Raw genomic sequence first — 144179 nt, 5'->3', positions numbered from 1 at the left:
AGATAGAAATGATAGATAAAACGTATTGGTGGTCATCGGCCATAAACATTTCAGAACAAGTTGGAAACCACAAATTCAACAATAAGTGGTTTGGGAGGAATTAGTGACGGTGGCTAACTACAAGCATTGCAAAAACAATCACTAGCCCGATATTCAGTGGAGTGGCTGTGTGGTCCCAAATCTGGGATTAAGTGTCTCTTTTCAAGTTTAAAATTCTAAAAACATTCAACATTGGCCATGCTGTCAATGAAGCATGATTTGTGCCGTGCTCAAAACAACTGTTAAAACTTGATTTCAGTGAGTTCAAGACAACTGGGAATTCTGGGGAAAAAAACTAGCACCGACTAGGAAATACGTTTTGAACAGTCATCCAACTCGTAATTGTAAACTGGGAACTCGGGCCTCTTTCTAGAGCTACGACCAATGACGTCATCATGATTTGACCTTGCTTTTTTCAGAGTTCCCAGTAGTCTTGAAAGCACCATAAATCCAGAGAATGCCAGACTGATGACAAAATTTGCACACGGACTGCCGTGCCACCTTCCTGTTTGAGCACAGCACAACAAGGTGAGTCAAAAAATGTCTTGTATGCTGCTGCATAAATTATGTAATATGCTAGGGAGATATGTATACTGCAGCTAAGAAAGTAATACTAAGTATATGTTGTGTAGTAAGCTGTTAGTAGTCCATGTGCCTCACCCTAATCAGTTGGTTTATTTACCCCTCTTAATTTCGCCTACTGTTCTGACTTGGTGGTGCACATGTAGCCTATAACCTGTTTTAGAGAAATGTTTTATCTCAAAAAGGATAACCTTTTCAATGTCTTACCATTTATCTTTTTATGAAATTCACTGAGGATGGTCCTCCCCTTCCTCCACTGATTTACTAGGCCCGTCCTAGCTCGCTCATAAATGTCTTAATCGAAATTACGGATTGCCTCTTATCCGCTCGTTGTCCCCTTATGCCATAGTTTGCACATATCAATTGTCAGTAGAAAACACATTATTTTAACTAAGTCAGCCATATCAGCAATGTTTTTTAAAAGGAAGGAAATGTGGCCGAATGAACTGTTTCACTGCCAGACAAGGCTTGGCTGATCAAATGTTGTTTGTCACATGCGCCGAATACAGCCTTATAGTGAAATGCTTACTTACAAGCCATTAAAAATAAGAGAGATAAGAATAATATAGAATTAAAGAGCAGCAGTAAATAACAACAGCGGGGCTATATACAGGAGGTACCGGTACAGAGTCAATGTGCGGGGGCCTGGAGTCATGGTAATTGAGGTACTATGTACATGTAGGTAGAGTTATAAAAGTGACTATGCATAGATAATAACAGAGTATCAGCAGCGTGCGGGGGTGGGGGGGGGCAATGCAAATCATCTGTGTCGCGATTTGATTAGATGTTCAGGAGTCTTATGGCTTGGGGGTAGAAGCTGTAAAGAAGCTTCTTGGACCTAGACTTGGCTCTCCGGTACCGCTTGCCGTGCGGTAGCAGAGAGAACAGTCTGCGACATTGGGTGGCTAGAGTCTTTGACAATTTTGTAAGGCCTTCCTCTGACACCGCCTGGTATAGAGGTCTGTAGTGCCTTGCGGTCGGAGGGCGAGCAGTTGCCATACCAGGCAGTGATGCAACCCGTCAGGATGCTCTCGATGGTACAGCTGTAAAACCTTTTGAGGGTGTGAGGACCCATGCCAAATCTTTTCAGTCTCCTGAGGGGGAATAGGTCTTGTCATGTCCTCATCACGACTGTTTAGATGTGCTTGGACCATGTTGGTTTGTTGGGGATGTGGACGCCATGGAACTTGAAGCTCTCAACCTGCTCCACTACAGCCCCATCGATGAGAATGGGGGCGTGCTCAGTTCTCCTTTTCCTGTAGTCCACAATCATCTCCTTTGTCTTGATCATGTTGAGGGAGGTTGTTGTCCTTGCACCACACAGTCAGGTCTCTGACCTCCTCCTTATAGGCTGTCTCATCGTTGTCGATGATCAGGCCTACCACTGTTGTGTCGTCAGCAAACTTAATGATGGTGTTGGAGTTGTGCCTGGCCATGCAGTCATGAGTGAACAGGGAGTACAGGAGGGGACTGAGCAATCACCCCTGAGGGGCCCCCGTGTTGAGGATCAGCGTGGCGGATAGGTTTGTTACCAACCCTTACAACCTGGGGGCGGCCCGTCAAGAAGTCTAGGATCCAGTTGCAGAGGGAGGTGTTTAAGTCCCAGGGAACCTGGGACTTAAACACCTCCCTCTGCAAAGCTAAGCTTAGTGATCAGCTTTGAGGGCATTATGGTGTTGAACGCTGAGCTGTAGTCAATTAATAGCATTCTCACATAGGTGTTCCTTTTGTCCAGGTGTGAAAGGGCAGTGTGGAGTGCAATAGAGATTGCATCATCTGTGGATCTGTTGGGGCAGTATGGAAATTGGAGTGGGTCTAGGATTTCTGGGATAATGGTGTTGATGTGAGCCACGGGCGTTTCAAAGCATTTCATGAACACAGACGTGAGTGCTACGGGTCAGTAGTCATTTAGGGAGGTTACCTTAGTGTTATTGTGCACAGGGACTATGGTGGTCTGCTTGAAACATGTTGGTATTACAAACTCGGACAGGGAGAGGTTGAAAATGTCAGTGAAGACACTTGCCAGTTGGTCAGCGCATACTCGGAGTACACGTCTTGGTAATCCATCTGGCACTGCGGCCTTGTGAATGTTGACCTGTTTAAAGGTCTTACATCGGCTGCGGAGAGCGTGATCACACAGCTGGCATGTTTCAGTGTTACTTGCCTCGAAGCGAGCATAAAAGTTATTTAGCTCGTCTGGTAGGCTTGTGTCACTGGGCAGCTCTCGGCTTTGCTTCCCTTTGTAGTCTGTAATAGTTTGCAAGCCCTGCCATACCCGACGAGTGTTGGAGCCGGTGTAGTACGATTCAATATTAGTCCTGTATTGACGTTTTGCCTGTTTGATGGTTCATCGGACGGCATAGTAGGATTTCTTATAAGCTTCCAGGTTAGAGTCTCGCTCCTTGAAAGCGGCAGCTCTACCCTTTAGCTCAGTGCGAATGTTGCCTGTAATGCATGGCTTCTGGTTGAGGTATGTACGTACAGTCACTGTGTGGACAATGTCCTCGATGCACTTATTGATAAAGCCAATGACTAATGTGATGTACTCAATGCCATCGGAAGAATCCCAGAACATATTCCAGTCTGTGCTAGCGAAACAGTTCTATAGTTTAGCATCTGCGTGATCTGACCACTTTTATATAGACCATGTCACTGGTGCTTCCTGCTTTCATTTTTGCTTGTAAGCAGGAATCAGGAGGATAGAATTATGGTCAGATTTGCCAAATGGTGGGCGAGGGAGCGATTGTATGCATCTCTGCGTGTGAAGTAAAGGTGTCTATAATTTTTTTCCCTCTGGTTGCACATTTAACATGGTGATAGAAATGAGGTAAAACTGATTTAAGTTTTGTTGCATTAAAGTCCCCAGCCACTAGGAGCGCCTCCTCTGGATGAGCATTTTCCTGTTTGCTTATAGCGGTATGTAGCTCATTGATTGCGGTTTTAGTGCCAGCATCGGTCTGTGGTGGTATGTGAGACAGCTACGAAAAATACAGAGCGAAACGCTCTAGGTGGATCGTGTAGTCTACAGCTTGTCATGAGATACTCTACCTCAGGCAAACAAAAACCGCGAGACTTCCTTAGATATCGTGCGCCAGCTGTTGTTTACATATATGCATAGGCCCCCGCTCCATGTCTTACCAGAGGCTGGATATACAGTTGAAGTCGGAAGTTTACATACACCTAAGCTAAATACATTTAAACTCAGTTTTTCACAATTCCTGAAATGTATCAACACTTTATTTAAAGAATGTGAAATGTCAGAATAATAGTAGAGTGATTTATTTAATATTTTATTTATTTCATCACATTCCCAGTGGGTCAGAAGTTTACATACACTAATTAGTATACCGGGAGGTCCGAGGGGCGACGCACAATTGGCCTAGCGTTGTCCGGGTTAGGGAGGGTTTGGTCGGTAGGGAAATCCTTGTCTCATCGCGCACCAGCGACTCCTGTGGTGGGCCGGGCGCAGTGCGTGCTAACCAAGGTTGCCAGGTGCACGGTGTTTCCTCCGACACATTGGTGCGGCTGGCTTCCGGGTTGGATGCGCGCTGTGTTAAGAAGCAGTGCGGCTTGGTTGGGTTGTGTATCGGAGGACGCATGACTTTCAACCTTCGTCTCTCCTGAGCCCGTACAGGAGTTGTAGCGATGAGACAAGATAGTAGCTACTAACAATTGGATACCATGAAATTGGGGAGAAAAAGGGGTAAAATTTAAATATATATTTTTTAAAACATATTTAAAAAGTACAATCTTTGTCCCCATGTGCAGTTACAAACTGTAGTCTGGCTTTTTTATGGCGGTTTTGGAGCAGTGGCTTCTTCCTTATTGAGCGGCCTTTCAGGTTGTCGATATAGGACTTGTTTTTACTATGGATATAAATAATTTTGTACCTGTTTCCTCCAGCATCTTCACAAGGTCCTTTGCTGTTGTTCTGGGATTGATTTGTGCATATCCTTCCTGAGACGTATGACTGCTGTGTAGTCCCATGGTGTTTATACTTGCATACTGTTGTTTGTACAGATGAACGTGGTACCTTCAGGTGTTTGGACATTTCTCCCAAGGATGAATCAGACTTGTGGAGGTCTACAAGGTTTTTTTCTGAGGTCTTGGCTGATTTCTTTTGATTTTCCCATGATGTTTCCAAAGACGCACTGAGTTTGAAGGTAGGCCTTGAAATAAATTCACAGGTTCACCTCAAATGATGTCAATTAGCCTATCAGAAGCTTCTAAAGCCATTACATCATTTTCTGGAATTGTCCAAGCTGTTTAAAGGCACAGTCAACTGAGTGTATGTAAACGTCTGACACCCTGGAATTGTGATACAGTGAATTATAAGTGAAATATGTCTGTAAACAATTGTTGGAAAAATTACTTGTGTCATGCACAAAGTAGATGTCCTAAATGACTCGACAAAACTATAGTTTGTTAACAAGAAATGTGTGGAGTGGTTGAAAAACGAGTTTTAATGACACCAACCTAAGTGTATGTAAACTTCCGACTTCAACTGTACGTGCTTACAGTTCGTCCCATTTATTTTCCAGCGATTGAACGCTAGCTAGCAGGACTGAAGGCAAAGGCAGATTTGCCACTCGTCGCCTGATCCTCACAAGGCACCCTGATCTTTTTCAGCGAAATCTCTGTTTCCTTCTCCAGCGAATGAAGGAGATCTGGCCTGGTCAGGTGTCTGTAGTATCTCGCCCGTCTGACTCATTGAAGAAAAACTTTTCCTCTCATCTGAGGTGAGTAATCTCAGTTCTCTTTTCAGTCATAAGAAACGGTAGCGGCAACATTATGTGCAAAACAACGCAAAAAAACTAACGAAATAGCATGATTGGTTAAGAGCCGATAAGTACCCAGGTGTAATAGTGGTAAGGATTCTACGAAAAAAAAATAATAATAATGATTGTGTAGCACTGTAGCAGTAGCTTGTTAATATGGCCAAAAAAAATATGAAAAAAACGAATTTGAAAAATGTCAGACAGCGGTCATTATTTAAAGTATATAATTGTAACTTGGTTTCAAAGAAGAGCTTTTATTTTGAAGGCACAAACCGGAAGTTATTTTTTTATTACTACCAGCAGCAGCAGGAGGAAGTAAACGTTTAGAAAAATTATAATTATTTAATCAAGAACAGTAGAGGGGCAAAGTCAACTCGCTGATCGCTGAGCTAGTAATTAGCTCTATGTTCATATCGAGACGGTAAGACATATTTATTATGTTGTGTTTTCTACATGTTCTAACAGTTTTAGAAGAGCAGTAACGTTAAGACAGGTCGTGCTATATTAAGAATATAGTCACAGGAAAATGGTGTCGGGCATCCATTTACCTGTGACTATATTCATCATATTACACGGTCGTATGTGTACTACTATGTAACGTTTACAAACTAGCTTAAAAATTACAATTGAAATTAACGAATATTATTTTTTGTATCTTTATTAATCTGCCCACCGGAGAGCGCGTTTGTTAGACCTAGACCTGTTAAAAAAAAGATGTTGTTGCTATGCTACAGAAGTATGGGGTGTTTTCACTAGGAACCAAACGGGAGGGGCCTACCTGAATTCGTCCAATAGAAACTCTAGGTTTAGTTGCAAAACGTTTCCCGTTGCAAATTGTTTTGCTTCAGTTATGACTGCTGAATACACCCCCATGTTGCTGGCTGCTAGCAGTCTTTGCTTAATTTTCGTTTGTTTGAACCTTTTTCAATTGACATTTATTAGCATATCCTATCCTAGGACCTATGTGATGTGTAACTTCGCTTGGTTCAGTTGGACGTCAGTGCTCTGCCCAGCTACAAAATAGCTTGCAAATTCGCTAGTTAGTTTGTAGTTTTATTTGCTAGCTAGCTAGTTAGCTAACGTTTCCCTGTACTGAAGTTAGAACCCCCTGCCCAGTAAATGTGTCGCCTTTTACAGTATTTACCTGTCTTGTTAGCTAGATAGCTAGCCATCTAGCTAATTGTGGTAGTTGGCATAACTAAACTGCTTGTCATTTCTCTCATCAGATTTCAAAAGGGATGAAATGCCAGGCTCACTGTGTATACAGTGTCAGACACAAACCACTGTGTTTAGTAAGACCTGCAACAGTTGTTTCTTTAACCATCCAAAAGAGAAGATGTTACAAGCGTTGAAGAAGTATGATTACGAATGGGAACACAATGATTGCACCCATTATAATAATAGCTCTCAGATATTGACTTCCACTAAAGTATTGGTATGTGTTCCCCCTCCTCATATAACAATGTTAAACATAACAATACTATTTTTCAAATTATAGGCTAGCTACTATTTTAAATCTGAATGTCTGATTCTGTATTTCAGCTCTACAAATTACATACTCTGGGATTTGTTCCCCTTCTCCTGCTTGGAAAAAGGAGAAATGGAACAAAACATATCGATATGGATTCCTTTTGCCCTCACCCACAAGTCATAAAAGAAACGGGCTCTATTGAAACACTGAGAAATATTTATTTAGGTCTTCTGAATGGTAAGTTTTTTTTATTTTAGAAGGGTTTTCTTTTACAATGTTGTACTCAAACTCAGCTGCTAGACATAAAGTGGAATATTGCATCAAGGAAAGATTCACTCATTTTGAAAGTTATATCGTATTTGTCCATCTTTGAGCGATATTTTATCAATCCCCGGGGTCATTTCATGTATATCTGAGCTATTCGCCATTCCAGCATACAGCCAGTATGACACATTTTGCATTATATGATGCAATGTGACGATATAACGTTAGAAATCGGTGAATCTTTCCTTTAAGTGACATCAATATTACAGCTACAACAACATTCGGTGGTCACAATCAGTCTCTATCCAGAAATGGGCCCTAAATCATAATTTGATGTATTAGGATCCTCCATTAGCTGATGCCAATGGCAACAGCTATCCTTACTGGGATCCGACACAAAACGAAAAAGACATTACAGACAAAAGACTTAACAATTTACTTTTATTCTGTTGGAGGAATTAGCCAGTAAAAACTAATATTTCCCATGTTTATGGTGTTAATCATTTTTGATAGCTATCTGCGGAAGTAAGGGGGTCGGGTGAGGGACTTGCATTCTGTTAATAATTTTTGGGGGACAGCCACCATACCAAACATCAGAGCCTGTTGTTCCTCATAGGATGATTTTAAAACAGTCTCTGAGCTACTGAGCAAAGCAAGTTCTGGGTCAGATTCAATGGCCCTCTCATATACCTTTTTGAATAGCATAAAAAAATGTTCACACAAAAGTCATGAAACCTCTAAGGCTTTATATCTGTCACACCGTGGGGAGACCTGGGGGTAAATTCTATGTAGTTTGGTTTTGGAGTAATGAAGCCTATGCATTACTTTGTATCAATTGATATCTGTCATTGGTGGAACATGAGTGAATTCTAGACAGGGTTCCTCCCCAGATATCATCTGAGATCTAAATATTTAACTCTTTAGCTACCCTAGGTCTCCTTGGGGTGACTAGTAGAGGCCTCCGTATAGTTGGAGAAAAAGGAGACAGACTGTGAGACAAGGTGTGTTGAGTTGGGAGGGCACTGTAACGGGTAATAAAATAAATGTTGTACTGGGAGGATTTCAACATTTTGGATCTACCCTTTGACATAGTGTCTTACATGTAAATAGCATAACAAAAATGGGAATCGGAGCGTTCAAATGTGTTATTTTAACTGGTTGAATGATGCAAAGGAACCTGGGAAGAGAAACCATTTTTATGGCATTAATGCACCCGTCACGGATAGTCACTATTCTCCAGCTCTCTGTTTTGTTTTAAGATTTGTAACCAGTTCACTGTAGTTAAGCTTGAAGATGAGCTTTGGGTTTCTAGGTAGTGTACCGCATGTTTCTTTATTTGACTTCCACATTAAAGCTTCTTGATGCTCATTGTAGAGATATTTGAATAACTATCATTCTTTATAATGCAGTCACACTCGGCACCGAGTCCCAATGCCAGTGCTCCCCAGTGTCTTCAGAGCCAGACGGGACCCCTGCACCAGCCGAGGTAGAGGGAGCCCCTACAACAATCGATCCCGTGGGAACTCCTGCACCAACAGAGCTACACAGAATACCCATATCCATCCGACTGAACATAATACCCACACCAACAGAGACGTGCAAACACAACACACTAATCAATCCAGTGGAAACCCCTACAACTATCAATCCAGCGGGAACCCCGGCACCAACCAAGCGAGACGGAATCCCCATATCTTTACGACGGAACCTAATCCCCACACCAACAGAGCCAGGCAAACCATCCACACCAACCAATCCAGTGGGAATCCCTACACCAACCAATCTAGTTGGAACTCCTACAGCAATTGATCCATCAGGAACCCCTGCACCAACTATGCTAGACAGAATCCCCACATCCATCAGCCTGAACAAAATCACCAAACTAACAGAGCCAGACAAACACTCCACATCAACTAATCCTGTGGGAACCCCTTCACCAATGAATTCAGTGGGGACCCCTGCACCAGCCGAGCTAGACGGACTCCCCACACCAACAGACCCAGGAAAACCCTCCACATCAACCAAGCTAGACGGAATCCCCACATACATCTGCCTGAATGGAATCCCCACATCCATCTGCATGAACGGAACCCCCACCTCAATACAGTCCAAAATCCCCAGACCAATACAACCCAAAATCCCCAGACCTATACAGCCAAAATTTCCCACACCAATACAGCCAGGTAAACCCTCCACACAAAATAATCCAGTGGGAACCCCTATACCAATTGATGAAACATCTGACTCTTCTGAGCACCAGGACCAAGAAATGCAAAGGCCAAAAAGAAAAATGTGGATAGGTAAGCATTAGGAGCCGGTTTCCCTGACACAGAGTAGTCTGGGCCTTTAAAAAAATATATATATGAAATGTTGAAAAATAAAATAATCTGTGTCGCAACGTATTGTATATTTGCAGTTCTCACGTGTTTGCCATTTTATCACACAGATGGAGATCTAATCGTTGCTGAAGACGGTGCAACCATTCAAGCACAAAAGAAAATCAAAACAACAGGTATAACTGATATTTCAATTCACTTATTTAGGCTTAAGGTTCTGTACAATCAATCTACATTTTTGTATTGTGCCACATTGTCACGATAATGCAAAATGCATCATGTGTTGCAAAACACATCATCATGAGGATGTGGCACAAGTCCAAGGGTGAATTGAGTTCTTGCACACACAGACTATTTGCTCTGTTCGTAGAAGAGTGGCTGAACATGGATACGGATAGGCCCACGGTGTCAAGACATGCAGAGGTAGACACCGAAATATTAGATCAACTAGAAAAACACAAAGGTAATTGATTTAATAAGGAATTGCCTCATGGCTACCTCATAACTTTCACTATTAAAAGGTGATCATTGTGAATTATTTACATTCTGCAACTTTGTGAAGGCGTCCGCATGCTTCCCAGCCAAAACAGTTCGGAAGAGTTTGTGCATGGTAACATGTTGTGACGTTTTGGACTTCGGTGAGTGTTTTTTCGGCTGTTCGGGTACACAATTTTTTTTCTTAAGGCAAGCTGAAGTTCGGAACTAAAGTCTACGCCCCTTCGGTGATTAGGATCCTTCAATAAAGTATTTTTTTTGTCATTCAACGAGAGATGACTCGTTTTGATGCAAATCTTTTCATTAAGAAATACTGCACCAAACATCTTAGTCTCGCAATTTTACATCTAACTAAGATCTCCTCTACAAAAACGTCTAAATTAATAACAGATTTCTTGAGTTATTTAGATCCATTCTGACTGTTTTGAGGAAGCGTATACTGGCTACGGCGTATCAAAATGGACCAACAGTACTATTGCCATGTTCTCGTTTTCATTTGAAGGGAGTAGGCGAGCACATTTGTTCGGGTTCACCTAGCCGCCAGCCGAACTGAAGCATGCTGACGCCTTAACAAAACATTGTAACAGTTATCCCAAGGATGAATTTGCAAACATAACATTTGATTCATTTGATCTGTTTGTAGAAGAGTCGCTGAACATGGATACGGATAGGCCCATGGTGTCAAGACATGCAGAGGTAGACACTGAAGTATTAGATCAATTAGAAAAGAGCAGCATTGTACAAGCAACCAACAAGCAAACTTTGTGGGCTATAAACTGCTTTAAGGACTGGCTGGCAGAGAAACAGATGATAGTGGATTTTTCAACCATTGAGAAATCTGAAATGAATGTCCTCTTGCGAGATTTTTACTGTTCTGTTCGAAGGGGTAAAGGTGGGGAGTATTGCATCCCAAGCTATATCGGAATCCGGGCTGGCGTGAACAGATTCATTAACCTCCCTCCCCTTAGCAGATCCTGGTGCTTGATGAAGGACAGTGAGTTTACCTCCTCTAATAATGTATTTCTTGGGGTACTAAAGAAACTCAGACGAGAGGGCAGGGACAAAACTACCCATCCTAAGGTGATTACAGCACAAGACCTTGAGATTCTTCAAAACTCTACTGTGCTAAGCCCCTACACACCCAGAGGACTAGTGAACAAAGTGTGGTTTGATATCCAGTTACACTTTGGCCCCAGAGGAAAAGAGGGCAATAGACGGCTAACGCCACAGTCGTTTGTAATAAGGTACGATGAAAACGGAGCAAAATATGCAACGCTGACTTCCAAAGAAGAAAGACCGAACCACAAAGATGCAGAAGAGCAGAACTGGCAGAATCGCTGTGGAATCATGTTTCAGAACCCTGATAGTCCACTCTGTCCAGTCGCCTCCTTGGAGAAGTATCTGAGCAAGATCCCGCCAGATGCCACCGCCCTCTATCTCCATCCTAAGAAGATGGTCATCACCAGTGACAGCATGTGGTATAGCCAGGAGCCAATGGGGTTCAACTACCTTTCATCAATGCTGCCCCGACTGTGCCAGGTTTGCTTTTTTTCAAGCAAATTTCGTAACATTTTAATATTCGCTAAATAGCTAAGTTGTACTCATAACTCAACCTGTTGTTGCTTCTTGGCTCACTCACTCTCTTTTTCTCTCTCTAGGAGGCTGGTACATTGGAAAAGTACACAAACAATTGCTTCCGAACTTTGCGCGAGGTCATGTCTGTCAGCAGACTGATAGTTCCTTGAAGAGTGTCGTAGCTGAATCAGAATTAGTTAGGTAACATAGATAAAAAATATGTTTTAATTATTTTATACTTGTCATTAGAATGTCTTCTTTTGGACTATACTGTTGGCAGTTGCATTTTCCTCTCTTCTCTAGGGAAAAGTCACTTGGGGCCCAGAGAGGTGAGAGGTCAGGCTTGTCTTTTACATGTTTGGAAATAGGCAGAATATCAGAAAGGGTAAAGTCAGGTTTAAACATTGTCTTCATAATGAATATATCTGTTAAACCATGTGAAGGGCCCCACCATGTCTGTACTCCAGTCACTCCCTCCTTTTTCCATTGGGGGAGGAGTATGGTAATGTCTAGAACCATTGTATGTCCCCTCTGATGTTGCCCTTATCTTGATTTAGTATATGACCTAGAGGCTCACTACCCTCAGGGAGTTTGTCCAGGAGGGGTGTATTTGAGATGGGAGTATCTAGAATTGACAATTGATATATGCCATTGGATGAGGAAATGTTTTGGTAATATGAAGTACCAAGAACGAGATTAGAACCTCGTCTTAGAGAGCAAACTGAACAATAATTTATAGCTAATGCTATCTGGCTATGGGATACTCCTCTCTCTCAAGTAAAAGGCCTTTGTGCTGTTTTCCTATTATCTGTGGTTCGTCATGTAAGTGAGAGGGGTGGATCTTTGCTATAAAAGATCTGTTGCCATTACGTTGACACTCAGAATTCATTTATAGACACTGAATTGATCTGAGAGTCACAGGGCTATGGTGAAGCTCATATTATTAAAATATTAAGTTTAAAGTATAACTCTGACTTGTGTGTGTGGTTTGTAAACTCTCCTTTCACTAATTAATACAGGAAATTACCACGACAAGAGTTATTGAAAACCATCAATGGACAACAGAAAGAGATGTCAAATAGGCACAATGTGAGTCAAGGCAGTGACATGCTTCAGTTTTACTTCCTACCAGCAACATTCTCTCGGTCTTATACACAAATAGAGAGCTTGACAAGATGCATACAGTCCTCACCATATGTATTTGGACACTGAAGCTAAGGTTTAAACATTTTTTTTTTTGGTGACAGTCCAGAATGTAACCTTTTAAATTAAGGTTATATATTAGGTCTAGGTTTTGCTTTGCGCTGTGACTTTACTATTCAGAATTGTAAGCCTTTTAAGCTTTCTTTTCACCAACAAGTTGTACACTACTGGAAACTGTTTAACCATAATCATCCATTTAGAAAATGTAAAGTTTAGGGGAAAAAATCTCAGCACTACGAAGAATGGATGGACAAGAGGATATAGTTGCTTCTGATGGATAATTGGGGGAATTCATTTTTGTATGAGAATTTCTCATGGAAATTGCTGGAAGTAATTTGAGGTTAAACTTCCTAGATCTGTTTTTAAACTGGTAAAAATAACATGTCTACACCACTTTGTATACTATCTCTTGTGGCAAATGGTCATACTTACAGCTGTTTAACAAATTAATTGTACCCTTCACATAGAAATGATATTTCCCTAATTAACAAGATCTATTGTTTAAAAGTTATGTACCAACTATCTAAAATTACCTGTACCCCCTTAAATTCAAGATTTGGAACTATATATCTCTTTCTCAGAAAGAAATAGAACTAACAAAACAATTGTGCAAGCTATACCAGTGCTTGAGAGTTAAGGTGGTTACAAGAAGCATGGAAAACCAGATGAGCCAAACATATGTTGCGGGAAGGAACAAAAGGCCCAAGAGAAGTTGTAAACCATCGGGAACCAGGAATAACAACGCATCGAGAGAACATATGGAGTGAAACAACCTCGTCTGAGGGCATTTGATGTAGAATATGAGTAATAACAAGTACATGTATTCTAAAGTGTGTAGGCATAGTGCACTTGATTACATTATAATTTTGGTCTACATGCATAATTGTAGCCTACTTTTCCTTCCCGGCACTAGGGCTGCTGAATCAAGTGCACCTACGCTTAACAGTGCGAAACAAATGTAAAAAAATAAAATAAATAGGAAAGCAAGGCTTTATTAGTTTATAAATCATGTCTTTGGGTTTATTGTTTTTTATGGAAATGCTTGGAGATCACGATAGACCTGTTGGTAACCGCTGTTGTGGCCTTTTACTTACGAAGCACATCGGAGCATAAATTTAAATAACTTTCCCCACTACAGATTGACCGTTTATTAGTAAGGAAGGGCAAAGGCCTGCAAATGACTAAACCTGATATTTGCCCAAAAGTATACTGGTGAGAAGAATCTGTAGTAAAACTCAAGACTCGAGAATAAACTGTCTAACAAAATGAATAATTAGACATTCGAAACCACCTGGAACCATTTACAAACGTATTGGAATGACCACACAAACTGAAATTGTCATTCATGGGCTGCGGGCAACCGTAATTTGAAAACCACAAATCAGAATGTATATATTGCAGTCGATGACCACCCTGCCACTTGCTACTGGGAGGAGAATATAACCATTATACAAGATGGAACTGTGACTGCAATGATTGACCTAACATGTCAAAGTTGTTTGTAGAAAAACGTTTTGTTTATGAGAATGAATGAAATACCTAGTGATGAGTTAGGCAATCATAGGTATACTGAGCCCATAAAGCATGGATGAAAACTTTCATCACTGAAGAATCATTTGATAAAATGGCAGTATATTGCAAAGTAGACTACGATTATGCGTGTAGGCCAACATTATAATGTAAAATCTGAATGGCTATGTCTATAGACTTTAGGATACTTGTTTTACTGATAACTATACAATACTGGTCCGTGGTTGCCAGCAATGGAGTGTCAGGAAATGTAGAAACTGAAATTCCAAATTCAAGTGTTGTAGTTATCCATCTGACTAGCTTTTAGCTTTTGCACTCAACATGGAAATATAATTGTTGTATTGAAGAATACAAGGCTTATCAAGAGACTACGCATGTTTATTCATGTAACACACCGACTGTGTTATATTACGATGAGCTATATTATAATCACTAGGCCTATGCATTGCATGCAGAATGTTAATGAATGTGATGATGAGTTACTATGAATGTCATCAGATCGATATAAGCATTAATTAATTGCATAAAGGATATATCTCTGTTCACTTCCTGCAAGAGAAAGTTTGACACTAGACAACATATTTTGTTTTATTTTGTATTATTATATAATTTACAAAAATAAACATTTGAATATTAAAACGTATCTACTTGCAGAGAAACAGCTCAACATTTACATTACTTTCAGTCATGTAACAGACTCCCATCCATTGCGACCCACAGAAGCAACCAGCTTCAACACCCTGCTCAAGAGCATGTCGACAGCTCTCCCACAAGGTCAAAAACGGGGACCCAAACCAGCAACCTATCAGCCACCGCCCCAAGCTCCCAACTGCCAGGCCACCAGCCCTCCAATATCCACAGTTCCCCAAGAGCTGCCCCTTCACATCGGTTACACCAGCCTAATCTCGGGAGTTGATACGCTTGAAGTCATAAACAGCTCAATACATTAAGCACAGCAAAGAGCTGCTGGCAAAACGCATGAAAGTGCTGTTTGAATGAATGCTTACGAGCCTGCTGGTGCCTACCGTCGCTCAGACTGCCCTATCAAATCATAGACCTAGTTATAACATAATAACACAGAAATACGAGCCTTAGGTCATTAATATGGTTGAATCCGGAAACTATAATTTTGAAAACAAAACGTTTATTCTTTCTGTGAAATACAGAAACGTTCCGTATTTTATCTAATGGGTGGCATCCCTAAGTCTAAATATTGCTGTTACATTGTACAACCTTCAATGTTATGTCATAATTACGTAAAAATTCTGCCAAATTAGTTCCCAACGAGCCAGGCGGCCCAAACTTGCATATACACTGACTCTGCGTGCAATGAACGCAAGTGAAGTGACACAATTTCACCTGGTTAATATTGCCTGCTAACCTGTCTTTTAGCTAAATATGCAGGTTTAAAAATATATACTTCTGTGTATTGATTTTAAGAAAGGCATTGAGGTTTGTGGTTAGGTACACGTACCGCATCGATTATATGCAACGCAGGACACGCTAGATAAACTAGTAACATCTTTAACCATGTGTAGTTATAACTAGTGATTATGATTGATTGATTGTGTTTTATAAGATAAGTTGAATGCTAGCTAGCAACTTACCTTGGCTTCTTACTGCATTCGCGTAACAGGCAGGCTCCTCGTGAGGCAGGTGGTTAGAGTGTTGGACCAATTAACCGTAAGGTTGCAAGATTGAATCCCTGAGCTGACAAGGTAAAAAATATGTTGTTCTGCCCCTGAACAGGCAGTTAACCCACCGTTCCCTGGTAGGCCGTCATTGAAAATAAGAATTTGTTCTTAACTGACTTGCCTGGTTAAATAAAGGTTAAAAAATAAATAAATGTCTGTCTCTCTGTGCTTGCGTGTGTTGCGTGTGTGTGTGATCAGATTTGTCTGCATCCACAGAAGTTTCTTTTTGTGGCATTTACAGGTAGACTCTGCAAAATAACATCATAACCACAGCACTGATGTTGGGTGATTAGGCCTGGTTCACAGTCGGCATTCCAATTCCCAAAGGTGTTCGATGAGGTTGAGGTCATGGCTCTGGGCAGGCCAGTCAAGTTCTTCCACACCGATCTCGACAAACCATTTCTGTATGGTCCTCGCATTGAGCATGGGGGCATTGTCATGCTGAAACAGGAAATGGCCTTTCCCAAACTGTTGCTACAAAGTTGGTAGCACAGAATTGTCTAGATTGTCATTGTATGCTGTAGCATTAAGATTTCCCTTCACTGGAACTAAGGGGCCTAGTCCGAAACATGAAAAAGAGCCCCAGACCATTATTCTTCCTCCAACAGACTTTACAGTTGGCACTATGCATTCAGGCAGGTATTGTTCTCCTGGCATCTGCCAAATCCAGATTCATTGGTCGGACCGCCAGATGTTGAAGCGTGATTCATCACTCCAGAGAACGCGTTTCCACTGCTCCAGATACCAGTGGTGGCAAGCTTTACACCACTCCAGCCGACACTTGGCATTGCGCATGGTGATCTTAAGCTTGTGTGCAGCTGCTCGGCAATGGAAACCAATTTCATGAAGCTTCCAACGAACAGTTATTGTGCTGACGTTGCTTCCAGAGGCAGTTTGTAACTCGGTAGTGTGTTGCAACCAAGGACAGACGATTTTTATATATGGCTGTGTGCTCAATTTTATGCACCTGTCAGCAATTTTATGCACCTGTCAGTTGCCTAAATAGCCGAATCCACTAATTTGAAGGGGTGTCCACATACTTTTGTGTGTATATATAGTGTATACCCCCCGAACAAAACTGCTGGCTCTGAAGTTTTCTTTTTACACGGTCCTTTTCAGCACGGTTCCAGCAACTATGGTGGATATGTAACCAGGCAAACTTAGTAGAGATTGGTTTGGCTCGGCTTAGTTGGGCTCAGTAGTAGGAAAATCGCTATACACACATAAAGCTGACTCTAGCTCTTTCTCCCTTCTCCCCCCGATTTAAGCTGAGGAATAAGCTGAACCAGGACCAGAGTGCCAAGTTGCAATAGCAGCGTGAGAGCCTGAGCAAGCGCAGCCTGGAGGTGGCCACCATGGACAAGCGAGTGGCCGAACTCCGCGAACGCCTGTGGAAGAAGAAGGCAGCGCTACAGCAGAAGGCGAACTTGCCCGTGAGTCAAGTCGATGTTCAAAAGCTTTATTGTTCCCTTAGGGCAGTGGACCACATCAGCCCCACATTTTTTTAAATGAAGCTTAGGAATGGGGCCAGGGAAATGTATCACCACTCCAATTCATAGATGCAAGACCTCACTGTCCATGAGATAAATGTGATGTGTGCAGGAGTAATATTTTACTCCTGCATCCCTACATCAGGGATGGGCAACTTTGATGGGGGTGGGGGCCACAGAAAATCGGAACTAATCACGAGGGTCCACAGAGGCTCAAGGGTCTGAATACCCACATCCATACTTTGGGGGTCACAAAGTGACATTTTGTTGCAAGTAAAACATTTTAGCAGCTCCCTCTTGACAGCAGATAGTTGAGACCCCCATTGAGTTCCTAAAAACATTTATAATTCTATTTATTATTATTTTTTAATGGAAAGTGATCCGCGGGCCGCCAGTTGCCCATCCCTGGCCTACATAGGGTGACATAACATATAAGGCTCATAATAAGATTTTATAAAGGCTCATATATGCTAATAACAACTAATAAAGTGTCATACCTGCTAACTTTAGATAATGTGTTACCCAAACATTCTCTCCAGGTCCCCACAAAGAGCCAGGCCCTGCAGCCATGTGGTCCTTCCAGGGTGGCGGCCGTGGGTCCTTACATCCTGTCCTCCACTGCGGCCCCAGGGCCTCCGGTGCCCAGCCGACAGGAGCTGCTGATCAAGCCTGCCTACCCCGACGGCACCATCACCTTACCCATGCCAGACTCCTCCATGAAGGCCCCTCCTAGACCGCTTAAACCCTACCCAGGTAAGAATGTTGTTTTTCGTTATGGATGATTTTACTTTGTGTGTGTTCAATTGTGATTGTGCGCTTGTGGCTGTGTTAGTGTGCATGTGTGTAACTGTGTAGTAGTAGTAGTAGATTGTGTATATCTGCCTTTGCAATTCAAGTGCTCTTTCCATGTGTTAACACTTCTCCCAGCTCCGACAGGTTTTCAGTCATCCAAGAATTTGTGCAATTTTGAATTAATGAAGGGAATTCTTGCTAAAGCCATATTTCATTAATTTAGAAATTAATGTCAGGTGTAGTATAGTGTTTTATTAAACTGATGCTGGGAATATATTCAAAATAAAGACTGCCTCCAGGTTACAGTGATTGTGACGTGTATATGGTTCTGACCCTCTTGATTATGTTTGGTGGACGTTCTTATGTGGACGTCATATGGTTTGGATAATGTTATGTCATTTGGTTTTAATAATGTAAATGTCATATGGTTCAGATAATGTTCTGATGTGATTTCCTCTGTGGTTGCAGGAGATGCCGAGACCCTCAAGGACCAAAAGGGGCGTCACATTTCTATGTTTGCCGCCCCCGCTCCCGTCCACTCACAGAACAATCCGAGCAGCGAGGACCTCTTGAGGGATACCCAGGCACTGATTTTCAGAAGCATTTTTTTGAACGTTCATACAGTATACTTAAAAGATGCTCCCTTGCTATGTTCCTCCCTACCCGACTTCCATCCTTCCTAGAAATGATCACAGACCCACAGAGAATGTGGTCAGAGATATAGATTATTCTGCTTTCCATTTTTATTTTTAGCTTTTCCATAAATGCCCGATTAGACAATGAAGCAGCTTCAATGTATTTTTGATACACAGGGTTGTTTTTTGGTTGGAGCGTTGTACTTGCAACACCATTTGTAGGTTTGATTCCCTCATGGCCCACATACTGGATTTGTGTTTGAACAGTTGCATTGGATAAAACCATCTGTTAACTGACATTGTTGCAGTTATATTATTATGCATTTAATTTTCATCATACTATGTATGTTACGGTCTTCTTGACTTGATAGGCGGGTGGTAAGGCTCTCGGCAAGGTGCCACCTCCTATCCCTACCAAGCCCCCGACTTTCGGCAAACCGCCCTACAGCACGGGCACCTTCCCGGGCAAGGCAAAACCGTACGCCTCCCTCCATCTGTGTGCACCTCCGCCCATCCACAGCCACACCCTGCCTCTGCCACCCAAGCAGGAGGCTCCTCCGGCGGCTACGGTGCGCCCCTTCACCCCGGATCCTCCAGAGTTCCACAGCGGCAGTGCCTGTCCTCCAGAAGCTACAGACGGTGGCTGCCTCCTCCATCTACTCCATGTACACCCAACAGCCCAGGACAGGCGGGGGCACTCTGACACGCACGCAGCCCAGAGGTGAGAGAAGGAGCCATGGGCTACTGTCGTGTCTTGGCTACTCCTGTGACTCCTGGATCTTTACCATGTTACTAAACTGAGTAATTTGTTCAAATCATTCTGCATTTTCTGTTATTGTTTTGGAAAATACTCTTTTAAAAGATGTTATTGTGTTAGCATGCTAGATTGACCATTCACTCTCTCTCTGATAATGTATGGAAAATCAGTCATCTCAGGCAGTGGGGGGCAGCAGTCGCTCCTCCAGGACTCCATTTGGGGGCCGGCGATTTCGAGGTGGACCAGGGGGGTCCCGGCCTGGCGTCTCTGGCACCTGAGAGCCAGTGGGGCCAGGAGACGGAGCGGGCCCCTCGTCCCTTCAGCCCCACCAAGCTCCTCCCCTTCATCTCGCACCCTCACCGGCACCCCAGCGACGCCGACCTGGAAGCCCTGCGCCGTCGGCTGCACCATGCCCCGCGACCCCTCAAGAAGCGCAGCTCCATCACAGAGCCTGAGGGCCCCGCGGGGCCCAACATCCAGAAGCTTCTCTACCAGAAGACCACACTGGCCGCCATGGAGACTGGTGTGGCGTCTCCCTACGAGGGTGAAGGTGGAGGAACATGGAAGGAGGGGGCCAGTGCCGGTGGAGCCCCAGACTGCACTGGTACGTCCCAAGTTTTCACCGCTGCAGCGTCCCTCGCTGAGACCGAGGAAGATGCACAGGTGCCCCCCCGCTCGCCCATCCCAGAGCCCTCTTCCTCCTCCAGCCACACCATGCCCCCGTTGCTGGAGGAAGAGGAGCCAGATCCCTGCCACCCGCCCCCCCCATCAGCCAGAAACCTACTTGGAGGAGTACCCACCCCCCTCCATACCCCAGCGCAGGGGAGCAGGACCTGGGGGAGGACACCCTCAACATGAAGGCTCCGGAGGTCACGGGACAGGTGACTCTGCCTCCGGTATGTAAGCCACACCAAATACCCCATACTAGCATACTATATAGTATGAGGTCATGTTTTAGCCAAACATACTAAAAGTTGTGCTGGTATGGATATTGGGGTACATGCAGTAAAATTCCATGTAACCGTTGAGTCAAGGTAATCTCCTTTTATGCACTCTGGACATGCGTTGGTGTACCCAACTCGCCTGGTACTCAGCGCTCTATTGTCCCTCTAGTCTAACCACTCGGACATAAATGCAATTGAAAATCACATCAAACATTTATCAGAACAGTATCATGTTTTTCAAACTCACCGCACTGTGATTGATCAATTTGAAGAAAGAAGTTCAACAACAGCTTGAAACTCACTGGAAAACATGGTCATTGTGGATGTTGTTTCAAAGCCTAACGCAACACAATGGACAGCGCTTTCTGAGGTGATGATTTTTTCAAAACCCCAATATGCAAATTAGAGCTTATGTGGGCCTGTATATGAAATGCGTGTTCTTATAAGCCCAGACTTTTCTATATGTAATCCAGTGTGAAAGCAGGGTTTTGATGGTTGCCACTGAAGAGGATACTGCTACTATATTTATTTTCAGCTGCTCATATTAAGCACATGCTCCACTATAAATCAGGAGTAGCCTACCAGTCCGCCATGGCAGGAAAGCGGCCTCCATTCACTATTCGAGAGCAGATGTTTTTTGCCCCTGTTCCTGGCCATTTGATAAGGGGCAATTCATTCTAAATCGATACTAATTTTACATAAAGTAAAATATATTTTGATTTGTTTAACACTTTTTTGGTTACTACATGATTCCATATGTGTTATTTGATAGTTTTGATGACTTCACTATTATTCTACAATGTAGCAAATAGTACAAATAAAGAAAAACCCTGGAATGAGTAGGTGTGTCCAAACCTTTTGACTGGTACTGTATTAGTCAAGACTAAATTGATGGGTGAAAATATGATCGCTTGATGAGAGGACAGCATGTGCAGTCTGAGGCAAGGAACAGAGCGCAAGCTTTCATTTGCGACTTTAATCATCAATGGCCTACAGTCGCATCATGCACCCCATCATCACAACTAAAGTTATCAAATAGCTCTAAATCTAGTGTATAGGACCTGTTTCAAATTGTCACTTTTACACTCAACAAAGCCACTTCATATGTACACTCGCTCCGGAATAGGAAAAATATCCTTTGTTTTATTCAACATTTTTTTTTTCAAATTTTTCCACATTTTGTTACTTTACAGCCTTTGAGGGACTACATTTGTTTCCCTTTCATCAATCTACATGCAATAACCCATAATGACATTGAAAAAATATTTACATAAGTATTCAGACACTTTACACTCTATTTTGTTAAAGCACCTTTGGCAGCGATTACAGCCTCGAGTCTTCTTGGGTATAAAAGCATGGCACACCTGTATTTGGGGATTTTCTCCTATTCATCTTTGCAGATCCTCTCAAGCTCTGTTAGGTTGGATGGTGAGCGTTGCTGCACAGCTATTTTTCAGATCTCTCCAGACATGTTCGATTGGGTTCAAGTCCGGGCTCTGGCTGGCTGGGCCACTCAAAGACATTCAGAGACTTGTCCAAAAGCCACTCCTGTGTTGTCTTGGCTGTGTGCTTAGGGTCGTTGACCTGTTGAAAGGTGAACCTACGCCCCGGTCTGAGGTCCTGAGTGCACTGGAGCAGGTTTTCAACAAGGATCTCTCTGTATTTTGCTCCATTCATCTTTCCCTCGATCCTGGCTAGTCTCCTATTCCCTGGTCTGAATACTTATGTAAATGTGTTATTTCATTTTTTTTCAAATAAATTGGCAACAATTTCTAAAAACACTTTTCGCTTTGTCATTATTGCGTGTAGATTGCTGAGGGGAAAAATAATATTTAATCAATTTTAGAATAAGGCTGTAACATACAGTCAGTCGCCCACTATTATTAGAGTTAGTTTTTTTTTATCTCTCCCCTCCTTCTCTCCCTCACCCCTCCTCTTGCTCTCATCTCCTCCAACTCTCCCACCTTGTTCCCTCTCTTATCTCCTTCTCCCTCTGCCCTCCTTCCCTTTCTTTCTTCCATTCCTACCTCACTCTACCTCTCCGTGTCTCTCTCTTCCAGGACTCCACTGCACTGTGCGGCCTCCTGTAACAATGTGCAGGTGTGTAAGTTCCTGGTGGAGTCCGGGGCTGCTGTGTTCGCCACCACCTACAGTGACATGCAGACAGCGGCAGACAAGTGCGAGGAGATGGAGGAGGGCTACGCACAGTGCTCCCAGTTCCTCTACGGTGAGACCGCTAGTGTAATCTGACTGGAGACAAAGCACAAACATGATTTGCTCAAAACAATCCGTGTGTCTACTCTTTTTCCGTTTTGCACTCGACCCCTCCGCTGGTTTACAAAATGTAGCTACCCTCATCTACTCTAACATTCTGCCCTCCATAACACGTTTTAGCGGAAATTGAATCTTAACGTCTTGTTCCTGACGAGTTGGGTGTGACTTTGTGTTGATGCAGGTGTACAGGAGAAGATGGGCATCATGAACCGTGGGGTGGTGTACGCCCTATGGGACTACGAGGCTGAGGTCGATGACGAGTTGGCCTTCCAGGAAGGCAACTGCATGACGGTGCTGCGGCGCGAGGACAAGGACGAGATAGAGTGGTGGTGGGCACGCTGCGGAGACCGAGAGGGCTACATTCCAAGAAACCTGCTAGGGGTGAGCAAGAGAGAGAGTAGGGACACTAGCCTGGCCACACATATGCTCTACCCCTAGTTCCTAAGTCCTAGGCACTCCTGTAGACCTGAAATGATTGGATAGGTGTAAGAAATGTGGCAAAAAATCATAGGCAGAGTGAAGAGCAGTCAATTTGGAATCCAGCAAATTGTCTGTGGGCTGCAGCTCCATATTGTATTCAGAGCAGTGGTTTAGTATAGGAATATCCAGTGGTTTTGACCAAGGGCCATTTCCACAAAGCGTCTAAGAGGAGGAATGCTTATCTAGGATCTCTCCATATACCGTAAAATTTCCATTAAAAGGCAAGCCTCCAACAAACTCCGGTCACTAATGGCCGGGCATCACAAAATAAATGGCAGTCTGTATTAAGTGTAGGGTCGAAACAGGGTAATTACCAGTAGGTTATGCATGCACGCATTTTCTCACACTGCTCCAGTGGGATTTCACAGCATCTCTACCAAAGAGTTCAGAATTGGTTTTCAATCCTCTCTCTACCTCACGCTGGATGATTGATCCCCATCTGCCAAAATGCAATAATTCTGTCTGTGTAGCCAGCAAAAAAAAACCTGACAACCGTGTTCTTATTTATTTAACCTAAGGCAAGTCAGTTAAGAACAAATTCTTATTTACAATGACGGCCTACATAGAGGTCCCTTTGTCCCTTTAGGGCACCTGTAACACCCCCCTGCTTACCTACGTTGGAATGCTGGGAATGTTTTGTCCTGTGAAACGCATTAAACAATGCCCACGTTAGTTTCTACTCCTGTCTAATGTTCTGTCCTTATATTAGTTGTATTAGTAATACATTGTGCTATGCAACGCTAATATTTCTTAGTCACGCATGCCTTGTAAAGACCTACCAGCTCTATGCGTAACCTCCTTGACAAAAACTCTGCCATTTCACATATGGAGATCATCCCAGATCTGGCAATGATTAATAGATTTCTTTAACTAGTGGGGGAAATCCTGTCACTTAAGAATGTTATGTAATAATGCTGAATCTAAATTGAGACATCTAAATGAGAATCTCAGCCCCCTGCTTACCATAGTTATATGATCTTTAAAATGGTATTTTCTTATTTTTTTTAGCTGTATCTGAGGATCAAGCCACGGCAGAGGAGCTTGGCTTAAATTATATCGGCTCACGTTCCACTCTACTCGCTGAAAACTACTCCGACTCGAAGTTCACGAAGAAGTGACTTTTTGAAAGGCGAATGAAGAACCTAAAAGTCCAGTGCTTACATTTCACACTTCTGGTCTTTTGGATGCCAAAGTCAAGCATTCCACTTCAAGCTTTTGGACCTGTCTGTGAAAGACCCATATCATGCTAAAGGGTTTTCAACCTATGTATGGATAATATTCACATGGTCATGCTGTTTCCTTTTCACTGCAGGAATGTATACACCGCGCAACATTTGTAATGGAGACTTCTGAACAGTGTTTTTTTTTTTTTGTAGACGTGTGATTTTTCTGAGCAGAATCCATTTGTAAGGGTTTGTAACTGTGGCAGTTGGAAATGTAAAGCTTTTTCTACGTCATGGCAAGCTTATATCCACACAAGATACAGTATATAAAAACTTTGGTTGTGTATTTGACTATTTTCCTTTATCTTCCGTTATCACAAACAATCTTGCTGTGGGTATACAGTGCCTTCAGAAAGTATTCATACCACTTGACTTATTCCACATTTTGTGTTACAGCCTGAATTCAAAATTGATTAAATTAGTTTATTTTCTCACCAATCTACACACCATAATGACAAACGGAAAACATGGTTTAGAAATGTTTGCAAATGGATTGAAAATGAAATACAGAAATATCTAATTAACAAGTATTCACACCCCTGAGTCATTACATGTTACATTACAGCTGAGTCTTTCTGGATTAATCTCTCTCTAAGAGCTTTACACACCTGGGTTGTACAATATTTGCACATTATAATTTAAAAAAATTCTTCAGGCGCTTTCAAGTTGGTTGATCATTGTTAGACAGCCATTATCAATTCTTGCCATAGATTTTGAATCCAATTTAAGTCAAAACTGTTACTAGGCCACTCGGGGACATTCAATATCATCTTGGTAAGCAACTCCAGTGTATATTTGGCCTTGTATTTTAGGTTATTGTCATGTTGAAAGGTGAATTTGTCTCCCAGCATCTGTTGGAAAGTAGACTCAACCAAGGTTTCCTCTAGGATTTTACCTGTACTTAGCTCTATTCTGTTTTATTTTATCCCCAAAAAACTCCCTAGTCTTTGCCGGTGACAAGCATGCCCATAACATGATGCAGCCACCACCATGCTTGAAAATATGAAGAGTGGTAATCAGTGATATGTTGTGTTGGATTTCCCTCAAACCTAACAATATTCAGGACATAAAGTTAATTTGTTTGCCACAATTTTTTGCAGTTTTAGTTTAGTGCCTTATTGCAAACAGGATGCATGTTTTGGAATATTTATTTATGTACAGGCTTTCTTTTTTTCACTCTGTCATTTAGGTTAGTATTGTGAAGTAACTAATGTTGTTGAACCATCCTCAGTTTCTCCTATCACAGCCATTAAACTGTAACTGTTTTAAAGTCACCGTTGACCTCATGGTGAAATCCCTGAGCAGTTTCCTTTCTCTCCGTCAACTGAGTTAGGAAGGACGCCTGAACCTTTTGTAGTGACTGGGTGTATTGATACACCATCCAAAGTGCAATAACTTAACCATGCAACCAGCAAAGGGACATTCAATGTATGTTTTTAAGTGTTTTACCAAGTATCATGGGCATTCTTTGTGAGGCATTGGAAATCCTCCCTGGTCTTTGTGGTTGAATCTGTGTTTAAATTCACTGCTCGACTGAGGTACCTTGCAGATGATTGTATTTGTGGGGTACAGAGATGAGAGTCATTCAAAAATCATGTTAAACACTATTGCACATAGTGAGTCCATGCATCTAATGTGACTTGTTAAGCAAAAAAAAAGGTGTTGAATACCTACTGACTCAAGACATTTCAGCTTTTCATTTTTAATTCATTAATTTTAATTCATTTGTGTGTAGACCCGTGACACAATCTGCTTTAATCCATTTTAAATTCAAGCTGTAACACAACAACAATGTGGGAAAAGGGGTGTGAACACTTTCTAAAGACACTGTAGTTCCACCTAGATTTGAAGCTCTGTAATGTTGTGTTACTTTCAGTTTTCCTATCAATGTTTATTTTCCAATGTTTTTGTAGAACATTTTGTGTGTGTGTGTGTGTTTAAGTACTGTATGTAGCCTGGCATGCTGTGCTATGAAGTGCTAATAATGTTGAATGCACAAGCTTCAGCGGCATTGCTCAACATCCCCTCCTCATTCCAAACCTTCATATCTTAAAGAGATGCTCAACGTTGTTCGTGGAAAGGTATCGTCCTGTAGGTTTTTGTGCCAACCATAATCTAGCCCATCCTATTTATAACAATTAGGTGGTTGATAAGCTGAATTGGGTCAGTTTACAACTGCGGTTGGAGCGAAAAACCTACAAGAGGGTAGCTCTCCAGGAACAGGGTTGGGCAGCCCTGCACATGGACCAGACAGAATATGACCAGCATTTTTTGGTTATACATAACTTTCATGATTAAGCCATTATAAATGCGTTTTAATCCTTTATAAATTATTTGAAATACCTAATTTCAATGTAAATGATGAAATAGTCATATGAATAGTATGTAGACCCTTAACTATTTATACATGTTTAGCCTATTCATGAAAGCCATTATAAAAGTGTAAACACATTTTATTAATGGCATTGGGTAATTTAAACCAGTGACATTTCAAAAACTTTGCTAAACTGCAAAATTCACATGAAGTGTTCTGTGAACAATCGGTGTTGACCATCAAGCCAAATAAGTTCAGCTTTTAAAAAGTCAAAAATATGCAAAAAGCTTTGTCTTTTGATGTTTCTATGGACGTCATGATAAAACATGTTTAATATTTACACAACCTTGATGCAATACATACACATACTGCAAACGTGCCACTTGTCTCAACCGAATAGAAGCTAATAATACCTGTAATATTTGAATATATCATCTAAAAGAAAAGTGCTCTGCATGCTTTCTGTACTAAATTGGTATATTTCCTATGACAGTAAACATTTGAAGATACTGTAAAGATCAGCTGATACTTGAATAAACAGCATACATCTGTGGTCACCAAGACCTCAATATGCATCAACACCATGATAAATTGAATCCCGTGTTTCACTACTGGACACCTTAAAGCTCTCCCGGACTAGATTCGGTAACATCTGGCATGCACACAAACATGCAGAAGCTATTTCAAAAAAATACAAAGTGCAAAATCGACATCTCCCACTACAATTTTAGTGCTTCAATATGGTATTTAGAAGTTCAGGTACAGTACATTCAATGCTTTAGTTATAATTGCACACAACCCCGTGAAGGATAAGGGATAAAGTCAAGAGTTCCATAAATATTTGTAATTTAGGAGTCCATTTTGTCTGACAAGATTTTCACAAGTCCCTATTAAGCATGCAGACTCCACATGGGTATCTGGCTGCACAAAGCTCCCTTGTACACAGATGAGCCTGAAGCTATGACACAGTATAAATAGTTTAAACCTGTTTAGGTTACCCATTGCTAACCTGTAGCATTGGGTTCAATGGGTTGACATTATAACAGGGTTACAAAAGCAGTGTCCGCTACCATGAAAAAAAAGCCGTGTCGCTACATCACATCACTTAAAATACTTGCCCCTGCATTTCTTTCAGAACGGGTTTGCAATCCAACAGTCTCTTGACTACGCCAAGAGTCTTGACTCTGCTCATTGTCAACCCTCACACATTACTGCTGCCCTACAGACTTAGTTGAATTTGACATTTGGAAAATTAGCATGGCAGCATTTACGGTTGGTGCTAGTGCCACTTGCGCCACCAAAATGGGCGGCACGTAGTCTACTTTTCATTAATACTAACCAAGACGAATGAAGTGCAGAGTAAACCACATAATAAGGAAACTTTCATTCAAAAGCATGGTAAAAGAGCTCTTTCATTTGCAGACAGGACCACCACTGGTCAACTCCCCTGCTTTGCTCATGCTTTTGAAAGCAATGCTAACTGATACAACCTGTTTACACTAGCATTGCTACATGCTAGCCATTCTGGATGTTGGTAAATAACAAGCTAACAAACTTAAAAACGACAACGCCTTAGGTCAGGGTTTCCCAAACTCGGTCCTGGGGCCGCCCCTGGGTACACGCTTTGTTTTTTTGCCCTAACACTACACAGCTGATTGAAATGATCAAAGCTTGAAGGTGAGTTGGTTAATTGTATTGCTAGGGCAAAAACCAAAACTTGCACCAAGGGGAGTGGGGCCCAGGACAGAGTTTGGGAAATCCTGCCTAAGTAAGTCCACAATGACCTAATACTTTTAAAAAGCCAACTATCCCTTTAAACCTCCAACGGATGGGTATGCTGAGTACGTTCCACATTGTCCAGTATAGTAAAACAGGGAGAGCAGGCATTTGATCTATTGCATCTGTTATGAAATGACCAAGAGAGGGACGGGAATGGTTCCTTCAAGCAATCCACAGCAGATTAGATGAAAGCTTTGCCTGCCTTCGGCGAGGTCACCAGACTTTGATTTAAGACACCGACCGTTGCCTCTACCCACACTCATCAAAGCATTCGTTCCAGAATCCACCACTGAGAAATATCAAGTGTTTCAATAGGGCTTCACATCTCTACATGGCACAAAGGGCAGATGTGGAAAGTACAGTACAGACACACTTAGATACACACAAATGGGGATTAAAATACTAGTGTGTGGTTCAATAACAATCTACTGGGATGACGTCCGGCGCCGGCAGTTCACACAAACTTACTCTGAGAGGGGGATACATGTTCAGGAGAGCTTATAATTTCCTCTCCTTCCCTCCTTTCTCCTCCTCTCTATTTCTCTATCTCCCTCTGGTTCTGGTCATGGATCTGGTTCTGGTCATGTGACTCAGGCAGGAGGCTGGTGACATGGCCGATGCCCTTGGTCACGCCCTCCCTGAAGAGCAGCTTGGCGCCCATGCGGAGGTACTCGGGGTGTTTAATGAAGCGAAAGCAGACCACAGCCCTCTCTCCTGTGCGCAGCTCCTCCTGGTGGTGAAAACAGGGAAGGGGACACAAAACGGTTCGTGTTGACGCATAAATCAGCAGGGCCACAATCAGTAGGCAGAAGTTGTGGAACGTTGCAGATAGAAATGTTATGGATAGAGCTGACCTGATTCCTCTTTCTCTACATGACAGAGAGGCATGTTTGTTCTATATAATAACATTTCTATCTGAACATTGCACAAAGTTGTGTCCTACTGAACGCGGCCCATATTGAGGCAGTGTATACTTAAGCAATAAGGCCCTTGGGGGTGTGGTATATGGCCAGTAAATCCTGGCTAAGGGCTGTTCTTGGGCACGACGCAACACAGTGTCTCCTGACCCCTCCTGCCTCCAGTATTTATGCTGCAGTAGTTTATGTGTCGGGGGGCTAGGGTCAGTTTGTTATATCTGGAGTACTTCTCCTGTCCTATCCGGTGTCCTGTGTGAATTTAAGTATGCTCTCTCTAATCCTCTCTTTCTTTCTCTCTCTCGGAGGACCTGAGCCCTAGGACCATGCCTCAGGACTACCTGGCATGATGACTCCTTGCTGTCCCCAGTCCACCTGGCCGTGCTGTTGCTCCAGTTTCAACTGTTCTGCCTTATTATTATTGGACCATGCTGGTCATTTATGAACATTTGAACATCTTGGCCATGTTCTGTTATAATCTCCACCCGGCACAGCCAAAAGAGGACTGGCCACCCCACATAGCCTGGTTCCTCTCTAGGTTTCTTCCTAGGTTTTGGCCTTTCTAGGGAGTTTTTCCTAGCCACCGTGCTTCTACACCTGCATTGCTTGCTGTTTGGGGTTTTGGGCTGGGTTTCTGTATCAGCTGATGTACGAAGGGCTATATAAATATATTTGATTTGATACAGCCCTTAGCTTTGGTATATTGGCCATATACCACAAACCCCTGAGGTGCCTTATTGTTATTATGAATAGGTTACTGAGGTAATTAGAACAGTAAACAAGTAGTTTGGTCTGATATACCAGGGCTTTCAGTCAATCAGCATTCAGGACTCTAACTACCCAGTTTATAATTAGTATTACTAACTTTTCCATGCAGGCACTCCACGGTAGCCGTCTGTCTTACGTTCCCCACGTGCACAGTCACTTGGAAGCCCCGACGGAATGTTTTGGCGTGGAAGAGAAGGACGATGGCCGCCTCAAACTGCCAGCAGATGGTGGGGTTCATCTTCGGGCTGACCATCACCATACCCTATTCAACACACACGCACCAATAAGTACTTTGGGAGATGGGAAAGGAACAACCATTGTGGGACTGGTTTTATAACAACAGTAGAATACATTTTGACTGCATATGATTTGTGAGTTGTTTGTGCATGTACAGTTGAAGTCTGAAGTTTACATACACTTAGTTTGGAGTCATTAAAACTTGTTTTTCAACCACTCCACAAATTTCTTGTTTACAAACTATAGTTTTGGCAAGTCGGTTAGAACATCTACTTTGTGCATGACACAAGTAATTTTTTCAACAATTGTTTACAGACAGATTATTTCACTTCTAATTCACTGTATCACAATTCCAGTGGGTCAGAAGTTTACATACAAGTTTACAAATCGACTGTGCCTTAAAACAGCTTGGAAAATTCCAGAAAATGATGTCATGGCTTTAGAAGCTTCTGATAGGCTAATTGACATAATTTGAGTCAATTGGAGGTGTACCTGTGGATGTATTTCAAGGCCTACCTACAAACTCAGTGCCTTTTTGCTTGACATCATGGGAAAATCTAAAGAAATCATCCAAAACCTCAAATTGGAGACCTCCACAAGTCTAGTTCATCCTTGGGAGCAATTTCCAAATGCCCGAAGGTACCACGTTCATCTGTACAAACAACAGTATGCAAGTATAAACACCATGGGACCACGCAGCTGTCATACCGCTCAGGAAGGAGATGCGTTCTGTCTCATAGAGATGAACGTACTTTGGTGCGAAAAGTGCAAATCAATCCCAGAACAACAGCAAAGGATCTTGTGAAGATAATGGATGAAACAGATACAAAAGTATCAACATCCACAGTAAAACGAGTCCTATATCGACATAACCTGAAAGGCTGCTCAGCAAGGAATAAGCCACTGCTCCAAAACCACCATAAAAAAGCCAGACTACAGTTTGCAAATACACATGGGGACAAAGATCGTACTTTTTGGAGAAATTTTCTCTGGTCTGATGAAGCAAAAATAGAACTGTTTGGCCAAAATGACCATCGTTATATTGGGAGGAAAATGGGTGTGGCTTGCAAGCCGGAGAACACCATCCCAACCGTGAAGCACGGCGGTGGCAGCATCATGTTGTGGGGGTGCTTTGCTGCAGGAGGGACTGGTTCACTTGCATCATGAGTCAGGAAAATGATGTGAATATATTGAAGCAACATCTCAAGGCATCAGTCAGGAAGTTAAAGCTTGGTCGCAAATGGGTCTTCCAAATGGACAATGACCCCAAGCATACTTCCAAAGTTGTGGCAAAATACCTTAAGGACAACAAAATCAAGGTATTGGAGTGGCCATCACAAAGCCCTGACCTCAATCCCATCCAAAATTTGTGGGCAGAACTGAAAAAGCATGTGCGAGCAAAGAGGCCTACAAACCTGACTCAGTTACATCAGCTCTGTCAGGAGGAATGGGCCAAAATTCACCCAACCCTATTGTGGGAAGCTTGTGGAAGGCTACCTGAAATGTTTGACCCAAGTTAAACCATTTAAAGGCAATGCTACCAAAAACTAATTGAGTGTATGTAAACTTCTGACCCACTGGGAATGTGATGAAAGAAACAAAAGCTGAAATAAATCATTCTCTCTACTATAATTCTGACATTTCACATTCTTAAAATTAAGTGGTGATCCTAACTGACCTAAGACAGGGAATTTTTACTAGGATTAAATTGTGAAAAACTGAGTTGAAATGTATTATATTGTGTTATGAGTGTGCATGGACATTGTGTCAAGAGTGTTCAAGGACAAAAATAGGTTTATCACTGATAGCTATCCATTTTAGAATTACTTTATTTATAGAAGAGATTTATATTTCCCATGAGGGAACTTCTTGTCTGGAGTGCTTCAAAAAGAAACAAACAAAAACATAGTTGGCTACACAGACCTCCTACCTATACTTGAGATTTCACATGTAACACACAAAACATAGGACAGATGACAGTATCATAACCATGAGCAGTTTGTGCAGTCATCCTGTTTCCAATTGTGACCCTGCAATGTTCAGTCATATTAAGGGATGTGATTGGCAGAACATAGAAAATGGGGAGGAAAGAACAGTATCTTATAGATAAATATCCTGAAAATTCACATGCAGTGCAGTTGTGTTGTGGCTGAACCCTCTGACCTTGCGGAGCAGCGAGCGGTCAAAGTTGCCGAGGGCCAGTGTGGCGGCTTGGCCGGCTCTCAGCACCCTGCATGCCGAGCGGTTCCTATGGATGCTGCCCACCTTCAGCCTCAGGAAACGGCCCTCGTCCGTAGGGCCAACCACCAGCCTCTCCCCCTCGCGACACACCCCACTGTCCGCGGGTCAACGGGAGGAAAAACATTATGATATGTCAAAGTGGGAACTCTCCAGGGCAAATAATTTTTAGCAGCAATTCAGGGTTACACAGTTTGCAGTACATTGACTTCTATTGTTTTTTGATTTGCTAAAAGCTTAACTGAGCAAATCCTCTGATATGATCTTAAAAAAAAGCTCAACAAAGTCACCTATAGATGTGAACATGATGCCCGAAAAATTATAATATCGGTAACATGACTTAAATGGGATTTGTGCCACAAATGCTAAAACATTAGCACTTGAAAACAGTGCCAGGGAAACTAAACTAAAGCAGGATTGCTGTCAGACCTTGTCCATAGACAGCTTACAGGGTAAGGAGACCAATATGTAATTTTGTAATTTGGGTGAACAATCAGTGCTAAATAAATCCATTATCATTCCATTCATGAGTATCAACATGACATACAGTGCCTTGCGAAAGTATTCGGCCCCCTTGAACTTTGCGACCTTTTGCCACATTTCAGGCTTCAAACATAAAGATATAAAACTGTATTTTTTTGTGAAGAATCAACAACAAGTGGGACACAATCATGAAGTGGAACGACATTTATTGGATATTTCAAACTTTTTTAACAAATCAAAAACTGAAAAATTGGGCATGCAAAATTATTCAGCCCCTTTACTTTCAGTGCAGCAAACTCTCTCCAGAAGTTCAGTGAGGATCTCTGAATGATCCAATGTTGACCTAAATGACTAATGATGATAAATACAATCCACCTGTGTGTAATCAAGTCTCCGTATAAATGCACCTGCACTGTGATAGTCTCAGAGGTCCGTTAAAAGCGCAGAGAGCATCATGAAGAACAAGGAACACACCAGGCAGGTCCGAGATACTGTTGTGAAGAAGTTTAAAGCCGGATTTGGATACAAAAAGATTTCCCAAGCTTTAAACATCCCAAGGAGCACTGTGCAAGCGATAATATTGAAATAGAAGGAGTATCAGACCACTGCAAATCTACCAAGACCTGGCCGTCCCTCTAAACTTTCAGCTCATACAAGGAGAAGACTGATCAGAGATGCAGCCAAGAGGCCCATGATCACTCTGGATGAACTGCAGAGATCTACAGCTGAGGTGGGAGACTCTGTCCATAGGACAACAATCAGTCGTATATTGCACAAATCTGGCCTTTATGGAAGAGTGGCAAGAAGAAAGCCATTTCTTAAAGATATCCATAAAAAATTTAATTTAAAGTTTGCCACAAGATACCTGGGAGACACACCAAACGTGGAAGAAGGTGCTCTGGTCAGATGAAACCAAAATTTAACTTTTTGGCAACAATGCAAAACATTATGTTTGGCGTAAAAGCAACACAGCTGAACACACCATCCCCACTGTCAAACATGGTGGTGGCAGCATCATGGTTTGGGCCTGCTTTTCTTCAGCAGGGACAGGGAAGATGGTTAAAATTGATGGGAAGATGGATGGAGCCAAATACAGGACCATTCTGGAAGAAAACCTGATGGAGTCTGCAAAAGACCTGAGACTGGGACGGAGATTTGTCTTCCAACAAGACAATGATCCAAAACATAAAGCAAAATCTACAATGGAATGGTTCAAAAATAAACATATCCAGGTGTTAGAATGGCCAAGTCAACGTCCAGACCTGAATCCAATCGAGAATCTGTGGAAAGAACTGAAAACTGCTGTTCACAAATGCTCTCCATCCAACCTCACTGAGCTCGAGCTGTTTTGCAAGGAGGAATGGGAAAAAATTTCAGTCTCTCGATGTGCAAAACTGATAGAGACATACCCCAAGCAATAGCAGCAAAAGGTGGCGCTACAAAGTATTAACTTAAGGGGGCTGAATAATTTTGCACGCCCAATCTTTCAATTTTTGATTTGTTAAAAAATGTCGTTCCACTTCATGATTGTGTCCCACTTGTTGTTGATTCTTCACAAAAAAATACAGTTTTATATCTTTATGTTTGAAGCCTGAAATGTGGCAAAAGGTCGCAAAGTTCAAGGGGGCCGAATACTTTCGCAAGGCACTGTATGGCCAACTGACCTGTAGAGAGTTCCTCCCACCACTGTCCCCACATCTGGCACGGTATAGATCTCATCTACCTATATTCACAAGCAGAGGAATGAGGAGGTATATTTTGCTAGCATTGATACAGAATATTGGGCGTGAATCTGAATGTGTGAAAGTGCATGTTCACATCTCGTATGTGTGCAATGCATGTGTGGGTGTATGTTTTGTTATGCGTGTGCATGAATGCATGCATGCGTTTGGATGGGTGTGGTGTGTTTGTAAAGAGTGTGTGTATGTGTGTAATATATTCGTTGTTTCTGCACAAGCGTGTGTATGTGTATTATTGTGCTAGTTGTGAGTGTGCATGGACACACACAGTGTCCATGCACACACATAATTCACACAATAATTGTATATGTTAATGTGTCTGGGTGTGTGTGTGTGCATAAGCAGGTGTAGTACCTGGAACTCAGTGAGTTGCTGCATGAGCTCCTCCTGCTCCTTGCTGTTGCTGAGAGGAGGCAGGATGTTGAAGAAGACCTTAAGCAGGGCCAGACTCTCTCCAGACACGCTGGACAGGGTGAAGATGGGTGTGATGCTACGGCACAAAGAGACAACGTGAGGGACACACCAGGGTTGAACACTCAAGCACAGACTGTACACGTAGCGAAAGTGGGCATGAGGTGACTTTTACGACCAGAATATAACCTATGCATAACGTCAAAAAAAGTTGTCGGAATTGTGTAATTTTGTGTAAAGAAATTGGCTTGGGTGATCGTAACGTCATTCTCTGGATGTCAACTGGTTTTCTGGTTGAGGAGACATCCGATACATCAAGTCATAAAGCTGTCATATTTTGGATGTTATCTGGTCAGATAACCAAATAACAACCAGATAGACCTATTTTTATGGTTGCTCAAAAGTCTAAAAAAACTTCTCACCTGGTTATCTGACTTCCATAAAATTAGTTACACCTGGGAAAATGCGTTATTTTGATGTCCCATGCCAAATTCTGCCCACTAACTTAGTTTGTCCCTTGATATTTAAATGAGACTTAGGTCAAATAACTAGGGCTGGGAATTGACAGGGACCTCACGATACAATACTATCATGATACTTTGGCGCTGATACGATATGTTTTGCAATTCTATATGTATTGCGATTCGATACAGCAATTTTTATTGTGACTCGATGTTCCAAACATATTGCTCACCATATATCTGCTGCAGAGGGACAAGCGAGAGCCATGAGAAAACATGTTTTGATCAGTCATGGAAATAAAAGTGTAGAAAACAAATTGGCTCCCTATTTAAAAAGATGGAGAACAAGCTATGAAGGAAACATACTGGAGTTTTGGTGCAGCTATCGCAAAAATAATATTGCGATATTGTCAAAACGATACAATATATCGTCAAAAATATGTAACTGTATTGATTTTTTTCCCCCCACCAATACAAACAACGTTGCCGCTTGCTAAGTCAATTCCTTTCTAGTCACCCTGGACTAAAGGCCTATGTGGTGTATATTGGGTTGTGAATCTCAATTCCAGTTTCCTTCTAGGTCTTTTCTCCTTTTCAGCAGATACCTGGAGGACTGAGCGAACTGCTGGGCGGCTGTGACAGCGTCGTCTGGGCTGGCCACCACCATCGGCACTTTGTTACAGCCGGGCAGCTTGAGGACATGCTCCAGCTGGCGTACTGTGCGCTCCACTGTTCCTTTGGCACACAAGTCCACCTTGCTGACCACAATAAAGATGGGCACCTTTAGTGCCATGGCCAGGCCCAGGTGCTCGCGGGTGGTGCCAGCTAAGAGGGAGAAAATATTATCTGGTTGGGTCAGTGGTAGGGTCATAAAACTCCCAGTAATTTACCAAAGTAACCAGACTTCAGAAATGTTGGTAATTTACTGATTATTTTGGAAATCTAAGGAAACTTTGGTAATTTATACTTGAGTAAAAATGGTGTCCATGAATTTCTTGTAAATAGACCATGTGGTTCAGGAGAAGATTAATGGAAAAACATCTAATCAACAATGACCTCATTTGCAATTAACGCCAACTTTGTAACCCTAGTCAGTGGTCACATAAGTAGTTAAACGCACATCACTTTTCATAGCTTGCTGGACCAAACAAATCTTGTAGAAGCTAACAAGGCCCGCACAAACTATAGCTATTATAGCTATATGATCGGGCTTACCTATGCCTGTGTTGGCGCTGACCACCAGCATGGCGAAGTCTGGGCAGTAGCTGGTGAGGCCAAAAATTGTGGTTTTCAGGTACTTGTGGTGGCCGGCCAGGTCAATGAAGGTGATCATCTTAGAAGAGCTCTCGCAAATCTCCTCGGCTGTACGGGAGTCACTGTAGTTCACCACCTTCAAAAGCCACATGAGAGGAAGTTCAATTAATTTGTGTGTTGTTACACTGTTTTTATGGGTTAGGCCAGGCAAAGTTGAATTACTCTGCCTCACTTTTCTCCACACCAAAAAAATAAATACATTCAGATGTGTTATTCTTTGTCCAATATATGCGGCTATTTGTTTATAATGCACTGTCCGCTCTCCCTCGAGGCTTTCCTAAATTGATGCCCAACAGACCAAACAGCCTCAAATCACGCACTCGGGTCATGTTCGAGCCTCGGATTGGACAGTGAAACACACACGCTCGCACCTGCAGGCGACGTGCAGATGTTTCATTTCTGGCCAGAGATCAGGGCATTCATCAGCAAAGACGCAGTGCAAGCCAATAGTATTTTGGACAACCAAATTTAAGTAAAAAATGATTGATGAAATCAAAGTTTGTCAGCTGTATGGTGATTTGAAATTCATAACTACTGGTATTACCAGTAGCAGTAGGCCAACCGATAACACCACAACGGAATGCGCTTGAAGTGATGACCCGCCGCCGAGAACAACTAGCATGTCCAAAGTACATCGCCAGTGGCACGCACACACTTCGTGCAGATCAGCAGGTGGGGGCTTTTTGTGGCATCCAGATGAGACAATCGAAGGAGGATGCGGTGAGCAAAGTTACTGGGCTCGAATTTAGTCACGCTTGCTCTATATAGATTGATGCTTCTAATTGTGCATGTTATAAACCAATTTTTTATTTTTTGATGATTAAAGTTGGATGGCTGAATTTATGTATTTTTTTCCCAATGCTACATTAATTTGGCAGACCTAACTTGATTGACCCTCTTTCTACAAGGCCTCCTCTATGAGAGGCCTAATCAGATTTGTATGAATATTCTGTTAATGTCAAGGCTATAGAGATGCATTCAGGTAATGAACTCATTATTATGCATCAACATTTTAATTTGATTACAATGATTTATTGTCAATCATTCTTGAATTTGTTAGCCTATACAATTAAGTAGATATAAATATTCATACATTATTTTATTTTTTTTAATATAATTTTTTTAATATGATAGAATATTGCATTCCATTATACATCCTATGTGAATAATGTTCATTAATGTTAATATGTGTATTAATAATAATAATCTGAAAATCAGTGTCACGACTCCCGCCGAAGTTGACTCCCCCGCCTGTTCGGGCGGCGCTCGGCGGTCGTCGTCACCGGCCTACTAGCCGCCACCGATCCCTTTTCCCTTTTCTGTTAGTTTTGTCTTATGAGTTGCACCTGTTTCCGATTTGTGTTTCTTGATTTGTTTCCCCATTTAAGATTGTGGAACCCACCCTTTGTTGTGCGGGATTATTTTTGTGTTTACGTTTGTGTCATAAGTGTTGTTGTGCTCCGGACCGTGTTTACCCTGTGTTTGGGTTGGTCAGCGTTTGCGCCCTGTGTTTTGGGCATTACCATTTTCGGTGCCGGAATAAAGTGCATTTTTCCCCTGGAACTCTCTGCACCTGATTCCTACCTACACACCTAGTCAGCCGTGACAATCAGTCTGAAATTGAATATTTTGCCTATTGTCCATGTCCATATAGCCTAGGACAATGTGGTAAAGTACTGTTATTCCTTATCCACCTAATTATAATGATTTTTTTTAAATAAAAAAATGTATCTCGCTCACCTCACTTTTCTGGGGGGAAAATCCGTTAAACAGTGAATCAATTTTTTCTGGCCTTAGTAACAAATGGAAGATTTGTGCTGTTACACAGGTTATTGTGTTATTACTTTTTTGTCTGTGTTTTTGAGGAATACATTTTGTAGTTTTTGAGGAATACATTTTTTTTATGTCCTTGCTCAAAGGAGGGGAAACTCATGCATGTTTATCCTTCCTTCTGTATCTTGTCACCTATAAGACGCAGTTACCCACCTCCCCTTTGCTATTGAAGCCCAAAATCTCAAAGCTGATGCTTGATGTCCTGCCCGTTTGGATCTCATGAAGGTGTCTGAAGAGGTTGAGGCGTGCCCGGCCTCGCCCGTTGTCCAGCTCGCCTTGAGTCAGCACGCCCAACAGCGTGGACTTCCCTGAGTCCACGTTTCCCAGTACCGCCACACGCAGGTCCAAGAACTGCTCTCATACACACACAAGAAACACAGCAGTGAAATTACAGCAGATCGGCGCGGCAGAAATCCTTCATTGTATGTACAGCTTACCATTGACCATTTATATAATTGAGTGCAAAACAAGTCACTCTTCTTTTGCATTTTAATGCTTAATTGATAGACAGAAAATAAAGAATGGGAGATAGGTGAGAAGGAGACAGTGAGAAGTGATTTGAACCACAGACTCCGGGGAGCGTCGCATATGTGCAAGGAGCCAGGAGAGTTAGAACTGTCCCTTAAATAAGACAATGTGCTGTTTATCCCACCTGTTGGTCGTCTGGAACTTTTCGGACAAGAACCTCTGAGATTTTCCGGCAGTTTCTGTCTGAGTCGTAATCCACCTCTCTTTCCCGTAGAAGTGTGATGTCAGCACCAACCCTGATGAGGCAGAGATATCACATTTATCACCTGTTAAATACAGTAACAATGGCAAACTGTCAAATTAGACATTTATAAACGAGTTTCTTCAAGAATCAATGAATAATTGAAATGACCATTAAGCAGAAGAAAATACCCCAGATTGTGTCTTTGGTGACATTTGCATATGAGGTAGTGACATACTTCTCTGCCATCCTCCGTAGGGTCTTCAGCGAGGCTCTCATGTCTCCCTCTGACAGTCCGACAAGCAGACCATTGTCTTCCACCCCAATCTGATACACTGCCTCGCCCCGTCCCTCTTGAAGACGCCATTTTAGCTGGGTGGCCAGGTGTTCAAATCGGTATTGTGTGGGGTTCACCAACTTCAGCTGCAGTGAAGTTAGAGCACGGGACAGCACTTCACCACCAAGAAGTGTCCAACAAGTGAACCACGTGTTTGAGAGCGTGCATGCATATACATGGATGTGTTTTGACTTTTGATTACTAGCTACAGGTGAAAGGGAAGATGGCATGCAAAAATAAAGAAATGTATACTAGTACCTTATATTCAATGTTTCCTTCTTCAGCCTGAGAGAAACAGAGGGAAGGACATGTTTTGAAAAGGTGTGCCTATACTGTATTTTGTATTTTGACAGACAAGCACACACCCCTGTTGACTAATGTACTTCTGAATAAAAACTACCCACACAGCAAGCTATCACGACACAACATAGTCGACACAACATTGTAATGTGAGAACGCCAGCTGTTGTTGTTGTCAACAAACAAACAAATGCCCATTCCCTGCTTATAACAACGTCATGTATGGCCAAAAAGTTTTCTTACCATGGAAAAAGCTCAGACGACAGCATCTGCCAGAAGCTAGCTAAAATAATGTCAGAATTTGTAAAAAGCTAGGCTCTGGCTAGCCTAGCATTGGATAATATCGCTAGCTAGCCAACTAACATTAACTTGATAGCAAGCTGCAGCTAGCTACAGTAGCTAACGTTAGTCAAGTTACCTCCGGTGGTAAATATGGTGGTGTTTTGTTGGTCTTCGTCTTTTTACTCCTCCGTCTCTTTCTTCTTTTCCCCTTTTTTGAACGCGTTTTTTTGGACGTCATCCTTCTCCCGTTACCTGAACTGGGTCCTTGCAAATTTGATCTAACGCTAGGCAAATTTGATCTAACGTTAGCGGTTGTACCAACACCGGTCCCGCCTGATATTTGCGCATCCATCACGAGAATGAACAAGCTAACGCTAACCCACGCTGTAAGAATATAACGGACTTAAAGTTGTACGCCTGAAAATGAATAAATACACATACGTATGGGCTCAGTATGGGTAGCTAACGCAATCGGTCCAACTGAGGCTGGCCTTCTCTCCATCACTTGCCTTCTGCTAGCTAGCCCATACTCAGGGCTCCCCAACTGGCGGCCCGCGTCCCGACGTATATTATATTATTTATATTACAATTTTTTATATTAACGAATTTAAATGTTTTTCATTGTTGGACATACAATACTAAAAACACCAGTAAATCAGCTCCAATTGATTTAATTTGCCAGCAGCATACCACCCTGCATCCCACTGCTGGCTTGCTTCTGAAGCTAAGCAGGGTCCTGGTCAGTGATTGGGGACACTGCCCTGTGTAGGGTGCAGTCTTTCAGATGGAACGTTAAACTGGTGTCCTGACACTGAGGTCATTAAAGATGCCTTGGCACTTATTGTAAGAGTAGGGGTGTTAACCCCGGTTTCCTGGCTAAATTCCCAAGCTGTCCCTCATACCATCACGGTCACCTAATCATCCCCAGTTTACAATTGGCTCATTCCTCTCCCCTGTAACTATTCCACAGGTCGTTGTTGTAAATGAGAACGTGTTCTCAGTCAATTTACCTGGTAAAAAAAAAAAAAAAAAAAATTATGTTCCCAAATTACCACACATAATAGAGAGCCTTGATCACAAGCAAGGTTTGAAATTATAATATTTTTTTGTCAAATATTATATATGTTGGGGCTTCTTGCGGTCAATTTGCAGTCTACAAATGATTTTTAATTATGTTTTGGCCACCAAACATCAACAAAAAAACGTCCCGCGGCTGAGTCTAGCTGATGATCCATGCGGACCGTAAAAATAGGATAACGCTCCTGTCTGGAGCGAGCCTCCACCACCAGCATCCGTGTGGAGGGGGGCTCAGGATGGCATGAGAAGGGGTGACATTTCTAGCGGAGGAACAATTTTAGGGTTTTCTCACAGTTTATAGTTTTAGGCTCCAGGTGCAATTCGTTTTTTTAAATATATTTTATATCTAACCATACAATGTAGCTATTTTGAATAATGTTGTAATTAATCATACCATTGAATATTTATGTTTGACGATTTCCAACGAACAAGCTAGCTATCGAAAAGTTTCAGCGTGTTTAGTTAAGTTAGCCTGCTAACGTCTTCATAGCTAGTAGCATGTAATCAGGATATGACCAAACTGTTGCTGAGATAATGGATGTTGAAACTTCCAAGGAGAAAAGAGGCGTTGTTGAAACTTGTAAAAAAGGGGGTGAATGTGATTCATACCCGAATACCCCAACCAAGGAGCAACTTCCAAAGAAGCTGAGAAGTGAACCATCACTGAGCCAGCTGCAGGACAACATCGTCCGCATCCTCACGGCTAACATCAAAGGGAGCGCAGATGACATCATGATGTAAAAGAACACTACCAGCATCGTTAACCTGAAGAAATCGATTGATTTCAATGCTTAGGAAGTAAAAACTCTGAAGCAGCAGAACGCAACATTGAACATTCAGGTTGCAAAGCAGGAGAAGAAACTCACTGAAATGGAGCCAAAAGTAAACGAGAATGACCGGTATGGTCGGAGATGGAATCTTCGAATTTATGGAATAGCAGACAAATCTGACGAGAACATCAAAGCAAGAGTGAAGGACATTTGCAGGGCAATAGTCCCGGAGGAGGAGCGAAATGTTGTTGCAGGTTCTCTGGATGTAGTGCACCGACAGGGTAGGCTGAGAGATGGGGAAAACAACCAGACACCACGACCAGTGATCATGAGATTCATCTCCAGGACAGCGATGGATATGACATGGAAAAGTGCAAAGAAAAATGACTATTAAAAGAAAAACAACCACCTGAGGTTCAAGGAGGATCTGACAGCATTTGACAAAGAAGCTCGGAATCGTCTGTGGCCGATGATTGAGAGAGCAAGGAAGGAAGGGATAAGTGCATACTTTGCGGGAGCCAAGGCTTGTGTTAATGGAAGGGAAATTCACGCTGACGCCTAGTTTGTTGACTGCTGGATTTATCAAGTGAGTTGTGCAGGACTGAGTTATATTTGCATCTGAGAAAACTTTATATTTCTTGACGAAAGAGCATTGTTTGTGTGAGCCAAGCTTTTTATATATATATATTTTATGGAAGGGAAATTCCCACTGACACTCAATGTTAGATTGATGGCTATTCTTTTTACCAATCTATGGCACAATGTTATTTGCAATTGTGTAAATATATATATATAATTTAGGTCAACTACTTGCAAAGGACTGTTTTTATTTGCAACTAGTAAGAACTTTCCTTTTTGTGAGAACCCGCTTCATGTGAACGTATACAAGTTTAATACTCTTCATATAGTCACTGTATTAGTAAATGTCAATTTCTGTTTTTTTCTATTAATGCCAGGGGAATCCGTAATATTTTGAAAAGGAAATCTTTATTTTTGTATTGTAAGGGTAAGAGTGCCGACTTTTATTTCATTCAAGAAACTCATGCCTGTTCCACAGATACTGCGTTTTGGGGGAATGATATTTGGTTTTCGTTTGGTACTAATCGGTCAGCAGGTGTCGCTATTTTAAAAGGCTACATGAATGGTCATATATTGAGTCATGAAGCAGATAATACAGGGAGATGGATTATACTATTGGTAGAATTCAACCACATTCAATTCATTGTTGTAAATACGTATGCTTCCAATAATAAGTCAAGTAACTGATTTTATTTAGATACATTGAGAGAAAAATAAGTAAAATTATGTCTACATTTCCATTGGCCAAAGTAATATGCGGTGGAGATTTTAATACAGTATTACAAGATAATCTAGATATATGGCCTCCTAAGGATAGAAATGATGTTTGTGAGATAAGGAATATATGTCTAAGGTTAGGTGTTCTAGATATTTGGAGACATAAGAACCCAGATAAGATTATGTTTACATGGAGTACTAAAGATTTATCTATACAATCCCGTATTGATTTCTGGCTGATATCTGAAGATATGGCTTTTTTCAATGGGGAAAGAAATTGCTAATGCCAAGAGAGAGAAAGAATATGACATCATAAAGGGAATAATGGATTATACAAAAAAAACTGAACTAACAGTTCAGGAGTTACTGGAGCTATCATCATTGCAAATGCAGTTAGACTGGATCTACGAGGAAAAGGCCCGGGGAGCGTTTGTAAGATCGAGATGAAAATGGATGGAAGAGGGAGAGAAAAATACAAAATATTTTTTTAATTTAGAAAAAAGGGCAGACGAAAAGACTTCCATATGTAAATGAATGATTAATAATACTTCCAATGAAAATCCAAAAGAAATCTCAGCATGTTGCCCAGTTTCATCAGAATCTGTATACATCAGCCCAGTCAACTTCCAATATGGATCTTTTCTTAGACAATGTAACATTGCTAAGAAGATAGATAATGATTTCAAGGATTTTTGTGATGATGAGTTATCTGAAATTGAGATAAAAAACTGTATTAAACGCCTTAAGGACAATAGGTCCACTGGAAATTATGGTTTAATAGGCATGTTTTATAAAGCATTCAATGATAAATTGATTCCTTTCATTCTTGCTATGTTCCAAGAATCAATAGAAAAAGGGGAGTTACCAGCTTCCTTAAAGCAAGGTGCAATTACTTTGATTCCCAAACCTAATAAGGATAGTCTTTATATAGACAACTGGAGACCCATTAGCCTGTTGAATAATGATGTGAAATGATTTGCCCTTGTAATGAAACAAGGCTTGCAGCATATAATTGATGAAGAACAATCTGGTTTTATGCATGGTCGACACATTAGTAATAACATCATGTTGATCTTAGATATGATTGACTATAATGACCTCATCCTTGATGATAGCTTTCTTATGTTTGTTGATTTTTATAAAGCTTTTGACACAGTAGAACATGAGTTTATGTTCAAAGCAATACGTTTTTTGGGGGTTTGGTGAACTTTGTATAGTGGCTGTAAAATTAGCTCACGGGACATCCCAAAGATTTGATATTGGCTGTGGCATTAGGCAGGGCTGCCCAATTAGTCAATTTTTATTTTTATTGGTTACTCAAATGATGGCTTTTTATATCAAGAAAGGGAATTTTCAAGGGTGTTTCAGCACTTGGCAATGAATTTAAACTATGTCAACTGGCTGATGATACCACCATATTTTTGAGAGAAAGGAATGAGCTTTCTAAATCAGTTTCCTGTATTGAAGACTTTTTCTTCGTTTCGGGTTTGAAAATTAATATCAATAAGTCAGTCTTATTTCCACTCAAGTATTGTGTTTTACAGGAAGTTTAGGGTATCCCAATTAAAGATAAGATTACTTATCTTGGAATTGTTATATGCATGGATGAAAAACAAAGGAGTGAATTAAACATTAACAAGCCTCACTATCTACGGAAAGATATTCTCACTAATACCCAGGAACAAGGAGGTCTTGAGGTTTTAGATTTCAATACTCTAAATAATAATTGTAAAATAAATTGGATTCTGAAGTAGAACCAGAAGAGTATTTGGAATGTCTTCCCTAAGTATTTATTTGACTCTGTTGGTGGTTTAGAATTTTTGCTTCGATGTACTTTTGATGTTGATAAAATCCCAGTAAAATTGTCCAAATTCCATAAGCAGGCAATTTTAGCTTGGACGTTAGCTTGTAAACACAATTTTCCCTCACAGATACTTTCTATGGAATAACAAAGATATACGATTTTAAAAATAAGTCTATTTTTTTCATAACTGGTTTGAGAATAAAATTATTTTGGTGGGTCAGTTACTGAATGAGGATGGATATCTACTCTCATATGGGGAATTTCTGGATAAGTTTAAAATGTCAATAACCCTGAACGAATATGCAATTGTTTTTGATGCGATTCCAAGGGGGGTTATATCTCTTTTAAATTCATCTGTGGTTGATGTAAGTAACATAGATTTACATGAAAATATATTAATTGGCAATATTAACATCAAAGATAAATGTAGTCATAAATAGATTAAGAATATTGTTTATGATACTACAATTCCCTCTAGCAAGATTCTTTTGGTCAAATATCAATGGTGAAATACAATGGGGGACAGCACAGAAAATTGCTAACAAATATTGTATCAGTAACAAGGTAAAGGAAGTTTAATTTAAAATGTTACATATAATTTATTGACTACAAATGGGATTTCTTTGGAATGGAGGAGACCATTTTGCATTTGATTTTTGCCTGTATTTATAGGAAATGTTTGGGATTGACAAACAGAATTTTGTTACAAAATAAATAGGACCGGTTGTATTTAATGGTTTTAAAATAAGGATTTATTTCAGAAATTCTGACATTGATAAAGATGTAGTATTTTTAATTAAACTGCTAATAATAGGTACATTTCATATTCACAAATGTAAATGGTCTACTTCAAAACCTAACTTTTTTTCACTTTATAAATGAATTTAAACAATATGGCACTACTTTAACTAAAATGCCAGAGAGCATATTTATACATATTTTACCATTAGAGATGGTCCATTTGGCATTTTTTAAGATACCATAAAAGCCAACTAAGCGCATTAGAGGTGTCAGGACTAGCTACCCTGCAGGTTTTGAAACAGCAGGTATTAAACAATAGAGCAGGTTTAGAACAGGGATATCTTCAGTGTATGAATAGCGTCTGAGTTCAGCATATTTTATGATAAAACGACATTGTAAAAATGTGTGCAGTACATTGAGCACTATAATCACATAAAATACCCAGCTCAGATATCCCTGAATTATGAGACACATTTTAATTTATTTTACTAGGCAAGTCAGTTAAGAACAAATTCTTATTTTCAATGACGGCCTAGGAACAGTGGGTTAACTGCCTTGTTTAGGGGCAGAATGACAGATTTTTACCTTGTCAGCTCGGGGATTCAATCTTGCAACCTTCCGGTTACTAGTCCAACGCTCTAACCACTAGGCTACCTTCCGCCCCAACACATGATTGCAGGAGGTACGTTTGTTGTGTATAAGGCCAGTCAAAACCAGACCTAGGCATTCTACAAACAAGCCGGCATATTATACAGTATGTCCTTTATTTGATTCTTAATGTCATTGCTTGGTTTTACAGCTCTAATTGCTGTTGATAGATATACTATTCTTAACAATGCAGCCTACAATGACATTCTAGACGATTCTGTGCTTCCAACTTTGTGGCAACAGTTTGGGGAAGGCCATTTCCTGTTTCAGCATGACAATGCCCCCATGCACAAAGCCAGGTCCATACAGAAATGGTTTGTTGAGATTTGTGTGGAAGAACCTGACTGGCCTGCACAGAGCCCTGGCCTCAACCCCATCAAACACCTTTGTGCCCGCATCAATGTTCCAACACTTAGTGGAAAGCCTTCCCAGAAGAGTGGAGGCGGCTATATCAGCAAATGGGGGACCAACTCCAAATCAATGTCCATGATTTTGGAATGAGATGTTCGAAGAGCAGGTGTCCACATACTTTTGGTCATGTAGTGTACTATGGGGGAGTTGCACTCTCGCGACTTCAGTTGAAGGATATACAATCATGCTGGCAGTCCCGTCTTCCACAGATGATGTGTGAGGCTCGGATTCATTCCGCTATTCACCTCGGTGTGAAAAGGAACAATACACGCTACTAAAACAAATAATTCGAAAACGAGACTGTTTTACATTGCACCAACCTAAACTGTCCTGTAGTGGTAGAGTGTGCTCACCCAATGGACGTTGTGTGCTGAAGTTTGTACTTTTCTCACAATCCTTCTAATCATGAACAACTAGTTATTCTTCAATTTCCTGGTGCAATGAGTAGGATGGCTAAGAAAACGAACAAGACGACGATGGCTAACCCGAGTTCGGGGGCGAGATCATGCGGTTATAGCATTTCTCTGAAAGATACTCACTATCTATGTGTAGTTTGTCTCGGCATGGAGCACGCTCAGGCGGCTCGAACCAGTCTGTGTGTGCATTGCCACGTACTGCGTACAAACTCCCTGGAAAGACGTGTAAGCATTCTTAAGGAAGCTTGGAATTACTGATGGCGACTTTCCTTTCCCGGATCCCGGTACCTCGGCTGGGCGGAGGAGCAGGAAGCCGAGATGGATATGGTGGTGGGAGCAAATGTCTTGTCTGCCTGGGCATGGGGTATGCGGTGGCTGCCTGCGCCCAACCCAAATCTTATGAGCTCTGTCACCGATTATGGTAGGCTACAGGGAAGAGTGAGGGTGCCCAGGTTCAGTGGGTACCCCCCGCCAACTGTGTCTGCCTCGGTCAAGCACAACTTGACTCTCTTCCCAGACTTGTCGATGAAGAATCCGACCTCGGTGATCAAGTCCTATGTGTACGTTTGAAACCGGACTAGCTAAACAAGCTCCGTGTAGAGTGCTAGCCATGTTGGCTACTCAACGAGGCGAGTTAGCTATTACTAGCTATTTCTCCCCACAGTGTAGTTGCTGGGGTAGCTCTCTTGCTTAGTATACGTAGCGTTAAGTCGCTTGTATATTCTAAACGGACCGTGCTGTGGTCAAAAAGGCTAGCTAACCTAGTGTAGACTAAAAAGTATCCTGGCTAGCATGCTTAACTTTCAGTAAGTGAAACTTACGAGCTTTCCCCCGGCGTTATGGGTACTACATCAGCAATTGCCGCCTGTAAAGGGGCCGGGCTTCGTACAGGCTATGCTGCTCCCTCTGTTACCCAGTGTTCCACAGTATTCACCGTTTAAGGTGTAACGTTATATCAATCTCCCCAGGGTGAGAGTAATAAGTTGGGTGTCTGTCCTTGAGGTGGCGCCCCTCCCCATAGATGGCTCATTCCTGGGATTCAAGGCGCTTTGTCGCCAGTACCTGTGACTGGTTGGTAGCGTAACCACGATAAAACATTTTCCCCTGGGACTATTTTTAATGATTCAGAGCCTCACGCTTATCTGTGGAAGGTGGGACTTCCAGCAAGGCGCGGATTTCATTGGCCTTGTCAGGCATGATTGTATATCTTTCAACCGAGGTTGCGAGAGTGTGACTCCCCCATAGTATGTTGTACCTCGTTTCCCTCCTTCAGGGAACAGTAGTTATAGTCATAACGTTACGTTATTGTGTACCATATAGGCCTACATTTGTTTACATGTTGTATGTTGTAGGACCAATACCAAGTGTATTGGTATTCATTCCTATTCATTCCCATTCCATTCATTTGCATTCCACACAGACATTGTGTGATAGGCTACTGTAAAAGTGATATGAAAACGACACAGACAACTTTTTAGCCTCCTCCCTGTTCTCTTTTTTATTTTACCTTTATTTAACTAGGCAAGTCAGTTAAGAACAAATTCTTATTTTCAATGACGGCCTAGGAACAGTGGGTTAACTGCCTGTTCAGGGGCAGAACGACAGATTTGTACCTTGTCAGCTCGGGGATTTGAACTCGCAACCTTCCGGTTACTAGTCAACACTCTAACCACTAGGCTACCCTGCCGCCCCAAACAGGGTAGCTTGGTCCTACTAAAAAACATCAAAGATTAAGTATAAAAATTACAAGTTATCAAACCCGTTCACAGGGTTGGTTAACTCTGGAGACTCCTTTAGTGTCCAGAGTTAGGTAAATCAGCTTTTAATTTCCTTGCACCTTTTAGTGTGGAATGTGGTTGTTAGGGGAACTTTTTACTGAAGAATGTCTGTTATTTTTATTTTGTTTTGGCGTGTATTTTATTGTGTATATGAATGTGTAGTTATTTGTATTTCTATGTGTATTGTTGTGCTATAAAAGGCTCATCTGGAAAAGAGACCTCAGTATAGACATTGACTCCCTGTAAAAATCAAGGTTAAATAAATATAAAACAACAGATGTTGTGTACCGCCACATTTCAGAATTTTTTTTGGGACATTTGAGCAGTATTAGGATCAATCAACCTTGTTTTATTAGGGCTCTAATCAATACTAGTGCTTCCCGCAGTCAGAACAGTGATATGGCTTCTCTCCCGCGTGTGTTCTCTGGTGTATGGTCAGGGTTTTTGAGAAAGTAAAGCGCATCCCACAGTCAGAGCAGGGTACGGCTTTTCTCCCGTGTGTTTACTGGTGGCTGTTTAAGTTGCTTTCCAGAGTAAAACTCATCCCACAGTCAGAGCAGTAGTATGGCTTCTCTCCTGTGTGTACTCATTGGTGCAATTTTAAATGTTTCAACCTAACGAAACAATTCCCACATTCAAAGCAATGGAAAGGCCTCGCTCCAGTGTGGGTTTGCTTGTGTTTAATCAGAGATCCTGAATTAACAAAACAAAACTCTTCCCACATTCATCACAGCCATACGGCTTCTCTCCTGTATGTATTCTCTGATGTGCTGCCAGGTGGCTTGAGTTAGTAAAGCTCATCCCACAGTCTGAGCAGTGATAAAGCTTTCCCCTGTGTGTATTATCTTGTGTAGAGCCTGATGTGCTGACTGAGTGAATGTCTTCCCACATTGATCACAGCTAAAAGGTTTCTCTGTTATTCCCTGGTGTACCATCAGTCCATCTAATTTAGCAAAACTCTTCCCAGTCAGAGCAGCTGTAAGGTTTCTCTCCTGTGTGTGTGTTCGCTGGTGAATTGTTTTTATTCCCTAGAAGTAGTAAAACTCATTCCACAATTTGAGCAGTGATGAAGCTTCTGTCCTGAGTCTCTCCGCTGGTGTGATTTCAGGTTGCTTTGTTGATTAAAACTCTTCCAACAGACAGAGCAGTGGTAAGGCTTCTCTCCAGTGTGTATTTGCTGATGGTTTATCAGGGAGTTGAAGGTAGTAAAACTCTTCCCACATTGATCACAGCTGTAATACTTCTTTCCCGTGTGTGCCAATTGGTGTCTTTTCAAATGACCTGGCAGCACAAACTTCATCCCACAGTCAGAGCAGTGGTAAGGTTTTGCACCTGTGTATACTCTCTGGTACAATTGTAATGACTGATGTTGAAAATCTCTTTTCACACTGAGAGCAGTGGTAAAGGTTTTCTCCTGTGTGTATACGCTTATGCCTTTTCAGATCCACTAACCAAGTAAACCTATTTCCGCAGTGGGAGCATTGATGTGGTCTGGCTGGTTTGGGCTTCTCTAGGTCTGGTTCCTCTGAAGGACTCTTCCCACTCTCAGAGCGAGAGTCTGGTCGCTCTCCTGCCAAAAACAGAGTATTCAGTTAAACAGAGAGACCTAAATGAAACCTCCACATGATAAATCCAACATCATATTAGGTTCAATCCAAATCAGATCCCTTAATAACCTGTCTTTTCAGAACATTTAGTCTCATCTTTTTTCTTTTTTTTTTTCTTGGTGGCCATCAACACAATTGAGAATGAAAAAACAAATGATGTAGAGCTTCAAATCTAATTGTTCTCTCATGAAATGTCACGTATTTAGGCTGAGCAGAAATGGATATTGAGAACTACAATTAGGGATGCACGATATATCGGTGAACATATCGGAATCGGAAGATATTAGCTAAAAATGCCAACATCGGCCCGATGTCTAGTTTAAAACCGATGTCAAAGCTGATGTGCATACCTACAGTGCCTTGCGAAAGTATTCGGCCCCCTTGAACTTTGCGACCTTTTGCCACATTTCAGGCTTCAAACATAAAGATATAAAACTGTATTTTTTTGTGCAGAATCAACAACAAGTGGGACACAATCATGAAGTGGAACGACATTTATTGGATATTTCAAACTTTTTTAACAAATTAAAAACAGAAAAATTGGGCGTGCAAAATTATTCAGCCCCCTTAAGTTAATACTTTGTAGCGCCACCTTTTGCTGCGATTACAGCTGTAAGTCGCTTGGGGTATGTCTCTATCAGTTTTGCACATCGAGAGACTGAATTTTTTCCCCATTCCTCCTTGCAAAACAGCTCGAGCTCAGTGAGGTTGGATGGAGAGCATTTGTGAACAGCAGTTTTCAGTTTTTTTCCACAGATTCTCGATTGGATTCAGGTCTGGACTTTGACTTGGCCATTCTAACACCTGGATATGTTTATTTTTGAACCATTCCATTGTAGATTTTGCTTTATGTTTTGGATCATTGTCTTGTTGGAAGACAAATCTCCGTCCCAGTCTCAGGTCTTTTGCAGACTCCATCAGGTTTTCTTCCAGAATGGTCCTGTATTTGGCTCCATCCATCTTCCCATCAATTGTAACCATCTTCCCTGTCCCTGCTGAAGAAAAGCAGGCCCAAACCATGATGCTGCCACCACCATGTTTGACAGTGGGGATGGTGTGTTCAGCTGTGTTGCTTTTACGCCAAACATAACGTCTTGCATTGTTGCCAAATTTGGTTTCATCTGACCAGAGCACCTTCTTCCACATGTTTGGTGTGTCTCCCAGGTGGCTTGTGGCAAACTTTAAACTACACTTTTTATGGATATCTTTAAGAAATGGCTTTCTTCTTGCCACTCTTCCATAAAGGCCAGATTTGTGCAATATACGACTGATTGTTGTCCTATGGACAGAGTCTCCCACCTCAGCTGTAGATCTCTGCAGTTCATCCATAGTGATCATGGGCCTCTTGGCTGCATCTCTGATCAGTCTTCTCCTTGTATGAGCTGAAAGTTTAGAGGGACGGCCAGGTCTTGGTAGATTTGCAGTGGTCTGATACTCCTTCCATTTCAATATTATCGCTCCTTGGGATGTTTAAAGCTTGGGAAATCTTTTTGTATCCAAATCCGGCTTTAAACTTCTTCACAACAGTATCTCGGACCTGCCTGGTGTGTTCCTTGTTCTTCATGATGCTCTCTGCGCTTTTAACGGACCTCTGAGACTATCACAGTGCAGGTGCATTTATACAGAGACTTGATTACACACAGGTGGATTGTATTTATCATCATTAGTCATTTAGGTCAACATTGGATCATTCAGAGATCCTCACTGAACTTCTGGAGAGGGTTTGCTGCACTGAAAGTAAAGGGGCTGAATAATTTTGCACGCCCAATTTTTCAGTTTTTGATTTGTTAAAAAAGTTTGAAATATCCAATAAATGTCGTTCCACTTCATGATTGTGTCCCACTTGTTGTTGATTCTTCACAAAAAAATATATATATAAAATATATATATCTTTATGTTTGAAGCCTGAAATGTGGCAAAAGGTCGCAAAGTTCAAGGGGGCCGAATACTTTCGCAAGGCACTGTATATAACCTAGGTACATGACACCACATAAAAATGTGCGCTACATGTGCAACACAGCATTGCTAACCTAGCCCCCTATGTCTGCTGTGTGGATCGAGCAGTCAACATGTCGAGCAGTCACTTGAAAGAGTAAGAACATTTCCGCGAGACAACTCAAAGGTGAAATCCATTAATGACAATTTTTTATTTTACCTTTATTTAACCAGGTAGGCCAGTTGAGAACAAGTTCTCATTTACAACTGCGACTTGGCCAAGATAGAGCAAAGCAGTGCGACACAAACAACACAGAGTTACACATGGGATAAACAAATGTACAGTCAATAACTCAATAGAAAAGACTATATACAGTGTCTGCAAATGTAGTAAGATTAGGGAAGTAAGACAATAAATAGGACATAGTGGCAAAATAATTACAATTTAACAATTAAACACTGGAGTGATAGATGTGCAGAAAATGAATGTGCAAGTAGAGATACTGGGGTGCAAAGGAGAAAAAAAATCAAATAAATTGGGGATGAGGTAGGTGGGTGGGCTATTAACAGATGGGCTATGTACAGGTGCAATGATTGGTAAGCTGCTCTGACAGCTGATGCTTAAAGTTAGTGAGGAAGATATAAGCCTCCAGCTTCAGTGACTTTCGCAATTCGTTCCAGTCATTGGCAGAAAGAAAGGCGGCCAAAGGAGGAGTTGGCTTTGGGGGTGACCAGTGAAAGATACCTTCTGGATCGCGTGCTACGGGTGGATGCTGCTATGGTGACCAGTGAGCTGAGATAAGGTGGGGCTTTACGTAGCAAAGACTTATAGATGACCTGGAGCCAGTGGGTTCGGCGACGAATATGAAGCGAGGGCCAGCCAACGAGAGCGTACAGGTCGCAGTGGTGGGTAGTATATGGGGCTTTGGTGACAAAACGGATGGCACTGTGATAGAGTGCACCCAATTTGTTGAGTAGAGTGTTGGAGGCTATTTTGTAAATGACATCGCCGAAGTCAAGGATCGGTAGGATAGTCCGTTTTACGAGGGTTTGGCAGCATGAGTGAAGGATGCTTTGTTGCAAAATAGGAAGCCGATTCTAGATTTAATTTTGGATTGGAGATGCTTAATGTGAGTCTGGAAGGAGAGTTTACAGTCTAACCAGACACCTAGGTATTTGTAGTTCACATATTCTCACATATTCTCATATTCACAAGTCAGAACCGTCCAGAGTAGTGATGCTAGACGGGCGGGCGGGTGTGGGCAGCGATCAGTTGAAGAGCATGCATTTAATTTTACTTGCATTTAAGAGCAGTTGGAGGCCACGGAAGGAGTGTTGTATGGTGTTGAAACTCGTCTGGAGGTTTTAACACAGTGTCCAAAGAAGGGGCAGAAGTATACAGAATGGTGTCTTCTGCGTAGAGGTGGATCAAAGAATCATCATCCGCAAGAGCGACATCATTGATGTATACAGAGAAGAGAGTCGGCCCAAGAATTGAACCCTGTGGCACCCCCATAGAGACTGCCAGAGGTCCAGACAACAGGCCCTCCGATTTGACACACTGAACTCCATTTGAGAAGTAGTTGGTGAACCAGGTGAGGCAGTCATTTGTGAAACCAAGGCTTTTGAGTGCCGATAAGAATGCCATGATTGACAGAGTCGAAGGCCTTGGCCAGGTCGATGAATACGGCTGCACAGTATTGCATTTTATTGATGACGGTTATGATATCATTTAGGACCTTGAGCGTGGCTGAGGTGCACCCATGACCAGCTCTGAAACCAGATTGCATAGCGGAGAAGGTACGGTGGGATTCGAAATGGTCTGTTTGTTAACTTGGCTTTCGAAGACTTTAGAAAGGCAGGGTAGGATAGATATAGGTCTGTAAGAGTTTGGGTCTAGAGTGTCACCTCCATTGAAGAGGGCGATGACCGCGTCTTTCCAATCTTTAGGGATCTCAGACGATACGAAAGAGAGGTTGAATATGCTAGTAATAGGGGTTGCAACAATTGCGGCGGATAATTTTAGAAAGAGATTGTCTAGCCCAGCTGATTTGTAGGAGTCCAGATTTTGCAGCTCTTTCAGAACATAAGCTATCTGGATTTGGGTGAAGGAGAAATTGCAGATTTTTTTTGTGGCCTTCCTAAGCCAGGATTCAGACACGGCTCAAACATCAGGGTTGGGGGAGTGTGCTAAAGCAGTGAATAAAGCAAACTTAGGGAGGAGGCTTCTGATGTTAACATGCATGAAACCAAGGCTTTTATGGTTACATAAGTCAACAAATGATAGCACCTGGGGAATAGTAGTGGAACTGGGGGCTACAGGGGTTAGCCTCTACATCACCAGGGGAACAGAGGAGGAGTGGGATAAGGGTATGGCTAACAGCTATAAGAACTGGCCGTCTAGTGCGTTGGGGACAGAGAATAAAAGGAGCAGATTTCTGGGTGTGGTAGAATAGATTCTAGGCATAATGTACAGACAAGGGTATGGTAGGATGTGAGTACAGTGGAGAGAACCTAGATGATGAGAGGTTTCGTCTCTGGAGGGACATGTTAAGCAAGGTGATGTCTCCTCGTGTGTTTGGGGTGGGACGAAAGAGCCATCTAAGGCATTTTGAGCGGGACTACAGTGAAATAAAACAGTAAAGACTAGCCAAGACAGCAGTAGACAAAGCATATTGACATTAGAGAGAGGCATAAAGCAATCACAGGTGTTGATCAGGAGAGCTAAGACAACAATGGGTAAATGCGATGAATGGGCAGAGCGGGTCAGTTAGATACATACAGGACCTGAGTTCGAGGCTGGGGCAAACAGTTAAACAAAATGAGGTACCGTGTTATTGAAACATAATTGAATTAATTGCCCTTGACAATCAACTGTTCTCTGTTGTGGGTAATTGTTGGCTTTCGCCAACTGGTCGAGCACACTACCAAGTGCGCTATTTTTCAGATGTTGCCCTTCCGGAGTTACACAGTCATCGCGTCACTGCTATTAGCTTCACGGCTGACATTTGGAAGAGCGATATCAGCCCCATGAGCATGCTGAGTCTGACAGCACAGTGGGTCGTCGAGGATTCCGTACTGAGGAAAGTCGTATTGCATGATCATGAATGTGCTGGTTGTCATATCGCTGCTGCCATTTCAATGGCATTTGAGAACAGGTTTGAAACTTGGAAACATGAACACACTAGCTAGCTCCATTCGAACAACTGACTCGAGAAATAAGCTCAATTGCGCCTACAGCAGGCGTGATACCCTCTGTCATGGCATTGAAGCGCCTGCTCAACAAAACTGCAGACACAGGCTGTGAACAAGTGATTTGGTGGCATTCTCTCTTTACTATGTCGCCACCATGCCCGAAGCTATGTACTACCACCGCTACATCGATGCAGACAAGAAACAGGGTTTACGTGAAATGTTACATACACAGCTGGACAAGATGGAAACGTACAGTGGGGCAAAAAAGTATTTAGTCAGCCACCAATTGTGCAAGTTCTCCCACTTAAAAAGATGAGGCCTGTAATTTTCATCATAGGTACACTTCAACTATGACAGACAAAATGAGAAAAAGAAATCCAGAAAATCACATTGTAGGATTTTTAATGAATTTATTTGCAAATTATGGTGGAAAATAAGTATTTGGTCACCTACAAACAAGCAAGATTTCTGGCTCTCACAGACCTGTAACTTCTTAGTTAAGAGGCTCCTCTGTCTTCCACTCGTTACCTGTATTAATGGCACCTGTTTGAACTTGTTATCAGTGTAACAGACACCTGTCCACAACCTCAAACAGTCACACTCCAAACTCCACTATGGCCAAGACCAAAGAGCTGTCAAAGGACACCAGAAACAAAATTGTAGACCTGCACCAGGCTGGGAAGACTGAATCTGCAATAGGTAAGAAGCTTGGTTTGAAGAAATCAAGTGTGGGAGCAATTATTAGGAAATGGAAGACATACAAGACCACTGATAATCTCCCTCGATCTGGGGCTCCACGCAAGATCTCACCCCGTGGGGTCTCTCATCTTTTTAAGTGGGAGAACTTGCACAATTGCCCCACTGTACACAGTGACAGTGCACAGCGAGGAAGAGAGTCCACGGACAGACAGAGCTGAAACTTAACTGCTTGACATGTATGATGAAATCCTGGTTGAGAATGAAACGACTGAACAAATGAACAACAAAACAGCACAGCAAGTAAATGAAAGAAATAGGTTTTGATTATGTTTTACTGGTAATGGGGACATACGTAAATGCCAACAAAATAACTTTTTGGTCAATGTGGTGTGTGTATGTAACCGTTATTTAACTAGGCAAGTCAGTTAAGAACAAATTATTATTTATAATGACTGCCTACCCCGGCCAAACCCGGACGGAGCTGGGCAAATTGTGTGCCGCCCTATGGGACTCCCAATCACGGCCGGATGTGATAAGGCCTGGATTCGAACCAGGGACTGTAGTGACCCTGCACTGAGATGCAGATGCAGTGCCTTAGACCGCTGCGTCCATGTGTGTGTGTTAACTATTTAACTGTACTAAAATGCTTAAAAGGCCGCTAAAATTGTAAATATTGGTTACTGGTATCGTTGTTTTTTTGGCAAAGAAAATATCGGACATCGGTATCGTCCAAAAATGTCATATCTAAATACAATATTGCATCACTAACTACAATATTTACATCAAAGGCATAGGATGCATTTGATCCATTGTTCATATTTTGTTGGTAGCCCTCTTTGATGGTATAGTCTAAACATCTTAGAGTGTAGATTTAACAATTCCTACAGTACAGAACAACATATTCAAGTGTAGAACTTCAGTGGGATGCCACTTTAAAATCACACCTCAGTTTAAGTCTCTGCCCGTTTTAATACTGTACTCACTGGTTTTAAGATCTCCAGTCCGCTCTTCTTTCAATGAGAAAGTCATCTCACCCTCCTCCTCTTTCACGCCAACCACTGCAATCCTCCTCATTCTCTTCCTCCTATTTCACTCTGTAGCTTCCTCTTCTTTCATTGTTACTTCCTCAAAAAATGTTTTTACTGGGACAGCCTCCTCTTCCTCCTCCTTTTTCACGAGAGCGTCTGTCTCTGTCCAGTAGACGTCCTTCTCTTTAGCAAGGGGGAAGTAGCTCAGTGAGCTCATGGTCGGGGATGTTAGATAGCTATCATTAGCGACTAGGCTAGTGCTAATCTAGGTTGAAGATAACCTATAGGTGTCAGCCAGCTTGCTGATTTAATATGAAATTCACGAGGTAACTACTAGATATGACAAAAGTGTATTTAAAACACAGTGACTAGTATACCGAAAAGGTCTAAAAAGCTTAAATGTTCCGGAAATGCCGGATAACAACAAGCTACAAGAGGTGGGATCTGTTGTATTTGAAACAGCCAAAATAACGGTGCCGTCCACTACTAGACACACATCGCCATCTGTTGACTTGAGTGCATAACGCAGTTGAGGAAAATATTTGACTTTATTTTCAGACAGAAAAGTGCATTGCTTTCAAACACTTAGATTCATTTGACATTATGAAGCATACTGCGTACATATAGGCAAAGATGCATGTGTTGATTAATGCAAATTCGATTGAAACATTTAAACACACATTACATTGTTAAAACATATGAAATTAATAAGATGATGGTACATTAAGATTTAAAAAAAAAGGTACACATATTAGCCTCTATTTTCTCATTTGCAAGTGTGTACATAGCTAATAAGGCTTTTATTATGTATTATTAGTAGACCTAAATTGTGTTTGTTATTCAAACATTGTAAGTCATGCATTTACTGGTCAATCTGTAATATACTCATAGCCATAATAAAGGCGTATAGTTAATAATAGTTCATAAAGGGCAAGTTACACAAAAAACAGATTCTTAGTATGTTGTCTCAATGTTGGATTAATAAATGCATAGTACCTTAAAATGTGTTCCCTATACAAAATGTGACCATATTTTTACTTGTACAAATATTGACCAGAAATTACCTCTGGATAGAAAGGGCACACCTCTAATGCTATACAGCCCAACATTCATGTCCAAATTTGACAGAAACAAATAGCAACTAAACTTCAATATGAATAGCCTACTTCCAGCAATTGGTTTTTGATTTTAACCTATACCAATCTATTCTGGATCTAGTGTATGACTACCATTATGTGTAGTTGAAATATTTTGTCATTTGTGATGGAATTATATCATTATTTTGTCATTTGTGTAGGCCTATCTCATAGAGATGGAAAGAGGTCTCATCTTTGTATCTGTGCCATTATGGCGTCTGTGACAGCATGGGCAGCGCCATTGAGTCTATCTCCATTTTAAAGGCCCAGTGCAGTCAACAATGTGATTCTTCTGTGTTTTGTATACATTTCCACAATATGAGGTTGGAATAATACTGTGAAATTGTAAAAAGTATGATGATGCCCTTTTAGTGTAAGAGCTGTTTTAAAAAGACAACCTGAAATGTCTGCCTGTTTTGGTGGGATGTGGTGGTGCCGTCACCAGGTGGTAAATTAGTTAATAGACCAATGAGAGAGTTCCAAACCTCTCTGCCAATAACAGCTGTTTTTCAGTTTTCCCCTCCCCCCTCAGACCACTCCCAGACAGTCCTAGCAAAATATTTGCTTGAGACATTGCTCTTTGCTAAGAAGCTGTTTTTGTTTCTTTTTTGACCATTTTATTTGAAAACACTCACAGTATGTTACTTAATTGTTGCCTAGAAATGAGGATATTGAAATGAAAGCGGCTGCATTGCACCTTTTAAAGTAGTACATTTTCTTATTCTTTAGTGTTTGAAAAAAAATCTGGTTTAAGGCCACCTGCTGTGCAGGAGTCCTGAACCAAATATCGTGTGGCATTCATTTATTGTGGCCACAAGATGGCGTTGATATAGCTTAAATCCATTTACAAACCATAGCACCCTATTTGAAGAAGAAGACAAATGTGACTGGTTTGAAGAATATATTGTTCCAAACAATGTCTAACAATAAGCTATATCAAAAAAGCTACTTTTGAGATATTCATATTAATATTTTCAATGTTGAATAAATGTATGTGAAAAATGTCATTTCAAAATGTGGACATACTCCATGTTTTAGAGCACACTGAGGAGTATAATGGCTGTATCATGTGCGGATCACAGATCATAGGGTCTTACAAGAAGTATAGGTCTAAAAAAAAGGGCCTAAAAATGCCACTTTCATCATGCTTTTCTCAGAAATGTTTTGTGATACAAATGTAAAAATCCTATCAAACATCCCTCCTCCCAAAGAAGTTTCTATTGTGAGAATTGCCATAATCTGAAATATCAATTTTTGGTGGGGCTATCCTGGCGTGGAATCACCCATTTTCAACCTTTACTTACTTATACTTCATTAGGTATTAATAGTTCACTTGCTGTCCTGTATATTCTGTATATGACCTGCCTGTTGAGAAACATGCCTGACCCAGGTTTGTAGAATGAAGTTCAGGATTTAAATCCATTCATTTTGGGCCTCCAATTTCATTACTGTCAGGTACTAGTACTGTTTTTCAATTTTTCTAGTGACAGCCAGAGAGAGCATATGGCTGCCATTCATGCAGGAGGAGCTCGAATGTGACGAGGAGACTGTCATCATTGGCCACAGCTCTGGGGCAGTTGCAGCAATGAGGTAGGATAGAGATCACAAAGACTGAGTATATTGCTCATGCAAAATACTCTTCCTTTTTGTTTGAAGTGACTATACCTAACTTTGAGGTACCATGCAGGTATGCAGAAACGCACAAAGTGTTTGGCCTCATTCTGGTGGGTGCCTATACTTACGACCTAGGAGATGAGAGAGAGAGTGGTGAGTTTACAGATTTCTTACCAGTGTCACTTCCAATTAACTGCAACAGCCACTTTTCTAATTGGATTCCGGCATTCAGATTGGATTAAACCTTAGAATTGGGTATTTCAAAACTGAAAAATGTGATTCTGATCATTTGGTGTGTAGTGATGGAAAATCTGGATAATCTTGATCCCACTGGAAGGGTGGATTTATAAAGGTATTTATAATAGAGACATTTCAGAGAAATTAAAAAAAGGTTAGGGTTAAATATTTCCATTATGTTAAATTAACTGCAGTACAGGTATGTGGTCAGTTGTTGTATTGAGAAGGGTCAAATAAAAGCATGTACTTACAAGTGATAAGAGAAGCAAGCTCCATTTATATTAATATCTTTATACATCTAGTTTAGTAATCTGTAGTAACATTACCCGTCCAGTACATGGCAAGGTGTAGGCCTTTTCAAAGCACTGAAAATACAGATTTTGTGATGTTGAGATTTTACCCTTATCCAACCATTTTCTTGCTCAAAATCACCCAGGTTGATCTGATCCTGGATTTCAAAATAGGGGGTTACAGAATCCAGATCATTATGAAAAACTGGACCCAGGTGTTTAGACTAGCCTAGTGTTCCTTTCTGAATTGGGATACAAGAGCGCCACAGAAAAGCTGCAGTCAATAGTGTTCCTAAATCCAGTTTAATGTAACTCACCACTCACCGGTTGTTTATCCATCCCCCACCCCGAGTCACTGAAACGGTGGACGCATCCCAGGCTGCCTATATTGCAGTCAGGTTGTGCAGATTATCATATCGTAAATCATATTGAAGTAATTGCTTTAATGTACAACTCCATTTCCTCATTTGTAGAGATCTGAGACCAATCAGATCTGTATCCGATCCCTGCAAATGTGGAAGTAGAATTGAATGATCTCGTGATCTGCGATGTAAGCAGGTTGGAACACATCCGTTAGGGCTCCCTGTGTATCTCTTCACTCGGGATATTTTAGCCGGCCATTGGGAGTGGGAGCAAATGAGAAGAAACGTTGGGCACATTGTTCAGTTTGGCTCCAAGGATGACCCCTTCCTGCCTTGGGAGGAGCAGAAAGTTGTACATAGAACAAGGACACTTCCAGAACACAATTCCCTGAGCTCATTGACACAGTGAGAAAGCTGAGGGCAGCTGCTTAAAAAGTAGCAGAGTTGTCCGCCATTGGAATATGACACACAATGAGGACAATAGCCCAATTACAATTCTCTGTTCAGTTGCTCCCTTCACTCTGTGTCCCTCTGGGGAATCCTCACGTGGACCCTTATGATTACGGTTTGGATATTCCAATTTATCAAGTGTAGTTCAATGTCATCAACGTGCTTATCTTTTGCTCCATTACTTTGAGTGCTCTATGGAAGACTCACCAGTTTTGATTCACCTGTGTTTCCATCCGTTTGAAAGAGTTAAGCAAATATTTTAAGATTCACCCATATGCACATTTTACGGACAGCCGTGAGTTTCCATCAAACTGGCTTCTTGCGAATAAAATGCTGTATAATGATGTTTTTATAACTAATGAAAACAGAAGTTCTATGTATTTCCATCCCTTAACTATGTTGATGGTTTTAGCACAAAAAGTCTGTGACAAACAGCATGTGTGCCCACTTTGGCCTTGGCGCTTGCGCTCTAACAGAACATACAGACAAATCATTAGGGTAATCACTTGCACATGCTAACATCAAACTCATGTATAAAAACACATGCTATTGGGACCCTTCAATCCAACACTGCAAAACAGGAATAAAACTGATTACAGTGATCTAGTGTACCCAAATTATCTACATCATACCACTCCTTTTCTTCAAATCAGATTGAGATCCACATAAGGCCTTCAGAGTCATGAAGGAACATACCACAGTCAGCCTAACCAGATCCCTGTAGTTTTACTTAAATGCCCTATAGTTGCTATAGATAACAGTGTCTACTAAAATGACTGACTTGACCTTTGAAGCTAAGAAGGTTCATTTTGAAACGCTGTCTGACAAAACGATTTAGGCTATTGCAATGCTGTGACATATCATGTGTGCTGAAGAAGTAAAACAATCTGTTTATTTCCAGCACAAAAGGAATGCTTTTGCAATACCTGTCCATCTTCAACACTTTCATATGTGCTAGATGAAAATGTAGCGGCAGGATACAATTGAGAGTAGACATTCTCTTAAAATATTTATTAAGCCCTGTATAAATAAAAAATATATTCAGATGTATCAAAGGTTGCTAGAAAAAAAACTATACATTACATTTTCTCCACAGAGAAACTTTACAAGCCAAGTCACTGGTCAAAAGTTCAGCCACTCTGCCATATACACACAGTTAGAGGGGGATATCTCACCTCCTTCGTGACAGTCATCAAACACCTAAGAGAAGAGACATAAATAAGTGTACACTCGTGGAAGAATCCTGCACTATCAAACCTACATAATACTTACTTTCCCTTTTTCTAGCACTTCCTGCTGGCTATCTGGCTACAGGTGAAGTACTTTGAATAGAATTGGTAAAACACTTAGGATCAGAAATCTGCAGGTCTCCTTTCATTCATTCTGCCCAGCCCTAGGTCAAAAACATGCCTTTCTAGTATTTGACGAGTGACTGGGTTCTCCAATGTCCACACTAGCATACCACTTACGGCCAAACTATACAGGGCATGTGTGTTTATGTGTTTTCTACACGTGTCTCTGAAGCTTTCTCAACTGATAAAGTGGCTGGTGCTTTTAATTCATGCCTCAGTTTGCTGCAAACTATAAACAACGCTAATGAAGGAAACCGCAACACTAGTGATGTAGTTTTGGGTGTTATACACAGTGTACAAAATATTAGGAACACCTTCCTAATATTGTTGCACCCCCCTTTTGCCCTCAGAACAGCCTCAATTAATCTGGTCATTGACTCTACAAGGTGTCAAAAGCATTCCACAGAGAGCCATGTTGATTCCAATGCTTTCCCAGTTGTCAAGCTGTTCTTTGGGTGGTGGACCATTCTTGATACGCACAGGAAACTGTTGAGCATGAAAAACCCAGCAGCATTGCAGTTCTTGACACAAACCAGTGCACCTGGCACCTACTACCATAACCCGTTCAAAGGCTCTTAAATGTTGTCTTGCCCATTTACCCTCTGAATGGCACACATACACAATCCATGTCTCAATTGTCTCAAGGCTTGGAAATCCTTCTTTTACCTGTCTCCTCCCTTTCATTGACACTGATTGAAGTGAATTTAACAAGTCACATCAATAAGGGATCATAGCTTTTACCTGGTCAGTTGGTCGTGGAAAACGGTGTTCCTAATGATTTGTACCCTCTGTGTATATCCCGATTGCAATGTTTAATACCAAGTGATACGCTGGTATGGATATTGAAACGGAGCCACTTGGCTGCTATTGCCTGTGAAGGGGGGCTCACCGGACAGAGGCCACAGGGCGTCTTGACCAGGCCTGTGGGCTGGATGATAGGGTTGACCCCTCTGTACAGCTTCATCTGGCCGTCCACACTGCCCACAGTGCCCTCCTTGGCCGCGATGATGGTCATCTCCACCTTGCCGTCGTAGATGAGCGTGTTCAGAATAGTCTCAATGTCCTCCATAGACAGGTCCACCTGCACAAAGTGCAATATTCAGACCTACAACCTCCATAGGAAATACAGTTGAACTCGGAAGTTTACATACACTTAGGTTGGAGTCATTAAAACTCGTTTTTAAACCACCACAAATTTCTTGTTAACAAACTATAGTTTTGGCAAGTCGGTTAGAACATCTACTTTGTGCATGACAAGTAATTTTTCCAACAATTGTTTACAGACATACTATTTCACTTATAATTCACTGTATCACAATTCCAGTGGGTCAGAAGTTTACATACACTAAGTTGACTGTGCCTTTAAACAGTTTGGAAAATTCCAGAAAATGATGTCATGGCTTTAGAAGCTTCTGACAGGCTAATTTACATAATTTGAGTCAATTGGAGGTGTACCTGTGGATGTATTTCAAGGCCTACCTTCAAAATCAGTGCCTCTTTGATTGACATCATGGGAAAATCAAAAAAAAAATCAGCCAAGACCTTAGAATTTTTTTTTTTTGTAGACCTCCACAAGTCTGGTTCATCCTTGGGAGCAATTTACAAATGCCTGAAGGTACCACGTTCATCTGTACAAACAATAGTTCGCAAGTATAAACACCATGGGACCACGCAGCCGTCATACCGCTCAGGAAGGAGACGCGTTCTGTCTCCTAGAGATGAACGTACTTTGGTACAAAAAGTGCAAATCAATCCCAGAACAACAGCAAAGGACCTGGTGAAGATGCTGGAGGAAACAGGTATAAAAGTATCTATATCCACAGTAAAACGAGTCCTATATCAGCATAACCTGAAAGGCCGCTCAGCAAGAAAGAAGCCACTGCTCCAAAACCGCCATAAAAAAGCCAGACTACAGTTTGCAACTGCACATAGGGACAAAGATTGTACTTTTTGGAGAAATGTCCTCTGGTCTGATGAAACAAAAATGGAACTGTTTGGCCATAATGACCACCCTTATGTTTGGAGGAAAAAGGGGGAGGCTTGCAAGCCGGAGAACACCAACCCAACCGTGAAGCACGGGGGTGGCAGCATCATGTTGTGGGGGTGCTTTACTGCAGGAGGGACTGGTGCACTTCACAAAATAGATGGCACCACGAGTCAGGAAAATTATGTGGTTGCAAATGGCTCTTCCAAATGGACAATGACCCCAAGCATACATCCAAAGTTGTGGCAAAATGGCTTAAGGACAACAAGGTCAAGGTATTGGAGTGACCATCACAAAGCCCTGACCTCAATCCTACAGAAAAGTTGTGGGCAGAACTGAAAAAGCATGTGCGAGCAATGAGGCCTACAAACCTGACTCAGTTACACCAGCTCTGTCAGGAGGAATGGGCCAAAATTCACCCAACTTGTTGTGGGAAGCTTGTGGAAGGCTTCCCCAAAATGTTTGACCCAAGTTAAACAATTGAAAGGCAATGCTACCAAATACTAATTGAGTGTATGTAAACTTCTGACCCACTGGGAATGTGATGAAAGAAATAAAAGCTGAAATAAATCACTCTACAATTATTCTGACATTTCACATTCTTAACTGTGATCCTACCTGACCTAAGACAAGGAATTTTTACTATAATTAAATGTCAGGAATTGTGAAAAACTGAGTTTAAATGTATTTGGCTAAGGTGTATGTAAACCTCCGACTTCAACTGTACATAGCAACTGTATGCTGACAGTTGTTACATTTGACCCCTCACATTGTACCCGTTTCACCTTATTTGTACAGAGTACCAACCATACTGTAATGAAACAGCAGGGAGCAGGTCTCGAACCCTCAACCTTCTAGTCCAAAGTCCAGCGCGCTATCGACTGTGCCGCAAAAGCATGCTCGAGCGGCAGAGTCGATATCCACGCTTATAAACCCAGGGTCGTTACAATACTTTGTTTGCTCTGATATTTTCATTTTCGCATGGACCTTTCCAGCCCATTACCTGCAACTATGGCAGATTCATAACCAGGCCAGTGGAGACAGTACAGCTATGTTTGGTCAATAGTGTGAAAATAGTAATGTGGACAATTATGCCCCAGTCCTCACCAACCAGTGGAGGATTCCACCCTGGTCTTGACAACTTTGGCCGTTATCGTTTTGTGACAAAATTGCGGTCAAAACCGAACAAAATGTTGCCAGCAGGAATCTCACCTTGCTGATACCGAGTTCACAAATACACTTCCACACTTCGTGAGAGGTGGCGAAGGAGCTGTTTCTTTGCACCATGGGGTTCTGCTTGCTGTCCCTCGCCACCTCGGCCTAGAGGGTGACAAACAAACCAACATGACCATAGAAATGATGTCCTAATAAACTCTTGGTTACCAGATAGCCTATAACTAGGAGCCAGAGTTGTTTCTGGCTATGTCAACCAGCCCTGCATTTAGAATTGGAAGAATTTTAGGGTGCATTCCAAAACAAATGCTAGTGCCTTAGAAGCCGTATAGATTTTCTTTATGGCATAATCTATTAGATTGAAGCACGCTTCACACTGTTCCCAACATTGACGTGCTCATATCAGTTCATTAGTAACTTATTTCCAAACAGTTACACTACAGAACACACCCTTTTAATTTCTGTGACTTGTCCATTGTAAGACATTTGTCCCACTCCCATTCAGTGGACCCTTCACCTTACTCTGAAGGAATTTGAAACACTGCTGATTGAGAACCTCCACAAACTCAGACTCAAAGTCCTGGTCACTGTACCAGGCTCCCCCAGTCACCGAGCGGTCTGGCTGCAGGTTGTATAGCATGTAAACCTTCTTTGACGCCTGGACAAACAACAATAACTCATTATAGGTGAGACTAAACACTTAAGAGTTTGTATAGCATGACTGCTGATGCATTCATATTATTAAGTGGTACTTTTCTTGATTCAACCATATCTGTGGTTTTTAAAACATGTCTTTTAGAATATTTTAGTGTTTGGAGCTTGACTCACAGCCACTGATTTCACAGCCTTGATCAGCTTCTTGCTCTCTAGGTTCTTGAGGATCTTGTTGATCTCTGTCAGAGGAAGGTTGCTCTTATATCTAATGTCCCTACTCCAGATCCCTGTGTGAAAGCAAGAGGACAGTTCATGAATATACAAATGGAAAGAACATTTCACAAAGAAATACAATAACGGAAAATAATGTTGTGGTGGTGGGTACTGTGAAGTGTCAAGTGTGAACTGGGTGAGCTGGCCAGGTTTGAATGGACTTGATGGCCCCATCCAAAGACAACACCCATCTCTTACCCCCTATCACTAGAGTAGATCTGAGAGGATTGGATAGATGTAAACAATGTGCGGAAAATGTCACCTAGCCTATCAGAGGGAAAGGTGAAGCATTTGCTTATACCTACCCAATTCCGTCTGCTCTACCCATGTAGGCTACCTAAGGGTGTAGGGGCTAGGGGTTGTCTGGACAGGACACCTCTGAAATTCCTACCTTTGTTTCCTGCATCCTCAATGACCTGATAGACCAGCTTCTCTTGATTGTCGGAGCCTTTCATTTTGCTTTGGGACATAATAAAACACAGTTAAAGTTCCCAATCATCCAGAAATAAAAGTCCTTCCTAAAGGCTTCCTTAAAAAAAAAACATTGTTAAATGTTTAACGACCATGCTGACATTTACCTTGCTGTCTGAGCATCCTTCATGCGGTATAGAAGTCCTGAGCTGTTTCGTAGAAGGTCCAACTGACCCTGTGTGCACAAAATTCAACTTGGTTACAACATTCCCATCCTCAGCATTGCGCTGTCAACCAGAAATATTGAGCCAATGTTTGGACAATTTGATAATTAATGAACACATGGATCTATCATGCATCATGTTCTTTACCCTTATGTTTTTGTTACTGACCAACATGAACATGAGGGCATGACAACATTATCATTCAATGCATATTATGACAGTATCATTTATTGAGGATAATTGACAGTTATTGTCGTCATTGGTAACAACATTGTGATGTGACAGACGATAGCCTAATCTATTTCAACTTGACTGGCAGTAAAGTGCAGTCAGGCAGCCCTCAGCAGGAAAGCGCATTGGTGGACATTCTGAGTAAACTGCCTATATTCCTATTTGCTAATGCACACACCTTAAGTAACCCGTGTCTACCCATTTAAAAATATATATATATTTTTCCCATCAATAGGAATACAACTTTAGGCTATAGGCATACATACACTTTCAGTTTTATGCATTCTGGCTTTCATGCAATGGAACAGTGAATTAATCTAACGGAGTTCCCTTTCAGAAAGTTGTTTGAATTGCTTCAAAACATAAATGTAGGGGATTCATCATTTGAAAGACAAACAACAGTGGTCTATAGAAAAACAGTTTTTCTATTGACCACTGTTGTTTGTGCCTACAGTTGAGCAACGCTTACTAAGAAATAAGTTAACCATGCCAGGCCAGCTTAATCGCTCCATGCGAATTGGCCCAACAGTATATCCTCCTACCAGGCCGATCGCAAAAGCTTTAAGACCAGTTAGTTTTAAAAGGTGTATAGCCTAAGAAATTCTCCTCAAAAGTTGCCACTTTCAAAAATACACAAATTTAAGTTGTAGGCATTTTCTAAGTACATAATCACGATGGAACAAAGGCTGATATTGCCCAACCCTAAATGTACAAATCTACTCAACGTACCCATGACAGTGAGATCACAAACTCCTCTGTTTGTGACCTTGTCAACGCCTTTCTCATTGTCTAGCCAAACATGTCTGGCATGACAATTACATAAGGAGTCGTTAAGAGAGCAGAAACAGACTGGCACCCAGGCTACACCTGTGCCACTTACCAATGACAGTAGTCTGTTGATGGCCATGGCTCTCTGTTGAGCCTCCAAATTAGGCATGTCATTCTGGATCACCTGGTCTGTTATTCCATGAGGGAACTGTTGACAGAGCGCCTTTATCCTTTAAAATATCAGAGTATAATATAACATTACATTAACGTTAGTTAGCAACCTAGCTAGTCAGGACATCAGATTTAATAAATTAATCTATAAATGTCTTACTGCTTACTCAAATGATGATTGATGTAGCTAGGTAGCTTGTCTAACTAGTAGATGAAGCTCATTACAGTAGCTAGTTCATGTATTACACAGTCGTGGCCAAAAGTTTTGAGAATGACACAAATATACATTTTCAAAGTCTGCTGCCTCAGTTTGTATGATGGCAATTTGCATATACTCCAGAATGTTATGAAGAGTGATCAGATGAATTGCAATTAATTGCAAAGTCCCTCTTTGCCATGCAAATGAACTGAATCCCCAAAAAAAACATTTCCACTGCATTTCAGCCCTGCCACAAAAGGACCAGCTGACATCATGTCAGTGATTCTCTCGATAACACAGGTGTGAGTGTTGACGAGGACAAGGCTGGGGATCACTCTGTCATGCTGATTGAGTTCGAATAACAGACTGGAAGCTTCAAAAGGAGGGTGGTGCTTGGAATCATTGTTCTTCCTCTGTCAACCATGTTTACCTCTCAAGGAAACACGTGCCGTCATCATTGCTTTGCACAAAAAGGGCTTCACAGGCAAGGATATTGCTGCCAGTAAGATTGCACCTAAATCAACCATTTATCGGACCATCAAGAACTTCAAGGAGAGCGGTTCAATTGTTGTGAAGAAGGCTTCAGGGCGCCCAAGAAAGTCCAAGTGCCAGAACCGTCTCCTAAAGTTGATTCAGCTGCGGGATCGGGGCACCACCAGTACAGAGCTTGCTCAGGAATGGCAACCAGAAGGTGTGAGTGCATCTGCACGCACAGTGAGGCGAAGACTTTTGGAGGATGGCCTGGTGTCAAGAAGGGCAGCAAAGAAGCCACTTCTCTCCAGGAAAAACATCAGGGACAAACTAATATTCTGCAAAAGGTACAGGGATTGGACTGCTGAGGACTATGGTAAAGTCATTTTCTCTGATGCCCTTTCCGATTGTTTGGGGCATCCGTAAAAAAGCTTGTCCGGAGAAGACAAGCTGAGCGCTACCATCAGTCCTGTGTCATACCAACAGTAAAGCATCCTGAGACCATTCATGTGTGAGGTTGCTTCTCGGCCAAGGGAGTGAGCTCACTCACAATTTGCCTAAGAACACAGCCATGAATAAAGAATGGCACCAACACAGCCTCCAAGAGTAACTTCTCCCAACCATCTAGGAACAGTTTGGTGACGAACAATGCCTTCTCCAGTATGATGGAGCACCTTGCCGTAAGACAAGTATTTCTTTCATATAACTAAGTGGCTCGGGGAACAAAACATCGATATTTTGGGTCCATGGCCAGGAAACTCCCCAGACCCATTGAGAACTTGTGGTCAATCCTCAAGAGGCGGGTGGACAAACAAAACCCCACAAATTCTGACAAACTCCAAACATTGATTATGCAAGAATGGGCTGCCATCAGTGGCCCAGAAGTTAATTGACAGCATGCAAGGGTGGATTGCAGAGGTCTTGAAAAAGAAGGGTCAACACTGCAAATATTGACTCTTTGCATCAACTTCATGTAATTGTCAATAAAAGCCTTTCACACTTATGAAATGCTTGTAATTATACTTCAGTATTCCATAGTAACATCTGACAAAAAATATCTAAAGACACTGAGGCAGCAGACTTTGTGAAAATTAATATTTGTGTCATTCTCAAAACTTTTGGCCACGACTGTACAGTAACGTTAGTTAGCTCACTATAGCTACATGCATCAAACTGTCATTGTCAAACTTGAGGGACTATGAGTCAAGGGTTGAAAACATTGGCTGAATGAATTGAAACGCCTTCTTTAGCAGATTTGTTTAGTTTTATAAGGCAGATTTAAAAGTATCTAAGTCCCTTGGTCTATGTCTTGCTAGCTAGCGTTAGTTGGCCAGATGTATCCCATTTGAGCAAGTGAAAATAGACAGCTAGTTAGCTACCTAACTAGACTGCGAGCTAGCCTATGCTAGGGACTTCTTGACAGCGACAACCCTGTTTTCAATGTCTACGGGATCTGTGGATTCTTTCTTTACTTTCTTTACATCCGCCATCGTGGAGAGTTGTACAATATTATATAGGTAACGTTAGCTAGCTAGCAATGCAATTCATCAACAATTGAACATGTGACTCTGAGTCCAAATCGCATTTGGGTGGCTATATAGAAGCCCAGAAATTGCCTTTTAAAAACGTAGAAAATACCTTTCACTGTAGTAGTTCAATTCATTTATAATTTGATTTCTTTCCTAAGCTTATTGTCGTCAGTATTTTAGTATTTAGTGAGGTATTTGGTACATTTTGTAACAATAACACATATTCTTTGATAATGGTTTATTATAAGGAAAAACATGCATAGAACGCAGTGGATTACATTTCTATGGCGCGGGCATTCAACGTTTTCCAGGTATTTCAGGAATAGCAAAATGATAGCTAATATAATAAAAATTGAGAATAAACAATGAAAACGTCGTGAATCCTGCCATTGGCTGTGGTGGTTGCTAAGGAGTAACGTTATGTTTCTCCATTGCTGCATCGCATCTGTTTTGTAACATCAGCGGAAACTGTTCAAAGCAGCTATATCAGGTTTTTAAAAAACAACAATTTATCAGTCTTAAACACTTTATAATAACACGTCACTTTTTGCAATGGTCTGATGAAAATGTTTTTATAGCCGAATGCATTTTTATTATAGGACAAAACATGACAGCCGGTTGCATTGTGGTGCCTCTCATACCGATTCGAATCCCCCTCCTGGTAAAGCCAAGCATGAGATAGACACCACAACTCCCGTTGAGATCAAATCATGCGTGTATCCATAATGTGTGGAGGATGCTAGTGCATACATTAATATATTGTATGTACCGCATTTATGTTTGAATATTGTTTTAACATTGTTTCATAGTTTTTTTGTATGATATCCACAATGCACTGATTACATCTGCTCTAGATTCAAAGGTTTTTGACAAACAACATATATTGCTGCCTAGATATCTCAGATGTCACTCGCTACCACACTCTGGATGGTACAAAAACCAGGGTTTGGAGAGAACAGCACTTTGAAGTATAGCGGACCAATATGCTTACCCGAGGACAAAGTGTCAGTCAAAGCTCTGGCTATTACCAGGTTGAATTGTGAAAGGATTCTACAAAAATATATCACACAAAAACATTTATTGTTTCATTGCCATTCAGTCCTGGGTTAAATACGATTTTGTTTTCCCTGTACCATGGAATTAACATAATAGTCCAAGCAGGGATACCCTAAATACTTGACTTAATTGATCCATGTCTGGTGCTGTTATATTATTATAATTGCTATTATGGATAATTGATGACTGAAACTGACCTTATGTTTATAAGGTGGTCGAGAGAGTGCCATTGTCAACAAGCTATTTCTGGTGGAGTATGTGCCCTCAAACGAGCCACCTTCCATTGAGGACAATGAAGAGAACGTTCTGAAGGAGTATGAGCGAGACCTCCCTAGGCAGGTATAGTCAGGCATATTTGCATAATAACACTTCATTTCACATGTAATGACAACTTATGATAAGATATGTCACATTGCCGGTTTGCATTACAGTTGCTACAAAGCTAAAGAACTTTACTAAAATGTCATGCTTCTTCACAGGTTTTCTGGGGAAGCCTAGCAATGACGTGACATAACTGGCACAACAGTTATTACATGTTAGGCTACATCAGGCATTCTCATGAAAACTATACATTACAATGATGGAGCATTCAAACAAATGTGCTACCATCTGCATCAATATGTGTTCTGAACAAGCTGAGGTGAAGCTGAGTAATACTGTTACTGTGGATCTATTGTATTGCTCACAGGAGATTGGGGCAGACAACGGTTCTGGAGATGCCTCACTGAAGCTTCAAATTATGTCTAATTTAATAACTTTTACTAATGAGCAATTTACACTGCCTAAACAACATGACAAAGATAGCCCTTTAGGGAAATTAGTATTGAGCTATTTCCCAATGCCCTATAAAGGTATGTGTCACAAAAATATGTGTGTATACTTGACCATAATGCAGTCATGCTGTAATGTAAGTACTAAAAATCCTATTCATATGCAATGCACAACACTGTTAGAAACTCAATATCAGCATTTATAAATGCTTGCCTCAATAAGTGGAAGCTGCTATGTCAGTGCATACCATTGAATTAAGAATTAGAATAGGATCTCTGGTGCAAACACTGTCAAACGGACATTTACTATATATATATATATATATATATATATATATATATATATATATATATATATATAGATATGGAGATTCATATAATACTTATAAACTTTATAACATTCATAAGCTATCAATAATACCCTTTATAATATGAAGGGGATTATTGATTGTTTATTAATGTTATGCAGTGTAACAGCGTGTACGTTCTGGTAATCGTTGTGTGTGTCTTCTTTAGTCCCAAAGACCTGCAGGCCGCCTTAAGGTCCATGGTTCCTCAGCAGCCGTCTAGGGCTTGTGTCCCTTTCTCCGGAGCCCATGTCTTCACATCGTTCTCAGACACTGGTACATTCACAAAAAATATATTGTGAATATTATTTAAGCAATAAGGCCCGAGGGGGTGTGGTATATGGCCTAAGAAAGCTCTACAGGAAGACAGGACGGACAGCTGATCATCCTCGCAGTGGCAGACTACGTGTAACAACACCTGCACAGAATTGGTACATCCAAACATCACACCTGCGGGACAGGTACAGGATGGCAACAACAACTGCCTGAGTTACACCAGGAACGCACAATCCCTCCATCAGTGCTCAGACTGTCCGCAATAGGCTGAGAGAGGCTGGACTGAGGGCTTGTAAGGCAGATCCTCACCGGACATCACTGGCAACAACGTCACCTATGGGCACAAGCCCACTGTCGCTGGACCAGACAGGACTGGCAAAAAGTGCTCTTCACTGACGAGTTGCGGTTTTGTCTCACCACGGGTGATGGTCAGATTCGCGTTTATCGTCGAAGGAATGAGCGTTACACCGAGGCCCGTACTCTGGAGCGGGATCGATTTGGAGGTGGAGGGTCCGTCATGGTCTGGGATGGTGTGTCACAGCATCATCGGACTGAGTTTGTTGTCATTGCAGGCAATCTCAATGCTGTGCGTTACAGGGAAGACATCCTCCTCTCTCATGTAGTACCTTCCTGCAGGCTCATCCTGACATGACCCTCCATGACCCCTGCTGATTTCCTGCAAGACAGGAATGTCAGTGTTCTGCCATGGCCAGCGAAGAGCCCGGATCTCAACCCCATTGAGCACGTCTGGGACCTGTTGGATCGGAGGGTGAGGGCTAGGGCCATTCCGGGAACTTGCAGGTGCCTTGGTGGAAGAGTGGGGTAACATCTCACAGCAAGAACTGGCAAATCTGGTGTAGTCCATGAGGAGGAAATGCACTGCAGTACTTGATGCAGCTGGTGGCCACATCCGATACTGACTGTTACTTTTGATTTTGACCCCCCCCCCCCCCCCTTTGTTCAGGGACACATTATTCCATTTCTGTTAGTCACGTCTGTGGAACTTGTTCAGTTTATGTCTCAGTTGTTGAATCTTATGTTCATACAAATATTTACACATTAAGTTTGCTGAAAATAAACGCAGTTGACAGTGAGAGGACGTTTATTTTTTTGCTGAGTTTATATGTAACCAAGTTCAATTGGGTAAACGCACTTCTCAATTCGGTCACGTTAGTTTGTGAGAGATAAGATTTGTATGATAGCCTAGCGGTTAGAGCATTGGGCCAGTAATCAAAAGGTTGCTGCCTGGTTTGAATATCCAAGCCGACAAGATGAAAAATCTGCTGATGTGCCCTTGAGCAAGGTACTTAATCCTAATTTACTCCAGGGGCGCCATAGTACTATGGCTGACCCTATAAAACAACACATTTCACTGCACCTATCCGGTTTATGAAACAATAAAACATATATACTGTATATATACTGTATACTTTAGTTATTGTATAATATAATACAGACAGCCAGCTTAATGTAACTACACTCAAAATATTTTATAGTTGAATATCACACTTACCTTCTGAGAAGTATCTCTCTCAGCATAGAGCGTGAACTACCATGCAGAGTTTATACAACCAGGTTTCTCCCATTCCGCTCCTACCATTACTACTATTCCTAGTACATAGCCACTGGGTCTGCAGGCTTTTGTTCCATCCCATCACTAACACACCTGTTTCAAATAATTATCTAGTCATGGTTTCAGTTTGGCCTACTTGAATCAGTGGTGTTAGTGAGGGGCTCAGAACGAAAGCCTGCACATCCAGTAGCTCTCCAGCACCCACCCTGTGATAGACATAGTGAGTCTTGTGCATGATCAGATGTAGGCCTACATGTTGTGATTGTACACATTATAGGCTGACTACACAGCTCGCGTTGCAAAATCAATTTAGAAATCTATATGATTCAATTATTGCACCCACACTGCTCGCGAACGAGCGTCTGCTTTGCCATGGGCTAAAATAGAAGTCAGTTCTATTTCTGACGCAGAGAGCGTTGCAAGTCCTGCCTCTCCCACCTCCTCATTGGTTTATATAAGCAGGTACCCACGTGCCATCTCCTCATTGGTTATACCCACGTGGGTGACTGAAAGACGAACAAGGTTGGTGGCGGTTAATGCACCTAATTTATGAAAGTTGCCAATCGCTATATAAAGTCATGAGAAGAAAAAGCCTAGAAAAAGAGATTACTAGAAATGATTCGGATGACCGTTTTATGTGTGGATTAATTGTCAGAGTAGAGAACCTTGTGCATTTCAGGTAAAATAACAACTCAATATTTATATCCCAGGACAAATTAGCTAGCAACAGCAAGCTAGCTAAATAGGACAAATTAGCTAGCTAGCTAGCTAAATTGCCATAAAGGTTTAATGCTTTTCAACCTGTCCCCAAATTAATGTAATTGGTTCAGTGTTTGTTTTGGTATTTTAACCTGTGTGTAGTGATCGCGTTTGGTGTGGGGGGACAAAATACATTTATGCACGATGGCGCACCCGGTTTGGATTCCGTTTAAGATTTCATTTTTTGAGAAGTCAAGGTGCTACCATAGGGTTTTTTTTCTCTCTAGGCTGTTTTGCGTGGTCAGAGTGCCATGCCAATTCCATCTGGAGAAGGCAAGATGTTCTAAGTGCAGTATTGGTTGTAGCCAAACTGACACTCAAAAAAATGGCTGACCAATGGAGAACCATCATCCACCCCTCCCACTAAAGCCCACCCACTGCTGTGGGATCAAAAGTGCAAACGAAGATCTAGTGTTTCAATCAACAAAAAGTTTTAAAAAATCAAATAAAAAAAAAGATGCACTGCTAGCAAAATGGAGGGTGGTTGATAGCGAAATGAAATTGGAGTTTTGTTTTCAAATACATTTTTTGTTCTCAATATTTTTGGGGGAATAAAATGCATAACGTTTTGCGTTCTATTGCAAATTGTATTTTTATTTTTTTACTTTAGAAGCCTCGTTTTTGCTTTCAGAATAATTATTTTTGATTGAAAAAAAAAACAAAAACGTTTTGCTCTAGACAAAAAGACACAAATGTACCTCCATAGTTTTGGCTCTGTACTCCAGAACTTTGAAATTAAACAATAACTATGAGGTTAAAGTACAGATGGTCAGCTTTAATTTTAGGGTATTCTCATCCATAGAAATTACAGCACTTTTTGTACATAGTCCCCCCCAGTTTAGGGAACCAAAAGTATTTGGACAAATTCACATAATCAGAAAGTATTCATACCCCTTGACTTATTCCAAATGTTGTTGTCTTACACCTTGAATTTAAAATGGATTAACATAATTGTTCTCTCTTACCCACCTAAAAACAATACCTCAATGACAAAGTGAAAACATGTTTTTAGAATCAGAAGTATCTAATTTACATAAGTATTCACACCCCTGAGTCAATACATGTTAGAATCACCTTTGGCAGCAATTACTGCTTGGAATCTTTCTGGGTAAGTCTCTAAGAACTTTGCACTCCTGCATTGTACAATATTTTCCCATGATTCTTTATAGAAGTCTTCAAGCTCTGTTAAATTGGTTGTTGGTCATTGCAAGACAACCATTCAAGGCTTGCCATAGATTTTCAAGCATATCTAAGTCAAAACTGTAACTCTTGTCATTCAGGAACAGTCACTCTCTTCTTGGTAAGCAACTTCAGTGTAGATTTGGTCTTGTGTTTTAGCTTATTGTCCTGAAAGGTAAATTCATCTCCCAGTGTCGGGTGGAAAGCAGACTGAACCAAGTTTTTCCTCTAGGATTTTACCTTTAGCTTCAGTCCATTTTTTTTTCTTCCTTGAAACTCCCCAGTCTGTAATGATAACAAGCATACCCATAACATGATGCAGCCACCACTATGCTTAAAAATATGGAGAGTGCTACTCAGTCATGTTTTGTATTGGATTTGCCCCAATCATAATACTTTCTATTCAGGACAAAAAATGTATTGCTTTGCAGTATACTTTTTTATTCTGTACAGGCATCCTTTTCACTGTCAATTGCGTTAGTATTATGGAGTCAAATTTGTACTGTAATTTCTACACGGTTCACCCAATATGGATGACAATACCCTCAAATTAAAGCTGACAGTCTACACTTTAACCTCAGTCATTGTATCATTTCAAATCCAAAGTGCTGGAGTACAGAAACAAAACAACAAAGAATTTGTCACTGTCCAAATACTTTTGGATCTCACTGTACATTATATTCCAGCAAGCAAATGAAGACAGAATTTGCAATGTGAGTGATTTTTTCTTTATATAATTGCCATTTGGACTGCAGAATTATTCAGAAATGCAAGTGTAAGAAAATTACAAAATTCCGTCCTTCAGTCTCTTTTGTGGATCAACAAAAATACACCTACCTCATAGGTTCTCACAAATATAATGACCACAAAGAAACGGTGTAACATAAAATGGATACACTGAATAGCACAGGCATTTCCAGATGTATTTTTTCCTCCTTCTGACTGGTTGCCTGTATAGAAATATAAACACTACAACAGACAAAGCTCCACAGACAACGACAATTTGACTAGTACACTCAATATGGATACCAGTTCACCAATGGAACGTTAACTTACATGGGCATGTCCATTCTAGTAATTATATTTCTATGGCCTGAATACTGGCCTGTCCCGTTTCCTGTCTCACCGCCGTAGCCGCAGGAAGAAGGCGTGTCGGCACTCCTTGCTGTCCAGCGGGTAGTATTTGTCGTAAAAGTCCAATATGTACTCCTCAGTCTTGAAGCCAAACTTCTGGTATAGGAGCATGGCGGGGTTACTGGCCGAGACGTGTAGAGTGACGTCTTTTCCCATGCAGGTCTGTGGGGGAAAGAGAACCTTGCTTTCAACCACTTAACCTGTGCTGTTGTAGATCGATCCAAACCATTTAAGTGACTTTCATGGTTATTTATTTATAGTTATTTCTAGCTGACTCGACTAATTCTAATGTAGCCGTAGGGTCAAGTTAGTCCCTGGTCTAAAAAGCACTAACCACCAGTACAGTGACTTTACACAGTGTACAAAACACCTTCCTAATATTGAGTTGCACCCCCTTTTGCCCTCAGAACAACCTCAATTTGTCAGGGCATGGACTCTTCGAGGTGTTGAAAGTGTTCCACAGGGATGCTGGCCCATGTCGACTTCAATAGTTCAATGTTGTGTCAAGTTGCCTGTATGTCCTTCGGGTGGTGGACCATCCTTGACACACACATGGGAAACTGTTGAGTGTGAAAAACCCAGCAGCATTGCAGTTCTTGACAGACTCAAATCGGTGCACCTGGCACCTACTACCATACCCCGTTCAAAGGCACTTACATTTTATGTCTTGCCCATTCACCCTCTGAATGGCACACATACACAATCAATGTCGTAATTGTCTCAAGGCTTAAAAATTCTTCCTTAACCTGTCTCCTCCTCTTCATCTACACTGATTGAAGTAGATTTAACAGGTGACATCCTTAAGGGATCATAGCTTTCAACTGGTCAGTCTGTCATAGAAAGTGCAGGTGTTCCTAATGTTTTGTACACTCAGTGTCTTACAATGACGTGTATATGATGGCAATATGGCTCTATACAATGTGGCTTAGAGACTATTAAAGCTGCACTTAACCACTTTATGCAGACGCTAGTATAGTGCCCCTTTCATTGCTGCTTGAAACTGTAGTATTGTTGTTTTTATAATCATTATTAGGATTTTGTTACCATACCTGAATGAGATGGTAGATCATGAATGTAGCGATCCCAGCCCTCCTCCACTCGGGATGCACCAGCAGGAAGGAGATGTAGGCCTCGTTGTACTTCACGTCCGGCACCATGAACCCAAAGCCGATCACCACCTTCTTATAAAGGACCACTACGCTGAAGTCTGGGTACTGGAGACACTCAGAGAGATCCACACCTGATAGGAGAGCCAGAGAGAAAAATCAGCCATCAATCTAAAACTGAGGGAAATATGCCTCAACCCCAAATGAATGGAAAAGATAAGCACGGACTAAAATCAGGAAATTAGATGGTGCTCGTCTTTTCCATTCATTTGGAATTGAGGCATATAGCTGGATCTACGCAACGGATGGCCTGGAATATAACTCGACACTAGCATACTTTTGAGGTCTGGAACATCTTAAAATGTCCCTTTTACGTTCCCAGTCTTACATGTAAAAATGATCAAGAAAAATTAAAATGTGATAGTATGGCCCTGTTCAGTCTCCTATCATCCAGAAGGCGAGGTCAGTACAGGTGCATCAAAGCAGGGACCATCAGGCCATCAGACTGTTAAACAGCCACCACTAACATTGAGTGGCTTCTGCCAACACACTGACTCAACTCCAGCCACTTTAATAATGGGAATTGATGTAAAATATATCACTAGCCACTTTAAACAATGCTACTCAATATGTTTACATACCCTACATTACTCATCTCATATGTATATGTATATACTGTACTCTATATCATCTACTGCATCTTTATGTAATAAATGTATCACTAGCCACTTTAAACTATGCAACTTTGTTTACATACCCTACATTACTCATCTCATATGTATATACTGTACTCGATACCATCTACTGCATCTTGCCTATGCTGTTCTGTACCATCACTCATTCATATATCTTTATGTACATATTCTTTATCCCTTTACACTTGTGTGTCTAAGGTAGTAGTTTTGGAATTGTTAGGTTAGATTACTCGTTGGTTATTACTGCATTGTCGGAACTAGAAGCACAAGCATTTCACTACACTCGCATTAACATCTGCTAACCATGTGTATGTGACAAATAAATTTGATTTGATTTGACCTGGCCAGAAGATGTCGTGGCACATGGAGTTAACAGAGGGGATGTGGTTGGGCCTGACGTAACAGTAGTCGATGGGGGCCTCTGGCTTGGTGACCCAGCAGGGGTCCTTCCTGTGGGGGTAGGCACGGATCTCCGCCAACAGCTTCAGCTTCATAGGCTTGTTCTCATAGTCCCTCCTGGTGATGGATTCATTAGTGCACACCATAGCTAAATGTTTTGCAACCAAAACGAGTTTCTTATTGGAGAAGTTCAAATAGTCACTCTCTGTTTCAGTCCATTTTTTTCGATTTGGTGTCTAGTGAATATAACCAAGGAGATGGGAGAGAAAATAAATGCCATGAAAAGAGCCAACATGATTTCTTAATTTATGTGTCAGAGAGGAATGACTATTCTTCACAATTTATTTCAATCTGAATGTAACAAAGATATTGGCCACGTTCAGGAGGGCTACATACTGCACGTAACAGATTAAAATGGCATGAATTGAGCCACAATAATATTGATTCCTTCCATGCTGTGATTGTTATACCTCACCTTGAGTATCAGAGTTTAATTACAGGTTAATGTCATAGGTCAGTTGGTCACAAATGTCTCTTACCATATTAGGGGTATAAAGGCTGCATGTGGTGTGCCTCATGAAGGAGGTAAGGGCGTGTGGCATACCTTATGAAGGGTTTGAGGGTGCGGGAGGTGTACGGGCTCTTGATGCCTTGGTCTACGCTGGCGTCGGAGCCCATGAGGCGGTGCCAGAAGGACACTGTGGGCTGGTGGTACCCTCTTCTGCTGGACACCGTTGTCTAAAGGAATCAAATGCATTCCATAGACGTGTGATTTAAGCAAAAGACGTATCACGCATGTAATGTAATGTGTTTGGAAATATTCAAACCATTCCTCCCGTTCGTGACCACTCATAACAAATCGGAATTTAATCATAAATGTCACATCTGTGTGATCTGTGCACAAATTTGACATCTGTGCTTGTGGTAGTGAAGGTGTACCTGGAAGCGGTCGAGGATTCGGAGGTCCTGGCTGGTGGTGCGGTACTTCCCCGCGCCGGAGCCCTCGTAGCGGCCCTGTCCCCCCTCCTGGGACCCGTACAACCCTCCCACCAGACTGAGGGTGGCGCTGACCACCTGGTCGATGTCCAGCAGGGGGAGCCCTCTCTGGCGCTTGGCCTTCCTCACCAGTAGCTTCCTGTGCAGCCGCTTGGCCTGCGCAGTCACCGCCAGCGCTTGCGGACAAGCCTCCAGGCGCCGCAGCAGCACACGCTCCTCATACAGGCTGAGGGGGGCAAACTGGGGCTCTGAAGGGGGGGAACCCTTCCCCTTCTCTGTTAAGGCCCCCCTCCTCCTCTCCCCACCACCCCGCGCCCCCCTGACCACATTGGATTGGCCTTCGCCGCGCCCCCGCCTCTCGTCGTCTTCATCATCCCGGCCGCGGCCCTCCTCGTCGTCACTCTCTGCTTCCTGCTTGATGTGCGCCCCTGCCACCCCAGGCCGCAGCTTTTTGCGAACGACAAGGGCGCCAGTGCCCAGGGACATACTGGGTGAGGGGATGTACTCGATGCCGGGATCGATGACGCCTTCGCCGTCCAGCTCCTCGTCATCTTTAGTTTCAAATACGATACATTCTGTGAGATTTCCAGCCATTCACTGATCATTTCAACTAATTAAATACCACTGTTGAGTCATTCATTCCTATAGCACTACAGACAGATACTGTATATCATAGAAATCAATTGATAGTGGCATGGAATGCACCTTGGAATATTGCTTCATTGTTGATGTTTTTGTTGACGTTCATTGTGGCATTAAATGCTATCAGACACCATTTCTCATCTTGCCTTTTCTATCGAGACTAAAAACTCCAAGATCAAGGGGACCCCGACTTCTTACCGTGAAAGAGCGCCATCGGTGGCATGACGTCAGGGATGAGGTCAGCCTCCGACAGCAGGCTGGGCGTTGCTGAGTGGGAGGCGGGGGTGCCGGGTGCAGAGAAGTCCGGAGAGGGCGACGGCGAGGGGCTGGTGAGTGGTGTTCGGTCCGATGAGCTCATTGAGGAGAAGTCCACCACCTCGCCTTTCTCCAGGACCAAGTCGGGTCTCCGCCCGCCACCACGGCCGCTGAACTTGACAGCCGTGGAGGAGGCGCTGTGATCCATGTACCCCGCCGCCTCCTTCTGCGCCCGCCGGATGTCCTTAGCCTCGTGGGTGCGTGAGCGCTTTTCTTTCAGCTGCATGGCGCTTTCCACCGGATTCCGGCCCACGCGCTTCCGTAAGCCTTCTACCGTGATGATGGGGTCCAGGGTTGGCTTGGAGGCAGCTGAGAAAGTAACAAACGCCAGCTAAGCAAATTGTTAAACAAAAAGGGCTCTAAATGCTCAATCAAAAACACATGCATGTACAGTCGCCTGGAGGGGTGAATTAATTTTATACAACATTAGCTGGTTATCCCTCAAAAACATATAATTGATTCACACAACAGACTTTGCACAATTCTGCAAACTGTTTAGGGTTAACTACCTCTAACAATAGAAGTGTGAATTTATCCCTGTCATTTTTAAAGTCATATCCTCCCTTGACTTTTCCTAAATAAGTCTATTTAACACACTGACGTTATTATAATTTCTTTATCACAAAATAATAATTTGGTTGTGTCTGAAAATGTGAAAACTTAAGGTTATTTATGAGTGTTCTGCAGTTCACCTTTAGATTTTAGGGAGGCCACCGAGGACTTGTCTCCATCTGGGCGCAGGGTGGGTGGACGGTTCTGCACCAGCTTCCACCAGCCCGGCTCGCCAAACTCCTGGGCCCCTGAGCGGAAGAACGTGGGGCTCCCCACCGACAAACAGCCCGCCACCGTGCTCCACCATGTGGAAGTCTTCTTTCTGCAGGTGAAGGTGAGAAGTCAAAAACACTAACCGTTTACAAAATACTAGACTTAAAAAGAATAATGAAAACACAGCTCTTCTTTGCACAAAGGTTGGGTCAAGTTCCAAATCTGTCCGCTCTTGATATTCTGATAATTGGCTGAACGATAATCAGGTTTTCTGTTTAAATTTTTAGGGTTGTATGCAAACTTATCAAAACCTTACCAACTGACAACCAAATGAATGTTGTTCTCTTTCTAACCTGGTGCCCAGTAGGAAGGTCCAGTGTCTCCCAATAAAGGCACAGATGTCCTCTTTCCATCTAAAGTAGCCTTGACGCCCCGTGCCCTCCAAAGAAAGGTTGTACATGGCCAACATAACCACCTGAAATAAAAACAGAAAACACACCGAACTGCAATGAAACCAGGAAAATTAAATATGACATTCGTTCAGTACTCATTTCAGAGTGCTGTTGCCCAGAACAAATATAATCACTGAAATAAAGTCTACAGCAATATACCATACTTTGCAATTTTATATTTGTTCATACTGTAGATAAGGATCTTGCCCCATGTTTTTATTAAGGCGTTCCTCTTTTGACCCTGTTCATGTTCTTATTATCTTATGTAAGCTGCACTACAAATCAGTTCTTTATTGTAAACATTGTGGCACATATACCTGTTGCCAGGTGAGTCTCATCCTCTCAAAGGTCTCCTTGACATCTTCTGTACAGTCATAGCAGGTGAACTTAAAGAAGTTGTCTCCTTTCAGGTAGCTGGGTTGCTCTCCGTGCAGCTGAGCTGAATGGTGGGGATGAGAATAAAAAAGACCGCTAAGAGACAAGGCCTTCTGTTCATTTCATTCTCATTCTTTATTTTAAAAGCATGTACGGTGCAACAGGACACGACATCCAAATATTGACTTGTGCAAATTTATAGAAAAAAGCAGCAGCCCATTTTAAAATCTATGGATGGACAGATAAGGCCAACCCCACTGAAATTACTGAGGAAATAACTGCGCAAATATACTCTGTCCAAATCGTTGTGATTTGCTATTGTTATGTGATATTGAGAAAGAACAACGCCCCGTCACAGGGAGAGGTCGCTCTCCCTCCCTGCTTTCGGTGCACCCCCAGGGGCTGCCTGGCCTTCCTCTCACCGATGGGGATCCACTTGTGGCACTTGTCGCAGTAGAAAGCCATGTCCTCGTTCCAGCCACCCTCGGCGTCCTCCCCCAGATCGCTGTTGAGCGAGTCACCGCTCTGGTCGTGCGAGAGATCCACCGAGGCTTGGTCTTCCGACTCCACGATGAGCAGCGTCTCACCCTCCACCTCACCCTCCTCCAGCCCCTCCGAGGCAGAGGTGCACATGGCCTCATCTTCCACTTGGCCCCTCTGCTCACCACCACTTTCCATCATCACCAGGTGGAGTCAGACACTCTAATCCTGTGCAGAGAGTCAAGAGTCATAATTGTGTAAGGACATAACATTACCTACTACCTAACTAAACACTATGTATAGCCTACCTTTAGGGAACTAACTACATGCTACGCATTGACCTGTATTTCAAAACCAGTGACAATCAACAGCTATCCAGAAGGATGGCAATGACTTCTGCAGTGTCAGCTAGTTTACTTTTCCTCCAAACCTGTAATTGATAAATCATTGGCCAAAGAATCTACAAATATGTCTATTGTAAAAGGCATGGGTGCTCATTTGCACAAAGACAGCCCAGCCCAGTTTGAAAGAAAACTATGGTGTACTACATCGCTTTATCAATATTCTAGCACGAACATTAGCCATAGCTACATAACAATTGTGAAGGCTGTTGTCACAAAGTAGTTGTTGTTATGCCTGTGGTTGGTCAGAGCCCTACTGCCCTGCTTCTCTCCTGTCGTGCTCTGCCTTGAGCTCCTTGGTCAGAATTCGTTTCTCGAGCACTCGAAGATTCTCTTTCTACTCTGTCTAAAATTATGGCTAGATGTGCTGTGGCTAGCTAGCTACCGTTAGCTGTCTGCTAGCAGAAAAGCATGCAGAGGCTAAGCAAAAGGTCATGTTTCTTCCGACAACTTTCTCAATGTAAGTTGCAACGGACTTTTGCATGGGAAACACTGTACCCTACTAAGACACATGGCTAGATAGCTAACGTTATCTGGGAATTGAAGCATGCAGGCGAGCTAATTGTTTACCTCTTGGTCCCAGTTTTGCTTGAGATGCACTCCTGCAACGGTGCTCACCGTAAGTATCTCAGAAACGCCTAGTACAACTTTAGTGGTTGTATACATAGCTAGCGATCTGGTATTGCATGTAGTTTGGAGACACAGAAAATTGCTAAACTAGGAGTTGGATAACGTTAGCACAGCACAGGACATCTCAAAAATGTGTCGATTAGTTTAGGCTGTGGAGTAGAGTACCGAGCAGGGTACCGACTCTGGAGACAGTAGAACTAATCGATGTAAACAATTATGCAATTCATAGTAGTAATAATAATTTGCAAATATTCTGGACATAAAACACGAAGTAAAACTAAATAAATTAGATGCAAACAAAGCTCTCCCTCGCCCTCCATTTGGCAAATCTGACTATAATTCCATCCTCCTGATTCCTGCTTACAAGCAAAAACTAAAGCAGGAAGCACTGGTGACTAGATCAATAAAAAAGTGGTCAGATGAAGCAGATGCTAAGCTACAGGACTGTTTTGCTAGCACAGACTCTAATATGTTCCGGGTTTCTTGCAATGGCATTGAGTACACCACATCTGTCATTGGCTTCATCAATAAGCACATCATCGATGACGTCGTCCCCTCAGTGACTGTACGTACATACCCCAAACCAAAGCCATGGATTACAGGAAGCATCCGCACTGAGCTAAAGACTAGAGCTGCCGCTTTCAAAGAGCGGGACTCTAACCCGGAAGCTTATAAGAAATCCCACTATGCGCTCCTATGAACCATCAAACAGAAAAGCGTCATTACAAGACTAAGATCGAGTCGTATTACACCGGCTCTGACGCTCGTCGAATGTGGCAAGGCCTGCAAACCATTACAGAGTACAAAGGGAAGCACAGCTGAGAGCTGCCCAGTGACACGAGCCTACCGGACGAGCTAAACTACTTCTATGCTCACTTCGAGGCAAATAACGCTGAAACATGCATGAGAGCACTAGCTGTACCAGAAGGCTGTGTGATCACGCTCTCCGCAGCCGATGTGAGTAAGACCTTTAGACAGGTCAACATTCACAAGGCCGCAGGGCCAGTTAGATTACCAGGACGTGTACTGCGAGCATGCACTGACCAACTAGCAAGTGTCTTCGCTGACATTTTCAACCTCTCCCTGTCCGAGTCTGTAATACTAACATGTTTTAAGCAGACCACCATAGTGCCTGTGCCCAAGAACACTAAGGTAACCTGCCTAAATGACTACCGACCCGTAGCACTCACGTCTGTAGCCATGAAGTGCTTTGAAAGGCTGGTCATGGCTCACATCAACACCATCATCCCAGAAACCCTTGATCCACTCCAATTTGCATACCGCCCCAACCGATCCACAGATGATGCAGTCTCTATTGCACTCCACTTCCCTTTCCCACCTGGACAAATGGAACACCTATGTCAGAATGCTATTAATTGACTACAGCTCAGCGTTCAACACCATAGTGCCCTCAAAGCTCATCACTAAGCTAAGGATCCTGGGACTAAACATCTCCCTCTGCAACTGGTCTTCCTGACGGGCCGCCCCCAGGTGGTGAGCGTAGGTAGCAACACATCTGCCACGCTGATCCTCAACACTGGAGCTCGCCAGGGGTGCGTGGTCAGTCCCCTCCTGTACTCGCTGTTCACCCATGACTGCATGGCCAGGCACGACTCCAACACCATCATTACATTTGCCGATGACACAACAGTGGTAGGTCTGATCACCGACAACAACGAGATAGCCTATCGGGAGGAGGTCAGAGATCTGGCCATGTGGTGCCAGGATAACAACCTCTCCCTCAACGTGATCAGGACAAATGAGATGATTGTGGACTACAGGAAAAAGAGGACCGAGCACGCCCCCATTCTCATCGATGGGGCTGCAGTGGGGCAGGTTGAGAGCTTCAAGTTCCTTGGTGTCCACATCACCAACAAACTAACATGGTCCAAGCACACCATGACAGTCATGAAGCGGGCACGACAAATCCCTATTTCCCCTCAGGAGACTGAAAAGATTTGGCATGGGTCCTCAGATCCTCAAAAGGTTCTACAGCTGCACCATCAAGAGCATCCTGACTGGTTGCATCACTGCCTGGTATGGCAACTGCTCAGCCTCCGACCACAAGGCACTACAGAGGGTAGTGCGAATGGCCCAGTATATCACTGGGGCCAAGCTTCCTACCATCCAGGACCTCTATACCAGGCGGTGTCAGAGGAAGGCCCTAAAAATTTGTCAAAGACTCCAGCCACCCTTGTCATAGAACACGGCAAACGGTATTGGAGCGCCAAGTCCAGGTCCAAGAGGCTTCTAAACAGTTTCTACCCCCAAGCCATAAGACTCCTGAACATCTAGTCAAATGGCTAGACCCGACTGTTCACATTGCCCCACCTCCTCCCCTCTCCACACCACTGCCACTCTCTGTTATCATCTATACATAGTCACTTTAATTAACTCTACCTACATGTACATGTACATGTCTGTATTTTTTAAAACTGCACTGTCGGTTAGAGGCTCGTAGGTAAGCATTTCACTGTAACGTCTACACCTGTTGTATTCGGCGCATGTGACAAATAAACATTTGATTTGATTTGATCTTAAACTGTGACATGTGCAAAAACACACCTGACAAAGGCCACCATCAATGAGGTCACCCAATGACTGGGGAGTTTTGACAATGGGGGTGTCAGGGTCAAAGTCAATCATTGCCTTTTCTTCTTTACCATGAATATTCAATCAGGTATAAATTGCAGTGGTTTAATCACTGGAAGGTAATCTGCTCCGTTTGTATCTTTGCTGATAGAAAATGTACAGTGCACGCAAAAGTATTCATCTCCTTTTCTTATTTTGTTGCATGACAACCTGTAATTTAAATTGATTTTTATTTGGATTTCATGTAATGGACATAAACAAAATAGTCCTAATTGGTGAAGTGAAATGAAAAAATTACTTAGTTCAAAAATAAATGTTAAAATAAAAAATGGAAAAGAGGTGCGTACATATGTATTCACACCCTTTGCTATGAAGCTCCTAAATAAGATCTGGGTCAACTAATTACCTTCAGAAGTAACATAATTTGTTAAATAAAGTCCACCTGTGTGCAATCTAAGTGTCACATGATCTGTCACATGTTCTCAGTATATATACACCTGTTCTGAAAGGCCCCAGAGTCTGCAACACCACTAAGCAAGGGGCACCACCAAGCAAACAGGTCAGGGACAAAGTTGTGGGGAAGTACAGATCAGGGTTGGGTTATAAAAAATATCAGAAACTTTGAAAATCTGACGGAGCAAAAAATGTCAAGAATATAGCACCGCAACAAACCTGCCAAGAGAGGGCTGCCCACCAAAACTCATGGACCAGGCAAGGAGGGCATTAATCAGAGAGGCAACAAAGAGACCAAAGATAGCCCTGAAGGAGCTGCAAAGTTCCACAGCGGAGATTGGAGTATCTGTCCATTGGACCACTTTAAGCCGTACACTCCACAGAGCTGGGCTTTACGGAAGAGTGGCCAGAAAAAAAGCCATTGATTAAAGAAAAAACGAAGAAAACATGTTCAGTGTTCGCCAAAAGGCATGTGGGAGACTCCCAAACATATGGAAGAAGGTACTCTGGTCAGATGAGACAAAAATTTAGCTTTTTGGCCATCACGGAAAACGCTATGTCTGGCACAAATCCAACACCTCTCATCACCCCGAGAACACTCCTCTTCTGTAGTCTCGCACCATCACTTCCTGTCCTGTTTGGAGATGGTGCTCTCGGCCACCGGAGAGCATCTTAGCTTGTTTGTTCAGCACTTCATTACGCCTGTTTGGCTTCATGATGTCCAGCTGTGTGCGGAGAGGCCTCCCGAACATCAGTGCGGCTGGGCTTTCATTTGTCGTGGCATGTGGGGTGTTTCGGTAGGAGGCCAGGAACTTGGCCAGTTTTGTTTGCAAAGTCCCTTCGTCTCGTTTTGCTGCACGGAGTCCTTGCTTTAGGGTTTGCACAAAGCGTTCTGCCAACCCATTGGTGGCAGGGTGGTACGGAGCTGAGGTTGAGTGTTTAATTCCATTTACTGACATGAATCTTGTAATCTCGTCACTTACAAAAGCTTGCGCATTGTCACTTACCAGCTGCAGCGGCAAACCGAAGTGTGCAAACGTTGTTCTGAGACACTATCGTCTGAGCTGAGGTGGAGTCAGTGCAAAACACCTCTGGCCATTTGGAATGGGCATCAACTATAACCAGAAACATGTGCTTTTCAAAGGGACCAGCGTAGTTCACATGAATTCTCTGCCATGGCTTTGCGGGCCATTCCCATGGGTGGACTGGGACAGGAGCAGGCATGTGAAGGGTTTCCAAACATCCGCTACAGTTCTTTGCCATATTTTCTATCTGTTGGTCCAGACCTGGCCACTAGAAGTGGCTCCTTGCGAGCAGCTTAATTTTGACAATTCCAACATGACCTTCATGTAGTTGCTGCAAGACTAGATGTTGGCATTTCTGGGGTATCATGACTCTCATTCCCCACATCAAACATCCTTGGTACGTTGTAATTTAGTTTCTCCGCTGGAAATACAGAGTCAGCTCCTTTCTGCCAGTAGCTGGCCATCCTGACATGGTGTAGGTGTACACTTTTGACAAGGTCACATCTTTCCTTGTCTCCTGTTTGATAACTGTGCTTGTGACCGGTAGTGCCTCGAGCTGAGCGGTATGGAACATGTCCACTGCATCCACCCTCCTTTGTCTTTCTCTTGTACACGGCAGTCTGGATAATCCATCTGCATTTGTATGGAGGGATGATGGCTTAAACTCAATGTCATACATATGACTGGCAAGGAACAGGGCATATCGCTGTAACCTGGCTGCTGTCATTGCCGGAATGCCTTTCATTGGACTAAAAATGGAAAGCAACGGCTGGTGATCTGTAACCAGTGTGAAACGCTTGCCATATAGGTATGCGTGGAATTTCTTGACGCCCCACACTAGTGCCAGTGCTTCTTTGTCGATTTGTGAGTAGTTTTTCTCTGCATCATTCAATGTTCGTGACGCGACTGCAACTGGCCTTTCTGACCCATCTTTCAGTGTGTGTGAAAGGACGGCCCCTAATCCATAAGGGGACGCATCACAAGCCAACTTCACTGGCATTTCAGGGTCGTAATGCATCAGGACCTGTTCAGATGTTATGAGCCGTTTTGCCTCCAGAAATGCATTTTCACACTGCTCTGTCCACCGCCATGTCCTATTCTTTTCCAGGAGCTGATTTAGAGGCTGGAGTACTGCTGAAAGGTTTGGGAGGAATCTTCTGTAGTAATTGATCAGTCCCGTGAAAGATCTCACTTCTGTGATATTTTGTGGTCGTGGTGCCTGTACCACTGCCTTGATTTTGTCCTGTGTTTTGTGCAATCCATTGCAGTCAATCTCATGTCCACAGAAGACAATCTTGTCTTTGAAGAACTCACACTTCTTTCCGTTTGCCTGTAGACAATACTCTTTCAGTCTTTTCAGGACCTCTTCCAGGTTAGCCAGGTGCTCTTTGTCGGTGCGTCCTGTTATGATCATGTCATCCAGGATACACTGGGTTCCTGGGATTCCTTGCAAAATCTGGTCAATAGTTCGTTGCCAAATGGCTGGGGCTGATGCAATGCCAAAAACCAGGCGGTTATACCTGTATAGACCTTTGTGTGTGTTTATTGGCAGGTACTGTTTGGAACTTTCTTCAACCGGTAGCTGCAGGTAAGCCTGTTTCAGATTGATTTTACTGAAGTGTTTCCCACCAGCTAGTGCAGCAAAGATGTCATCCAGACATGGTAGGGGGTATTGGTCCACATGCAACATTGAATTCACAGTTACCTTGAAGTCCCCACACATTCTAACAGACCCGTCTTTCTTCACAATAGGAACTATGGGTGTGGCCCATTCGCTACTGTCCACTTTCGTCAGGATCCCTGTATCCTGCAAGCGATCGATTTCCGCTTCCACCTTTGGTCACAGGGAGTATGGAACAGATCTGGCTTTGCAGAATTTTGGGGTTGCGTCATCTCTTATCCCAGCAAGCATTTCAACAGTGTATTGACCATAGAGATAAGTATTAAGTATTAAACTTTCAAATAGCTCTTTGCTGACTTGCTGGGTGCTGTCGTTCTCCATCAGCACCGGCCTGTACCTTACCTGCCCTAAACTCTCTCCTGGCCCCTTGGTCTCAATTTGTCCTGCTAGGTGACCTAAACTGGGACATGTTTTAACCATCTGACCAAGTCATAAAGCAATGGGACACCCTAAATCTTTCTCAAAGTATGACCATTATGACAAGGTATGACTCCAAACACCCAGAAAAGGCTATTCTCCTCGATGTTATCCTCACAAATAATCCTGATAGGTATCAGTCTGGTGTTTTCTGTAAGGACCTTAGTGGCCACTGTTTTACAGCCTGTGTTCGTAATGGTTGCTCAGTGAAACAACCTGTCCTGATTTGTCATAGATGCTTGCTACAAAACTTTACTACAGAACTGGCCCCTGTAAAATGGTATAGAATCAGCTTGATCCCCTCTGTCAAAGACGTTTGGACCTTCTTTTTTTATATTTTCAGTGGGATTGTTACAAACACGCCCCCATAAAGAAAATGAGAATTAAAACAGGTTCAGCCCCTGGTTCAACCGTGATCTTGCAGAGTTGCTCCACCTCGAATTGCATTTGGCCAAAGGCTCGGCACAATCATACTCATGCTGACTGGCTCTCGTTCAGGCAAATGAGAAATAAGTGCACTCAGGCTATCCGGAAGGCCAAAGTTAATTACTTTAAGGAGCAGTTCTCTCTCTCTGGGTCTAACCCCAAGAAGTTCTGGAAAACGGTTAAAGGCCTGGAGAATAAACCCTCTTCCTCACAGCTGCCCATGTCCCTTCATGTTGATGATGTGGTTGTTACTGACAAGAAGCACATGGCTGAGCTCTTTAATCACCACGTCATTAAGTCAGGATTCCTATTTGCCTCAGCCATGCATCCTTGCCTGTCCAACATTTCCTCATCTCCCACTTCTTCTAATGCGACTATCCCCGACGCATCTTCCTCTTTTTCCCCTGCCCCGCTACAAAGTTTCTCCTTGCAGGCAGTCACTGAGTCCGAGGTGCTAAAGGAGCTCTTGAAACTTCACCCCCAAAAAAACATCTGGGTCAGATGGTTTAGACCCTTTCTTCTTTAACCTTTTCATACGTGAGTTCCAAATATCTCTAATGGTCGCACCAGGGTGAGTTTTTTTTTTTTATGCATGTGATGTTAGAATGTTCTTTTCATTCCAGAATGTGATTGTTATGCAACAGTATATTTAATCTGCGCTGCCCTCAAACCAAGGCAAGCAGCCTTTTTTAATTTATAGGCTGTTTTCAACTTGTCAATTTCAACGGTTTTTATTTTCTAAGAACAGTTTGAATTGAGGTGTTCCTCCTCATTCATTCACATATAAGTAGTCCTTTTTACTTTTTGCGGACAACATATATATTTTTTACATTTCTAACCCGGACAAAATTCCCAAAGCACTTCCCAAATGTTTGTGCAGTTCAAGTCTGCAGACATTTGCGCATCTCCCGTCAGAACAGGTCCTTCACACACGTGTTCACATTTTCTGTCTGTTGCAGTCATTGTTGTTTTCATTACCGATAATAACTTTGGAAATGTGTGCGTTTCTATCAAAGTGCCTTATTACGTTATTATAGTTTCTGCATGTCGTGTTATGTTATTTCTACTGTAGCTCACTGAATGTATGGAGCATTATATATTTGTGTATATTCCTTATAACCGTGGACATGCGAGGTACCGTTACTCATTTCATAACCTTTTATGGGGTTATATTCGATTGTGCTTATGTAGCTAGCTACATTCTTCTATTAGCTCTGTAAAACGATGCTGATTGCGTCAGAGAAGTATTAGCTTTTGTTGTATTTTGAAGCTACCCTGGCCTTATGACTCCAAAGTGGCGCAGCTGTCTGAGGCACAGCGTCTCAGTGCTATAGGAGTCACTACAGAACCCTGGTTCAAATCTAAGCTGCGTTTCTATCAAAGTAAGTGCCTTATTATGTTATAATAGTTTCTGTATGTGAACTGTATGTTCAATTACAACAAATACCTTGTTCAGTAATAATCTAACCTGTTAGTTGGCGGTGAACTATGTGGCCATTGAGGGGCAGCAGTGTCGATCAGATGGAAAAATATCTTATACCACTTGGTCGTTTCCGAGTGCATTCCACAAAGCTGTTTATCATGCTGCCTTATCCACTGCCCCTATTTTGGGGTTATAGTCAAACACTGGTTTGATTTTTCTCTCTCCCATCAGGTGGTCCACCTTCCCTGTGGCCGACATGGTTGCTGTATGTACAGTGGAGAGGACCCAGGGCCAGTATTTTTAAACGTAAATAATCAATAAAATTGAAGACGGGATGATCTGTGTTCAATACAGGAAGACAACAAACTCAAGCATGCTTTCTGGTCTTGCGCCTCTATCAGACAGTACACATGATGTGACACTTGTTCAAGATGGCCGTACTCCATTACACAAAGGAATAACCTCAACCAATTTCTAAAGACTGGTGACATCCAGTGGAAGCAGTAGGTACTGCAAAGGCAAGGTACTGTTTCCCATTGAAAACCCATTGAATAGACTGAACTCCAAAAACAAAAAAGATCTGAATGGTTTGTCCTCTGGCATGATTCAAGCAGTTTTAGAAACGTTAGCGTTTCCTATCCAAATCTACTAATAATATGCATATCTTATATTCTGGGGATGAGTAGCAGGCAGTTGAATTTGGGCACGCTGTTTATCCAAAAGTGAAAATGCTGCCCCCTATCCTGAAGAAGTTTTAATTAAAGGTCCCCAAGGCACACACATCCCTGGGACACTCCTCTTTTCAGTTTGCTGCAGCTAGTGACTGGAACGAGCTGCAGCAAACACTCAAACTGTACAGTTTTATCTCCACTTCTTCATTCAAAGACTCAAGGATACTCTTACTCACAGTTGTGGCTGCTTTGTGTGATGTATTGTTGTCTCTACCTTCTTGCTTTTGTGCTGTTGTCTGTGCCCAATAATGTTTGTACCATGTTTTGTGCTGCTATCATTACCATGTTGTCATGTTGTGTTGCTACCATGCTATGTTGTCATGTGTTGCTGCCTTGCTATGTTGTTGTTTTAGGATTATCTTTATGTAGTGTTGTGTTGTCTCGCCGTGATGTGTGTTTTGTCCTATATTTATATTTTATTTTTAATCCCAGCCCCCGTCCCCACAGGAGGCCTTTGCCTTTTGGTAGGCCGTCATTGTAAATAAGAATTTGTTCTTAACTGACTTGCCTAGTTAAATTAAAATAAATAAATAATCCCTATAACCCACACATACACACTCATGTATCAATCTGATTGATGGATTGTGTTGTGCAGTAAGCAGGTTCAGGTGTATAACTGTGGCTCCTTCCACCTTCAAAGAATAGGCAAGAGGGCCAACCATGGAGAATAGTAAGACACTTCATTATTTCTATAACTATGCTATATTTTCTTTGTCCTCGTGTGTCTGCATGTTTTACCAGCATAAAGCACTCTCCACCCACTTAGTGTGGACACTAGGTGAGGCCACACACACAGATTCCTGTTGAACACTGTCTCTTTAACTACCTTATTTTCTCAATAAATCTCTCTCTCCCCTTCTCCCTGTCCTATAGGTTATATCAGCTGTGTCGGTGAACCCCTACCGCATCTGAACTGGATACATATAGAGCACAGCATGATCAGAAGTGAGAGGTCACTTGGTCAGGTCAACAGGAAATATTATTCAAGATATGCTTTACATTGAAATCCAGATAGATGTAGTTGTCCCAGAGTTAATGATTCAAGGTCAGTCTTGCATTTCACCTCCTGATGATTATGATGACTGACAGTGTTAGTATGTTTAAGCCTTGTGTTTTTAATAAAAGTCTCTCTCTTTCTCTCCATCTGTCTTTTGTCTGCAGGTATGTTTTGATGTGAGAGGATGCCAACCCCCAGTCCCATCATCGCCACCTCGCCTGCTCTTAAGATAACCTTTCCGACTGAGACACCACTAGACACTATCATATAATTGTGATCAAATCAAATCAAATTTATTTATATAGCCCTTCGTACATCAGCTGATATCTCAAAGTGCTGTACAGAAACACAGCCTAAAACCCCAAGCAGCAAGCAATGCAGGTGTAGAAGCACGGTGGCTAGGAAAAACTCCCTAGAAAGGCCAAAACCTAGGAAGAAACCTAGAGAGGAACCAGGCTATGTGGGGTGGCCAGTCCTCTTCTGGCTGTGCCGGGTGGAGATTATAACAGAACATGGCCAAGATGTTCAAATGTTCATAAATGACCAGCATGGTCGAATAATAATAAGGCAGAACAGTTGAAACTGGAGCAGCAGCACGGCTAGGTGGACTGCGGACAGCAAGGAGTCATCGTGTCAGGTATTCCTGGGGCATGGTCCTAGGGCTCAGGTCCTCCGAGAGAGAGAAAGAAAGAGAGAATTAGAGAGAGCATATGTGGGATGGCCAGTCCTCTTCTGGCTGTGCCGGGTGGAGATTATAACAGAACATGGCCAAGATGTTCAAATGTTCATAAATTACCAGCATGGTCGAATAATAATAAGGCAGAACAGTTGAAACTGGAGCAGAAGCACGGCTAGGTGGACTGGGGACAGCAAGGACTCATCATGTCAGGTAGTCCTGGGGCATGGTCCTAGGGCTCAGGTCCTCCGAGAGAGAGAGAAAGAAAGAGAGAAGGAGAGAATTAGAGAACGCACACTTAGATTCACACAGGACACTGAATAGGACAGGAGAAGTACTCCAGATATAACACATAAACTACTGCAGCATAAATACTGGAGGCTGAGACAGGAGGGGTCAGGAGACATTGTGGCCCCATCCGAGGACACCCCCGGACAGGGCCAAACAGGAAGGATATAACCCCACCCACTTTGCCAAAGCACAGCCCCCACACCACTAGAGGGATATCTTCAACCACCAACTTACCATCCTGAGACAAGGCTGAGTATAGCCCACAAAGACCTCCGCCACGGCACAACCCAAGGGGGGGGAGCCAACCCAGACAGGATGACCACATCAGTGAATCAACCCACTCAGGTGACGCACCCCCTCCAGGGACGGCATGAGAGAGCCCCAGTAAGCCAGTGACCCAGCCCCTGTAATAGGGTTAGAGGCAGAGAATCCCAGTGGAAAGAGGGGAACTGGCCAGGCAGAGACAGCAAGGGCGGTTCGTTGCTCCAGAGCCGTTCCGTTCACCTTCCCACTCCTGGGCCAGACTACACTCAATCATATGACCCACTGAAGAGATGCGTCTTCAGTAGAGACTTAAAGGTTGAGACCGAGTTTGCGTCTCTGACATGGGTAGGCAGACCGTTCCATAAAAATGGAGCTCTATAGGAGAAAGCCCTGCCTCCAGCTGTTTGCTTAGAAATTCTAGGGACAATTAGGAGGCCTGCGTCTTGTGACCGTAGCGTACGTGTAGGTATGTACGGCAGGACCAAATCAGAGAGATAGGTAAGAGCAAGCCCATGTAATGCTTTGTAGGTTAGCAGTAAAACCTTGAAATCAGCCCTTGCTTTGACAGGAAGCCAGTGTAGAGAGGCTAGCACTGGAGTAATATGATCAAATTTTTTGGTTCTAGTCAGGATTCTAGCAGCCGTATTTAGCTCTAACTGAAGTTTATTTAGTGCTTTATCCGGGTAGCCGGAAAGTAGAGCATTGCAGTAGTCTAACCTAGAAGTGACAAAAGCATGGATTAATTTTTCTGCATCATTTTTGGACAGAAAGTTTCTGATTTTTGCAATGTTACGTAGATGGAAAAAAGCTGTCCTTGAAATGGTCTTGATATGTTCTTCAAAAGAGAGATCAGGGTCCAGAGTAACGCCGAGGTCCTTCACAGTTTTATTTGAGACGACTGTACAACCATTAAGATTAATTGTCAGATTCAACAGAAGATCTCTTTGTTTCTTGGGACCTAGAACAAGCATCTCTGTTTTGTCCGAGTTTAAAAGTAGAAAGTTTGCAGCCATCCACTTCCTTATGTCTGAAACACATGCTTCTAGCAAGGGCAATTTTGGGGCTTCACCATGTTTCATTGAAATGTACAGCTGTGTGTCATCCGCATAGCAGTGAAAGTTAACATTATGTTTTCGAATAACATCCCCAAGAGGTAAAATATATAGTGAAAACAATAGTGGTCCTAAAACGGAACCTTGAGGAACACCGAAATTTACAGTTGATTTGTCAGAGGACAAACCATTCACAGAGACAAACTGATATCTTTCGGACAGATAAGATCTAAACCTGGCCAGAACTTGTCCGTGTAGACCAATTTGGGTTTCCAATCTCTCCAAAAGAATGTGGTGATCGATGGTATCAAAAGCAGCACTAAGGTCTATGACACCTCACGCCCATTGTAAAATCTTAAGGCAGCAGACAAATACTTTGTCCTCTCACTATGGAGAACCTACCTCAGGATGGTAACATGCAATAAATGTACTTTGGGACAATATATGTAATCAGACTAAATCAGCCAACGATAGATGGAATATGAAAATGAATGTTTTTGTTATGTTGTTATTAAAAGTTAAATGACAATGTTATAACGAAAACATTGTGACTCGAAGAGTTTTCATAATAGGTACCTGAAGTTTGCATACTGGGCGTTGTGTGGAAAGTGTCCAGATCAAATATGTTTTTGTAAAGATGAAATGTGAAGTTAGTTGTCTAAACTGTATCTGAGTCAAATCTATACCTTGCCATATAACTAGATACGGCCCCAGAGAACTTGCCATAAAGACGGAAATGCCCCTTTGTGACCCGGGGGTATAAAACATGTGAGTTGAGAATTTACATAGTGACCACGCGATGCTGCCAAGGTCTACGATTAGTCACAACTCCAAAATGCAACACGAGGTTGAAGAAGACAAAGGAACCCCTTGAAAACTTCTTATGGGGGACGGTAGCATCCCACCTGGCCAACATCCGGTGAAATTGCAGAGCGCGAAATTCAAAAATACTCAATTAAAAAATGTAACGTTCTTGAAAATGTGTTATACATCAAAATAAATAATAATAAATAATAATTGATAAAATTTAAGACTGAATAAACTGTTTCTAATACCGGATAAGAACAACGTGGAGCGCGCTCCTGTTCACACGCACCAAAACAGTAGAGTCCACCTGGAGTGACACTTACAATGAATAGGACTACTTCATTTCTCAAAAGAAAAACATAGAAAAATGTCTAAATACTCTTGACATCCAGTGGAAGCCATTGGAACTGCAACCAGGTTCCTAATAATAAGGGTATCCCATAGAAAACCATTGGAAAATCCTATGACCTCGATTTTTTTTCTCCCCTGGATGGATTGTCATCGGGGTTTAGCCTGCCAAATCAGTTCTGTTACATTATTTGTAACAGTTTTAGAAACTTTTGAGTTTTCTATCTAAATACACCAATTATATGCATATCCTAGCTTCTGGGCCTGAGTAACAGGCAGTTTACTTTGGGCACGCTTTTCATCCGGATGTCAAAATACTGCCCCCTACCCAAGAGAGGTTAACAATCAATGCTACGGTTGAGTAGCTGTATCTGTATCTAAGGTGAATTCAACCAGGACCACCTGGTTATTTTCTCCAAGGAATCGTGTGAAAACACTGCTTTCATTCCCATGCTGGAACATCTGCATGGCTGATTAGCCGTCCTCAGAAGACCCCTCTTACAGAATGAGGGTGAGGAAACAGACCACTAAGAGAAAGGACTGACATTGTGTGGAAAAATCAGAGACTTACACCCGGTGAGATGAAAGAGGTGCAGCCATCAGAGGAGGAGGCGGAACTCGGTCCATGAAGAGATACCCCAACGGAGACCTTTGACAAGTAATTACATCATTATATTCTGACCCATAAGAGCGGCAGTTCGGGGCAAGGTGTTTGAATCATTTGTAAACTATGCTTAGTTTAGCCCCAAGTGTGCTTTTCTCTCGTGCACAGTCCTCATGTCTCCTTGCAGCATGTCTAAGGCATTTTCACGCAGATGAGCGGGGACCCTCGGCATCTTTCTTTTGGTGTTTTTCAGAGTCCGTACAACGGCCTCTTTAAGCTGTTTGTGTCTTAACGACCATTCCACAGGTGCATGTTCATTAATTGTTTATGGTTCATCATGGGAAACAGTGTTTAAACACTTTACAATGAAGATCTGGGAAGTTATTTGGATTTTTACGAATTATCTTTGAAAGACAGGGTCCTGAAAAAGTTTAGATCATCTTTGGTATCGATCTAATGGTATCGAATGGCTGTGTTCCAAGCGGAAGTGTCTGCAATTTTTATTTTTTAAGTTGTGCTGACAATATCTGAGATAACTTAGACAAAAAAATACAACTTTTTACAAATGTTATTACTACATATCAGAAAAGTATAATTTCATGAGTTGGATTGGAGTGTATACATTTTTCTACCAGTACATAAGCATATTTTCAGAATAAAAATTATTAAGCAATTACCATGTTTACATAAGTCAGAATTGTCAGCACAAATATCTACCCTAAGTGACATTGAAAGCGACAATATGGTGCTTTTAGCCTTACATCCAGTACTTCGTCATCAGAGTCATTTGTCATGACTAGAGTCGTCAAATTACAGTGACTTTCCCAAAATGTGGAAGATTCCCAGAGGAATCATGAGGGAATAAGCAGGAAATCCTCCAACCAGGGTTTTTTGAAAATTTGGGAAAGCTACCAGAATTTTGCAACCCTAGTCATGATAAAAATCAGAGAACCTTGGCCTCCAGCTGGCTTTAGTGATGCCTCTATGTGGAGATTTGGGACATCGTTTGGTAATCCCTAGAATATTATACTTATTGTTATTTACTTATTCAGCAATAAAGTCTACATTTTAGCCCCCAACAAAACCTTAACTATAGAATGAGAAGACTATACACATTTTACATGTGTATATGTACAAAAGCATTGCAGAGGAAAACACATAGGTGTACACCCTGTTCTGATGTTGTTCTGATGTTGGAATATTTTAAGGAGCGAGACATCCTTCTTCCTCTCCACCTTCTTTTCCACATCTTTCTCTCTTGTTTCCAAACTATCCCTCTTCTCCAGCATCTCTTTCTCAAGACTGTTGTAATTCTTCTCCACTGACTATCTTCTTCTCCAACTCTTTATCCTCTTCCCCAAACTTTTGTCTCTCCATTTTCTCTCACCTCATTTTATTTTTTGTCCATTTCCTCCTTTCTCTCATCTAAATCCTGATTCGCCGTCTTCATCTCCTTTCTGTCCACCATTTCTCTCCTTCAACTCTTTCTCCTTTGTCCAAATTAGGCCTCTTCTTCTCCAGCATCTCATTCTCTTCTCAAGGCTGTTGTTTTTTTCTCTCCACTGTCTATCTTCTTGTTCAACAACTTCTCTCTCTCCCTCACCATCTCCTTCTTTCTTTTCTACCTCCTCCTTATCCAATTCCTTGTTCACCATCTTCATCTACTATTTCTCTTCCCTTCAATTATTTTCTTTCTTTTACAAATTCTTTATCGTCAAACTCATCTTTCTCTCTCTTGCAGGTCTTACAGATCTCATTCTTCACTTATACACCTACACTTTCCTTGACTGTCTGTCTCTCCATCTCTCATTTCCACTCCTGTCTTTCTGCCTTCCTGTCTCATTGAACTCTGTCCATGACCCTGGCCATTCAGCTCATCTTCGGTTGTTGGGTGGTGTGAGCTGCGTGTGGAACAGCTGCCTCCATGCTCAGCTTAGACTCCACTAATCACATCATCCTGTGGACACAGAGTTACAATGGACATGCACATACGCCACACATACACAAACACCCTCTTTCTCTCTCTCTCTCTTCAGAAAAGGCCCACTGGAAGGTTCACATTCTTACTTGCTAGCACTTTGCTCAAAAGTCCCATACTATATCAAGATACCAGTACCAGGAATGATGATAGGCGTTTGCTCCAGATCAGTGATTCTCAAACCCCTCCTCGGGTACCCCCAGACGTTTCACCATTTTTTTGTAGCCCTGAACTAGCTCACCTGATTCACCTAATCAAGGGCTTGATAATTAGTTGACAAGTTGTATCAGATGTGCTAGCTCTAGAATAGATCAAATACATGGAACAGCCGGGGGTCCCTGACGATAGGTTTGAGAACCCCGTAGTTAGTCAATAACTGATCAATCATAACACCCTCAGAAAATGTGATAAATAATTACAATTACTGTAGAAAAATAAAGTACAGAGAAAGAAAATACAACCCCTCTCTTTCCGTTGACATACACAATTCCCTTTGCCACAGCTCTCTTGAGTCTTCACATGCTTGTCCTCCATCTCTGCAGTTACAGTTGAAGTCGGAAGTTTACATACACCTTAGCCAAATACATTTAAACTCAGTTTTTCACAATTAAAGACATTTAATCCTAGTAAAAATGCCCTGTCTTAGGTCAGTTAGGATCACCTTACAGACAATTCATTTCCGTAACTGCAACAATGAGAGTTGGTCTGATGTCTTGACAGGATAACAACATTTTCTGAATTATGATGCCTTGCCGTTTAGTACTCGGAGGCGTCATAGTACCATCGTCATGACAATGGACAAACCATTTTACTGCACAGTCACACACAAGCAGAGGTTTAGTTTATTAGGATTATCATTAACTACTGTACATGCAGCACTCTTCCTGGAGTCCACATAAAACATACTGTTCTGTGCTTGGTCATCTATTTGAAAGACAATAACATAAGATATTACATTAAATTCAAAATACAAAACTAAAATAAGAGTTGTATTAAAAGAAAGACACCAAGAGAAAACAAAATACTATTGACGCTATTCATACAGTGCCTTGCGAAAGTATTCGGCCCCCTTGAACTTTGCGACCTTTTGCGACATTTCAGGCTTCAAACATAAAGATATAAAACTGTATTTTTTTGTGAAGAATCAACAACAAGTGGGACACAATCATGAAGTGGAACGACATTTATTGGATATTTCAAACTTTTTTAACTAATCAAAAACTGAAAAATTGGGCGTGCAAAATTATTCAGCCCCTTTACTTTCAGTGCAGCAAACTCTCTCCAGAAGTTCAGTGAGGATCTCTGAATGATCCAATGTTGACCTAAATGACTAATGATGATAAATACAATCCACCTGTGTGTAATCAAGTCTCCGTATAAATGCACCTGCACTGTGATAGTCTCAGAGGTCCGTTAAAAGCGCAGAGAGCATCATGAAGAACAAGGAACACACCAGGCAGGTCCGAGATACTGTTGTGAAGAAGTTTAAAGCCGGATTTGGATACAAAAAGATTTCCCAAGCTTTAAACATCCCAAGGAGCACTGTGCAAGCGATAATATTGAAATGGAAGGAGTATCAGACCACTGCAAATCTACCAAGACCTGGCCGTCCCTCTAAACTTTCAGCTCATACAAGGAGAAGACTGATCAGAGATGCAGCCAAGAGGCCCATGATCACTCTGGATGAACTGCAGAGATCTACAGCTGAGGTGGGAGACTCTGTCCATAGGACAACAATCCGTATATTGCACAAATCTGGCCTTTATGGAAGAGTGGCAAGAAGAAAGCCATTTCTTAAAGATATCCATAAAAAGTGTTGTTTAAAGTTTGCCACAAGCCACCTGGGAGACACACCAAACATGTGGAAGAAGGTGCTCTGGTCAGATGAAACCAAAATTGAACTTTTTGTCAACAATGCAAAACGTTATGTTTGGCGTAAAAGCAACACAGCTCATCACCCTGAACACACCATCCCCACTGTCAAACATGGTGGTGGCAGCATCATGGTTTGGGCCTGCTTTTCTTCAGCAGGGACAGGGAAGATGGTTAAAATTGATGGGAAGATGGATGGAGCCAAATACAGGACCATTCTGGAAGAAAACCTGATGGAGTCTGCAAAAGACCTGAGACTGGGACGGAGATTTGTCTTCCAACAAGACAATGATCCAAAACATAAAGCAAAATCTACAATGGAATGGTTCAAAAATAAACATATCCAGGTGTCAGAATGGCCAAGTCAAAGTCCAGACCTGAATCCAATCGAGAATCTGTGGAAAGAACTGAAAACTGCTGTTCACAAATGCTCTCCATCCAACCTCACTGAGCTCGAGCTGTTTTGCAAGGAGGAATGGGAAAAAATGTCAGTCTCTCGATGTGTAAAACTGATAGAGACATACCCCAAGCAACTTACAGCTGTAATCGCAGCAAAAGGTGGCGCTACAAAGTATTAACTTAAGGGGGCTGAATAATTTTGCACGCCCAATTTTTCAGTTTTTGATTTGTTAAAAAAGTTTGAAATATCCAATAAATGTCGTTCCACTTCATGATTGTGTCCCACTTGTTGTTGATTCTTCACAAAAAAATACAGTTTTATATCTTTATGTTTGAAGCCTGAAATGTGGCAAAAGGTCGCAAAGTTCAAGGGGGCCGAATACTTTCGCAAGGCACTGTGTATATATATATATATATATATATATACACAGTTGAAGTCGGAAGTTACCATACACCTTAGCCAAATACATTTAAACTCAGTTTTTCACAATTAAAGACATTTAATCCTAGTAAAAATTCCCTGTCTTAGGTCAGTTAGGATCACCACTTTATTTTAAGAATGTGAAATGTCAGAATAATAGTAGAGAAGGATTTATTTAAGCTTTTACTTCTTTCATCACATTCCCAGTGGGTCGGAAGTTTACATGCACTCAATTAGTATTCGGTAGCATTGCCTTTAAATTGTGTAACTTGGGTCAAATGTTCCACAAGCTTCCAACAATAAGTTGGGTGAATTTTCCTCCTGACAGAGCTGGTGTAACTGAGTCAGGTTTGTAGGCCTCCTTGCTCACACACACTTTTTCAGTCCTGCCCACACATTTTCTATAGAATTGAGGTCAGGGCTTTGTGATGGCCAATCCAATACTTTGACTTGTTGTCCTTAAGCCATTTTGCCACAACTTTGGAAGTATGCTTGGGGTCATTGTTCATTTGGAAGACCCATTTGCGACCAAGCTTTAATTTCCTGACTGATGTCTTGAGATGTTGCTTCAATATATCCACAATTTTCTTTCCTCGTGATGCCATGTATTTTGTGAAGTGCACCAGTCCCTCCTGCAGCAAAGCACCCCCACAACATGATGCTGTTACCCCCGTGCTTCACGGTTGGGATGGTGTTCTTCGGCTTGCAAGCATCTCCCTTTTTCTTCCTAACATAACAATGATCATTATGGCCAAACAGTTGTATTTTTGTTTCATCAGACCAGAGGACATTTCTCCAAAAAGTAAAGATTGTGCCCCCGTGCAGTTGCAAACCATAGTCTTTTTTTATGGCGGTTTTGGAGCAGTGGCTTCTTCCTTGCTGAGCGGCCTTTCAGGTTATGTCGATATAGGATTAGTTTTACTGTGGATATAGATACTTTTGTACCTATTTCCTCCAGCATCTTCACAAGGTCCTTTGCTGTTGTTCTGGGATTGATTTGCACTTTTCGCACCAAAGTACATTCATCTCTAGGAGACAGAACGCATCTCCTTCCTGAGCGGTATGACAGCTGCGTGGTCCCATGGTGTTTATACTTGCTTACTATTGTTTGTACAGATGAACGTGGTACCTTCAAGCATTTGGAAATTGCTCCCATGGATGAACCAGACTACAATTTTTTTTGATTTTCCCACGAGGTCAAGCAAAGAAGCACTGAGTTTGAAGGTAGGCCTCGAAATACTTCCACAGGTACACCTCCAATTGACTCAAATGATGTCAATTAGCCTATCAGAAGCTTCTAAAGCCATGACATCATTTTATGGAATTTTCCAAGCTGTTTAAATGTACAGTCAACTTAGTGTATGTAAACTTCTGACCCAGTGGAATTGTGATACAGTGAATTATAAGTGAAATAATCTGTCTGTAAACAATTGTTGGAAAAAGTAGATGTCCTAACCGACTTGCCAAAAATATAGTTTGGTTGTGGAGTGGTTGAATAATGAGTTTTAATGACTCCAACCTAAGTATGTAAACTTCCGACTTCAACATTAGGTACATCGAGTCATTATTTTTTAACTATTTTGAACCCCGGACTTAACTAATCATGCATCTGATTAATTTGATTCAATGCAATTACTGGCAGGCTACATGGCAGGCATTTTTTTTTTTTTAAAAGACATTGTCTCACAGGTAATTTTACAGAATTACCGTAAGCCCCCAAACAACAAGCCCGATGTGGCACGTAATAAACAGCATTTGTGTTTTTGAAAGTAGCACAACTCTCACCCTGTTTTCACACATTCCCATTTACCCTTGCTTTTTTGGTTTGCTTCTGCCTTTGAAATCAGATACAATTAAGTCTATATCAAATTGTTGCTGTAATGTTCATCACAGGAATACCTTTGCATAGCTAAAGCACTCATGGATAATAGTAAAAACAGTTTTGATTGCACAAATTGAATTAGACAAATGCTTTAGAGTATATCATGTTTTAGGCTCCCTAAAATGGACAGAATTAACAGGGTATCTTTATTCGGCAAGTTCAGCACTCCATAAACATTTAGTAAGCACTTTATTTTCCTCTACATTTTAATATACATGACCTTGAACAGCAATCTTCTGTTCACTATACAGAGAATGGAATACATATGCTCCCTTGTACGATGTATTTGTACATATTTGAGAGGCCTAAAACAGGACTTAAATATGGCCCCTGACTAAAACTGCTTTGGGTGGCAAGTTCAGAGCAAAAATATCCATAGGCTATCTATCACCTTTCCTTACTGTGGTTATAAATAATATATATTTAAAAGTTAAAGAAACATGATTAGGAAGACAAATCAAACCGTTTAGAACAATATCTTTAGCAAGGTGAGCAATCTGAGCCACCAAAGACCTAGGGCAGGGCTGGATTAAGAATGACATGGTAAAAAAAAATGAAGAAAATACCAGGACTCAAACCCCAGTTCCTGCGACGATCAGTCAAACCCCTCAAATATTACACCAGAGGTCCAAAACCATTCAGCTAACAAGGTTGGTAGTGGTGGCACTATGGTCGCTACACTTACCCCAATTGTAGGCCCACAGAATGTCATTCCTCCATTTATCTGAAACCTACAGCATGAATGACCCACACTTATTTAGCTTTTCTTTGTGTTTTCCTAGGAGTGTTGTCCTGTCCACATCCTGCCTTTTTATTCCCACCATCTGACAGATCTTTCTCCTAATTTCTTTCTTATTTCCTGTTTTCGTCCTGTTTTCTTTCTTTGTGGACGTTGTTTACATGCCTCACCAGGTGAGCCTTCTGCGTGAATCCTTTACCACATACTGAGCAGACATGTTGTTTCTCTCCTGTGTGAGTCCGAATATGTTCATTTAGGTGTCCCTTCTGATAGAAGCTTTTCCCGCAATCCCCACAGCTAAATGGTTTCACTCCTGTGTGAGTCAGTATGTGTGTCTTTAGGGCTGCCTTCTGATTGAAGCTTTTCCCGCAGTCACCACAGCTAAATGGTTTCACTCCTGTGTGAGTCAATATATGCTTCCTTAGGTGCCCCTTATGATTGAAACATCTTCCGCAGTCACCACAGCTAAATGGTTTCTCTCCTGTGTGAGTCAGCATATGCCTCCTTAAGTCTCCCTTGTAACTAAAGCTTTTCCCGCAGTCACTACAGTTAAATGGTTTCTCCCCTGTGTGAGTCCGTATATGTTCGGTTAGGAGCCACTTCTGATTAAAGCTTTTTTTCCCACAGTCACCACAGCTAAATGGTTTCTCTCCTGTATGGGTTCGAATATGCTCGGTTAGATGTCCCTTCTGAATGAAGCTTTTACCACAGTCTCCACAGCTGAATGGTTTCTCCCCTGTGTGAGTCCGTACATGGTTGGTTAGATGCTGCTTGCGTTTGAAGCTTTTCCCGCAGTCACCACAACTAAATGGTTTCTCTCCTGTCTCTCCTGTATGAGTCCTCATGTGCCTGGACAGAGCCCCTTTGTATTTGAAGGTCTTGCCACAAATTGAGCAGGGTTTATCCACGTGACAGAGTCGAACATGGGCCTTCAGTTTACAGGTGGAGTTGTACTGTTTTTTGCAGAATCTGCATTCCCTGGGTCTCATCTTAGTGAGAGTCAAATGCCTCTGCAGGTCAGCTTTCAGAGCAAATGTTTCACCACAGTCACGGCAGCGTTGATTTTTTATAGACGTGGTGTGGCTGGAGTCATTGTTTTGATTATTTAGGTGGGTCACATTGCCAAAAGGTTTGAGATCCACTAGTTTAGAGTCACTATCTCTGTTCTCCACAGTCTGGGTTTGGGGAAGAGTCAAGGACTGAAGTGTGTCCTCCTGATCACATTCACTTTTCACACAAGGAGTGAATTTGAACTCTATGATATCAGCCTCCATCCCTTGAAGCTTCTCTTTCTCCTGACTGGTACAGAGTTCCTCCTGTTCCTCTTTAATCTGTGTGGGCTCTGGATCCTCCTGCCCCAGTCTCGTGCTCCACTCCTGCTCACAGTGCTGCTGCTCAAAGGGAACCTCTTCAGAGACAGCAAGAGAGAGCTGCAGGGAGTCTGGAGGGAAGGAGAAAGGAGCAGATATTATCTATTCAGCCTTTAGACATCAGGGTCAATTTGAATTGAAGTCAGTAAATTCAGAAAAAAAAAAACAGAAATTCCAATTCTATAAAATAGAAACTTGGATCCATTTTCAATTACTTCTTTGCATCTCTTCTTAGTCTTACACGTACCCCCAAATCATGTCTCAAAGCAACTTCAAAAGTCCACTATCACAAGATACTTGTATTCAGACCCCTTCATTTTCCCCACATTTTTGTTACGTTACAGCCTAATTATAAAATGTATCAAATGAATGTTTCCTCAATCTATACACAATATCCCATAATGACAAAGCGAAAACAGGTTTTTAGAAATTTTAGCAAATGTATTCAACATTTTTAAAAACACACCTTATTTACATAAGTATTCAGACCCTTGGCTATGAGACTCGAAATTGAGCTCTGGTGCATCTTGTTTCTATGGATTATCCTTGAGATGTTTCTACAACTTGGAGTCCATCTGTGGTAATTGCAATTGATTGGACATGATTTGGAAAGGCACACTCCTGTCAATATAAGGTCCCACAGTTGACAGTGCACGTCAGAGCAGAAACCAAGTCATGAGGTCGAAGGAATTATCTGTCAACTTTTCTCTAAACATGACATCTTTGTTGCTAGGCAGGACGTGGGTAATAAACTGTTCATTGTCCCTTCATGTGACCTGACCTCTGCTGCCATTCCTCACTAATCCACAGCTAGCCACCCTTATCAGTGACCACCATGTGATTTACTAAGTAAGGGAAAAGGCACTCTCTGAGCCCATGGCTCATACCCACCCTTAATTGACCCCAACATATACATTCCAACATTAACTTCTGGTGTAGCAAGTATTTCAAATTTACAACCCAACAGTGCCAAATTTCTGGAGTGCAAATGTGATGCGCAAAGGCATTTAGGCCTACATGTTGAATCCAAATAGAACATTGTAGACTGCAAACATGACAAACATATTAAGCGAAACTGGATTAATTTAACTGTTGCTATTATTCGTTACTGCATGCTATTTAATAAACGCTATCAATTTACAAATGGGCTATGGAGAGAATATTCTGTGCCCTCCAGCCGAATTGGAGTTGATAAGGCAAAGACCATCAATAACCTACAACCTACACCGGACTAGGACGAGAATATTCCTTGCCCTCCAGCCGAATTGGAGGGGATGATAACGCAAAGACCATCCAAAACCTACACAACTTGAGACAACAGCATGCAGTACTAAGCCAATGAGAACCTTGATTGACCAGTGAGTGATCAAGCCCTCGTCACACCCTCAACTTATTTATTCATCAAAACCCAGCCCTTTTGTGCCACCACCAGCGAGACAGTATAGACATCTTCGGTTGTGTTCCCTTGCTCAGACATTGCATGCATCAACCAATGGCTGCTTGACCAGCTTTGACTGTGCCATAGGGCAGCAGATTGCTATAACATATAGGTATTCGTAAATTCACTCTTGAGTGTCAGTGTGTGTTCTGGGCCATCAGTAAATTCAGAGCGTGGTCAGATTGTCCGTTCGTAAATTCTGAGCGTTTCGGTCTCAGAGTGCACACTGGACCCTCTGGCTGAGGAGTAGTATTGATCCGAGCGTTCTGACCTCAAAACTCTATTCGTAAATTCACTCTTGAGTGTCAGTGTGTGTTCTGGGCCATCAGTAAATTCAGAGCGTGGTCAGATTGTCCGTTCGTAAATTCTGAGCGTTTCGGTCTCAGAGTGCACACTGGACCCTCTGGCTGAGGAGTAGTATTGATCCGAGCGTTCTGACCTCAAAACGTCAGTCAAACACCCAAGCTAACAGCTACTTCCAGGCACAAATGAGAGAATACCTCACTCTGACCATTTTACTAGTCCTAGCAGATCTGGTTAGTGTTTTCATGTTATCAAGAGGGTTAGTGGGTAACTTGACAATGTTGCAATAGGTTGAGCCACACAAAAAGGTATCTTATTGGATGGCTACATCCACGACATTTCAAACTGGCTGTGGAGTGAGCTTACGGCACATTCTTAACTGCGTTACACTGGCAACAATTTAATTACGTTTTTTTTGCTGATGTTTACTGACACCTGTCATAACAACTGGGTACTTGGTCGTTCATATATTCCTCAATTATTCTGCGCTCTGGCACTCTCAAACCACAGTATTCTTATATTGGAGTAGATTGCCAGTGCTTATATGTAAAATACAGGTTTTTGGTTTTTGACATACATCAGCAACGTCTGACCAGCGAAACACTAGCAGTATCCAATATTTTTGCGACAGCTATACGAGCAGTGTAGAGGCGAAGCGAGAGGGTCGACTCCGCCCAAAATCTGTCTGTGCGAAATCAAGCGTTAAGCAGACCAAGAGTTTTTGTATGGGAGGGGGGTAACGAGTGTCAAATTTGGTCAAGATAAAAGTGAATTGCTATTTTGATAGGTAAGGCTTATTTGATCAAATATAAGTTTCATAATGCTTGGGTTGTTACGCATGTACTGATATAAGTGTAATGCGCGTGACATTCCAGCAATTTTGCGCAAAAAGATTTTATATCGGAGTTGCATATCTGGCCTCTCATTGGCTAGAATGTTCCCACCTGATCTCGCCGCCTGCCTTTTGCGGACATGTATTTCCATTGTTAGAGCGGTTAGCCGACCATCTTGTCAATAGAATCACAAATCTTCGGTGAAAGTGATGACCCTTCTGCTTCACTTCCATATCCTTTCCCATATTGTTGTGAATTGGCTTCAAGATAACGAAATTCATGAAAACGCACAGAGGTCATTTAAGATCAATCTATCAAATGCCTTTTTTGAAGTATATTAAAGAGCTAGAGTCTATTTTCCTGAATTTCCACTTGACTGATGTGCCCAAAGTAAGCTGCCTGTTACTTAGGCCCAGAAGCCAGGATATGCATATAATTAGTAGCATTGGATAGAAAACACTTTGAAGTTTCTAGAAATTATTTTATAATGTCTGAGACTATAGCACAATTGATATGGCAGGCGAAATTCCAAAGAAAACCAGAACCAACCAGATTTTTTTTTTTAGCTCCCAGGCCCTAATAATGGAAAGCTATTGGTTCTATGTAATTCCAGCTTCCAGATTGCAATTCCTATGGCTTCCACTAGATGCCAACAGTCTGTTGGACCCACTCACTGTCACAGTCATACTCTGGACCTAGTTTTGTCCCATGGAATAAATGTTGTGGATCTTAACGTTTTTCCTCATAATCCTGGACTATCGGACCACCATTTTATTACGTTTGCAATTGCAACAAATAATCTGCTCAGACCCCAACCAAGGAACATCAAAAGTCGTGCTATAAATTCACAGACAACACAAAGATTCCTTGATGTCCTTCCAGATTCCCTCTGTCTACCCAAGGACGCCAGAGGACAAAAATCAGTTAACCACCTAACTGAGGAACTCAATTTAACCTTGCGCAATACCCTAGATGCAGTTGCACCCCTAAAAACTAAAAACATTTCTCATAAGAAACTAGCTCCCTGGTACACAGAAAATACCTGAGCTCTGAAGCAAGCTTCCAGAAAATTGGAACGGAAATGGCACCACACCAAACTGGAAGTCTTCCGACTAGCTTGGAAAGACAGTACCGTGCAGTACCGAAGAGCCCTTACTGCTGCTCGATCATCCTATTTTTCTAACTTAATTGAGGAAAATAAGAACAATCCGAAATTCCTTTTTGATACTGTTGCAAAGCTAACTAAAAAGCAGCATTCCCCAAGAGAGGATGGCTTTCACTTCAGCAGTGATAAATTAATGAACGTCTTTGAGGAAAAGATAATGATTATAGGAAAGCAAATTACAGACTCCTCTTTAAATCTGCGTATTCCTTCAAGGCTCAGTTGTCCTGAGTCTGCACAACTCTGCCAGGACCTAGGATCAAGAGAGACGCTCAAGTGTTTTAGTACTATATCTCTTGACACAATTATGAAAATAATCATGGCCTCTAAACCTTAAAGCTGCATAATGGACCCTATTCCAACTAAACTACTGAAAGAGCTGCTTCCTGTGCTTGGCCCTCCTATGTTGAACATAATAAACGTCTCTCTATCCACCGGATGTGTACCAAACTCACTAAAAGTGGCAGTAATAAAGCCTCTCTTGAAAAAGCCAAACCTTGACCCAGAAAATATATAAAACTATCGGCCTATATCGAATCTCCATTCCTCTCAAAAATTGTAGAAAAGGCTGTTGCGCAGCAACTCACTGCCTTCCTGAAGACAAACAATGTATACGAAATGCTTCAGTCTGGTTTTAGACCCCATCATAGCACGGAGACTGCACTTGTGAAGGTGGTAAATTACCTTTTAATGGCATCAGACCGAGGCTCTGCATCTGTCCTCGTGCTCCTAGACCTTAGTGCTGCTTTTGATACCATCGATCACCCCATTCTTTTGGAGAGATTGGAAACCCAAATTGGTCTACACGGACAAGTTCTGGCCTGGTTTAGATCTTATCTGTCGGAAAGATATCAGTTTGTCTCTGTGAATGGTTTGTCCTGTGATAAATCAACTATAAATTTCGGTGTTCCTCAAGGTTCCGTTTTAGGACCACTATTGTTTTCACTATATATTTTACCTCTTGGGGATGTCATTCGAAAACATAATGTTAACTTTCACTGCTATGCGGATGACACACAGCTGTACATTTCAATGAAACATGGTGAAGCCCCAAAATTGCCCTCACTAGAAGCATGTGTTTCAGACATAAGGAAGTGGATGGCTGCAAACGTTCTACTTTTAAACTCGGACAAAACAGAGATGCTTGTTCTAGGTCCCAAGAAACAAAGAGATCTTCTGTTAAATCTGACAATTAATCTTAATGGTTGTACAGTCGTCTCAAATAAAACTGTGAAGGACCTCGGAGTTACTCTGGACCTAATCTCTCTTTTGAAGAACATATCAAGACCATTTCAAGGACAGCTTTTTTCCATTGCAAAAATCAGAAACTTTCTGTCCAAAAACGATGCAGAAAGATTAATCCATGCTTTTGTCACTTCTAGGTTAGACTACTGCAATGCTCTACTTTCCGGCTACCCGGATAAAGCACTAAATAAACTTCAGTTAGTGCTAAATACGGCTGCTAGAATCCTGACTAGAACCAAAAAAATGTGATCATATTACTCCAGTGCTAGTCTCCCTACACTGGCTTCCTGTCAAGGCAAGGGCTGATTTCAAGGTTTTACTGCTAACACACAAAGCATTACATGGGCTTGCTCCTACCTATCTCTCTGATTTGGTCCTGCCGTACATACCTACACGTACGCTACGGTCACATGATGCAGGCCTCCTAATTGTCCCTAGAATTTCTAAGCAAACAGCTGGAGGCAGGGCTTTCTCCTATAGAGCTCCATCTTTATGGAATGGTCTGCCTACCCATGTAAGAGACGCAAACTCGGTCTCAACCTTTAAGTCTTTCCTGAAGACTCATCTCTTCAGTGGGTCATATGATTGAGTGTAGTCTGGCCCAGGAGTGGGAAGGTGAACGGAAAGGCTATGGAGCAACGAACCGCCCTTGCTGTCTCTGCCTGGCCGGTTCCCCTCTTACCACTGGGATTCTCTGCCTCTAACCCTATTACAGGGGCCGAGTCACTGGCTTACTGGGGCTCTTTCATACCGTCCCTGGGGGGGGGGGGGGGGGGGGGGGGGGGGGGGGGGTGATCTTCCTGTCTCGATTATAATCACAGCCGTATATATCCCCCCCAAGCAGACACATCAATGGCTCTGAACAAACTTTATTTGACTCTTTGCAAACTGGAATCCATTTATCCGGAGGCTGCATTCATTGTAGCTGGGGATTTTAACAAAGCTAATCTGAAAACAAGACTCCCTAAATTTTATCAGCATATCGATTGCGCAACCAGGGGTGGAAAAACCTTGGATCATTGTTACTCTAACTTCCGCAATGCATATAAGGCCCTGCCCCGCCCTCCTTTCGGAAAAGCTGACCACGACTCCATTTTGTTGATCCCTGCCTACAGACAGAAACTAAAACAAGAGGCTCCCATGGTCTGTCCAACGCTGGTCCGACCAAGCTGACTCCACACTCCAAGACTGCTTCCATCACGTGGACTGGGACATGTTTTGTATTGCGTCAGATAACAATATTGACCAATACGCTGATTCGGTGTGCGAGTTCATTAGAACGTGCGTTGAAGATGTCGTTCCCATAGCAACGATTAAAACATTCCCTAACCAGAAACCGTGGATTGATGGCAGCATTCGCGTGAAACTGAAAGCGCGAACCACTGCTTTTAATCAGGGCAAGGTGACTGGTAACATGACCGAATACAAACAGTGCAGCTATTCCCTCCGCAAGGCTATCAAACAAGCTAAGCGTCAGTACAGAGACAAAGTAGAATCTGAATTCAACGGCTCAGACACAAGAGGCATGTGGCAGGGTCTACAGTCAATCACGGACTACAAGAAGAAATCCACCCCAGTCACGGACCAGGATGTCCTGCTCCCAGGCAGACTAAATAACTTTTTTGCCCGCTTTGAGGACAATACAGTGCCACTAATACGGCCTGCAACGAAAACATGCGGACTCTCCTTCACTGCAGCCGAGGTGAGTAAGACATTTAAACGTGTTAACCCTCGCAAGGCTGCAGGCCCAGACGGCATCCCCAGCTACGCCCTCAGAGCATGCGCAGACCAGCTGGCCGGTGTGTTTACGGACATATTCAATCAATCCCTATACCAGTCTGCTGTTCCCACATGCTTCAAGAGGGCCACTATTGTTCCTGTTCCCAAGAAAGCTAAGGAAACTGAGCTAAACGACTACCGCCCCGTAGCACTCACTTCCGTCATCATGAAGTGCTTTGAGAGACTAGTCAAGGACCATATCACCTCCACCCTACCCGACACCCTAGACCCACTCCAATTTGCTTACCGCCCAAATAGGTCCACAACCACACTGCCCTAACCCATCTGGACAAGAGGAATACCTATGTGAGAATGCTGTTCATCGACTACAGCTCGGCATTCAACACCATAGTACCCTCCAAGCTCGTCATCAAGCTCGAGACCCTGGGTCTCGACCCCGCCCTGTGCAACTGGGTACTGGACTTCCTGACGGGCCGCCCCCAGGTGGTGAGGGTAGGCAACAACATCTCCACCCCGCTGATCCTCAACACTGGGGCCCCACAAGGGTGCGTTCTGAGCCCTCTCCTGTACTCCCTGTTCACCCACGACTGCGTGGCCACGCACGCCTCAATCACCAACTCAATCATCAAGTTTGCGGACGACACAACAGTGGTAGGCTTGATTACCAACAACGACGAGACGGCCTACAGGGAGGAGGTGAGGGCCTTCGGAGTGTGGTGTCAGGAAAATAACCTCACACTCAACGTCAACAAAACTAAGGAGATGATTTTGGACTTCAGGAAACAGCAGAGGGAACACAACCCTATCCACATCGATGGAACAGTAGTGGAGAGGGTAGCAAGTTTTAAGTTCCTCGGCATACACATCACAGACAAACTGAATTGGTCCACTCACAGACAGCATCGTGAAGAAGGCGCAGCAGCGCCTCTTCAACCTCAGGAGGCTGAAGAAATTCGGTTTGTCACCAAAAGCACTCACAAACTTCTACAGATGCACAATCGAGAGCATCCTGGCGGCCTGGTACGGCAACTGCTCCGCCCACAACCGTAAGGCTCTCCAGAGGGTAGTGAGGTCTGCACAACGCATCACCGGGGGCAAACTACCTGCCCTCCAGGACACCTACACCACCCGATGTTACAGGAAGGCCATAAAGATCATCAAGGACATCAACCACCCGAGCCACTGCCTGTTCACCCCGCTATCATCCAGAAGGCGAGGTCAGTACAGGTGCATCAAAGCTGGGACCGAGAGACTGAAAAACAGCTTCTATCTCAAGGCCATCAGACTGTTAAACAGCTGCTGCCAACACACTGACACTGACTCAACTCCAGACACTTTAATAATGGGAATTGATGGGAAATGATGTAAATATATCACTAGCCACTTTAAACAATGCTACCTTATATAATGTTACTTACCCTACATTATTCATCTCATATGCATACGTATATACTGTACTCTATATCATCGACTGCATCCTTATGTAATACATGTATCACTAGCCACTTTAACTGTGCCACTTTGTTTACATACTCACCTCATGTATATACTGTACCCGATACCATCTACTGTATCCTGCCTATGCTGCTCTGTACCATCACTCATTCATATATCCTTATGTACATATTCTTTATCCCCTTACACTGTGTATAAGACAGTAGTTTTGGTATTGTTAGTTAGATTACTTGTTGGTTATTACTGCATTGTCGGAACTAGAAGCGCAAGCATTTCGCTACACTCGCATTAACATCTGCTAACCATGTGTATGTGACAAATAAAATTTGATTTGATTTGAACTACTCATTCCAGGGTTTTTCTTTATTTGTACTATTTTCTACATTGTAGTAACCGAAAGAAGTGTTAAACAAATCAAAATATATTTTATATGATATTCTTCAAAGTAACTACCCTTTGCCTGACAGCTTTGCACACTCTTGGCATTCTCTCAACCAGCTTCATGAGGTCGTCACCTGCAATGCATTTCAATTAACAATTGACTTCCAGATGCTGAAGCGTACTTCATCACTCCAGAGAACGGGTTTCCACTGCTCCAGAGTCCAATGGCGGCGATCTTTACACCACTCCAGCTGACGCTTGGCATTGCACATGGTGATCTTAGGCTTGTGTGCGGCTGCTCAGCCATGGAAACCCATATCACGAAGCTCCCAACGAACAGTTCTTGTGCTGACGTTGCTTCCAAAGACAGTTCTCCCGAGCAGCAATTTGACAAACTGACTTGTTGGAACGGTGGCATCCTATGACAGTGCCATGTTGAAAAAGTCACTGAGCTCTTCAGTGACACCATTCTACTGCCAATGTTTGTCTTTGGAGATTGCATGGCTGTGTGCTCAATTTTATACACCTGTCAGCAACAGGTGTGGCTGAAATAGCCAAATCCACAAATTTTAAGTGGTGTCCACATACTTTTGTATATGTAGTGTATTTAGCTAGCTTCTAGCCTAGTGTTTGATATGCAATGCGATCTTGGCTGTGCAATCTGCAATCTGCAATATGCAATCACGCATTGGCTGTGAGACACACTCCTTTGACCCTCTTCTCACGCTCTCACAGCACACCTCGTATCACACGCATTAAAAATACTGCTTTTATTTTTCTAATTAGTCCACTGTATAGTGAGCACGTACATTTTTCAACTGTGCTCCAAATAGTTTTGAAATCGGAGCATGCGATCTCATCTGCGCCGGCAACTTAACATCACGAGCGAAACCTCTAATTGTCCTGTCTTGCCACGGCACTTTGAACCCGTGGCACATTGAAGCATTTCATTGGTCTAGGGGCGGCAGGTAGCCTAGTGGTTAGAGCGTTGGACTAGTAACCGAAAGGTTGCTAGATCGAATTCCGGAGCTGACAAGATGTAAATCTGTCGTTCTGTCCCTGAACAAGGCAGTTAACCCACTGTTCCTAGATCATCATTGTAAATAAGAAGTTGTTCCTTTTTTTTATTTTTTTATTTTACCTTTATTTAACCAGGCAAGTCAGTTAAGAACAAATTCTTATTTTCAATGACGGCCTGGGAACAGTGGGTTAACTGCCTGTTCAGGGGCAGAACGACAGATTTGTACCTTGTCAGCTCGGGGGTTTGAACTCGCAACCTTCCGGTTACTAGTCCAACGCTCTAACCACTAGGCTACCCTGTCGCCCCAAATCAGACTTGCCTAGTTAAACAAAGGTTAACATTATTTTTTCTATAGTTATGTAACAGGATTGGATGCATGTTTTAAAGAAACACACCTCAAGATTAGAGTGGAGCTGAATGGAGAGAGAGAATGTTCTCCACTGAATTTATTTAACTAAAAGGACGTTGTCAACTAAATTAGGTTGCTGGTACTCCCATCCTTATAGCAGAATGCAGCCTTTTGACGGCATGTACAAAAGTCAATGTAATCACATTAGTCCCCTCGTTTGGTGATTGTCATTTAGGCTGTGGCAACTTAAAAGCAGCAGACAGATAGATCTACAGTGTGTTTTAGCAGGGACGTTTTGTAAGGTGACCTGATTTGTAACTAACTATACGTGTCAATCCCCCCCCCCAAAAAAAGCTACAAGTAACAAAGTCGTCGAAGTTTGAGTGTTCATTTAAATGTTCAAAGCATCCTGAATACACCTGACCTATGGTTTTTATTTCCCACCCTGGTCATAGTTTAGGCCTGTGTCAAAATACGTAGAATGGCAGGAAATTCGCTTTAAACAAGTTAAATATCCCCCAGTCCCCCGTCTAGGGGGCTATGAAATTGAAACATCGGGCAACATCCGCTCGTTGGTATGGATGTATCCAAATTAACGTCAATAGAAAGCAGCTTAAACACACGCAAATGTAGCTTGGCTGCAGAGGTCGTAACTGTATTAGCTAGCCTAGTTGGCTAGCAAGGAAGCAAGGGGCAAGAGCGTTGCCAGCGACCATGGAACATAGCTATAGAACGAACTGGGCAGCATTTTCCGTGAATATCGAACTAAACGAAAGACTGGGTCGCATCTAGCAACCAAAAGATGAGAAAGTATTCAATATCTTGTAATTTTTGTTAATATATAACGTTAAATAAACACATTTTTCCGGTAAGTGGACTTTAGTATTGTTTTATTTGGCAACTGTGGTATATAAGCGGGATAAAGGCCTGAGTTCTGTACATTACCAGCTTGGGAAAAATTGTCGGGCGTTTATCCCTTACATAAGTACATAACCCTAGATCCCCTGGTAGATATCTACTAGCTACATACTAACCAATTCTACTTAGTTGTATCTTCGGTGTGATCCGCAGCAGTCTCCGTAGCCGATCATTCTCCTCCTTGTACTCTGCCACCGTTTTCTCAACTGCCGCGAAAATATCCAGGGCAGCTGCCGTTAAACGCTCATTTAAAAACACACGAAACGACTGTAGTTTAGACATTTTCGACAGAGTGAGGTGGGTAGTCGGCCTATTCCGTCCAGTCAGTAAGTCTTGAATCCGCAAGGAATGTTCATAGCCAAAACAAACTAGTCTCCAAATCTTCCTACTTCCTTTTTCTTCTTCTTTGGGTTTCATGGTGAACTACACGCAAAAGGCGTATTGTCGCCACCAAATGGACGGGGGTGAAATATTTACAAAACAATTTTCCCTTCCATAGGGGAAGGGAAAATTAAGATGAATCCACACAAACTCCCCAAAAAGTATTAATAAAAAATAGATACATTCCCATTCCTTCTGTCATAAGCAAACTCAAATACCTAACTCAGTCTCTGGGGCCTGAGTGGGTGGGACTGCACAAGATAGTAACACACATGCATACTCCCAGATATTGTTGGTGTACCAGCCATGCAACTATTAACACATTTACCATGGCAGACATCCATTTCCCTTAACACAAATACACATAAGCTGTTCATGTGATGTCACCATTACTCACTTGTTACAACATATGCATTTACCATATTCATTTTTAAAAAACTCATATTTTCTTTCTCCTAGGAATCATCTTTTATGCAGTGCAAGTGAAATGGATAATCTAATATCCCATTTATATAAGAATTCAGACCCTTTACTCAGTACTTTGTTGAAGCACCTTTGGCACCGATTACAGCGTTGTCTTCTTGGGTATGACGCTACAAGGTTGGCACACCTATATTTGAGGAGTTTCTCCCATTCTTCTCTGCAGATCCTCTCAAGCTCTGTCAGGTTGGATGGGGAGCGTTGCTGCACAGCTATTTTCAGGTCTCTCCAGAGATGTTAAATCAGGTTCAAGTCCGGGCTCTGGCTGGGCTACTCACGGGCATTCAGAGACTTGTCCCAAAGCCATTCCTGCATTGTCTTGGCTGTGTGCTTAGGGTTGTTGTCCTGTTGGAAGGTCAACCTTCACTCCAGGTCCTGAGCAAGTTTTCATCAAGGATCTCTCTGTACTTTGCTCCGTTCATCTTTCCATCGATCCTGACTAGTCTCCCAGTCCCTGCAACTGAAAAACACCCCCACAGCACGATGCTGCCACCTCCATGCTTCACCGTAGCGATGGTGCCAGATTTCCTCCAGACGTGATGCTTGGCATTCAGGCCAAAGAGTTCAATCTTGATTTCATCAGACCAGAGAATCTTGTTTCTTTAGGTGCCTTTTGGCAAACTCCAAACGGGCTGTCATGTGCCTTTTACTAAAGATTGGCTTTCGTCCGGCCACTCTAACATAAAGGCCTGACTGGTGGAGTTTTGCTGGACACAGTTAAAAAATGGCTATTTAAAAGCATTTTGTTGTGTTAAAGCCTGAATTTAAAATGGATTCAATTGCGATTTTGTGTCACAGGCCTACACACAATAGCCCATAATATTAGATTGCATCATCTGAGGGTCTGTTGGGGAGGTATGCAAATTGGAGTGGGTCTACAGTTTCTGGGATGATGGTGTTATGTAATAGTATTCCACTGTGTAATAGGATTCCACCTTCCTCCTGTATTGTCCTTTTGATGTCTCGTCGGAGGTGGTAGCAGGCTTTCTTGTATGCATCCATGTCCCTGTCCCATATTGAAAGGTGTCCAGGTGATCCTGGAACCTGTGGCACTGAGAAATGATGGATGAGGATTTGAGAGAGCACCTAAAGTACATAAATGCGTAAGTGTTCTTTTCACTTCAATTTGAGGTGTCGACAGACACGCAACACACAGATGTAAGGTGGCTTAGTAGAGGTAAATTCCTGCAGAGATTTAGGGATCTGTTATTTGAAATCGAGGAGTTTCTGGCTTCAAAAGATGCAGAATATGAGCAGTTGCAAGCCAAAGTGTGGCTGTTAAATTGAGCATTTTTGACCAACGTAACTGTTCGGCTGAATGAGCTCAATTTTGAGCTGCAAGGAAAATACACAAATATTTTTTAAATGATTCGCTCTGTTACTGACAGCATTTAAACAAAAATTGAAATTGCTGTCCTCACAATCGCAGCAACATGAACTGAGGAATTTCAAAAATATGTCAGAGCTTGAAAGTCAGGGGCACTAGCACTTTGTGACTGTGGTCGATACGTTGAACATTATCGCAGACTTTGACTGACGCTTTCAAGAATTTATGATCTTGGAACCTGTGGCAACATTTATGTGCTTTATGTTTGGTGTGGAAGTTGATATTGACGAAATTGCAAAATAAATTACATAATTGTTTCACATGGAGGCATCAGCCATCGAGAGTGAAATTTTGACTCTGCAAAGTGACCTCCAAATCAAATTGAGGGCATCAGGGGAACACTTTCGGGAACCTTATCATGGAGGAAAAATATCCAAACATGAGAAAAGTTGCCATGTACTTGACAGCGTTTTTTTTGGATCTACCTATCTTTGCGAGTCAACATTTTCAGACATGAAGATCATCAAGTCAAAATAACGGTCCACTCTAACAGATGATCACCTGGACACCTGCTTGAAGATAGCAATCAGTAGCTACAACCCAGACTATACAAAGCTTGCTGACAGCATGCAGTGCAAATCATCCAATCAATAAGGTGAAATGTCATTTAATATTGGCTAGGGGAGGGGGCGGGGGGTAGACCGCATTAGGATCTACTTTTTCCACCCTCTTCCTATCTAACTAAAGTCTGGGCACCCTTGCTCTAGCCTTTAGATGGATATTTCCTGTAAACCATGGTTTTTGGTTTGGATGCGTTCTTATAGTCACTGTTGGGATGACATCATCTATGCACTTATTGATGAAGACCGTGACTGTTGTGGTAAACTCCTAAATGCAATCGGATGAATCCCGCAACATGTCCCAGTCTGCACTAGCAAAACAGTCTTGTAGCATCGCGTCTGCTTCCTCCGACCACCTCAGTATTTTGCACATCTTTGTAAACAGGAAGTACGAGATTGGAGTAGTGATGGGTACCGAAACCCGGTATTAAACGGGCCCGGGGCTAAATTATGAAAGACCGTAGTATCGATAAACTCCAACGTTATCGGTTCTGCTTTCAGTACTGGAGAAATTAAGAAAATACATGTCCTATTTATTATTGCTAACCTAAACGTTATCTTGCACATTTTATTTCACCAATCGTTTCTAATTTGCAATAAGATTAAGACATTCGTCTATGATGCATTTTAGCTATTCCCAATCCAGAAGAGAGATCTCTCGCACGGAGCCTGTGTCTCTCACACGGAGCCTCTCACACACTACAGCACACACGCTACAGCGCACACACACACACACGGGTGGTGTGTGTGAACCAACCCACGCCTCCCTCTAACCCACGCCTCCCTCTAACCAACCAACGCCTCCCTCTAATACCACTGGTCCAAGCCAGACAAGCCCAAAGCCCCTTCACGCTGGCAGCTAGTGGGAGGATGACTGAGGAGAGGGTGAATGAGTGCCACCTAGCTGTGACCAAGTTCATAGTGTAAGGCCTACACCCCTTTGCAACAGTGGAGTCCAAGGGCTTTAGGCAACAGTCTGTCAGTATTTATTGAGTCAAGACCACTATCTCACTGTTACAGTGCAATACACAAGCCAGGGCAGTGTAAAAATCGCAAACTGGCGAAGTAGTGGCAGGAGATCTCAGACATTCTGGAAGAGTTTGAGATAGAGCTGAGCAAAGATTGTAGCTGTGACTGTCGATAATTCTGGCAATATGGATGTTGCCATCAAGAGGCTACACATCCTAAAAATAGGATGCTTTGAGCACACATTGATTCTGGCAGACCAGAAAATCTACAAAATGACTTCCATTGATAAATGGGCAGCCCGAATCAGTAGTCGTCGTGTGGTTCAAGAGATCCTCAATGTCCAAAACAGTCTTGTAATTCTCACGGAAACCACTTTATTTCCTCCACTTTCCCTGGTCATCTGTGGCATCTCCACTTTTTAAGTCACTGCAACAAAACGATTGTGGAGGTGCATTGATGTAATATATAGTCCTCGAGAAGAAGTTATACAGGATATATAATGTAATGGCATCTCAAACGTTATTATTTTTTTTACAATCCATATACCAGTAGGAGAGCGTACAGAAAAATAATGCTCTAGGTTAGAGAGAACAGTTGCAATCCATTTTTAATCAAGTAGTACCATTTGAAGTGACCCTCATTTTATACTTCACAAACATACATTGTCATGATGTAGTGTTCCAAATCTGCAGTAGACAAAAACCAGCTGAAAATGTGCAGGTCAACACCAAACAGTTAAGTGATTCTGATTTCAGAGCTGTCAGATTAAGTAATAGTGAAATACATTTTAACAAATGAAATAGAATATCATGTCAAAAGTAATGTGAGCATTGCATTGTGGAAAGCAATGACTTTATAAACACATTTATTGCAATGTGCAGCATGTATTTGTAGATGAAACACTGATTAAGTTGGGTGAAAAAGTAACTATGATTTGGTGTACTCTACTTGAACATGTGTTTAGAGTTTTGAAAGCACTGCCTATTTGATGATCTGTTGTTGTCGTTTTTTTTTTTAACCACATACTTGGGGAAATGGCACCAGTTGAGCAATGATGGCTCTCTGTGGCCATTGTGAATAGTACTTCAGATCCAGCAGGTGGTGCTCAAATGCCTCCCTCCGTGGCTTGAATGATGATTAGACTTATTCCTCATAGCTCCTAATGCATTTAAGGCCCGTGTTGGCAATATGACTTCTGATCCAGCAGGTGGCAATGAAATCCCTCCCTACATGACTTGACTGACCAGTTCGTTGTCTGACTCCTTATAGCTCCTAATGATTTTAAGCAGAGTGTTGGCCACATGACTTCTGGTCCAGTAGGTGACGGTGAGATCTCTCCCTACATGAGTTTACTTATTCCTTTGAGCTCCTAAATTAGGCAGAGGGTGTCAACAGTGCATCTCGGCTGAACCCTGTTCTGAGCCCCTTTCTTCATTTAATTCGAGATAATTCCTGTCTTCTTCGTGTCCTCTTCACTAGTCCCTCTGCATGTCTTCCTTCCTGTCTTGCCACGTGGGTTCCACCAAGGTGTGTTTTTTCTTCTTCTCGGCAACCACTAGCCACTCATAATGGAACAGCAGTCACTTGAATAACGTTTCCATATTTTGCATTACTCATGTCATATGTATATACTGTATTCTACTCTATTGTACTGTATCTTAGTCTATGCCGCTCTGACGTTGCTCGCCCATACATGCATACATTGTAATTCCATTGCCTTGGTTAGATTGATGCGTCTTGTGTGTGTTGTTGTGAGATTGTTAGACATTACTTGTTAGACATTACTGCACTGTTGGAGCTAGAAACACAAGCATTTCTCCACACCCCGCAATAACATCTGCTAAACACGTGTATGTGGCAAATAGGATTTGATTTGATGGGTGATTGGATTAGATTTGATGTTGGTAGGAGTTTTCCCTCAGTGTGTGTCCATCTTCCATTTCCACTTCATGTCCTAGTTGGGGGAGCTATCCATTATACTGTAGGCTACTTACTAGCAATGTCACTGTGGTCAAAGTAGATTTTCTAGGCTATAGGGTGTGGTAACAGGCCCGCTGTCATTTGTTTTTGTACTGTACATGTGAAGTATCTGCACTCTAGCCTAGCGAAGAGCAAGGCTGTTGAGAATAGGGGATTGCAAGCAGTTGAGGGGAACTAGTGAAAGACTCACCTGCTGTTCAACACAAGGCCCCAAACACCTCTGCAGACAGAGTATTATTCACTCCCAGTCCTATGATCTTGCTCTGTGAAGGAGGTTTGCTTTTCAGCATCCAATTCATGGCAGCCTTCACCCTAGTTGATTTGGGCATGTGAGTGATTCGAGAATGTTTGGCTTTGGTATCCAAGGTGTTTGAGAATGTTGGGGGTCAGTGTTCCGAGGGGCTGACTGTGACACCATAAAGTGGAAAGTAGCTAGTGTGCTGTTGGAGGGATTCCAATTCAGTCCGGTGCAGTCTTCCAGACAGTGCAGTTGTGCTTCAAGTCTGCTCTCTGTGTGATGTCTTGTAAGTTGATTGTGACTTGATGGAGTACAGCTACGACCAGAAGTGACATTGTCGGTAACCCTAACCCTTTTCATAACCTTAACATAATTCTCCTAACCTGCTAGGGAAAAGTCACTTCATGACACTAGCTGTAGCCCACCTAGTCAAAACCTTGTCAGCCCTTATCCTAAAAAGCTAACTGTGTTCCTAGATGTACTATGTACTATTTATTTATTTATATTGTATTTATTTATATATTACTAAACCAAGGGCTGGCAGCCAGTAAGTACAGGTAAGAGACCAGTATGGCAACAATAATTTGCTAGATTAAAGCTAGTCACATCTGAGATGTTAGACTGCACTGAATGATAAAGTGCCAGTATGTGCTCTTGGACCCTTATGGAATCAATGGGTCCGCCCCATTTGTCCCTTTTGAAATGAACAGTTGAGATGGGCCCTCCTTCTGTGGCCGTCGTTTTATGCTACATCTGAGGCAATCTTGTGGGCATAGTGTCACCTGGGCCAGAAATGAGCAACATCATACCAATAATAAGACACTTTGTTATTGGTTAGCAAAGAAAAGTACAATACATTTTTTGCACATCCCTATCACCTCTGTATGGATAGGTAAACCATCTGTTCATTGTGTGGGTGGGTGGGTGTCTGAGGAATGTTTTACTGCGTTTCAGCTTACAGAGGTATCACCACCCCTCCTATCGGCACCTCAGGTCCTCTTGGCCCCCTGACTGTCAGGCTGGATCCTGTCTAGGGAAGAAAGAAGAAGAATGATGTTATTAATGACAGGTAATATACTACCGCTGCAAGATGACATGGCCTTCCACAAGGTGACATGATGGGGCCCCTTTGCCTTTAGGGCATCCCATGTGTATTTGTTTCCCTGTAGCCTATATTTTCGGCGTTTGGATTTGACGGTGTCCCGTGTATGGAAAGATGAAGAATCCATTTATGAAAAAGTGGCCATTTTTTCCAATGGATGTTTGGTGTGTGAGTTGTTGTTATTTTGTGTGTGGGAGAGTCACCTCCTCTCTACTTGGGACCTCTTTGAGTTCTTTAGGCCTATCTCTATTAGAGGGTTTCAACGTGGGGTGAATCATACTAGTTCAGTATGTAGTTAGTGTGCCTTCCATGGCCTGTGAAGTTAAAGTTAAAGACCCATTTCCTCAGTGTGGCTCCTCAGTCTTTGGGTGAGTACTCCCTCAAACAGCTTCCCAACATGACTGTGGAGGCTGATTGGTCTTTGACTTGTGACGTTGTGTGGGTCTTTACCAGGTTTGTGACTCATTGTGACAACTGCAGATTTCCAAGGTAGGGGAAAATGGCCATCCATGAGACATGTGGTGAAGAGGTTAGAAAGGAGCTGCAAGTATTCATTTAGGTGCTTGCTTGTGTGTGCTGTCAATGTTGTCTTCCCCAGATGCTTTGTTTTTCATTTTTTTCAGATGAGTCTTTATTTCTTCAATAGTAACAGAGAGGGTGGGGGGATGGTCTACTGGTGTCAGATTTGAAGTATATACTGTTTTCTATATTTCTCTGTTGACAATGTTTTTCCATTCTTTGTTATAGAGGGATTAATTGGGACGAGAATTAACATTTTGTAGGTGGTTTCTAAATAATATAGCTTTTGTTTTGTTGTCTTCAATTAATTGGTCTTGAGACTTTAGCACAGGTATGATATTATTGGTTGTCTCCTTTAATTGCTTAGATTTTTTTGCCAGAAGGTCCGGGGGTTGGTGTCTGTATCTAGCTGGTGATAGAAGGCAGTCCTCTGTTTCTATTTGTGGAGGGTGAGTTGATATCTGATATGATTCTGAAACCAATTGACTTCTGTTTTCAAGTTTGGGGCTCTTGTTCTTATAAAATCTCTCCAGACCTTTCTCTTCTGCTTGATGAGACTGAGGATATGTGGTGGGAGTTGTTTTTGTGGCGGTCTGATACAGCCTTCGGAAACTACCCTGGCGATTTTCTTTGATATAAAAAAAGCATTTGATAAGATGTGGCACAATGGGTTGTGCTACCGGCTTGCAGACGCCAATCTCAAACTACCACTCTCCATCAGAAACATGATCACTTTCTCCCACAACCCCACAACCGTACAATTAAAGTGAAGGTCTCCACAGCAATACCCATCAGAAGTTCATCAACAGAGCCACTCATAATCCATCATTGAAGGAAGCTGTCGGACAGGCCAAATGGGCCACAGACACACCCATGTACATAATGCTGAAACTGACCTAAAATATCCCCCATCTAAAACATAATCATGCAAGACTGACTTTAATTACACATAGTTTATTTTCCAACATAAAAAGAGCAAAAATAAAATACAAAAAAATTCAAAATACATTTGCACAATAAAAATTAAAATGTGTGTATATATGTGGATGCATTCATTCACCCCCCTCCGTTTCCCTCCATACAGCTATGAGCTGTAATTGTAATAAAGTTGGTTTTAAGTACAGTAAATTCATGTCGGGAAAGGAAAATAGAGCAACGAATCTATGTCTGGAAGAGTCAAAGAGGCAAAAGGTGGCAAGGAACTTGGAAAAGGAGGCGCCAAGTGTCACCGCAAAGTTCTCTGTGAAAAGATCCATGGAATCACCAAGCCCGCTATCGGTGTGAAGCGTATCACCGGTCTGATCTATGAGGAGACCCGCCTTGTCCTGAAGGTGTTCCTGAAGAAAGTGATCCATGATGCCATCACCTACACCGAGAGGAAGACCGTTACCGCCATGGATGTGGTCTACGCTCTGAAACCCCAGGGACGCACCCTGTACGGTTTCAGAGGTTAAACGCACTGTTTTCGGAACTTCGACATCCCGACTTGAACCCAAAGGCCTCTTTTAAGAGCCACCCACATCCTCTTCAAAAGGGCCAATTCCATATAGTGGTTGGTATGTTATTGGAATATTGTTTAGGTATGCTATTTGGTAGGAAAGCATGACCCACTCCGAGTGGACACGAAGTATTAAGCAGGTCCACTCCGACACTGGCATCTCCTCCAAGGCCATGGGAATCATGAACTCTTAGTGAACGACATTTTTGAGCGTATAGCTGGAGAGTCCTCTCGGTGTGCCCACTACAACAAGCGTTCTACCATCACCTCCAGGGAGATCCAGACCGCCGTGCGCCTGCTGCTCCCTGGTGAGCTGGCCAAGCACGCAGTGTCTGAGGGCAGCAAGGCCATAACCAAGTACACCAGCTCCAAGTAAGCAGCGCATTTGGACTGCTATACTAACCCTAAGGCTCTTTTAAGAGCCACCCACCCTGTCAGTAAAAAAGCAATTTCAATGCGACCGTATGAATGTGTATGTAGGTAGGCTGTGTCCATTGTAGGACTGTTCCATTGTGGGCTGGTGCTGTGGGCCGAGTTGGAGAGTGGCTGCTTTGTATCTTTTTCCATTTCAAGTGTAGGGGTTTTGCGTGCTGTCTTTGTCTGCCGAATGTAAGATAGCAACAGACGTTTCTCTGAAGGACATGACAAACAGGGTTGGCCTCCATTCCAGTTGAAGGCCGTCTATAGTGGAATAAGTGAGTGGAATGTGAAATGGCAAAGGGTGAAGACAGGGCCGAAATGGCCGTTGTTTGAGGTGACTTCCTGAATAAGTAGGAGACGGATAGAGTGGTGGCCACTCCAATACCTTGACTTTGTTGTCCTTAAGCCATTTTTCCACAACTTTGGGAGCATGCTTGGGGTCATTGTCCATTTGGAAGACCCATTTGCAACCAAGCATTAACTTTTTGATTGAGGTCTTGAGATGTTGCTTCAATATATCCACATAATTTTCCTCCCTCATGATGCCATATATTTTGTGAAGTGCACCAGTCCCTCCTGCAGCAAAGCACCCCACAACATGAAGCTGCCACCCCTGTGCTTCACGGTCGGGATGGTGTTCTTCGGCTTGCAAGCCTCCCCCTTTTTCCTCCTAACATAACAATGGTCATTATGGCCAAACAGTTCTATTGTTGTTTCATCAGACCAGAGGACATTTCTCCAAAAACTACAATCTTTGTCCACATGTGCAGTTATATAGGACTTGTTTTACTGTGGATATAAATACTTTTGTACCTGTTTCCTCCAGCATCTTCACAAGGTCCTTTGCTGTTGTTCTGGGATTGATTTGCACTTTTCGCACCAAAGTACGTTCATCTCTAGGAGACAGAACGCATCTCCTTCCTGAGCGGTATGATGGCTGTGTGGTCCCATGGTGTTTATACTTGCGTACTATTGTTTGTACAGATGAACGTGGTACCTTCAGGCATTTGGAAATTCCTCCCAAGGATGATCCAGACTTGTGGAGGTCTACAATTTTTTTTACTGAATCCTTTTGATTTTCACATGATGTCAAGCCAAGAGGCACTAAGTTTGAAGGCCTGAAATGCATCCACAGGTACACCTCTAATTGACTCAAATGATGTCAATTAGCCTATCAGAAGCTTTTAAAGTCATTACATCATTTTCTGGAATTTTCCAAGCTGTTTAAAGGTACAGTCAACTTGGTGTATGTAAATTTCTGACCCACTGGAAATTGTGAAACAGTGAATTTTAGGTGAAATAATCTCTCTGTAAAAAATTGTTGGAAAAATAATTTGCGTCATGCACAAAGGAGATTGCCAAAACGATAGTTTGTTAACAAGAAATTTGTGGAGTGGTTGAAAAACTAGTTTTAATGACTCCAACCTATATATATATATATATTAGCCCTATACCTACTATTCTTATTGTTGTTTTCACTGTTCATAATTGATCACTTGGCAACATTGACCTTGTCATTCATGCATTTAAAGCATAGAAAATGAGTGGGTGAGAGACAGGATTAGTGGCAGCATATTCAAATGATTTAGAATTTTCCGGGGAGGAATTTTAAAGAGCACACGGCAGGAAGAATGGAGAGGTTAATGAGACGCAGAGCAGGGAGTCGCTCACCATTATGCCGGTGCCTTACCAGAGAAGGAATTCTTAATTGAACCATGGAAAACCACAGGTGTCAATTCGGCAAATCGTAAACCAAGTGGCCACCTCTATTGCGCTGTGCAGAAGATGGAAAATCCAAAGAGATGAGTAAGTAAAAGTCATGTGAAATTAAATCACTGAATGATCCATACACATTGCATCTCACAACAATGCTTAACACTTTGGAGAAGTCAATGGGTTCTCAAACAGGATTCTCAGGTGAGAGACCACAGTTGACATCCACTATTTGCCCATTTCACTCTTCTACATGTTTTTAAATAATCATGCAAATCTTAAAATTACTAAAATATGCTGTGATGCCAAATTGCTTAAAATAAATATCTAATCAATGAACATTCGATTTATGTTGGAGGAAAGAAGACATTTCATCAATAAATGGGGAGATTTGGACTAGGATTAATATACTGTAGCAATTTTACAAAATAGGCTTGAATTACAAACTGACCCAGCATAGCATGCATGCAGCCACCACTTGAAATGAATTAATGAAATCATAAAAATAATTTAGGGCTGTTAAAGCTAATGCATGAGTCTAGCGTTATGTGGATCATAGTAAGCACGCAAATCCTTAATCGAACCCATCATGCGCACACCGTCAAGGCTCAGAACTAATTGCACGTTAAGCATCGTTAAATATCCAAGCTGTGTCCCAAAACTTTCATTACTAAAGTTGCACTTAAAAGCTTGTTATTTACCGACTGCCTCAGACTACTCGTAGAACAGCTAGGCGCGTGGTTAGATGCGTTTTTCCCCTACCATATCACTTTATACACAGAAGATATTCGCTAAACATATAAACATATTTATCAGTCTCTCCGTGACCGCCACAGACAACTTCACAGCCATTAAACTATGTAACTGTTTGAAAGTCACTATTGGTCTCATGGTGAAATCCCTGAGCGGTTTCCTTCCTCTCAGGCAAGTGAGTTAGGAATCTTTGTAGTGACTGGGTTTATTGATACACCATCCAAAGTGTAGTGAATAACTTCACTATGCTCAAAGGGATATTCAATGTCTGCTTTTTTTTGTTACCCATCTGCCGTTCTTTGCGAGGCATTGGAAGACCTCCCTGATCTTCGGTTGAATCTGTGTTTGAAATTCAATGTTCGACTGAGGGACCTTACAGACAATTGTTTGTGTGGGATACAGAGATGAGGTAGTCGTTTCGAAAATTATGTTAAACACTATTGTTCCACACAGTTAGTCCATGCAACATATTATGTGACGTCTTGAACTTCAACTTATTATGTGATTTGTTAAGCACATTTTGAATCCTGAACTTATTTAGGCTTACCATAACAAAGGGCTTGAATACTTGTTGACTCATGACACTTCAGCTTTTCTTTATTTATTAGTTTGCAAAAATGTCTACAAATATAATTCCACTTTGACATTATGGAAATGTAATTGAACCATTCGTGTGTAGGCCAGTGACAAACAAAATGTACATTTAATCCTTTTTTTATTCAGGCTGTAATTCCTTTAAGGATGGCATTCTGCCAACTGCTATAAGGTACAGAGATTGGTAAGTGTTGGTTACAAATCCTAGAGCAGCATCATAAGGTGTGCCTAGTGAATAAACTGGAGTTGTGAGATTACCTCTTCAGAAGGAATTACCAGACAGGGTAGAATGATGGCTACATAAAGCTCAAAATACTCTGGAATGCAGAATGTATCATATCTCGCAAGAAAGACGTTGTTTTGGGGGATAGTATCAATGCCTAATAAAATGGAGGTAGGTGCACATGATCAAACAATCGATCCTGAGAGTTAAATTTGCTGTTTGGATCTGGTTATGAAACCCTGTGGTTGACAATGATGGACTGTGAGAACAGTGCAAAGAAGAGACAGGACAGAAGCAGGGACATAAAGAGAAGGGAGTAATTTAACTGTAATTTCCTTTGTGTTTTCTCTCCTCTCTGCATTGCCCTAGCCTGGTTGCACCCTCACCATCAGTTCCAGGAAATGTGGAGATTTGTCTAAGGAGAATAATTACGGCTGAGCCAGAGCTTGCTTAGAGAAGCAATGTGTGCCATGATGGCACAACATAAAAATATGCCACAACCTCCTCCCCATGGCCATGAATCCACCAATAGCTGCTTGATGAACAAATCAAACGTTTTCTGTACTTCAATTACAGTTGAGTTTACATTCATGATTCATTAAAATACACTAGCTTCACCCCACTCTCTGGGCACTAAATCAATGGACTTGATTGATTCCATTCAATGCAATTTCATCTTTGTGGACTGCCACCATCACAAAGCACAAATTCATGCTGCTAAAAAGCTATTCGCAACATCCTGTTTATTTAAAATGTTATGATTATGGTGCCCGCTGCCAATTGTGCACCAAAATGTCACCCTGTATGTGCAATATTGAAAAAGTACTTGGTTCCGAAAATGTTTATTGGCCGTGCTGAGCTGTGGCTGAGTGGTAACTCAACAAATATACGACTTCCAACTTTCTCACCATAGAGCGAGGTTCAATCCAGCTTTCTCTCCTCTTTAACCGCTGTAGCCCCTTGTAATGTATAATCTGTCTAAAAAAAATGCTTGAAAATATGGAAGAGTGGAATTCCCCTTTAATTTAATAAAAAAGAATTAAGCTACTCATTTTGAATTTACAGGTGGCACTTTGTGTGACCATAAAAGTCTCTGCGACCGGGTCAGTAAAATCACAGTGGACCTATGACTCCTGAACTGTCTTGAATTGCTTAACTTAAAAAATGATGGCAAAATTTACTAGTCTGCCTTACAGAATATAAATAGAATTACTATTGTGAGGCAAAATTGCCACGGTTTACTGTTGTGATGAATAATTGCCATGGTCATTTGGAATGTCTGGTCAATGAGCATTATGGATAATGTAACCATTCTACATTTCCTAAGTTGGTCTACAAATGCATACATCATATGCATTGTGACAGTATGGTTGCCCAGGATTACAGTCATTCTGTCAGAAAATCAATGTGTTGGCAGGTTGTGAGGGGTGGCATTCTGTGGCTTTTAACCTTCTCCATCTCCTGGTGGGCACATAACAGGCATAACTGGCATTTTGCAGGGTGATTCCGCTTATACTGCCATGTCCCTATGAATCAACTCCTGATGTCACTATGAATCAACTTCTCCCATCACACTGTGACAAATTTAGCTTGGCCCTACCATCCAAAACATTCTGTATATCGGATGTGATGGGTGATCTTCAAACCTTTTGGCTTTTCATAGGCAAGGGCCTGAAGTGCTCATATGAGTAAACATGTATTTAAAGTGATAATTAATCCAAATGACAAAATGAAATATTAAATGGCTTACCCTGTAAGCGGTCTATGGACAAGGTATGCCGTGGTATTCAATGCTGCACTAGGCAAGCTCAAGTATTTCAAAGGATTGAACTTATATAGTGTTTGAAACCAGGCCTCACATACTTTGTGTGATTTGTTATGTAAAGGAAATTATTTAAAAAAAAATGTTGTTTACTTTTTTGATAATTCCCATTGGAAAAGTTGGGCAGCAAGAACCTGAGATAAACTGTCATGTGAACCAAATCCTGTCACTTCTCTCCTGGCTGTCAATCATTTGTTAATGTTTAAAAGGTGAGAAAGTCTGACCACCAGTCTAATCTAAACAACTGTTCACCTAAACCAGAGATACAGCAACTGGAGATGTGCACCCAAACAGTCATTTGTACATCTGGCAACTCTGTCCACAAAAGGGAAATGTGAAATATAATTGGATTTGCTGCATTGAGTCCTGTAATGTGATTGGACCTGATGACTTGTATGCTCTGGGATTCTGTCTTTCTGTCGGATAAATAATTACTGTGCTATGATCCACTTAAATGTAAATCGCGGCACTAAAGCATTGCTGGGAATGCGAATAAATCATATTTAATTAGCTGTGCTGACTAAGACCAAAAACAGTCTGTTTTGCCTTTTTGAACATACACTGAGTGTACAAACCATTAGGAACACCTGCTTTCCATGACAGACTGACCAGGTGAATCCAGGTGAAAGATATGATCCTTTATTGATGTAACTTGTTAAATCCACTTTAATCAGTGTAGATGAAGGGGAGGAGGCAGGTTGAAGAAGGATTTTTAAGCCTTGAGACAACTGAGACATGGATTATGTGTGTGTGCCATTCAGAGGATGAATGGGCAAGACAAAAGATTTAAGTGCCTTTGAGCGGGGTATGGTAGTAGGTGCCAGGTGCACCGGTTTGAGTGTGTCAAGAACTGCAACGCTGCTGGGTTTTTCCTGCTCAACAGTTTCTCGTGTTTGTAGAAAAAAAGAGGAGGAAGGGAAGCAGAAGACAGAAGGTGCTCTTTGGTAAAAGGGGTAAATTGGTCATCAAAAAAAAAGGAGGACGAAGGCACTCTTCATATAATGAATTAAAACGCCTTTATTTGTATGGCATGTTCAATGGAAAGGATTTTAAAAATCCGACTCGTTTCGGCTGCATGACCTTCGTCAGGGATTACAAAGAAATGATAATACAATGTCCTCTTTTGAACAGGTTTATCCAATCATCCCTAATTTGAAGAGGGAGTGGTTACAACATTGATTGGACAACACCCTAGTAAGCAATGCTATACACGTTAAAAAGTGAAATACTGTAGATGTGTTATCAAAAAATTTAACCTCAAGCTAGAAGCATCATAACGCCTAGAAAGCTAGTTCTAACCTTAAATGTGACTGGGCAAAGTGGCAGGAATAGGAAAGCAATCTATTCCATAGTACTCTAGAACACAGCAAACATGGACAACAACAGTCTAAACATAGCTGAGGGCAATAGAGCAAAATGTCCACTAGATGACAGAAAATTGACCTATCACGACCCTACAGGAAAATTGAGAAATCCATATCTTCATTTAAACCAGGGTACTTAGTGGCCTGTAGTTTGTAAATCCATATCTTCATTTAAACCAGGGTTCTTAGTGGCCTGTAGTTTGTAAATCCAAAAATCTTCCCTTTCGTTTAGCTATTTAAGATGGTCCCCATTTCTAATTGAGGCTGGAACCCGATCAATACCTATAGCTTGTAGGGAGGCCATGGTGTAGGGACTTGTAGTGCCTTGCCATGGGGTGGTCTTCATTGCCTACCTGCGTGTTGCGTACTTGTGTTCCGCTAAGCGGTCTTGAAGCCGTCTCTTTGTCCGTCCAATGTAGAACACCTTGCGTTGTGGACATTCCAATCTGTAGATGACATGAGTGGTTTTTACAGTTAATGAAATACTTGACGTGATACTAAATTTTTAGAAACAAAACACTTTTTCTTTGCAATATTTCTGCACTGGTTGCATTTAAGAGCCCTTTGGTTTGTGGTCAAGCCTCTTTTTTTGAGAGTCAGCAGGAAGATAGCTGTGGACTAATTAGTCATTTAGGGTAGGACATCTCTTAAAGCTTGTGACTGGTGGCTCTGGGAAGACTTGGCGTAGTAGCGTATCACTTTCGATGATTCCCAAATTATTTTTAAGGATTATTTTAATGTTCTCTGCTTCAGTGCTCTATTTTGTAACAAAGTACACTCTCTTGGATGTATCACGAGGCACTCCTAATCACAACAAGTTCTCTGTCAAGTCGTCCGACCCTTATACCTGCATCTTTCAGGACCTCAGCACTGTAGCCCCCGATTCAAGAAGCGATTCTCTACTTCAGCAGATTTGATACTGTAGTCTGATTGCAAATTCTGCGGACTCTTTGGAATTGGCCATATGGAATGTTTTGGGGTGAAAGCTGTCTGCCCTCAGAATGGTATTCTCATCTGTAGGTTTCCTAAAGATTGATGTGTGCAAACAACCTTTATCATCTTTACTGATGTCAAGGTCCAAAAAAATGAATGTTATCCTTGCTGTACTCCATAGTTAGTTTGATGTTAGGGTTAATTCTGTTAAGGTATTGGTGAAGAAAATAAGTTCATCTTCTGAGTCTGACCAGAACAGGCAAACATCATCAATATATTGCGTCCCCACCACATAATCCGGTCAAATAACTGGTTATTAGAAGGATCCAAAATGAAGTCATTTACCCAAGTACAAACCAGCGTAGGAAGGGCTGTAGGAATGCTCCCATGGCACATCCTTTGACCTGTTTAACAATACGGTCCTGTAAGACAAAGATGTTATTATTAAGAGTCCATTCAGTCAGTGAGACAATGAATTCTGTAGGAGGCATTTCAGTCTCAGGCCGGGTAGTCAAGAAATGGTGCATACCTGCCAATCCTTGATCATGTTCAATGGTGGTGTACAGAGACTCCACATCCATGGTGACTAAAAAAAGAAGCTGTACCTATATTGTTCAATTCCTTCATTTTGTTCAACACGTCTGTGGTATCTTGAAGATGGGCTGGGAGTGACGTCAGAAAAGGCTTAATGAAGTAATCAATGTACTTAGAGATGGGTTCTGTCAGACTTTCATTACCACTAATGACTGGTCTGCCTGGGGGGGGGGGGTTCAAGATTCTTGTGGACTTTTGGAAGAAGATAAAGAGAAGCCATATGCCGGACTGCCATTGACAATTAATTTGAACTCATTGTCTGAAATGTAGCCATTCTCCTTAGCTTCTGTGGGGATCCCTTTCAGTGCAGTTTTTAGGTCCTCTGTAGGGTTGAATGTAAGAGATTGGTAGAATTCATCATTGTCTAATTGATGGTAGGCTTCTGTCACGTATTTGTCTTTACTCCACACTACTGTATTGCCAGCTTTATCTGCTTTTTTAACCACAATCCATCCATTTTTGGACAATGATTGAACTGTATCCCTCTCTGTCTGAGTTTCCCGTGTTTATCAAGAATGGTCCACCACCCAAACGACATTCAGCCAATTTGACACAACTGTGGGAAGCATTGGAGTCAACATGGGCCAGCATCCCTGTGGAATGCTTTCGACACCTTGTAGAATCCATGCACCGACACAATAGTAAGAAGGTGTTCCTAATGTTTTGTACACTCAGTGCAACAATAAGCCTCCCACTGGGCACAGACAATGTCTATTCTACGTTGGTTCAACATCACTTCATTGAAATTACGTGGAAAGAACATTGATTCAATCAGTGTGTGCCCAGTGGGCTCCATTATGGAAAATTGTGAAGACAATTAAACAGAATTAATTTTGACAATACTAATATCAGAAGGGCCATCATCATCATATCACATTTAGCCCTGCCTTCTGTAATAATCTGACCTTTTTGGCAGGTGATGTCAGGGCCAACCACGAAGTCCGGACTGTCCGAAACTTAATAAGCCTGTGACGAGCGCATTGGGAATTGTTACGATGACGTATCGTCACTACTGTGATTGCGTTCCATACTTAGAAAGCAAGGAAATAGATACAGAGTCAGTGAAAGGTGGTGGTTCATTTGACCAGATCCAAACCGCGGCTTGAATAATACAGAAACTTTTCTTTCAGCACCGTGGACAGCAGCCCAGCCGACCCACGGTGATCGTTGATGCATGTGAGTCTATTGCATTGTGCAACATATACAACCTGATTTACTTAAGGAAATACAAGACGGCGTATTTTTATTTCATTTAGTTAAAATGTTAATCTTAACAGTAATGATAAAGTAATTGTCCCAATGGTGATCAAGAAGGAGAGAAATACAACACTATTATTCTGTCTCTGCATGTGCAGAGCGTTATGGCACAGACGAACAGCTTTCATCGACTTTTTTTGATGGCACTATGCAGTATGCTGTGTACCAGAACCATGAGTCTACCTGCTGTCGCCGCATACTCAGTCAGGTAACGATATTTTATGATTTTGTTCTGACTTCTGTTTTGAGATACTCTTACTGATAATTTAAAGAAAAGCTGACTTGAAAAGCATCTTGTTACAATCGCTGATAGATACAGACACATTTACTATATGGTTACATGGTTATCATAAACAGGCTATCTGACTCTCGGTACTAAAACCATGTTTAAATGATTCTGGTCTTGCTACATGATTCTGATTGGAAATTGTTGGTGCGTATCAAATATACTGTATGTTAAGATTCATCTCTGCCATCCGAAGGGAACTTTGAAGAAGAAACTCAAAAGAAAAACGTTTTCACATAAAACATTTGGTGAATCCGACTATGTAGCAATTGAGAAATTAAATAATGTCATTGGTCAATTATGTATATTGAATTTGATATGACGATGGACTCACTTATTGCTTCCGTTCTATAGGTCAGGGACTGTTGAGACAGATGGGAAGGGTGACTGGGAGCAGAGTCTGTCAACAAATGACATGGAAACCCTTAAACTTCTCTATGATATAATTGCAAGGTAATGGTCACATTCACTTAGTTACAAAATGGTTTGTGATGAAATCAGTCCCTCACTTATGTTTCTCAGCACAGAATCGAATGCAATTGGTTCCTCCTATGGATTTTTAATGCACTTCTGTCATACAGGTATCTGTTGACATCTGTTTTCTGATGGGCCAAGTCTGTATTACAATAAAAAAAATCTAATGTGTTGTGTTGTTAGCCAATGATAATAACAAGGCAACATTGACCTCACGTCAGGGTCCACCAACATATTTGAGGCTAAAGTTCTTAGCAGTAAACGTCGAACGTCCTGAAGTGCCCGTCACCAGCAATTAACACTTTGTGACTGTGACATTTTGCTGAATAATCTGCTCTTGACATCCTGTCTGCATCAATCAAAAGTTAATTGATGTAATTATTTAACATAATTTGTCCTGAATCTGAAAGCATTTTATTGATCTTTTTTTTTTTTTTAGACCAACAAGACATGCAGATGGTCTCTTCACAAGTGGCTACAGCAAACTTTTAGGTCAGCTTTCGGCCAAGGACTACCTTGAATCCTTGATTGCAAAGCGAGTCAGGTACAACTTTCATATGGTAACCATATATTGTGCTCTGAGGGACTCTAATCTATCTTGGTCTATACCTCTATTTCTAACATTCACTATGTAGTCAATCAGTACGTTAAAGTACAAATAGGGACGCCGGGGAGGCTCTAAGGTTGGTTGACCGAAATAAACACCAATGGTGTGAATTGAAGTTTTACAGCTGAGAAGTTCATAGAAGTTTGTCACAACAATGTCGCATTTGCGATCCTGCCAGTTCATCCTGGCGATTGAATCACTCTACCGATGTAACACCACTACAGTTTGGCTTGACTGCCATCGTCAGAAGTTAGATCTCACTTATATTGCCACATTTCTCTTATTACTGCAACATGATTTGGGTTAAAGAACGTTTACAATGGGTTGTAACTCAATGTTATATTAATGTTGAAGATTCCCTGTTTGTGATTTTAGCATCCATGCCATGGTTTTTCCAAAAAATGATCTAGTGCTGCCTCAAATCTCCTAGTAGTCAATCAGAAGGGCCTTTGGGGGGAAATTATTCCTGTGTAGTGACCATCGGTTGGTCCTTGTGATCATGCCCAAGTTGCAGTTCCCCTTAAACTGAACAATTTGAGTCCTTATGGATTGGAATCTCTCATGAATATGGCAGAGACCCCTGTGCAGGTCCGTACTGCCCGGTCAGAAGTGGCACCAAACTTCCGCACGGTTGCATATTTTCAGAGAACACATAGAGCCCCGAGTTGATTATCATGACCATACTGCGATTATAATTGAACACACACACACATGCAAATTTGCCGGTAGAAATGTGTTCCAACATTCACTGAAGTTGCTAGGAAGTTTACTACTACAGCTACAGTAAAGTGTAGTAACAGAACAAATAGACTTGGTGACGAACCAAACCACCAAACCATTAGCTAACTATTTATACAATTGTAATTCAACAATGCCAGTGGTGTTTTCAATTTGGCTTGAAAGATCAGCTGAAAGAATGTTGGTTTCGCCACTTGGCATCATTCTATCAGCTACAGCCCAGACCATAATCTGCAGCAAATGCCTGTGAACAGTTCCATCTGAATTATTAGTGCACCCTCCAAGAAATAATTCATAGCCGTTGGTTATTGTCATGCATTACAGAGAAATAATGCACACTCTATAATGCTCTTCAAGTCAATCAGAAACTAGTATTCAATAATGCCATGGTATAAATGTTTCAACAATTCATAAGGTCTTGTATGTCCTGGTACAACAATATGTAAACCAGTGAACAAGTAAAACTTGCTTTGAGCAGATCTTATTGTAATCATTTTTTGTTTTCTAATTATATTTTCATCTGTAGTAATGACCTCATGGAGGACCAGTTTCCAGTAAAACACCACTCAGACGCTGTGTTTTCAGACAACTACAGCCACTACGGAAAACAGATGGCCATCAAGAAATACTTGAAATCAGCGCTGTCAAACAAGAGGAGGTAGGAACCAGGACAGGCCTAGTTTTTTAACATAAAAGACTGGACAATATAATTTAATAGTGTATAAAGCCTGAATGTATGTCCAATGTCTATTAAAACTCATTTGTTCTCCAAAAACAAATTGAATACTGATGGTTTACTTTTTGAATTCTAGCTTGGAGGAACCTACTATTCCAGAATTATCCATTAGGAGCGAGCCTTCCTCACAGCAAACCAATGATGACATCTCAATTCATGAACTCCTCAATAGTCTTTCATTGGTACAGTAGGTCCTGCTTGGATATTAGCATGCTAGTTTCGTGCGTTTTTAACTGATGCACAGTACAACGTTTTTATGCTAATTTCTAACAAAACAATTGTGAGTTATTGGTATTTTAAGATACTGTACACTGTATTAGCCTCAGTTGATGTACTTTAAATATTCATGAATTATTAATAATATGATACTCATTTGATATGGTCCCCAATTTCTCTGTGATTTTTTTCGGACACAAGGGAGACAGGCTGACATCATACACACATCATGCTATTGTGTTTTTATATTATGACGCAACATTTCTGTTCCTTTTTTTTTCAGACCCTCTAAGGAATATCTTCTAAAGTGAACGAACGGCAAAGCCAGACAAAATTATATTTGACCATTATTATATGTCATGTCATTTTTTTTGTTTTAATTAAATCGTTATTTTGCCTCGCGGTACATTTCACGAAATACCTGTGTAGCTGAGTGATAGTCACAAAACATGTATACATCTTCATGGGAGTACTGCACACTCAACGCATCCTAAATGACATGACTGTAAAAGCATGATCTTTGGCCAGTACACTGGAGATTTGCAATGTTGTTTAGATGCATTCATCATTATTATAATATATAGTACATATGCCAAATAATGTGTTACATGCATTACATTTGATTCGTGTATCCAGTATTGTGTATTTACTTGTCAGCGTTGCAATGTGTGAAACTACAGACATTCCTAATGCATCCCAGACATCCCAGCACCCAATAGACTTGAGCACAGAAAGAAGTTAAGGAGAGGAGCTTGAAAACGTTTTTAGTGAGGATGATACAGACTAAAACTCTTAGTAGGTGGCACTGCTGATGTATTTATTACATGGCAACATCAGAATAGTCTGTTATTGAAAGAAAAATAATAATAATATGGATGTTTGTTTTTAGTGTCAATAAATACGGTCAATATGTCACCCCTTTCTGCTTCCTTTGGATTTTTCCCCCAAACTGCAAACCCATGGGATTTCCCCGGTAATAACAATGTTAAATGTTATTATACCCTGGCTGCATTGAAATTGTTTGACTGGCCTGCATGAGGATTTCTGTCACCGTTGGCCAATGGTAACAGGTCTCAGACTAGGAGTGTTGATCTAGCATCAGGTCACCCCTAGGGCCCTGGTTTTTATCATTTGCTCTTATTTTGAATTCTGGCGACCAAACAGAACACAAGTGTCAACATGATTTATATTCAGAATTTGGTCCAGGGCAAGGCTGGCGGGATAAGTCACCAAAATGGCATTAGTATTGTCACAGCATTCCACTGAATGATTCACATTCCTGGACGAGGGTCATATATATCACTGAGCAGCACACTCACATTTTGTGATGGTGGGCTGAGATGTGGTGCCCAGGACGTGGTGGTCGGCACAACATGGAGGAGGAGTAAAAGGACCCAGGGTTTGACAGCAAGCAGGCTTGGCCTATAGGTAGTCCATATGAGAGGCGCACTGCATCAATTTAAAAGCATAGATAGTGATTATTTGGGACATCCAGATTTAAAGATCTGTTTGACACAAGTTTCCCGTTTACACTCTCAGAAAGTGTTCGATTTGTTATTAAAGGGTTACAAACTCTTGTCACTCTATTGGTCAGTGGCAAACCATGGCTATTGGACCTGTGGGGAAAATAACCTTCCAACACATTGTACTTAACAAAAAATTAGCATCACTTAATGCACCCAACTGAATCAAACAAGCCTGAGCCACCCCATTGGGCAAAAACTAGTTGAATCAACGTTGTTTACACGGCATTTAAAAATATATGGGATGGCGTTGAATCACCGTGGATAACTAATTGGATTTGCAAAATTCATCAACATAAGGGCATTTCCTTTATTTATTTTTTTACACAACTTTTAACCTAAATCCAATGCCGTGATTTTTTGGGGGGGGGGGATTTCATGTTGAATTCAAATTTTTTTGACAACTCAACCGAATATAAATCAAAACTAGACGTTGAACTGGCGGGATGCCTAATGCCATCACTATCACACAATCACCAAAAGCGACAACCGTGACCCATCAAAGGATGTGTGTGACAGGCTCACGATGCTGAAAGGATGGCGACCTTAATATTCAGCACACTCCATGTGATGTGGTATACTGTAGGAGAGCACACTTTTTTTGTATAACATATACTTGGACATCTTCTTGGACATTCATGTACAATTATGACTTCCCATTGCAAACATATTTGTCACGTTCATCACATAAAGTAACCGGCGATCTAAAGTTCAAATGCCACAATGTTACACACGCATAATCATTTGAAAGTTCATCTTGAATTGGGCAAAGCTAACAAATGAGGGACAACATCCTCTTCAATAAAACCTGCTGCAGCCGCTGTAAACTAGCCTACAGCTAGCTAGCTACACCTTGGGAAAACTACTGCTCGCTATTGGCCCACAGGTTTTATTGAAGGCTCGCTGTCAGCCTTAGAGAAGGCAGAAGTTTCCATAAATTCTATCTTGTATCACCCGTTCAATGGTGAGAGATTGTTGCACAAGCATTCATTCACATGATACAGATTGTACAAACCAACAACCCAGGTTGCCCAGATTGTTGGGAAAAAAAAGCCTACTCAATGGTCCGCATTCATTCACTAATGTTAAACAAGCAAATGCAGTACGAACAAAAGCAGGACAACTGAAAATACAATGTGCACTAGCGACTACTACTTCCTCTTACTTACAAAATTAAGAAGAGGTAAGCCACGTTGTAGGTAATGTCAACAGTTATTAATATTAAAGATGTATCGTATGCCAAAACATTATAATGTGTCTCATCATTTTTTTTTGTTTTTTTTGAAACTGGTCTGGTTTTAAAGTTGCCGCCACGCCGCAACACGCCTTTATGGGTAATGTATTATTTGGGTTCAAATCTATTACAAGTTCCTTTTTTAGCTTGTAAAGCACTTTGAACTGCTACATAAGCAAGATAATGATTACTATTGTTATTATTATTACTCCCTAGTAGCAGTGGTATCAGTATCAGTAACGTTAGTAGTAGCCTTTGATCATGACTCTTAGTTCCATTCCATTCATTGGACAAAGGTATCTTCTGTAAAGGGCAGTTTTG

The 144179-nt window shown here is 42.0% G+C and overlaps 7 protein-coding genes and 2 pseudogenes across 9 annotated transcripts; 4 read left to right on the top strand and 5 right to left on the bottom strand.

The window, feature by feature from the left end:
- The first annotated feature begins 5673 nt into the window (after nt 1-5673).
- Nucleotides 5674-12503, top strand: LOC110486055 (zinc finger MYM-type protein 3). 2 transcript variants are annotated; one of them, XM_021557371.2, is made up of 8 exons: nt 5674-5820; nt 6626-6834; nt 6942-7107; nt 8544-9434; nt 9581-9646; nt 9841-9933; nt 10609-11504; nt 11624-12503. In XM_021557371.2, the coding sequence occupies exons 2-8, from the start codon at nt 6643-6645 to the stop codon at nt 11708-11710; spliced, it is 2391 nt and encodes a 796-aa protein (XP_021413046.2). In that variant the 5' UTR covers nt 5674-5820; nt 6626-6642; the 3' UTR covers nt 11711-12503. The 2 variants fall into 2 exon arrangements, with proteins under 2 accessions (XP_021413046.2, XP_036798266.1); XM_036942371.1 differs by lacking the exon at nt 9841-9933.
- A 1895-nt stretch (nt 12504-14398) lies between these two features.
- On the top strand, nt 14399-24818 carry LOC110485116 (annotated as a pseudogene).
- Nucleotides 24819-27164: 2346 nt separating this feature from the next.
- Nucleotides 27165-41417, bottom strand: LOC110486054 (GTP-binding protein 2). Of its 2 annotated transcripts, none has more exons than XM_021557370.2 (12): nt 40817-41417; nt 40358-40384; nt 40001-40185; nt 39706-39817; nt 39207-39404; nt 37122-37296; nt 36512-36731; nt 35389-35524; nt 34960-35018; nt 32738-32909; nt 30435-30599; nt 27165-29385 (listed from the first exon to the last, which is right to left on the bottom strand). In XM_021557370.2, the coding sequence occupies exons 1-12, from the start codon at nt 41030-41032 to the stop codon at nt 29191-29193; spliced, it is 1860 nt and encodes a 619-aa protein (XP_021413045.2). In that variant the 5' UTR covers nt 41033-41417; the 3' UTR covers nt 27165-29190. The 2 variants fall into 2 exon arrangements, with proteins under 2 accessions (XP_021413045.2, XP_036798268.1); XM_036942373.1 differs by lacking the exon at nt 40817-41417 and adding an exon at nt 40642-40787.
- A 21753-nt stretch (nt 41418-63170) lies between these two features.
- Nucleotides 63171-71663, bottom strand: LOC110486053 (DNA-directed RNA polymerase III subunit RPC6). The gene is made up of 9 exons (XM_036942410.1): nt 71516-71663; nt 69357-69473; nt 68189-68256; nt 68002-68069; nt 67512-67624; nt 67201-67341; nt 66723-66830; nt 64416-64607; nt 63171-63374 (listed from the first exon to the last, which is right to left on the bottom strand). Exons 1-9 carry the CDS (start codon nt 71573-71575, stop codon nt 63297-63299), a joined length of 945 nt encoding a protein of 314 aa, XP_036798305.1. The 5' UTR covers nt 71576-71663; the 3' UTR covers nt 63171-63296.
- Nucleotides 71664-78279: 6616 nt separating this feature from the next.
- LOC110486052 (cysteine-rich protein 2-binding protein) lies at nt 78280-86401 on the bottom strand. Its single transcript, XM_021557367.2, has 11 exons — nt 85905-86401; nt 84876-85161; nt 84396-84517; nt 83980-84101; nt 83554-83735; nt 82745-83170; nt 81848-82455; nt 81513-81646; nt 80850-81025; nt 79758-79948; nt 78280-78870 (listed from the first exon to the last, which is right to left on the bottom strand). The coding sequence occupies exons 2-11, from the start codon at nt 85132-85134 to the stop codon at nt 78697-78699; spliced, it is 2394 nt and encodes a 797-aa protein (XP_021413042.2). The 5' UTR covers nt 85135-85161; nt 85905-86401; the 3' UTR covers nt 78280-78696.
- A 3192-nt stretch (nt 86402-89593) lies between these two features.
- On the bottom strand, nt 89594-92036 carry LOC118938060 (annotated as a pseudogene).
- Nucleotides 92037-106430: 14394 nt separating this feature from the next.
- On the bottom strand, nt 106431-119703 carry LOC110486051 (zinc finger protein OZF). The gene is made up of 2 exons (XM_021557366.2): nt 119374-119703; nt 106431-108483 (listed from the first exon to the last, which is right to left on the bottom strand). Exons 1-2 carry the CDS (start codon nt 119672-119674, stop codon nt 107156-107158), a joined length of 1629 nt encoding a protein of 542 aa, XP_021413041.2. The 5' UTR covers nt 119675-119703; the 3' UTR covers nt 106431-107155.
- An 8333-nt stretch (nt 119704-128036) lies between these two features.
- Nucleotides 128037-128747, top strand: LOC110486050 (histone H4-like). The gene is made up of 2 exons (XM_021557365.2): nt 128037-128322; nt 128590-128747. Exons 1-2 carry the CDS (start codon nt 128037-128039, stop codon nt 128745-128747), a joined length of 444 nt encoding a protein of 147 aa, XP_021413040.2.
- A 1632-nt stretch (nt 128748-130379) lies between these two features.
- Nucleotides 130380-142016, top strand: LOC110486048 (VIP peptides). The gene is made up of 8 exons (XM_021557364.2): nt 130380-130597; nt 137918-137963; nt 138143-138252; nt 138685-138783; nt 139244-139348; nt 140676-140807; nt 140962-141067; nt 141385-142016. The coding sequence occupies exons 2-8, from the start codon at nt 137958-137960 to the stop codon at nt 141391-141393; spliced, it is 567 nt and encodes a 188-aa protein (XP_021413039.1). The 5' UTR covers nt 130380-130597; nt 137918-137957; the 3' UTR covers nt 141394-142016.
- The last annotated feature ends 2163 nt before the right edge of the window (nt 142017-144179 follow it).

Source organism: Oncorhynchus mykiss, chromosome 13 (assembly GCF_013265735.2).
Source record: "Oncorhynchus mykiss isolate Arlee chromosome 13, USDA_OmykA_1.1, whole genome shotgun sequence".
NCBI classification, from domain to species: Eukaryota; Metazoa; Chordata; class Actinopteri; order Salmoniformes; family Salmonidae; genus Oncorhynchus; species Oncorhynchus mykiss.
The sequence above is the reverse complement of the archived record's forward strand: the minus strand, read 5'-3'. Positions and strand labels throughout refer to the sequence as shown.

Bases quoted from the DNA above. Each gene is read 5' to 3' on its own strand.
- LOC110486055 (XM_021557371.2), top strand. From the start codon at position 6,643: ATGCCAGGCTCACTGTGTATACAGTGTCAGACACAAACCACTGTGTTT. The intron at 9,435-9,580 runs GTAAGCATTAGG...TTTATCACACAG, and splicing joins AAAAAGAAAAATGTGGATAG to ATGGAGATCTAATCGTTGCT. The intron at 11,505-11,623 runs GTTTGCTTTTTT...TTCTCTCTCTAG, and splicing joins TGCTGCCCCGACTGTGCCAG to GAGGCTGGTACATTGGAAAA.
- LOC110486054 (XM_021557370.2), bottom strand. From the start codon at position 41,032: ATGGATGCGCAAATATCAGGCGGGACCGGTGTTGGTACAACCGCTAAC. The intron at 37,297-39,206 runs GTGGGTAACTGC...TGGCTTTTGAAG, and splicing joins GCTTCAATAGCAAAGGGGAG to GTGGTGAACTACAGTGACTC. The intron at 29,386-30,434 runs GTTAGTAATACT...TTTCACCACCAG, and splicing joins TGGAGTGCCTGCATGGAAAA to GAGGAGCTGCGCACAGGAGA.
- LOC110486053 (XM_036942410.1), bottom strand. From the start codon at position 71,575: ATGGCGGATGTAAAGAAAGTAAAGAAAGAATCCACAGATCCCGTAGAC. The intron at 68,070-68,188 runs GTAAATGTCAGC...TATGTCCCAAAG, and splicing joins AAGGATGCTCAGACAGCAAG to CAAAATGAAAGGCTCCGACA. The intron at 64,608-66,722 runs GTGAGATTCCTG...CACTTTGTGCAG, and splicing joins GTGAACTCGGTATCAGCAAG to GTGGACCTGTCTATGGAGGA.
- LOC110486052 (XM_021557367.2), bottom strand. From the start codon at position 85,134: ATGATGGAAAGTGGTGGTGAGCAGAGGGGCCAAGTGGAAGATGAGGCC. The intron at 83,736-83,979 runs GTTAGAAAGAGA...CTTCACCTGCAG, and splicing joins ACCTTCCTACTGGGCACCAG to AAAGAAGACTTCCACATGGT. The intron at 81,647-81,847 runs GTACACCTTCAC...TGATTCCTTTAG, and splicing joins GAATCCTCGACCGCTTCCAG to ACAACGGTGTCCAGCAGAAG.
- LOC110486051 (XM_021557366.2), bottom strand. From the start codon at position 119,674: ATGAAACCCAAAGAAGAAGAAAAAGGAAGTAGGAAGATTTGGAGACTA. The intron at 108,484-119,373 runs GTTAGTATGTAG...CCTTCCCTCCAG, and splicing joins GATACAACTAAGTAGAATTG to ACTCCCTGCAGCTCTCTCTT.
- LOC110486050 (XM_021557365.2), top strand. From the start codon at position 128,037: ATGTCTGGAAGAGTCAAAGAGGCAAAAGGTGGCAAGGAACTTGGAAAA. The intron at 128,323-128,589 runs GTTAAACGCACT...TTGAGCGTATAG, and splicing joins CACCCTGTACGGTTTCAGAG to CTGGAGAGTCCTCTCGGTGT.
- LOC110486048 (XM_021557364.2), top strand. The intron at 138,253-138,684 runs GTAACGATATTT...TCCGTTCTATAG, and splicing joins GTCGCCGCATACTCAGTCAG to GTCAGGGACTGTTGAGACAG. The intron at 140,808-140,961 runs GTAGGAACCAGG...TTTGAATTCTAG, and splicing joins GCGCTGTCAAACAAGAGGAG to CTTGGAGGAACCTACTATTC.